At 41.7% G+C, this 143782-nt stretch overlaps 5 protein-coding genes and 1 long non-coding RNA gene across 11 annotated transcripts; 5 read left to right on the top strand and 1 right to left on the bottom strand.

The window, feature by feature from the left end:
• Positions 1-40660: 40660 nt before the first annotated feature.
• ccnl1a (cyclin L1a) lies at positions 40661-49496 on the top strand. 3 transcript variants are annotated; one of them, XM_072392717.1, is made up of 10 exons: positions 40669-40994; positions 41252-41326; positions 42214-42323; positions 43990-44110; positions 44298-44362; positions 46700-46799; positions 46919-47023; positions 47269-47522; positions 47633-47731; positions 47877-49496. In XM_072392717.1, the coding sequence occupies exons 1-10, from the start codon at positions 40755-40757 to the stop codon at positions 48352-48354; spliced, it is 1647 nt and encodes a 548-aa protein (XP_072248818.1). In that variant the 5' UTR covers positions 40669-40754; the 3' UTR covers positions 48355-49496. The 3 variants fall into 3 exon arrangements, with proteins under 3 accessions (XP_072248820.1, XP_072248818.1, XP_072248819.1); XM_072392718.1 differs by lacking the exons at positions 40669-40994; positions 41252-41326 and adding an exon at positions 42703-42881 and having other exon boundaries at positions 42231-42323; XM_072392719.1 differs by lacking the exons at positions 46700-46799; positions 46919-47023; positions 47269-47522; positions 47633-47731; positions 47877-49496 and adding an exon at positions 44833-46662 and having other exon boundaries at positions 40661-40994.
• Positions 49497-50960: 1464 nt separating this feature from the next.
• Positions 50961-120412, bottom strand: veph1 (ventricular zone expressed PH domain-containing 1). Its single transcript, XM_072392723.1, has 16 exons — positions 120270-120412; positions 111929-112111; positions 111599-111833; positions 111200-111418; positions 107936-108110; positions 88490-88653; positions 87410-87619; positions 81160-81380; positions 80070-80282; positions 78034-78410; positions 73497-73636; positions 72591-72725; positions 65975-66092; positions 59086-59222; positions 55425-55478; positions 50961-55044 (listed from the first exon to the last, which is right to left on the bottom strand). Exons 3-16 carry the CDS (start codon positions 111734-111736, stop codon positions 54862-54864), a joined length of 2484 nt encoding a protein of 827 aa, XP_072248824.1. The 5' UTR covers positions 111737-111833; positions 111929-112111; positions 120270-120412; the 3' UTR covers positions 50961-54861.
• On the top strand, positions 96073-102351 carry ptx3a (pentraxin 3, long a). Its single transcript, XM_072392724.1, has 4 exons — positions 96073-96378; positions 98071-98230; positions 98656-99095; positions 101058-102351. Exons 1-4 carry the CDS (start codon positions 96240-96242, stop codon positions 101711-101713), a joined length of 1395 nt encoding a protein of 464 aa, XP_072248825.1. The 5' UTR covers positions 96073-96239; the 3' UTR covers positions 101714-102351.
• LOC140314504 (uncharacterized) lies at positions 102658-102933 on the top strand. Its single transcript, XR_011917145.1, has 2 exons — positions 102658-102704; positions 102738-102933. It is a non-coding gene; the product is annotated as an uncharacterized lncRNA (long non-coding RNA).
• Positions 120413-121972: 1560 nt separating the features above from the next.
• On the top strand, positions 121973-128929 carry LOC140314492 (lysosomal amino acid transporter 1 homolog). The gene is made up of 8 exons (XM_072392714.1): positions 121973-122112; positions 122543-122787; positions 122879-123008; positions 123256-123343; positions 125370-125479; positions 125606-125707; positions 126721-126906; positions 127102-128929. The coding sequence occupies exons 2-8, from the start codon at positions 122585-122587 to the stop codon at positions 127216-127218; spliced, it is 936 nt and encodes a 311-aa protein (XP_072248815.1). The 5' UTR covers positions 121973-122112; positions 122543-122584; the 3' UTR covers positions 127219-128929.
• Positions 128930-130254: 1325 nt separating this feature from the next.
• golim4a (golgi integral membrane protein 4a) lies at positions 130255-143182 on the top strand. 4 transcript variants are annotated; one of them, XM_072392710.1, is made up of 16 exons: positions 130255-130927; positions 135792-135866; positions 135982-136031; positions 136252-136305; positions 136554-136704; positions 137032-137114; positions 137238-137321; positions 138697-138912; positions 139022-139315; positions 139562-139800; positions 140098-140174; positions 140470-140540; positions 140809-141018; positions 141153-141218; positions 141371-141472; positions 142079-143182. In XM_072392710.1, exons 1-16 carry the CDS (start codon positions 130741-130743, stop codon positions 142220-142222), a joined length of 2103 nt encoding a protein of 700 aa, XP_072248811.1. In that variant the 5' UTR covers positions 130255-130740; the 3' UTR covers positions 142223-143182. The 4 variants fall into 4 exon arrangements, with proteins under 4 accessions (XP_072248811.1, XP_072248814.1, XP_072248812.1 ...); XM_072392713.1 differs by having other exon boundaries at positions 141371-141479; positions 142085-143182; XM_072392711.1 differs by lacking the exon at positions 136252-136305.
• The last annotated feature ends 600 nt before the right edge of the window (positions 143183-143782 follow it).

Below are 143782 nucleotides of genomic sequence, written 5' to 3'. Positions count from 1 at the left end.
GGACAATTAATTGTTTAAAGAGAAACTCCAAAGTCCAAATGAGTAGTAGTTGTTGCTTTCTCGTTACACTTTTTTTCTATTCCTTCAGTTATCACCAGATCTGCTCGGAAATAATTATGACAGAAGATAATTATTTGTGATTTTTTTTAAATATCAGAACTGGCTGGAAATTGTGTTTGTCATGTATTATTTTGCTTGTTCTAAGTAAGTGTTTGTTTTCTTTTGTTCTCAAGTCTTGTCCAATTTCTTTCTTTTTTTTTACGTGACATATATGGTCAATATGCCAGAAAGAAGACAGTACATTTCTAAGAGTTTTTATTTAGCACAGTAAGGTAGTTTTAGCAGCAATGTAAAAACATATAGTGACTACAGTACTACAGCTGCCAGTTAGTTGTCCCAAATTTTTTACAGCCACCCTGTTACCCCGTGTATTTGTGTTTGTTAGCTTTGAAAAGCACAATGGAAGTGCCGCAGAGAAGGTCACACAGGGCCTTTCATTTGCCTTCATTGCAAATCCTTTCTGCACCATCAAGTATTTATACAACAGTTGCCGTTTGGACGCCAGTGTACTGTGTGTATTTCTGAGTGTATCAGTGAGTTGTGGTTTTAGGGTACTTGTGTGTCTTTGTGGAAGTGTTTCGTTGTTTATGCATTCTTGTGTTTTCTGTGTGTGTGTCTGAGTGAGCGAGTGAGTGAGCGAGCGAGCGAGCGTGCTGCTTTACCCCGACGGACCTCGTCATGTCACAGTGACCAGAAAGCAATTATCGGTGTATTGTCAGTTTTAGAAAGACCTCCTAAACTCCCCTCTTCCTGCAGAGAGACAGAGAGTGAGAGAAAGGCAAGATGAGAGAGTCGAGTGAGAGGGAAAGAGAAGAAGAGCGGAAAAACAGAGCTGCGGAGAGAGAGAGAGAGAGAGAGAGATGAAGACTGAAAAACTGAGAGAGGAATGAAAGAGGGAAAGCAAATGAGGGAGAGTGAGGAAAACAAAGACTTGGAGGAAAAGAATGTCAGGCTGACATTGCTGAATCATTTGCAAGCTCTCCAGGGCCACAGTTTCTGTGCCCTGCTGCACCCCTCACAAGAACCCTCGCAGACAGCTCACTACACTATACATGCACTCAGATGCACAAATACAAACATGCAACACTTCTACGAGAGAGACCGTCTTTGGCTGCTTTTTGGCTGTTATTTCTTCTATACCAAACACAACCCTCCCACTAATGTCAACATTTTTTATTTCAGCATTGCTTCTAACTCCAATTTTGGTTCAAATTAATCACTAGATTTACAGAAATAAACCAAATAGTTCTGTCAGTCATTGAGAAGAAGCGATCAAGCAGTTTTGATCGCATTGGCTTGTATGTTAGACAAATCTTTCTGTGTGGCCAAAAGAAGGTTTTTAGAGGACTCCAGATTTTCCACTTTTTATTATGTTTTAGACATATCTTAATAATGGGTTCACTTCACATTTTTTCTTCACTATTTTTGACATTGAAAGAGAAAAGGTTTTGTTAAATGATTCATTACACAGAGGCCAAAAAGTTTCCCCATACACACACACCTGGAAACTTTTTGTTCAGTATTTGTTTGACCAGATCCAATTTTTGCTTCTAATGCTTCCAGTGAATTCAAGTAGGCACAGGTGGGCTCCAGTGATTTTGTAAAAGCAACTCCAGGACCACTCAGCACATTTATATGACACTAGAAAAAAAGTCAATTACTGTGTCACTCAAATACGTGTACACGTGTCCGACCAAAATTGCTCCAAGGTTAGGCCCTCAAAGCTGGAGTGCAACACCTGGACAATGCCATTAGTACAGTACACAAAATAAGTTTGTTTTTTTCTTAGGACATTGGTGATTCTCATATTAGTCTCTCTTCAGACTTGGAACTTAAGTGCAATTCTCTAGGGTGATATTCATTCCTGCCTGGAGTTATAGATAATAAAGTGCTGCTATATGACAAGCTGTTGGGCTTACTTAACATCTAAATACTACAGCTGAGCATTTCTTACAGGACTCTATTTTCATAAATGCATTTACTGGCCCGGAAAGCTGCTGCGTTGATAAAACTATGGAAAAACATGATCCTACCATTTCCAACAACACAGCAGATTCCAGTTTAAGCACAGGGGATATAAGCCATTTACAACAGACAGCATGCTCGTTCTGCATGTTGCTGGGAATCATGTTGCTCTGCTCTTTTTACAGCTAACTATTACGTTTATTTAGTGGTCTTCAGAGGGGTTTTGTTTAATCATTGTTGTGTGTTTCCTCCTTATGATTTGATTCCTGTCAACGCATCAATTTTAGTCACAGGTAAGGTGACAGTGAAGAAAGAAAAGAGCAATGCAGCAGCTCCTGTTTTATAAGGCATACGTTATTGTACCATACAGCAGTTTGCCAGACTGTACTATACTGTTTCCTACAGTAAGTTTCCTATAGAGTTCCCTCCACTGATCCCAGTGTCCTTCTTCTATTTCCTCTTTTTTTATTTAATTAGTATCAATTTTCCGCATTGTATTATTGTTCATTTTTCACTCTTCTTTTTGCATATGGTTCACCACTAACTTTTGTCTTCTGACCCTTGTTTTGTTTATTTTTACCAGTTTTTTTCATTTGATACATAGTGTCCTCTTTTGCTCAAGTGTGAGGAAACCAGTGTGATACAAAAAAAAAAACTGTCCTTTCTCATCTGTCTCTCTTTCAGCACCTAGTGAAAACCCAGGCTTCGAGTCAGCATCAATTTGCTCCTGTGCGCAGGCAAGCTTTAGTAAGCTTTTATTACATCTTTGTTGTGTCAACTAAACTCAGATCTGTGTGTATCTGTGTGTGTTCACAGCACTAAGTGAGGAACTGCAGCATTCCACTGTTGAGCTTCAGAAAATGAGAGGAGAGAAAGAATGGCTAACTCAGCAGCTGATGTAAGTGTCTACATTGTGTGGTAAAACATGCATGTGCATACACACACCCTTGTGAAAACAGGAGCACAGAGGGAGACACAGGTGGATGGTGGTATTTGGAATATGTTGGGTGAAGAACAGGTCACTGCAAGGCTTGGCCTCATCTGTAATTCTCCTCAACCAATCAAAGCCATCTGTGCAGCCGTGCTGACAACACCCAAACCAGGAAATGCTCACGGTCCACAAACCGGGCCCTGCTAAGCTGCAACAACAGAGGATTTGACTTGTATACTCTCACACAAAGGTCTAGTCAGGGGTTTAAGAATTCAGAATAAATATGCGCCTGTGGCTTTTGAAAATAAGCTGCGAATGAAGCTCCATCAGTTCAAAGATTTAGCAACTGCTTTGAGATTTATTTATTTATTTTTTGCTAAATACCTAGATCTGTAGACAAAAATACACACATATTGAAAAGTAAAGATCCACATCCGTGACACATATTAATACAAATGTGGCATGAACTGACTTAAATCACATAAATCAGCAGTTTTTCAACCGCCTAAATTCTTATGCGTCTAAGCCACGGCTGTTGTAAATCTCTTTATCCAACAGCCACAACATTAAAACTACTGATAGTTGAAGTGAGCAACATTGATTGTTTTCTTGTCATGTAATATTTGGATAGAAATAAGCCATGCATTCATGCTGATGTTACTTTACTGACTGCTGCCTAACATTGACCCCTCTGAGACAATAGCATACACTGGTGGCAGTGGCCATCGCTAAAAATGATCTCCCTTTGTACACTTCAAAACTGCTAGCGGAACATGATCAAGACCCAGCCAGCAATTCCCACACACCCAAATGAATCAAGGATAATTCAGAAGCAGCAGAATGTGACTGATCCACGGGGTCCACATAGCACCAAAACGTTCAACAACCAACGTCCCAGTGAGGTCAAATTTTAGCATCTACACTGCTTATTTATTTTGATATATAGCCAAATATCAGTTGTATTTAAACTTCACCTGTCAGCAACAGTGTATTTTATGATTACTGTTGGCTCGCTGAGGAGCACAAATATTTGCCGACATGGTCAATATTTAATGGAGCTACTAAAAATGAGAGCATGTTAGCATGTTCATGTCAGCACTATAACTACTGATGTCATCACAAAGAAGAGAAAATGCCAGGAAGGATTAGGAAATAAAAATGACAACGATGACTTCTGTCTTTTCCACAGTAAAGCAAAGCTAAAGGACCAACAACAGCACTAACACAACCACCAGTAGTACACATACCTAATTACAGTACATATTTTTGACACTGGCCCCAGTGATTGTTCAACTGTTGTATCGAATTTTAGCAGCTGAATTATCATTTTTCTGCCCATGAGCTTAATGAGATATTTTCTTTTAAGCGGAGTTGTAAGAGATACTTCTGATTAGTCAGTTTCTTACATGCAGGAGACAGCAGTCGTAGCGTTCTGATGGGTGAGTTAAAGCTAAAGGTTGCTCAGAGCATGGCAATCAGAGGAGAATGTTTTTCACGAACTAAAACAACTCAAACTTAAAAAGGAAGAGTTATATTATGGATATTTAGATAGTGTCACATCTTCATCAAACAGTTGTTTACACTTGCTCCAGCGTAGAACATCTGTGTGGCTACACTTTTTGGCTACACTTTTTTTTTCCAGCATGGAAAATGCATCTGGTCTGTAGCTCTAGCACAACCTGAGAAAGTAGTGCCAGAGAAAGGAAGAAGATGGTATTCTTTGTGCTTGTGTTCATCACAAAGCACAGCACTGTGTGTTTCACTCTCAGATAGTGGGAAGTTGTGTCATGCATTTTCATGAATTCACACACACAATATCAACTTTTCATCAAGATGCATCACAAGCTTGCTTGCCTTATACTGCACGTGTATATTTCTCAGCATTCTGTCTAAAATAACAATAAGAACCTATCACACATCTGTTTGGTTGCAGCCATGGCACTCATCAAAGTCGTCCAAATTAATGTAATTCAAACAGGAGTGCTACAGAACCATTCATCTCAGGCATATTTCACAATGATGGGGAAACTGGATTGAGAGACTGTTTGATTTCTGCTATAAAGAAGATGGTCTTAGTACGTGGGCCGTTGAGGATTAGCTCATTTTTGGAGACAGCTTCAAGTGGCGATTTTAGGGACTGCAGTTTTTGGCGCTCTCACAATTCCTTTCAGAACTCACAGGTAGCCTTTTGATTTGGATTGACACATTTTTGACTTGCTTTCATCATTCCTCTTATCATCAAGCCAAAGTTTATCTGAGATTTGAATAAGGCTTCAATATTCTAATGAAACTAATGAAGCGAATATCCTCCACAGAAAACCTTTTTTTTTATATACTGTGCAGTTGACTCTGAATTTGTGAAATCCAATTTTGATTTAGTTTGATCAAAGCTTCATATTAATCAACATCAAAGCACAACAGGGACAGTAGATTTTGTCCCATATGTCTTGCATTTGAAGCATTTTAGGAATCTATGGTCACTGTGAAAAAGGAATACTGAATACATTAAGTAAAATACATTTCAATGTACAGTCAACTGAGTTTTGTTGTGATGATTTAAATGATATAACCCCACAGCACAGGAAAATGAAAACATTTCACTTTATAATCACAGAATCAAAGTCAGTCTATTTTTTTTGCAGTTAATGCTATCTGTTGTATTGCCAACCATTTTCATAAGCACAAGAAAGCTTAAGATAATCACTGTAGGCCACTTTTCTTTTAACTCTCTAAGAATTCCATAGAGATAAATTACTCAGTTTTTGGTTCTGTCCTGACACTGGCTTATGCTGAACAGTGGTAACTCTTTCAAGTGTTTTCATGTGTTTGCCTCTTCTGAGTTACAGTGTTTTTTTTAAAGCAACAGATAGCCTTTTTAATCTTGGTGACATCATTCCTCACATTTGAAGTCAACCACTTCAAAAGTTTGCATGCAAGCATCCAAAGATACACAAACATTCCCCTACTCACGAAGGGAGTAGAAGTTAAATGTTGCCTCTATCTGATAATCAAGACATTAAAGATCTACTTGACCTGACAGACTACAGATGAAGCCCCCGTTTTTTTCCACTAATGTTTCCTCCTTCTCCCTCCACAACCAATCACTGTCATTCTCCCTTCCAGTTTATTTATTTATTTCGTTCAGAAATAACTGGTTTCACTCCAGTTTTCTCTATCATGAGTGCTGCACTCTTCCTGTTTCAGGAAAGATTATTTCATGCTGGATGTGTGGTGGAGCTGAACTTCTGCGTGAACATACAGGTTTACATGCTGTGGTGGTATGCTGAGTTTTGCAGAAAATATACCTGATGGGGCTGTGCAGCCATCGATTTGTGGTACAACTAGATTTAGGCAACTTTTGTTCACAAACCTTTGTTTGTGCTGTTGTTGGTCCTTTGTCTTTGCCATAGGAAATACCCATAGTGAGTAGGCCTCATAATGGTGGTGATTTCTGCTGTGGTGGTTCATTATGCAGTTAGAGCCAGCTTTACCTGTATGCATAGCATCCCCATCCAAGTGTAATTTGCTATTTGTTTACTGGAGAACAGTATGAAAGCCTGTCTCTGCAGCCTCTCTGTTCGGTTGAATTCCCCCAATCCTTCACTCTGCCTCGGCTGAGAGCTATGCAGACAGACTCAAAAACTTGGGTGTATGAAAGAAAAAAATCCCCAAATATTTAACCCCCCGAAGTTCCGCTTCTTCCATGTGTTTACTCTGCCTCCTTCTGTTCTGTTCTAACTCGTTTACCTTTTTACCCACATGTTGACAGTTTTTTTTTCATTCTCTCTCCCTTTCTTCTCTTTTTACTTGCTTTCTTGATTGGGTTTACTTTTAAACTAACTGAACATCTGGTTTTGGTGCAAAGTAGATTATTATTATGTACAAAAATTGACCTCTTGCCTTTTTTTCTTTCACATACAAATTGTACTGTATATCCCATATCCAAATGTGACTTTGTGTGGAACGGGAACATCCATCTCGCTCAGGGTTCAGTGCTAAGACAGGGAGGATGGAGGGGATGTTTGTACTCTCACGCAACCCACACAGACATATGGACACATGTGTGCTGTGGGGAGAGTCAGCCTTAAGGCCACGTTGCATGATAAGTTGTGTGTGGAGAGGCAGGCAAGAGAGTTCAACTTTGAAACTTTATTGCATGTTAACAAGCATGTGTGCCTTTATGCTGATGATTGTAGAGAGAGGAAATGAGGGCCCCCATTTGTCAGAGTGGTTCAACTTTATCTTGCCCTATATTTTTTTTGTTTTGCTGTGCAATATAGAAAGTTGTTTTGCTCCATCACAACGCAACCAATTTTATTTTCAATCCCCAATTTTACTAAGATACAACATTTTTGTTTGGTTGCTTGTTTGTTTGACAGTCAGTTAGCAGGATTGCTCAAAGAAGTAAAGGACAGATTAGCAAAAGGTGGGACACCGCCAAACTTAGAAGTAATTGGCTTCTCATGTCGGTTCAGATCTTTTTCCAGGAAGATTTGATTAATCTCTGGTGGAGGTACACGGTCTCTGCCTGCTCTTGTTTTGTGAGGCCATTCTGTAGATATTCAGTTTTAAGTCATGCCAGTTTTTTTTAGCATCTTAGATTCTTTGTCTCAGCTTGAGCAGGTGTACAACATAGCACTTTTAAACCTTTGACCTTGGTCTCTTATTCTAAAAACCACCAAATAAATTAAGACTTATATAATGAAACGCTATAATATGGTACACTTCTGGAAGTTTAAACTACGTCAATTTTAAGGGGGGTCAGGAAAACAGCAAATATTTATGCTAATATAATTATATGGTCAGATTTTAATAAGTGAGCAAACAAAGCAGAGTTTGTTTTAATCATGATGATGCGTGAAAGCAGGGGAGGAGAAAACTCACTTATCTATGTTCATCAGCAGCAAGGGTTTGTTGAATTCTGTGGTGCAAAGTGATACAGACGTCTGCTGATCCTACAGTCAACACGGAAGTACCGTAAGACCCAATTGAATCATTACTGGCAAGGTAAAAATGTGAAATGTTTGATGATACAGCGAGTACAAGCAAGGTGCGCATTCAAGATATAGACAGTTATTAAAGGTTCTTGGAAACCACAGCCACAAGTTAATGAGGTAAAAAGTTTTTGTAGCACCTATCTCCTGCTTTATAGCCAAAGATTCATGACTCTGCAGAGTGACTGAGAGTGTTGGCTTTGATGATATGACACATAGATACCCAGTACACAGTATTTTTCCAAGAGAATTTAATTTAATTTAATAGAACTGTCAAATGCAGAGCAAGAGACAACAGTAACTGATGCCTTGGCGTCATATGCAGCATGCTCCAATGTTACTATCCCACTGACTAGCCCACTTCTCTGTTAAATATGTACATTTTAGGGTCGCTAACCAATGCCACATACAGAGATAGTTTATTTAAATTTAGAACATAAAATAATTTTGTTAAACCATTAGGACGTGTTTCAGATTGCTACGAATTGCACCAAATTTTCCTGCAAAAAAATGCATTGTCCTTGAATCATGTCATACCCAAAAGACAGATACAGGAATTGACAGTACAGTCTCTGGATAGCTACATAGATGGATTCCACAGGAAGCTAGTTAAATGCTAATGCACCAAGTCTTAAGGATCATATTATCAGGGGCTGGTGTCGTCCTATACTGAGGAAAAGGTGCCCAATCTTAAAAAAATAAGAAAACAGCTCTTTAGGTATCAAAAGTTACCTTTACTAGTGCAGATTAATATTCCTGTGAATTCTGATGAATATCTAGTTATTTAGTCATTAAACCTGGTGCATGGATTAAATATGTTTAGAATAAAACACATTTTAACTACTATACTGATGGCATAGTTTAATTTCCAACTTTGACTCGTAGTAAAAATATATATCCACAAGAAGATTATGATACTGTTTAATGTTTGAGTGTAAAACACATGTGCTGAGTTGTACATAAGAACACAGTTAAATTATCAAGTTACAAACAACAGTAAAAACAAGCTGGTGATTTTCCTTCTGTCCCGTGTTGCAAACAGTCAGACAACGTCTAGACTGAGTTCCAGATGGGAAGTCTGACTTGATTGGCTAACTTATTTTTCACTGTCTAGTTCATGCTGAGAGTGAGTGTGTGTTTGTTTGAGGCTGTGTGCTCTGTATCTTTCCTGTCTCATCGTGTATCATATCAGCTGCTCAGCTTGCTAAACCTTTGATTTTCTCTGGAGATTCAAGAACAAAAAGTTTGTTTGAATGCAAAAAGCGTAGCCATGACAACTTTCCAACCTTTGACCCCCCACCTCCATCGAGCGTCAGTGATCCGCACCTGTTGTCTTTCTGTGGCGCCAGCCCGTTGCTTTGGAAACACACACACACACACACACACACACACATATTTAAAAGGCGCTCTGAGGACAGAGCACAGCTCTGGAATTTTTCTGATCCTAGCAAGTTGTCTGAGGGACGTTCAAGGGCAGCATGTTTAGTCATGATTTTATTTTTTTATAGGTTTTCATCAATCTTCATTGTCCCCTTGAACACATCTGCTGTATGCATAATATTCTTTATGGATTTTGTGGGATGTGAAACGCACTGTGTGGGATTTTGGTATCGTGTGATGATCATCATTTGAGACCTGAAGTACATTTCACATGTTTGCAGAGGACATGGACAGTTACGAAACCTTCCCCAAGGCCATCTTAACAGCAACTCTATCAATCACGGGGTTCTTCACCCACCCCCCCACACCCCGAAACGTCTGGATGACATACGTGTAAATGTTGTTGGGAAGCTTCCTGCTATCTTTTGATTGGCAGTCGACACTGAGCTCATTCTTTCATCAGAGGATGAACACATGGCGGACGCAGGTCTGCTTGAAAGGTGGTATAAGAGGGGAGGGAGTAGATGAAAGGAAGAACGGATACGCTGAGCAAGGGAGGACGGATGAAAGCTTGGATGGCGGAATGAGTGAAGGTCTAGAGGGAGTGAGAGAGAGCAAAGGATTGATGTGATACAGCTTGTTTTCGTAAGGCTGATGCACGCTTACTGCTGTGTGTCTGTGCTCCTGGAGGTCTTAAAGTGTGAGTGGGTGTGACTATTGGCAGTAATATATCTATTGATCTCAAGGTGTAAACGTGGACCCGCTCTCCATCATATCTTGCTTGTCCCACATGCACAGAAAAAGGCCTTTTTCCTTCCTTACCTCGGTCTGTTCTTTAACTCTTGATAAAGAAAATCTCTCACACCCCTTTTGCGAAAGAGAGAATCTCTTTTTAGTACGCTTTCTTTCTCCGATTTAAAAGGAACTCTATTTATTCTCGTTTCTCTTATCTGTTATCATTGGAGCACATGTCTCACAACAAATGACATCGTCCTGAATGCAGAGAGGTTTTTCCCAACCATCTGGCTGTTTGTTATTTTCGTGAACATACCCTGAAGTGGGAGGAGAGGCTCAGCTGGGCTTCACCCACATGTCGCCGTTTTGGTGTTAAGATTCCCTATGATTTGCATCTTGATCTGCCACCTGTCTGCTCAGACTGGATCAACAGTGATCTATGCAGCATTTTCTCAACTATAATTTGTGGAGGCAATCCCACATGTCTGCTTCACCTTTATTATGCATTCTTTGAGTGTCTGACACATCTAATTAGATGACAGAGTGATGAGTGATAGTTGATGTTTGCTTTTTATCAATATTTGTCATCCATAACAGTTGATGGAGTGTCTTTACAGCCAGCTGAAGGCCTCGGGTATGTGTCTTATCAGCAGTATGTAATTTGAGTGACACGTGTTGTCACGCTGTGGTTAGCATGCCAAATCTGCTGTGGTTACCTTGATTAAATCTTGCACAATCCCTCAACGTTAATGTGATTATAATACATTTAAAATGTTTTTACTGAAACCTGTCAGAAACCACCTTGTTGTGAGTGGAGCCTGCTCCTTACACCCCTGCTGATAATGTATGATAATAGATTCTTCCTGGTCTAACGTTGGTTCCATGTGCACGCCAGGCGCATCGCATGCCTGCAGCCACAAAAATACCCAAGTGTTTTGCCACTCCTTCAGCGCTCTGTGCACTTGAGTTCGCTTTCAACTCAGAGCATTTCATAAAAATACCACCAACTTCTGTCTCACGCTCTTGCTCTGAGACGAACAGAAGATTTGAAAAAAAACAAACAGTGGAAACAGCTTGATGTGTTGTGTTTGACACAGATAATTTATTCCTGGACCATAAGGGTTCTGTGAGAAGAGAAAAAGAGAGGACAGCTGACTGTAAAGTACAAACAACATGATGGCGCTAAATACGTAGCCTGCTCCAAATCATTAGTAGCTGTGACAGGATGGGAGGAAAAGGGGGTTAGGTAAGAGATCCAAAGAGCAAAAGACAGAGAAGAGAAATAAGGTGGTCAAGAAATGAGAGGTTCATCTGCCTGCTTCTGTCTATGACAAAACTTCTCAAACTGTTACTGTTGATATATTAGTTTCATATAATGTCACCATTAGAATATCCCCTCCAGGTTAAAGATGTTGTTGAACTTCAGGAACAAAATCAATACAAACTCCTGAGATAAATTAATAATTGTGATGAGCTGCACTTGCCATAATCCACATTCGGTAGACTGTACAAATAATTCCATGCAAAATCTGTGAGATTGGAAGTGAAAGCAGGCTGTCTGTGAGTGTGCTCAGACATGCAGGCTCACTATGTATCCTCATTGCGTGCAGTTGCAAGGTCACAGGGCTAGACAGCCAGCAACATACTCACACACAAACACATTAACTGATCATTCCGCCAGAGAGGGGATTAGGTTGAGAAGCCGACTGGGTTACTAGGGTTAGGGTAAAGTGTGTGGGATGGTGATGTGTGACCACACACTGCTTAAGCATGCAGAATTAGATTTAAAACTCCCATTTTACCCAAAAAGTATAAATTAGGTGACTTTTAAGCATCAGACTGTTTGACTAAAACTAAGCAAAAGGAAAGGAGATATATGGAATCCTTCTTGAACTTCTGCCGATCCCAGTGGGAGGACAATGGAGATTCAAGCGTAGGAGTACACCGGATAGCAGTTGTATGGATTTGGTGTCCTTCTCTTTGACAGGTGAGATTGTAAAAACATGCTGAGAACATATATATATATATTACCATCTGCCTGAATGTCAAAGATAGGTAGTCTCAAGCAGCTATAAATTACAATTTGTTGACGGTGAAAAACATATCTTTATTTTGAGCCAGGTTTGACTATCTTGGTGATGAATTTATTGACTCAATGAAAGGTGAAAGTTGAGCAACCATGCCCTGCACTGTGTGTCTCCAGGGAGCGGACGAGAGAGAGGGACGAGCAGCTGTCTCAACAGGAAGACTCTGAGAGGGATCACGATGGAAAACTGTTCAGGTTTGTTGACCTCTCCTTTTTATTTTCACAGCATATAGGTTTCACCTCGTGTGACCAAAAAAAAAACCCACAACCTTTCCAGCGCGGCCCTTTACTCATCCATTCATTCCTCTCATAATCCTCCTCTTCCTCTGCACTGTTGCTCCCCCCGATCTCTTTCTCCCACACAGAGGTGGGTATGTTAGCTGCTCTTGGATCAGTTGAGGAGATCTTAGGCTCTGTAAAGTGCCAGTGACACTGCAGAGTCTTATGTGAAGCGGGCGCAACAGATGGAAGCACTTCTTAGTTGGCATGGAGTCATTTTTCTCACACACACACAATCACTAGAGCTCAGAGGCACGCACATACTGAAGATATAGAGTGGCACTTTGATTTGAGTGCATCACACTGATATGCAGGGAGACATGGGTGTCACGCAGCCCCAGTCCACATGTGTACACCCACAGACAGACGTATACGTGCAGGGCCTCTCATCTTTCCATGCAGGCGTCAGATGTATAGAGGGTGTGTATTTTTTCACATGTTATCTGCTGGTATTCCCTTTCTAAGCCAATGGCTGCCTGGTGTGTTCAATTACACTGTTAATTTATTTCTCTTCCCACACAGCAGTCTCTGATCTAACCCTCAAGCTCCGATGCAGCTCAACTTATAATAGCAGTGGGGGTGGATGCTATTTCAGAAGGGCAAAGGAAAGACAACAGTTCACCAAATTAATCTAACTGTTATTTTTTTTTAGTTTACTCCAATAATTATTTCCTTCATGTAAGATTTTGCTTAATTGACTATTTAATGATAACCATAACTTCCATTTATTTTTCAGCCTGTATGGGATCTGCTCGATCGTGACTAAAATCTTGGTCATGATTATTTTGGTCAACATTATGTGATGATTATTTCACACGACGAGTTGGTGATTTTCAAAACAACAGTGATTCCTTTTTTTTTTGTTAAATGAAATTTGTCTTTTCAGCATTAGGTTTTCTGCAACTTTAAATAGGATAGAGTAAAACTGTAAAACACCGACAAAAAGAGAGTCATACTAAAGGTGGGTTGGTGAAGTTAGTGGAAAACAGACAGACAGTCGTTGGTCAGAGGTTATACAGACAGCGCTATGAAGTGTTTGTGATTTGTCTTGCAAATCTTTGGAGGTCAGCGGGTACAGATGGGAGACCCAGGGCTAGTAATGCACCTCTTGAGACATGCAATGAAGTCAGCCATAAACAATCTGGGAACCCAAGGTAGCCTTATGTGAAAGTTTCTGTTCTGACTTTTATTTCTTCTAAACAGCTTGTTGACAAACTCTGTCATGCTGAGCTAAATATCTACACAATCGAGCAGATTTGATTTGGGCCTCAAGGTGTGCAAAGTGTTCAGTGGGCGACTGTAAAAGGGGTGCACTGTGTTTATCATTTGAGATAAAATGGGAGCATTGTTGTGATGGATCATTTTATGCCCGTTATTTACGTTGAAGGCTATCATTTCAACTTAATACACAAAAGAGAGCGTGAAATGGCGTCATGTCGTGTTATATTCCGGAACGCAGCTTGTGAGGAATGCTCTCCCATTTCCTCCACTCAAGACTGTTATTCCCTGGTTCGATCTTGTTTTGTTTAGCTATAAACTGTCGAACCTTGTGAAAAGGAGAAGAGAGCAAGATGGACCTCACAGGAAGTCATTGAGTAATAGTGATAAAAGTAATACTTCCAAACACATTCAGCTATTTTTAATGAGTCACGTTTATTAGATTTTGTGAGTCACTACATTGATATTAAAGTTTTTTTTTATTGTTTTTCTTTTAACTTGCAGTGGACACATATGTTTACAATTGGTTATGAGAGTAAGAAATTGATGGCGATATGATTTCAGAGGCTGATCCTCCAGCTTGAGTGTATAAACAATATCCTCAAGTTAGAATTCAAGGTCTGTACAAGAGAAAGTCTGAGAGCAAGCATAATATGATATGCTGTCCAAACACACTGACACATGACGTCAACTAATCGCTTAACTTTATGTGCAAATGCGATCCAAAGTGGTAGTTTTGCCAACCATCAGTGTCAGTTTCTACAGCTTCTTCCTTATGTAACTTGCTTTGATCACTCACCTGTTGACCTGTCAGTATAGAATTACTGTGCACCTGCAGGTGTGTATGCTTGGATGGCTGTTCCAAACATGCATAAACATGCCCTTTTTTAAAAGCAAATGAAAAGAACACGTCCTGCCAGAATATCAAATTGTGGACTTGTTTGTGCACCCACTCAACTTCTGTGTCTTTCAACAGGTTACAAGTGGAATTGGAGGAGAAAAATGAGAGGTGGTTGTTATGTCAACAAAGGTGTGATGCCATACAGAAGCAGCTGTCGTCATGGGAACACAAAGAGGAACAACTGCACCAGAAGTGCTGTGCAGCTGTGGAGGAAGTGACACAAATGAGGAAAGAGCTGGAGAAGCTCCAGCAGGAAAAGAGAGAACTGACAAGAGAAAGGTCCTGACAGTTAATTACTCCTCTGCTCTACGCTTTCCTCTCATTGATGCTCCAAACCGCTATCTTCTCTGTTCTTCATCTTGAACCTCAAAACTTTTTGTGAGCTCAAGTTTTGATTTGAAATTGTTAGGCTGCTGTAGTAAATGGTCTTTCTTAAGAGAGTAGTTCACCCTGTTGGAACAAATGGAACCTCCTTATGCTAACAAAGACTTGTGAAACTGTTAACAGTGGAAAACCACAAGAAAAGATGAGTCAGCCACAAACATCACGACAGCTGATTTTGTTTTCCGACACCCAAGGCATTTTCTTATCCATGAACGGGACAATCGCTTACCATTTAAACCTCACAGAGAAGCAGCTTCTCGGCTGGGCTTCGGTCAGCAGTTAAAGCGGTGACTGCGTAAACTCCGAGCTGGGTAATAGGCTGTAATGTTATAATGTTAAATATTTACAAATCTTTTGTGCCTGAGAGGACACAGGGTGTGGAACAGCAGAAATCACCAAACGCCTACATCCTTTCTCTGGGTGCAGAGTGAGTGTAAATCTTGGTGTTAAGAGCTGTGCTCAGATTCCGATGTGAGGTGTTACCTCTCACTGTGTGGCCGACTCACACAGAGCAGCACACGCCGCTCAATTACCTTGCATGCAGGGGTGTTTGTGTCAGTACTTTGTGTTTTTTTGATTTTTTATCACATTGACCAAATGTTCCTGATATCATTGTTTATAGATAACGTCAAATTAAACTCAGACGCTAGTTTTATAGACATAAATGCTCTTAAAAATGACCTGTTTCAGATTAAATTGTTTTTTATTAAGACTGCATTATGTTGGTGACAGAAAATAAAGTCTTATCAACTTACACATTTTTAAGAGCTGATGAAAGCTTTTTTTTTTTTTTTTTAAATAGATGGTTCTGAGACTTACCACAGGCACAGGGACTCTCCATCTGCCACTGGGGGAGAGGCTGGGTACACCCTAGACAGCTTGTCCATCCATCTCAGGGCTAACAGAGAGATCATGCCTGCTCACATTTATTGGCAATTTAAAGTCGCCAGTTAATCTAATGCACATGTCTTCAGACTGTGGGAGCAAACCATTCAAGCACAGGCAGAACATGGAAACTTCACAGAATAGCCCAAGCTGCACTGCTACACTGAGACTAATGTCCACCAAATATAAAACAACACAAATTTGTCTAACTCAATTGTATGAGAGTTGACTAATTTAATCTTTTGAAAAGGAATTAGTAAGTTAATACCTTTAGAATAATTTAATAATGCACCATAGGGTGAATAAATACAGAACTCCTGTGCTTCTGCTGCATTGGATGGAGTATTCCAACCTTGTTATAATTATTTACCACAGTATAAGCAATATACAAAACTACTACCAGGGACTACCTTTCAGAAAAGCATGCTATCTTTCAACCTCTAAGACAATTGGTCAAGCCATTGAAGATCACCCAGCTGCCAACAGCCCAGCTCTCCTCTACAGAGTTGCATGTTGGCTTCGGACTCTCGGATAAGGCTCCCCACTGGTGACAGAAGCTGTGAAGAATAAGTGAGATGAAAAAATTACTTTTTTGCCACCTTCCTTCCAGGGCATCAGTATGTATGACTGTGGAGATGAAGTAATGATAGAATCAGGGTTGTCCCTCCAGAAAATACTGTTAGTGGACAAATGTGAACAAATAGTTATTGTGCCCCAAACACGGAGAAGAGCTGTGAATCTGCAAAGGAACATATGGCTACTAAAAACATTCTTCATACCATGCGGCATAAGGATGGTCATGTTTTATACATACATAGATTGTGGGCCTTGTGTCTATAATTAACTCCTCTACTTCTCTCTGCAGGGACGGTGCTTGACTGTAACACTGGGATGTGAAAATGAAAGATTAATCATCGATAGCACAAACACTTTCAAGGCAAAATCACGTTTCCTTGAGCCTATGTTTACTCAGCAGCTGTCAATGTAAAATTTACCGTGTTGCACTGGGGCACACTTTCAAGTATTCATACATATCCATTACATTTAAGTATACACAAAAGTAGGTGTTGACCTCGTATACATAGCGGGAAAAACAGGACTTGTTGCCTGAGAGGGTTATGTTTTCATTCTCCAGGATCAAGTTTATAATACAGCATATTTTCTTCTGCTGTGTATTATTATCTTGTATAAACTAATGCGCATTCGGTGCCATTTTCACTGCCTGTTTCCAATCTTACAACAATAATCTATTCTTAAATAAATACCTTGGTTGGACTCACAGACACACCCATGCGTGTTGTGTTGTCAGCTGAACTTGGTTCTCTTGCTGGAGGCCTAGTGGTCACTCAGCACGTGTCTGAAGGTGATTTCTCCAGATGTTCTGATAGGCCAAGAGAGAAAAAGGCTGAATCGGACCGTACTCACTTCATGTCCCGACCACACACAAGTGTTCAACACAAACATTCCAAGATGGGTTTTTTTGGTCATTATAAAGTCAAGAGATTTTGCCACTTACGGTGTAATTGAGCGATCCATCAAAGAACACATTGTTCCCATCTGTATACGCTGTTTTTTCTTCCTCACATATTTCAGTTATCGTCACAGCTTTAAACTGCACGTTTCCAGTATCTGCCCCATCAGCCCTCCTCCTGTGCTTCCTCTTCTAGAGTTATCTGGTATATCGTTGTCCCCTTCTGAGCCGCTGCTGACGCACACCCCCAAACACACACTCCAGTCTTTCTTCCGCACTGTCACCAACATTACCAGTAAAATGACTAAAAGAGACGACGGGACTTAAATAGTGCAGTTGGTGTGTTTTCTAAAAGCCAAATATTTTCTGAAATATTTTTACTAATTGCATCCGAATTTTCAGCCCACAAATGCAAGCCTAGTTAAACAGTTTACTTCTCATCATTCAGAAACTAGAAGAAAGTAAGAAGTTCTAGTTTAGGACTACAATCGTTTTTCAAATTCGATACAGCTAATGACAAAAGCACAGAATAGTAATGGTTTTTAAAATACTTTTAAAAAAAGTTTTTTCTTCTGCACTTCTATAAATCAGCACAGATGTGATGTGGTGCACAGTTGTTAGTGTTATGTCCCTTAAAACTTTTCTACCATGCTCCTTGTCACAGTTGCTGTTGTAAAACAAGTGATGTTGTCCTGTCATTGTGTGTTGTTTTACAGAGCTAGCAATATGCCTCCGAGGAGCAAATGTTAGTGCGATGTCTGATGTCACTGCATGGTAACTTCTACATTTATGTTGACTCTCTGCTTGACACATTGCTATCTCGCGCTCCAATCACTCGCATAACATTGCTAATGTAAAAATACATATAAAAACTGGATATCACATGAAATAACTTGAATGAATTGTTGCTGATATAAAGAGCTCCTTCCCCCTTAATCTTAACAACCTAATCTAAATGGTTATTAATCTCTATGAGGAAGATTTCAGTTGTTGATGAAAATCAAGTGACTGTGAAGAGATAGTCTTAGACACAAGCAGGTCATAGTTTCTCCAGGCCAAAGTGAGACTGAGGGGTTGAAGGATTGAGTAAAATCAAAGTCAGAGATGGTGGACAGGGGGAGGGAAGGTAAAAAGGAGGAGGGGCAGAGGCCATGACTGTGGCTTCAGTGGTCACTTCACACACTGTCTGGCTCTCGCATGCACCCAGGGGTCAGAAAAGGCCGCACACAATCTCCACACTCACAAACACACATACCAAGACCAGACATGACAGTCAGCTCTTTTTTTCACCAAAATGGCATCGAGTTCAAAACGGAGAGACAGAGTGGGCAGGAAAAATGAGGATACAAGAAAAAAGAGAGAAACTGGCACAAAGTAGAGAGAGTAAAACATTTAAAAGTCAAGTGAGGTCAGGAGTATCTTTCCTTCTTCACCCAACTGTTAAATGTGAGAGGACTTGTTTCAAGTGGTTTCAAGCTGCTGGGTTTTCGTGACAAAAATAATGCTCTAAAATGCTCCCCAGCCAATCTTCCCCTGCACAGAGAAGTGGCTCAGTGATATGGGCATAAGCTAACTCCTTCATTTGTGTTTACTCGCCTAATTTTTCTTCTATTTTTGTGTTTTCCCAATATGTCTCCCTGTTTTTGTTGAGTGGAAAGTATTATATCATCTTTGTCTGGGTCTTAACTTTTATTATGGCTCTCAGTCCTTTCATTTTCACAGTTCATAAATTGCTATTGCTGTAAATCTGGGTCATTTTCCTTTTTACAAGGCAGTCCATTGCTGCTTTGTAATTCTGGGAGAGTGTGAGAAGATTTTTGACTTTCAAATAATAATCATCTTTCCAGGTGGAGAATTCTGCCCCTAAAATGTCCTGGAGGATGTGTGAAGTCAGCAGAGATTCCTACTATCTGTTGATCTACATTGTTGAGTCACACACAATAAAAACTATTTAAAATTGTCCTTGAGCTGGGCCATCATTTTCGTGCATGTGCACACAAAGAGGGCAGCAGCACAGAATAGAAGAAGAAGGGAATGTGGTGCCTTTTGATGAGGTAGCAGTCGTTGATACTACACACACATGCTCACTGCACACACACACACCCTCACTCTCTCTCCCCTGTCCTTAAAAGCAGTCTGGCGTGTGAGCAAATGAAAGAGTGTTCCCAGATTTTCCCATCATTCCTCCCTGTAATCCCCCCAGACCTCCTTCTGAGGGCTGAATTTGCACGCTCACACTCCCTGAGGTGGGTGCGGGGGTCACACACACTCAGACACGCAACCCAAACACACACACACGCAGCCTCAACGTTGATTTTAAAACTGCTGGTACACTATCTTTCCAGAGATTTGGGTTTTTATTTGATAATCAGAGGGGAATTATATCTGACAGGACACACACACACAAGCACTCAAACACACCCACATCCAGATATTGTATGCATCAGCGGTTTGTTACATATTAAAAAGGCTTGAGCTTCATAAATCTGTCAAATCCTCACTTCCAGGGTTTTCTCACCAGCAAAGACTTAACTGAAAAATATCCCAGATGGCTCTGTGCTTTGGACACACACTCGCACACAGACAATGTATTATCTCAGTCATGTAGATCTGTGCATGCCGTATGGCAACAATGCCAAGCATGTCTAAAAGAACAGTTGTCACTCTGGAGGACGCTTCCATGGCTCGTCTTTTGCTCACGTCTTTCTCACAGTCCCACCCTTCAATGAGGCCGGAACCCATTTAAATGGGATTCAGATCTTGGCATTGAACTTGTAACTCTGGGAGCGCTCACGCATGGCTGTCTGGCTGCATCTATTTTTGTGCTTCTCTCTATGTGTGCATGAGTGGTGAGTAGGCTGATGTGATTAGCCAGAACCAGTGGAGTGACTAATATTGTGTCTGCCACGACTAGGAAATGATGGAATGTGGCTCCTGCACTGTATTATACCATAGATTGTCTACTTCTTTATCAGATATACACTGAATCAAGTGTGCACACCTGTACACATAAGATATCACATCCCACGGACGCTGTTCTTGTACAGATGGCTCCACTTACAACATTTTTTTCTCTAATGTTCTCATGCCAGTGATTTACACCAACGGTAACATTTTGCACATATCAGCTTTGCTAAGATCCAAGATTTGTATATATGCAGACATCACTGCTTTGGGATGAATAGTTCTCTCAGCAGGATGCTTAATAATGCTCCGATATTCTCTGAAAGTTTGTTTGAACAATCTTTTCCACTAAGTCAAATTGTGTAAACATTTGCTGAAAGACCCAGTTCCTCTTCTTGTCTTTGGTTGGTCCAAGATTTGTGCTCCCTCACATCTTATCAGCCAAACCAGCTGCTGAAATGACATATTTGTCCAGAAGATCAACAAATCAATGACGTTCGCCCTTTCTAGCTATCTGAATCTCATCTCCCACAGTCACACTTTAATCTCTCTTTCTTTCTTCCCTTCTTGGCGCTCTGAAAGTCACATGAAAAAAAACAAGCATGAATAAATATTTTCTGAGCTTTTTGGATTGTGACACAAACAGATGGGATTTTGGGGTACTTACTGTGCTTAACTGTTCAGACACAGAATGTGCTGCACAGTTAAAATGGCTAATGTAGTCTTATGTTTGAATTTGGGTGTGCATGTGTGTGAGCATTATACACATTCATTCATTCGCTGACTTGCTGTTTCTTTGGATTTCTATCTGCACAGGTTCTGGTCCAGTCATTTCCACTGTCTGTGAAACTCCAGAGATGGCTGTTTGCTTCTGCTGTATCAAGTACAGCTGCGAGTTATTTCGCCCTGGGGTGGCTACTATTTGAACATACATTCAGATGTTGACCCAAAGCTGCATTTACATTCCCACGATGTGGTTTGCTCAATGTGGACATGTTATCTAAATAAAGGGAGGATATTTAGGCTCTATGTGCAGTATGCGATACCAACAGGAATATATATGTTTGTAATGATCTAACACACACTTCTATGTGTCTTGACAGGGATGCATCGACTGAGTCTCACAGAAAAGTCGTCGCCAAGATCAAGAAGGACTTCAGACAACAGCTGGCTACAGAGGTGATTTTAAACATTACTGGTGATGCCATTGACCCAGTTTTGAGTGATAACAAAAGAAAAATAACTGAACTCGGTAGGTATGTGAAGAGCTCGTCTCGACCTGAATATGGGCGACTGCTCAATTGCAAACCCATTGTGCTCATTTGAAAGCAGCACAGAAACAATGAGCAAGTTTTCAACCAGAATATTTCGACGGCCCGCAAATGAACGCTGGGTCAGATGCGGAGTCAGCAAATTGTCATAAAATGTCTTGGCAACTTTGTAACTGACAAAGAAAAAAAAAAAAAAAGGTCCCCTACTGTAATCTTACAGTGTAGATGTAATGTTTACGATGCAATGTTTTAATTCTCAACAATGAGAAAAATCGGAGCTTAGCTTTGTGACTGCGGGTGTATCAGTTTATGACTGGCAGACATTGAAGTAAACAGGCCTTTAGGACGGCATCCAAGCCATTGCCACAGTTCAGAGGAGTTTAATGAGGAGAATCCTGACACACAATGTGGATGAGATTATGAGGCTCCAAGATCACCAGTCTGTTTAACGTTGGATAAACTGAACAGACACAAAAACGCGCTCACATACTCACACAGAAAACTGGTCTGTGTTTTATTAGGCAAACAGTGTTGCAGTGTGTCTTTCATTGTCTGACTGTCTGTCTGTCTGGCGGGACGAGACGCTGAGGTTTAGCTGTACGTCACAACAAAGAGACGTTTCACCAGAAAAGAAAAACAGAATGAAGTAAGTTTCTTTCTGTTGTGAAACCTTTTTTTTTTTTTCCACACATCAACCCTTATATAGGAAACACATTTTGCGATGGAGGTCTGTGCTTTCGCTTGAAAATGAGTGTGTCTGCTGGTATCAAACAGGATCCACTGAGCAAAACGTTTGGCAACAGAGCTGATTGTAGTTGGACAAAATACACTGATTTAGACTTAGGGACATGGAGACTGACCTGTGCAACTACAGACACCATTAATAAGGTCAACACATTGACAAATGGAGATTTGTGAGATTAAAGCAGCTGTGGGTGGAAAAGGCTTTATTGAGCAGGTCGGAAGGGGAAAATAAGAAGATGTGGGGACAGTGGGGAAATGTACTCAGGGTGATGTACAAGCATGTGAGGCAGTGAGGACTAATGCTCGTCTTTCTGTTCTGCCGAACATTTTATACATGAAGATCTACTCTGCTCCCTAAAAATGACCCAAACTCCATACGAATATGTCACACAAACACCAGCTCATAGAGACACTGACACAGATATACTTTCAACTGGCTCCTTCACGATGTGCAGATTATTGTTCATTCGTGGCTGCCTGACCTCACATGAGTTTATACCCACATAAAGGAAGTGGTCACTCTCTTGCACTTTTTCAAATCCAAACTGCAGCTGTGTACATACACACGCTCACGCACAAAAGGATGCACACACACAAAGCCATTCATTCTCCTCACACGTACATTCACCCGGCAAAGAGGAAGTGGTGTTTTCTCATTTCATCCAACACACGCAATCTTAGTCTCTCATAGAGCCACGCAGACTAAAACCATAACACACACGCACGCACAGGGACAGATAAACACATTTCTTTTCTACACGCCAATCTGTCTTTTTCAAAATTTTTCTTCTCTTGACACCCACATCCACTTTTTTATTTTTTTATTTTTCACACTTGGAGGCTGCAGTGCACACAGGCAGAAACACAGATAAACACACAGCCACAATGGTCTGCACCCAGTTCATCTGATCTCTTGTGCTGGTAAAAAGAAAACACGGTGGCCTTGGCGGGGCCTGACAAAAGACTATTGCATGTAGCTTTCTACCTAAAGAAGGTCAAAACTGGTGTTTCACGTACCACACAGTTCTTTTCTTCTTTTTTTTTCACTACGGGAGCGTGTTTACAAGGACGGTCACATTCTCTAACAAAGGCGTGCTCTGGCAACATCAATGACAATGACAATGCTGGCAGAATATGTTGTGAGAGAAAAAACCTGCAATATTTCTAAAAGCTTTTCTTTTAGATGTGTTTATGTGTTTGGCCTCGCGAGGGAAGAGGCAGAGTAAACACAAGGAGGGAGAGAAGGGAGTGAAAATGAAACACAGGTTTGTCCGTTAGACTTTGTTATGTGCTGCTGAGGAGCTCCTCCTCAGATGTATTTACAGGTACAAGTTTTTGTTGCCTTTGTGTGTTTTGTGACACAGTTTTGTGTGTCTGTACCGTTTATATAATGAGAAAGGTAACACTTCATGGCCTTTTTAAACCCTCGAGTGGAGACGGGCCTCTTTGTCTGTTTAAGCAGTAGCACTACTGTACATCTGCAGTATCGTTGCCATTATTATGGGAGCAAATAAACACGCTCACGTAAACTGGTTAGATTTATGTTGCACTACTTCTTGAATGTTGACTTTTGTAGCTGGCTGCTGTCCTTGAAGAACACACAACCCAAAGTGTAAGCCACCTGAGGCAGCAGAGGGAGGAGGTTCTGAGGGAGGCAGGCCGAGACCTACAGATCGAGAGGGAGAAGAACCAGATGCTGCTCCTGCAGTGCCGAAATGAAAGCTCAGAGCTTCAGCAAAAGGTACATATTTGAATGAATCGTGCTGCATTTCTTCATATCGCAGCTCATTTCACGTCATTCAGTTTATGTCTACTTTTTATTTTCCATGTCAAAATGTTCTTTTATGTGCTTTCCTGTTTTCGTAGCTCATCCTCCCTTCATCCTTCATTTATTGTCAACCTATTATTTTCCTAAACGGTATGGCGTGTAAAACGGGAGTAAAAACAGAATTAAATAATTTGCAAATCTGATTAACCTACATTTAATTTACAATAGAGCAAATAAAACGTGCTGAAAGTGAAACATGTTACCATTTCAAGTGAAATATTAGCTCAACTCCAATGTGATTAACTCAACATGTCTCAGAAAAAGTACTGGCAGGGCCACGTTTACCACTGTAGCATCCCTTCTTCTTTTAACAACAGTCCAGAAACATCTGGGAACTCAGGAGACCAGCTGCTGGAGCTCTGAGAGAGGAATATTGTCCCATTCTTCTCTGATAGCTGCTCAACACTCCTGGGCCTTCTTAGTTGTATTTTGCATTTCTTGATGCCCCAAATGTTTTCAGTTGGAGAAAGGTCTGGACTGTAGGCAGACCAGTCCAGCAGCCGGACTCCTCTACTACGCAGCCATGCTTTTGGAATGGGCCTAAATGTGGTTGAGCATTGTCTTGCTGAAATATGCATGGTGTTCCTTGAAAAAGATGCCATGTGAATGTGTGCATGTGTTCCTCTCAATAAATGTCTTGTATATGTTGTTCTACCAGTATACACCTTTTAGCACTGATGGTGCCTTTCCAGATGTACAGGTTTCCAGTTCCACAAGCACTAATGTGCCCCCATACCATCAGACATGAAGGCTTTTTGAGCCCCGATAACAAGTCTCTGTCCTCTTTGAGGGCGGTTTCAGGCCTAGGAATGTGCTGAACAAAGGTTGGTGTACTTCATAGCGACTCAGAAGCACATCGTTTTAAGGGCCACAAACTTCTCTTGTGTTTGCTTCAAGGGGCTCCTTTTTATATCAATCATGTTACAAACGCGTTGATGATTAACCTAAGTAGCCACAACATGTTTCTCTAGTCTTTCTGGTGCCACCTATTTTTCTGTCCTTTTGTTGCCGTTTTCTAATGTTTTTTTCTCCTGGCCTTTTCACTTCCCCATACATCCATCTTTGAGATTACTTCTCCATACGACTTGACCAGAGTGAGTCTGCATTAGCCGACTAACCCTTCCTCAGTTCTCTGTGATAGCTGGCAATTTTCAAACTAACATGTTTTAATATGTTTTTTTCTTTTATGTAGCAGTAAAATTATTCAGCAGCTGTTTCATCTAGAAGTCACCTGGTTTGAATGCTAGGAAAGCCTGAAAGCCTGTTTTTTGTGGTACAGCTTACTTTATGTCAGTTTGGTGTAAGGCATCAGATCTGAAAAACTTCTGTTTACAGTAAGAACAAGTCTGAAGTTAGAAACAGCTGCTGCAACTGCCTCCAAGAGCTTGCCTCATCAGTCTACATTGCTGTCTTCTGTTCCGCTTGTGTACGTGCGGTAATTTACCTTGCACGACTTTAGCCTTCTTGGAGCACACACTCGCATGCAGACAGAATGATAAATATTGTGGTTTGCAAGATAGCTGTGACAGACCACGTTGTCATATTTTAAATCCAGACAATAGAGGTGAGCAGCATGCAACACACGCATGCAAGCAGTGTTCCCACTTGTTGACATAAATGTCCACCCACAGTATTTTGCTCACGGTATGAGCAACAATAAAGAACAAGGAAGTTTCAGCAAGTTTAAGGTCCTTAATTTGACAGACAATGAGTTTCCACAGTGTCGTTAAATGCAAAATTCCCCTTTAACCCATTCAGCTTCCATTATGTACGTCTCTGGAAAATTCCCCTCTTACCCACTTCCTGTGCAGTTCAGTCAGTGTCACAGAAAACACTGAAACTCTTAAAAACTTTTGAAAACTGAATCCCATCTTAATTTCACTGTAATCCCTCTAAGAAGTTTGAATTAGTTAGTATAAAAAAAACAAAGCATTGAAAAACTGTCATGAATAAAAGATGAGAACCGTGTGGCTCTCCTGATCGGTGTTTCCAATGAATAACTGGTTATACCTACAAACTGATGTCTCCCTCTCCAGTTTGAGCGGAGAGAGATGGAGGTACAAGACCTGCGAGGGGAGCTGCGACAGGAGATGAGGAGGAGGGAGGAAGAGAGGAGGACACAAGACGAGGAGAGGAGGAATGAGGAGGAGATACGCCAATTGAAGGCACAAGAGCTGAGCCAAGCTAAAGCTGAGCTTGAGCTGATGACTGAGAAGAATGCTGAACTAATAGAAGAGGTGTGTGTCTGTCGTCATCTGCACATGTATGTTGCTGATGTTTCTCTAAAGTGGGGCGTTCAGTTCCAAAAGACAGAGAGAGTGCATATGAGAACAAAGGGATTTGCATCTGCTTATTATATTCCACTGGTGTGTTTCTGTGCCAGCGCCGTTCACAAAAGGCTGGATTATATTTAGCATGTGCGTATTTTTGTGAGTGGGATCGCGGGTGTACAAATTGTAATAGTTTGAAATGGACAGAAAGTGAGAGCTAGAGATAGACAGGGTTCATATTTGCTTTGGCAGCAGCGTGTGTGGTGATGGATCTCTGGGCCAGCCTCATCCAAATACTGCTGCAATAAATTGTGAAGTAAAACGTGAAAAGTGCGCAGAAGAAGCAAGATGGAGCGTACATATGAAGAGTGTGAGGGGAGGGAGGAATAAGAGAGAGCCTCCATGAATGCTTGAGTGTGAGGGAGTGAGTGAGAGAGTGTGAGGGATCAAATTTTATGAGGGATAACAAAGACAGGACAGGAAGGACAGCTTCCTAAACGGGTGAGCCACAGCAACTTTGCTAGACATTTACTCTGGATGTGTTTACAGCGTTTTTATCCTTCGGACTTCTGTCCGAGGCAGCAGTCACGGCACACCTCAGCTGTCCGACCACTCATGCACACACACAATCCCACACAAACAGATTGGTCTCCCCGTCTGCCCTCTAGCTTCACTTCCTTTTTTAGTGAAGCTCTCGGTTCTCTTTAGGTTTGTGCCTTTCCTTTGCTTCCATCTGCCTCATAATGATTGATTTCTTTTAAAAAGGAAATTTAAGAGTGAAATTACAATTGAACCAAAGTCTTTTTAAACAGTATTGTTTCAGAATTAGTTAACATACCGTGAACACAGCACAGATATGTAATAAATTATTTGTATTGCACTTTTCCAAAATTCATAAATTACAAAGATAGACAAGAAATGCCCATGTCTGGGGTGACTCACTTTTTAATGACAATCCAAGAGCAATACAGCTCTTATCTTTTGGTATATTATACACAATTTCATTTCCCCTCAGGATTAATAAAGTATTTCTCAATTCAATTACACCAGGCCAGTCGCTGCTGTCACTCGCCTTCAGCTCCACCAGCTGGGAACCACCTCTGTGATGACACAAGTTTGCCCTAATAGCTTTAAGCTTCACTGGCTCGCATGACACATGAAGCGCTTTTGTTTTTTTAGAACTTTAGATCTGCCATCTCCTTTGCTTATCTCTCTCAAAGGGGATATAATCCATTCGATCTCCCTTTGGCAGCTCATTTCTTATCCATATGGGAACCAGACACTAAAGTTTTCACACCCAGCAGGAAAGGGGTAAACAGTGTTTAGGTCAAGAATGTATAACTGTGACAGAAGGCCATGTTTTCACCCCCTAACTTTTTTTGTCTGATCATCTTCCAAAAAAAGAAAAAAAAAGTCAGAATTGACCGTTCTGGTTCGCAAAAAAGTCAGAAACATTCAGCTGAAGTTGAAAACAAATGCACCTAATATTAATCCGGTTTATTGAACAGATAATGTGTTAATATATAGTAGATCTGAAGCAACAATGGCATATATTTGGTTGTTTTCCTTGAAAAAAAATAGTAAAATTTTAATGACATTATTACGCGCATTTTTTGTTTGTTCATTTTTAAAGCACCGCTGGTTAATTGAGCCTATTTGTTATTTTGGACTCTACATCTGTGGAAAATTCTATCTTATTATTTTTTTCTTGCTATAAAAAGAAATAAAATAAAGTTTTTATTAGAAACAAAGTGTGGCTGAACAGGACGGTGCATGACATGTAAGTCATGTAAATCTGTCAGCCCAACACCATGTTCATTTGCAAAACTGCTCCCAGAAATTCAAAACCCAAAACTAAGTGGAATTATACATGAGGGATAAAGGATGCCTCAGAATAATTTATTTCGCACTTCTTCTTTGTTTTGTGGATGGTTCCCAACAGCACCAGTGTAATTACACTATTACTCTCATTGATTTCTTTTCACTGCTCCTTTACATGTTTAGTTTCATTTTAAGTCAGAATCACAGAAGCGTCATCATCCGATTCTAGTCGGCAAAGGTCGTGAAGCCAAATTATTGCATCCTATCTTCTTGTCATCGTTTGTTCATCATCTCTTGTCACCCCACCCCCCACCCCCTCCTCTCTCATCTGTCTCATTCATCCAGCTGAGCTCTGGAGCACTGTGTTCTGACAGCCCTCTGACAGCCCTCTCTCTCTGTGTCCTCCATCCGCCTCTTTAACTGCTTCCCTTTCAATGCCTGTCCAGATAGGTTCAACCAGTTCAAGGTGCCCTGATGCCAATTTCACAGCTGACATGCTCTTTTATGTCAGCCGTGGACCTAAAGCACAGCAGCTCCTTCCCCCCACCTTTCTGTTCTTTCTCAGCTCTTTTGAACAGGCCTTTTTTTCCCCCACGCTGTGGCAGTAGTTTAAAATATATCACTTAGTATAATCCCTCTTTCTGTCTTTCTTTCTTTCTTTCCTACTTTTCTGTTCTTCAGCTGTGTCTCCAATGACCTTACCCAGATTTTATCAAATTAAAACCCAGGCTATTATCATCATTTTTCTTTCGAAAAGTTCTATTGATCGATTCATGTTTGTGTATGCTGGTTTGAGATAACTGGGTTTTGATCATGACCTTGTGATATCGCGCGGACGTCTGAGTAGTTTCCTCAAATGTTAGAGAGAATATCAGTGACCTTTCACCCACCAGTTTCTCCAGACAACAAAGGGATGATCAGCCTTTTGTAATGTAATATTCTTTTGAAGACTAATCAATAAAAATGAGGTCAAAAACACTCTTCATCTTTCACCAGAGTAGCCATGATTGTGTTTTGGATTTGTGTCTATAAGAAGAAACAAATCCCTGTTTGGTGAATCATTTTATTGTTTGTGAAACATTTAATTATGTGTGTAAATGTGTTAATAAAGTAGACTTTATTATTGTGAATAAGTGTGTTGAGGTGCAAAAAGGCTGTACGACCAAATGTTGCCTCATTCAGTCTAAATGTCTTTCCTTTACCATTTCTTGGCTTTGTTCTTTTTTTTCACTCTCTGCCCCCACCCAAACTCTGTTTGTCTTTATGTTGTCTGTCTCTGTCAATCTCTGCCCCCTCCCAGTACCTTCATGCCCCCTTCTTTATGTGGCTTTTTTTTTTTGCTTCCCACAGAAAAATTACTCAACACACGCAAGGGTAAAGATCTATATGTGGGTGTGTGCATTTAGGTGTGCAAGGCCCTGCCATTGCAAACTTCTAGACTGTATTTTATGTGTGTGTGTGCATGCATGTGAGTGTGTGTGTGTGTGTGTGTGTGTGTGTGTGTGTGTGTGTGTGTGTGTGTGTGTGTGTGTGTGTGTGTGTGCGCATGCTGCCAGTGTTAGATTAAAAGCAGTGGCTCTGTGAGGTTGCGTGTGACTTCCATCTAATAGCCTTCTAATCCTGCTCACTCTATGGACCCCTTATGATGGCTGACATGCACAACATCACACACACACGCTGACATACATGCACACTTACATGATCTAACACATGCCTGCACATAAACTTGCAGAAAGGAAAAGTAAAGCACCAAGCCTTTCATACACACAGTTAAAGGAGGTGGCCTAAAGGGAATGCAAAGTGTCCCACAAACTCACAATAATGGCAAACAATGGCACAAAATGTCGATACACTGCATATGGAACATGAATGTTGCAGCACATAGGCACCCACTAACATTTACATATGTGAGGAAACTTATGGACGCGTCCAGAGAAAAGTCTAGATAAAGAGTATACACGCATCTGTAGTGTGTCCTCCATCTTTGTCATTTGGATTTTCCTCATTCACTACGAGAACAAGGCGTAGACACGCTCATAGTCCACATGGCAGACAGAGTTTTTCACTGTTTTTATTCATGGCAGTTAAAAAATAGTGTTGATGTTTTCCCCCTTAAAAACAGTTGCTTAGGGAACTTATCCATGTTCCTTAATTGCAACTCGTTGTTACATTTCTGGGGTGGTGTATTTCTGGCTATGAGGCAGCTTTGATCCCCGTTACCGTAGACGGTCGTGGCGTTAGCTACGTGTCACTCTGACATTCAGAGACTTAATAGCTTTTCTTCCATTTCTTTCTATGTGAGACTGTTATTTTTTACATAAGATTTACCATTTCTTCTTCCCTTTCTGTCGATACGTGACTTTTTATCACCATGAAATATGCAATTGTTCAATTCAGGGCACTGAGACTTGATTGGTAGGACCATCAGCTTCTGGTGGCTAAACTTAGTAAAGATTAGACTTATAACATTCACTGATTTTAGGAACCTTCCTCTTAAGCTACTGTAATTTACTGTCACTTGTGGCCTAAAATAGAAGCCATACAGCCTGCTAATCCCTCCCATTGCCACTCTCTTTGTTGTTTTAAAAGCACTCGTACCATATGTGACAGTCGAGATTTACAATTAGTGTGGTGTGAATTGCATTAAGAGCCCACACAGACTGCCAACAGACATCTGCCTGAATATTCCATATCTGTTAAACTTCAGTATTTAGGTTTTTCACTAGTATTGTGGCATGCAAACAACACGTGTCTGTTATCAAATGGCAGATGTTTGTAATGATGTAAACCTACAATTGGCACATGTTTGTAATTAAATGAGCCAGTGAACAGTATTTATAACCATGTGCCATATTGGTGGGAAATAACGATGAAATCACGATGAGGCCGCGAAGGTCCATGAAAGACGAGCTTTTTTTTTTTTTTTCAAAATTCTGTCCTGGATTGTAAAGTGAGCAGTTTTCCTATTGCATCCTTTTTTGTGTGTGTGTGGCTGACCACAGTTTGTTCTAATCAGAGCTGACTTAATCAAACCAGCTTTATTTGTCAGTCGGCTTGAGGATGGAAACAGTGAGTTGTATCCCATGTTGCTTTCAGTCATGTGATAGATTCTACCAGCACACAATCAGTTGAAAATGTTTCTGTTTGTGTGTAAATCAGAGTGGATTAGTGCAGTTTTTTTCCTACATCTCTTTTAATCCCTACATGATACAGAACAGTCTGTGCTATGTACTAATAATACTGCATCTCTGTGACTGTGTTAGCTTGCCTGTCGGGTCTAGTTGACCGAGTCTCTGTGCCACTCTCTTTGTGTCATCGAGTTGTTCAGAAAGGTCACCTTTTTTTTTTTTTTTTACACTGCAGCAAAATTGATTTTCAGATTGAAGTGGCAAGTTACTGCAGTTTCTTTCACTCCGCTCCTCTGTTACTCCTTAAGTCTCCATTATCTCTCTAAGCACAGCAACTTCCCGCTCACTTTGACCTCTACTGCAAGACTTGAAAGACGAGCTATGGGAGGTTTTGGCCGAGTCTTTAAAGCAACATTTTCATGAGCTGGCTCCCATTTAATCTGTCTCCTGTTTACTCACCTCATCTGTGTATACTCACACAGTTAAAAAAAAAAAGAAGCGGATTCCATAACAGGGCCTCCGCAGCAACAAAATCTCACAACTGGGACCATTGCAGAGTGGCTCTCAGCCAGGTCGGCCACATGTCACTACCACGAGTCAGGATCCTCTGTTGACCTGCAAGACAGATTGCAGCAGCATTGCAACCTGCGACTGTGATCAAGCAAAGTGTTGTCAGCATTTTTTGTCATTTTTGGCACCACAGTATGTTGAATTGTGGCTATGAATATTGTTAACTTTACAACAATAGGCCGTGTTAAGATTTATGCAGCTTTGTTATTAAATCAAAGCATCCTCTAAAACAGGATTGTTGTGTTTCTCCATTTCAGCGTTTCATACAAACGTCACAAACTTTCAGATGGTAGTAAGGTGTCAAAAAGGCAGCTGGCTGAACGTTGTAAATACTGATGTAAAAAATGCAGGATCCAGTTGTCCAGGAAACTGGCTTTGGGATGTATACAAGGGCCGTGTTTCCATGAAAATTTAACTGGCTTCATGTAAATGATTTTTTTCCCGTATTTGCCAGATACAGTCACAACTTCCCCTTAAACCATGGAAAATTGTAGAGTTTTGCTCTCTTATTCCTGTGGGGATATGATAAATAACTAATCTAAAAATGTGTGTGGTTGACTGATGACCTTTCCAGGGTGTACCTTTCCTCTCACCCGATGGCAGCTGGGATAAGCTCCAGAAAATGGATGGATGGATAAATAAATAAGTCAGATATGCTGAATAGATAAGTAATCTGTAGTGGTGTTAGCAGTTAGAATTAGCTCTGTAATTAACAAATGGAATTGAGAATTAACAATTTCGTTAAACCTGTACGTCTGAAATATTCATCTTTCTGTTGTTATTTTTTTTACTTACTGATAAAGATAAGATTGCACAAGGTAACAACAAAAAGACATGTGTGGCGTAAACAAAACATGGTTTCTGCAGCATACTTTTTGTATTACGTCCTTCCTCTTGTGCACTCTGAATTGGGACTGAATTATGTTCATTGTTGCCCATTCATGCGGTTCTTATATGAAAACAGTTTAGGTTGTACACTTTTGTTCAAGCTCTCTACCTCGTGACTTTCCAGGTGGCATCACTCCAGGAGACAGTGAGGAGGGAGTGCGAGGAGAGGGAGGAGCTGACTGCTGCTTTGTCTCGAGCTCAACAGGAGCTCTTTGGACGATTATCTGTAGCATCTCACTGGGGCTCCTCCAGGCCTCCTCCAGACCCCACGGAGAGACAAACACCCCCAGGGAACAAGACTTTTCATCTCCATAGTCAGGTCAGAGTACTTCTGAGTCGCTCTTTAACCTCCCCAAACACACTCCGCCCCTCTCCTGCCCCCACAGACAAAGTCAGAGGCCAGGACACAGAAGGAGGAGGAGCAGTGAGGAGTTTGGAGTCCTGGAGTAGTGTTGGAGCTATAGGTGGAGGGAAAAGAAGGGAGGGGGCACTGCCCAGACTTAAAGCAAGCAGCACAGTGAGCGAAGTCAAACATAAGATGTTGAAGTAAGAGTTTAGAGATGGGGAGAAAAGAGACCCTAGAAAAAGCAATCTGAATGAAGTACTTCTTGTGGATTAAATATTTACAGCACCTGTTCACAAAGAAAAGTTACTCTAATTGTATTTTTTGTTCCCTTAAAGTCGAATGTCCCTTTAATCACCTCATCATAAGGTTGCCTACACTTAGATACACACAGAAACACAACACAAGACACGACTTCTGAGTCCTTTTTGAGCTGCAGTGAACGCAGACATACATGGGCTGTCTTTCAAACTCACTCTCACAGTCTCTGTGGCACGCTCAGGGCTTCACAGACACAGACTGCTACACAAAGAAACATGCAGACACGCAGCCTGTCAGGACTGAAGGAGCATGACAGCAGGTACCGTTACCCAGCCATCTCCCACAAGGCTTTGTGTGTCACTGACATCATTCACTGTGTGGAAGGTCTTTCCATCTCCATCTCCCTCCTCCTCTCTTCCTCTCCGTCCACATTTGGGATGAATTGGCACGATAGGAGTAAAGCCTAAAGTGTGTGAGGCATGGAACTCATTTCCCTGCTTACTGGCACACACGCATACAGGCACACATGATTCGACTTCCCCGCTTCCCTCTCTTCCAGTCCAGCTGTGAGACAACACATGCATGCACTGCACTCACACATGAAAGGTGAGAAAACATTATTTTATCCTGGCAACCTTTCCTGTTTGCCAAAACACACACACACATGGTTTATCTGCTAAAATCTTTGGTCCATGGGCAGAGGATGTTCTCACATAGAGAGCAACAGACATTACTGTATGTGCCATTAGAAGGTACTTTGGTTTCTTTTTTAAAAAAAACTTTTTTTTACCTTTTAAGTTTTTCTATTGGATTGAATAAAAATATTTCCTCTGAAATTGAGGCAAATATCAAATGAAGTATTCCACGTGCAACGGGCGGTAATTCCAATGAATTTTGAGTTTATAGACTTTGTTTTGATGAAAAATAACACAGATTCATATTTATGACTTGTTGGTAAAAGTACCGCGTGTTTGCAGGGAGGGGTTATTTCTATCCTAACACCACAATAAATGTTTTTTAATGTGATAAATAAAGAAAAATAACTAACATAAGCTTGAATTCTCATTCCTGACCTTGGAATCAACAGTCAACAGCTGATAAAACAATCTTCTAGGTCTGCTTACTCACTTTTTTTGAGTATGTCACATGGTCTTCATCAGCAGATGAATGTTTGCTCAGATGTTATGGAACTGTGGGTGTTTTATTTTCCATTATCCTGGGCACTTCTAATCCAAGTTGGCTTCAAGGTGCAGCTTGACAGTTGAGTATTCTTGACATAGTCCTGCACAGACCTGGCACTGACATGTGTCTGCATGATCTAATCTCAAGTGATCAGCTCTTGAGTAAATGCATCACCTCACATCTAGTATTAAATTGCATCTCCACATATGTCTCTACAAACACTTATAGTTTGGACTCACATTCTCTCTCAGTTTGCAAATAAACTTTCAGCCCTACGCCGTTTTTTTGTCAAGGACCAAATACCAGAATACTGCACTGGTTCCGACTGCACCTGTGTCTGTTAGTATGGGAGCCCATTACATGCAAATATCATCAGAACCCACTTTGATCTGCAACCAAAAATGCAGATACAGACAATCCCCATAAAAGCAACTTTCCAGCTTTGGTAAATCAAGGCTGAATAAAGTCTTGGGTACTAGAGTCAGTGCAGGTCTCCGTCTGATGTGCTGCTGTTTTTTACTGGTGGAAGGTGGGCAGTTCCTTAAAACTGTTAAGACTCAACAATGTGCAACAAAGGACCAAAATGCTAACAAAATGACTGTAACTCGCTCAGAGAAGTTGGGGCCAGATGCATAAAACTATGTTGTTTCATTAAAAATACAGTGTCTGCACAAAGGCCAAAATGTGCATTCCTTTTGCTGTTTTTCACATGTGCTCATACCTGACTTTCACCCCTAACTGCAGCCATGAATGGGTGCATTAATTTATCATTTACTTTCAAAAACATTGATGTCACCACAATTAATTAGACACGATGATAAAAAAAAACTGTTTTATTATCATATCTCAATAGAAAAGAGCAATCTTACTTGATGTAAAACTGAGGCATTTATTAATGAAACAGAGAAAATCAACTCTGTTTTATTTGATGGTCCTAGTTCACGGAGCAGGAACGGAACAAAAACTGCCAAATGGGGAAAAAAAAGTGGCAGAGGAGATCATTTTTGTGAGTTCAGGACAAAGATCGCTGCAGAGGTATATATAAAAAAAAAAGATAAAGAATTATAGATAAACAGCTTGACTTCAAACTAGAGGCCAAAAAGTGCATCAGCAAGTACAAAAACAGAGAATCAGAGCTGCAACCTCATTTTTATCTACAGTGGATCAATGCGTAACCAGTACAATGGACAGCTGATCAGGAGTGACCCACAGATGAGGTGCAGATGGTAAATAAAATTATCATAGGATGAGTTAGCTGCTATAAAGCTAGTGTTAGCTAAGTGCGGTAAAGCTATTTTCTTTTGTAACTTGCAAACATATTAATGCCATTGCAAAAAAGTCTGATTTATCCACATGTCATTCCATTATAGCATAAGTTACACAATGTCTAAAAGACTTTGATTAAATAAACCTTTCTGCCACCCACATGCATCTGGCTTTTGTCTTTAAGAGAAAATGGTAGAATCATCACACAGTCCCAGATAAAATCACTCCAGTAGCTGCTGTTATTTATCAGTTCTTGAGCTGAGCAGAGATGGAAACAAAGCACTTGGGTAAACAGGCTGAGCTCGGAGCTGTACGAGCGACCATGATCATCTCAGCTCTGACAATCTGTTCCAGCGGCACCCGTCCTCGGATAAGGAGAGATGTGAGTGATACATTTTACAAATCTTCACAGCTTCTTGTGGCTCACTTGCACTCATTTTGTTTAAAGATGACTTCTGCTGCCCAGACAAAAAAAAAAAAGAACAATCCAGAGATTTGTCTCTTACCATAAACCACCACAACCTGTTAGTCAGTTGTATGCTGTCCCTCCTATTGTAGAAGTGTACACAGCTGTCTCTGGGGGCAGTTTACAGTACCAGTGCACTCAAGATAACCACACTGCTTATGGCAGTAAATAAAGACTCAGTTTGCCTGTATTTGGTGGCCGTACACATGTTTAGATACCCCTCATATAAGCACTCATTTTGTTATAGAAAGAGTACCACTTTTATATCGTCACCTGAAACTGACATTTGGATATCAATGGACATGGACATATAACTGTGTTGGGTTTCCCGCAGTTGCCCATTTCCTCCTGCTGATGTCTCATATCTTACCACTTGTATGCACTGTTGTCTCACTCCATTGAAGTTTGTTTACCCCAGATAAAGTTTTTAATGGTTCCAAGTCAGGTTTTATTTTCAGTCTTGACTCAGCTTGTTCTGGCTTTGACTTCAGCTGCTGTTGTGTGTGTGACTCCCAGTGGTTTTCTGTGTTTACACGCTTCACCCTTAAAAGCTATGTTTGGTAAGTAGTTTAAAGAAGCAAAATGCTGGGCTCTGTACCCTGTTGGTAGTCTATCCCACCACACAGCAGGCTTTAGGCTTTTTTTTCTGACAGATAAAAGTGATTTTCAATTACAAAGTTCCTAATTTAAAACAAAATGCTGTCATGATACTATTAGACACTTAGAGGAGCTTGTGCTGTTTTCTGTAGAGATAAAGTGCTCTGATTTTGGTACTTGATGTGACAGACATCTTGTGGTCAGTTTGACTAAAGTAAAGCCAGACCAGTGAAGCCAATTCCCTATCTTGTCATTCTAAAAAAAAAAAGGGAACTGGATTCACCCCTAAATGAAATGAGTTCTTCCTTTTGCATGCTCAACTCCTCCACTTGTTTTCAAAGTATTTGGATAGTCTCGTTGGCAGAGCACAAACTGGCTATACAGGATGGATGCTGTTGCTTGCCGTCAAAAGTGAAACCAAATGGAATTGCTCTGAAGAGCTTTACCACCAATGTCAGCCACACTCTGGCTTCAATACACCTCTGGCCACCTATTATCTTGAATTACTAGATCAATAGATTTTCCAACAAACCATTTTGATGTCATTAACTGGATGCACTCTATCTGATCAGTCAGCTTCTCCTTTTTGAAATACTCCGATGATCAAATGGATGTTGGGTTTTAAAAAAAAAAAAAACATGTATTTTTGGCAGTTACCGTTTATGCTACAACCCCTCCAGCTCTACCCTCTTCTCCTAACATAGTCAAAATACAAGCTGGCTCGCTGACAGTAGTTTTCTCAACAATCAATGGAGTCATCATTAGGATTGTTATTTACATCTGTGTTTCAAGACGTCAAAAATACCTGGCATGAAACAGAAGCTGACCTTTTGACATCTGCTCCCACTCCCACCTTTCCTTTTATCCTCATTATACTTCCTCAAACCATGGCCCCCTAATCTTTTGTGGAAGCCAACAGAATAAAGAGACTGTTTTGTTTTATGCTAGTTTTATGATGTCCTTGTGCCACAATACTCACTCTGCTCTGACCGCTCACACTTTCTCTCTGTCTTCGTCAAACCACAGACGCCTCCTGTTCACTGTCTCTCCCTCTGTACCTCTGGTACACACATAAATCTGCCTCTGCGTCAATATTCTTTTAATCAATTCACCCTTCTTTTGCTATTCAACCCCTTTGACCCTGTTGCTAAAAAGCAATTCCATTTTAGCCTCTCCTCCTTAGCTATGTGTGCATTCACTTTATTTTTCATCTTGCCCGCTCCCTCTTTTACCCCCCCCCCCCCCCCCCCCCCCCCCCCCCCCCCCGCTCTTTCACTGGGCCTTTTTCCTTTGCTCGTGCCCTTGCCTCATAGCCCTTAACTCCTTCTGTGTGTCCTTCTGTGTGTGTGTGTGTGTGTTTGAAGAACAGTGAAGAAGCGTGTGTGTGTGTTAGATCTGCTTTAAATAGATGCAACTCCTTGAAACTCCTTCTGCATCTTGAATACACGCATAATAAGCACGGGGCATATAACAACCCCATTAATTTGACACGAAAAATTATTTGATCGCTCTGAAACATTTAAATGTAATCACCCTCAACAAATGCCAAAGCACCAACGCACGCCAACATTCATATGTACAAACACGCATGCTTCGCACACACAAAGGGATTGTGCTATCCCCGCACTAATTATCATAGTAGGGCAGGCATGCACACGTGTCCCGCGGGAATCTGCGCTAGTTGCTTGTAAACACACACGCTCTGGGGAGTGGCGTCTGTTCATAACTAAGCCCTTGTTCGTCACTGGGTGTCCCTGAACGCCTCTCTCATGCGTCGTTATGGTCATTTTGGAATTCTGCCGTCCCACGAGCCCTCCCACACCCTATAATTAGTGTCACCCGGGCAACCGGAGAAAGAATGCTCAGTATTCTTGTTGTCTTGGTAACCGCGTAAGTGCAGGGCCGGAGGTGCTGGTTGGAGGTGTTGGTTAATGACAAGGACAATGCGACTTCAGTCTTCCACTTCATGTGGTCTCCCAGTGAAACTGAGGCAGGTAAATGTCTGTCTGTCTGTCTGTGTGTGTGTGTGTGTGTGTGTGTGTGTGTGTGTGTGTGTGTGTGTGTGTGTGTGTGTGTGTGTGTGTGTGTGTGTGTGTATGTGTGTGTGTGTACAATGTACAACTATTACTACTACTACTATTAGTATTACTATTAATACTAGCTACAGAAGCAAATAAACAAGCATGAAGTAATCAAACTATGAGTATTGGTGGATGGTGAATCCAGAGGCAACAATATACTCTTGGGCTCTGACAAATACTGACTTGTATTTGCCTGCCGACCAGGGGGGTAAATACATATGACAGCCAGATTTTTACTATTCTAGGGGATCAAACACTCCCCCAATACAACTGAAAATAAGAAAGATATCCAAAAAATATTTCGTCATGTAAATTTAGATACTTTAAAAAAAATCACCTATTCATTTTCTTGTTATATTATCTAAAGGGTGGGTGCTGTTTATTGTTAATCATGAAGGCATTATGATACTAATGTATTAGTAATAGTGCCCTGAAAGTAAATGTAATGAAATCAACAAATGCCAGACAACCGGTGGTTTCAGTTGGGTTTCGGTGCCCCCGAGCAAGATAGTTATCCACAAGTAAACCAGCAAAGACATGAAAGAGGACGCATCGTTCTCTTGTTAATGACAAAAATGTGGGTAAAGCAGTGAAGTTAATGACCCTGCAGCAGAAGGTTGATTAGATTAAAGGTCACCGTATGAGGCCGTACAGAGCGAAGTCATTACTTCACGGTTCCCGTTGCTTCACTTGGATCACCACTTTTCAGACTGGTGTGCCTCTACTCTCATCTGCTGTCCATTTTAAGTAACTGCAGGGCTTCGGGCAATAAAACCGTGACAGTTTAGTTTTGAATGAACACCGTGTCCCCGGTGCAAACTGTTCTCGTGAAATCTTGCCTTCTTTGATAGTTAAGATCCTTATAATTAAGATCACAATGTAGAATTGGATCCGCTCTCCCCTACGTAAATATTTAAACAATTAGTTAGAAAGTAGATTTGTAGTAGATAAATCACTTGTACACTTTGTGTAATACAATGTGAGTGGTGCGTACATAGGTTGATTATTTAATAAGCTCTGCTACATTGCTACTCTGGTATGATCTCTGTGTATTTTATTCCTTCGCGTTTGAATTTTTTTTCATTGGCGGATGGATATGTTCCAAACGTAGCAGTGAAAAGTCAGGACTTTCCCGTAAAATACGTCACATAAACCATGTGAGGTTGTTTCCTCTTGCTGCCTTTGGGTAACGTCGAAAATGTTAAACTGATTGTCAACTGTAAAGTAACATTTCTTTTGAAATATCTTATTTGCTAAATTATGACATTTATAAATGAAAAAAACAATACAAATGGTGCTATAATGAATAAATCAAAGATGTTAGTTGTGCCTATTTGAAATAATTTCCTGATGTATTCTTATCGATGGAAGACTCGCACACTATTTGACGTTGTAATTAATAACGTTTTTGTTTAAGAGAAAATTATGATTGTTCTGTCATCTTAAATATATTTGTAGGTGGAAAATTTTACTTGTAAGAGATACTCTGGTGCTTATTTATTGAAAAATTAAATACTGAAATATTCATCTGTTTTAGTTTTTAACGGGTATTTATCAATTACGTTTAAAACCGGGTAATGGACTTTACGCTGTGCTAAATATGCAGTTTGCAAATGTAAGGGAAGAAAGCCAAGTTAGCTAAATTTGTAGAATAAAATTAAAATTCTACAAGAAAGGCAGCTGAATGATTCAATATTGCGAAGCTACTTACCACCGCGGATGTGCACTGCTTAGTGTCTCAACAGGGCGGTGACGTCAGGTGCTTTGTCACGGTCTCTCTGCTCCACCATCGGTTTGTCGAGGCTGGCTGAGCTATAGCTGCTAACCGTTGTGTATCTGGTGAAGATGGCCGCAGGTCCTCTTTCTGTATCTTCCACTGCATCCAACAACAACGATGGCATACTCATCGGTGACAAAGTTTACTCGGAAGTGTACCTCACGATAGATAACTCGCTTATCCCGGAGGAAAGGCTTTCTCCTACACCATCGATGCTCGACGGCCTCGACCTGAACACCGAGACCGACCTCCGCATCCTTGGATGTGAACTGATACAGTCGGCGGGTATTCTTCTCCGCTTGCCCCAGGTACAACTTCTGGAATAGTTTTGATATATAAACGTTTGTTGGTTGGTTGGTGATTATTTTATTCATAACAACTCGAAAGTTGTTTTTATAAGTGTGTGTTGTCTTTAGCATTTGACGGCCTGAATATTAGCATGTTGCTATTGTTAGCTTCTTGACGTTGGCGTGGTGGAGTTAAAATGGCGGCGGTCCATTGTGCAAGGTTAGGCCATGTTACATAAGGCAGATAAAAAAAACATGCCATTTATTTTCCTCTACAGGTGGCTATGGCAACAGGGCAGGTTCTTTTTCATCGTTTTTTCTACTCCAAGTCCTTCGTCAAACACAGCTTCGAGGTAAGATTTCAAGTTCCTGGATGGTTTAGTTTCTGGTTCTCAACCGATGGCACAACGTTGTAATTACGTTCGTGGCAGCCATATTGTCTTAGAGGTTTAAAATAGATTTTAAAGTTATGACTTAAGAGAAATTGACAACACAATACGGCGCATTAACGTGTCGTTTAAGATAACATTCTTCATTACATTATCACACCTCTCTGACCAGAAACGTTAGTTGTTGTAGGACCTGTTAGATTTTCTGACAGATAAAAGAAAAAGGGATTGTGACGTTAACACCGCAAGGCATTGTGGGACTTTACTGACTCCCTTCCGTTTCAACACCAACGCTGTCGAAACGGAAGGGAGTCAGTAAAGTTGTAACATGTTTTCGTTTGCCAAGTTCAAACTCAAACAGAATGCTACTGCTTATAAAGACATTGATAAAGAATTTAAAGTGGTGTCTCAAACTTGTAAAACCACAAATCAAATTTAAAATTGTAATAAAAACATTAAAATCTTACCTACACCTGAAATATATAAAAAAAGACATGTCTTGTGTTTGCTTTTAAACAGAGACAGTTGTAGAATATCGTGAGTTCTTGTTACTAAACTGAATGACACATCAAACTTCATTCAAAACGTGAGGATGGTGCTGCTTGTTATGGTTGAGCTGGTCAGATGAAATGTCAGCACCGCCTTGAATGGGATTAATTTCCAGTCAGTAACACATGGTTTAACTTAAACTGTCGGGGTTTACTTCTTGATAAGCAGCCATTTATTTCACACAGCAAAGTTTTTCATTCGACGCATTTGCCACATTGGTCGCATGTGAGAACTCATCCTTGGGTTGCATTCATGGACTTACTGTAGTTTACTTCAAACTTGGTCCATCTTGTCTTTTTCAGATTGTCGCCATGGCTTGCATCAACTTAGCCTCTAAGATTGAAGAAGCACCACGGCGAATACGAGACGTCATCAACGTTTTCCATCACCTGAGACAGATCAGAGGCAAAAAGTAAGTAGAAACACTGAATCCAGTGTTGTTTTGGATTTGTATGTACACGTTATATGGAACATGTTGTATTGTATTTGTTTGTTGTGAAATGTTGTTCTCTGCTGATCTGTTTTTGCTGTAAAAGTCCTCTTCTGTTTATTCATGCACTCTAAACCATTTGAAAACTTTTCAGTTCCAGCTTCACTGGTAGTTTCAGAAGCATAGTTGTCTACATTTAACATCATTTTGACATCACTGAAAGTTATGTCAACGTTATAAAAACTCATGTCTTAGTAAAAGATGAGGCATTTCTACTTTTTGTGTGCCTCATGTCTTTATGTCAGGATTGTAGTCCTTGGCATTAACTTGGATTCTTTTTTCCCTTGCAACCAACTAACAGCGACCAGCTACATTTACCAAAGCCTGGGTGATGTGGAATGGTACGTAAGATGAAGCAGTCGGCATGACAACCATGATGCGAGGGGGGTCTCTGTCCTTCCCCCAGGCCCACCCCACCCCCTCCTGTGGGAGACTCCCGTGGTCTGAGCCACCGCGGGGCACTGGGATCGGGGATGACAGGTTGGCCGAAGGTCCTTGGCCCACGGGGCACCTTGAGGACTCCTGTGGTTCAGTCTTAAGCTTTGGGTATCTGTCAATCTGCGGACCGTTGGGTAATGTAGTTTCCTTCTCTGACTGCTCCTCACCATGCATTTTGCATAAGCAAAAGTCCATTCACCTGCCGTAACCCATGGCTTTTACAGAAATATCACCTCGTTTGTTGAAGTGGGAGAAATTAATTGGTCGTTTGAAGTTGACGTGAGTTGTTTTGTTTAGGGTTAGTGCATGGCACCGTGTAGCTTCATGTTTCATACTATAAACAGCAACTTTGAATCAGTATGCAATAATTGTAAAATACTTGAGGGATATTTTTTTTCATATGGGTGCTTATTCTGCGGTTTTAGGTTAAGTTGTAGATTTAATTTTGTTCGTTTAAGTAATTAATTTCAATGTAAGAGCTTTGTCGCATGACTTTTTCACATCTTATTGTCTTTGAGACCACAAAACATCCAATTTTGAAGTAAAATTTGGCTGCTAATGAGGTAAAAGCTGTCTTACTATATAAAAGTGATGAAAATCTTGATGTTTCAAATTTAGTCTAGCCTTGTGTTGCGGCGTAATTGAGTAGGTTGATGGTGCATACTGAGATGGTTCAAAGTAAATCCCTCCTGGTTTTTCTTAGTCTTTAAACAAATGTCTTTAGGCAGCTTATGAATGACAGGGTTAGTGCAGTATTGTGAACTTTTCAGATATTTTCTCTATTTAGTTTCTCCATTTAGACATGAGTTTGACTTAATTTCATCAAGTTCCACACGCATTAGTGAGAAATCTTGGCTACATTAAATTTTATCTGAGGTTGAAGTGCAAGTGATATTCCACGTTGATATTTCTGTTGAAGCTGTGGGAAGGGGTGTTTGAGGGGGCAGATCACCAAAACTTTTAACTGGAACCACAGGAGTCCACAAACCCCAGCATACTGTCAGGCATGCAAAGTGTAACTTGTTGCTTTTAGTTGGTTGAAACGGGAAAAATGAAAAGAGTGCAAGAAAACAAAAGGGCACTGTCTTCTCTTTACGTTTATTACGGAAAGGGGAAACAATGTTTTATTTTGATTCCTTCTATAAAATAGGAATCCAAGTCCATTGATACTTGATCAGAACTACATAAATACCAAAAACCAAGTCATCAAAGCGGAACGGCGGATCTTGAAGGAGCTGGGCTTCTGCGTGCATGTCAAGCATCCACACAAGGTGAGTTGAACCCACTATTCCTTTTTAGATTGTGCAGTGTAGTTAGCGTAGTAATCCTTAGTTATTCGTGAACACTTTCATATGAAACAAGTTTAGCGAACTGCTCCAACCTGTCAGTTTTGAGTTTGGGCACTGACGTGTTTCATGTAGTTTTTCTGTTAACATTAATTCAAATGTATGATTCCAGATTATCGTCTTGTTTCTTCAAGTCTTGGAATGTGAGAAGAACCAGACACTGGTCCAGACGGCCTGGTAAGTTCCTTTGCAGTTCCTTAATGACCATCCCCACAGCAGCAACCTGTGTCATGTCTGCAAGTGCCACCAGACCTGGGCTTAAGATGAAGTTGTAAAAGTTTCAAATGGCTGAATTTCTCCGGAGCACTTGATATGTCTGCTAGAAACTTGGGATAGCCCCGCTTGTTGAAGTAGGATCTGTCAGCCTGGTGATTTTCAAGTGCTCATGTTGGAAAATACTAATTTGAAACGCATTCAACAACCATTTCGCCCAGGTCTGACAGCGACATTCCCTCACTCCATTTGAGCCCTTCCACCTTTTTTACTTTTATTTTATTTTTGGATGGAGCAATTTGTTTTTTTGCAAACCTGCTACTTGTCTCACTCTCTTGTTTGCCCTTACATGGCTTGCTATAAAGTCTGTTTAATGTGCGGTGCCCGGAGAACTTGGTTTAACTTTGTCCTTTCTCTCTACTCTTTGATTAAAGGGTAGTCCATGCTGGTAAGTCACATAAAGAACCTCTGAACTCTGCCTCCTCCAACCACATGACCTCAGGAAGCTCCCCCCTTTGGCTGGCTGCCTCTCTCCTGACAGCCAATCCCAAAGCCAAGATTCACTGAAGGGGGCGGGCGGGCCTTTCCCAACAGCCAGCATCATCTTGTTTTCTCTTGGGTGTCAAAAAGGATTTGTATTTTTTGGTCTTGCTACAAAGGTTCTCAAATGTAATTTATTTTATGCCTAGTAGCTCCAGATAGATTCATGTTCTATCTTTTTGTAGTTTACTTGCATTAATCAATGAAGTAAACTTAGCCAGATCAGATTTTTTTTACATTTTTTTTGCCCAGTTTACCTGCCTATTTATTATACATTTACAGTAGAGTGCTGTATCATCCCCAACTGACATGGTGTTCAGACATGTGTCTGTCTTACAGGCTGATCCAGTTCTCAGATATTGGCTCCAAGGACCTGTCTCACCCATGCAGCAGTCAGAATCCAACGGCCATGTTTCTCTAGTATTGTTGGTGTAGCAATTTCACACTAACTTGCTCGTTGGTCCTTTTTTGTTTGTTTTTCGAAGGCAGGTTAGACTGAAAGTTTGTATGGCAAGATTTTAACCTTTGTGTACAACTCACACTGGAGCAGTACAGATTGGTGAATGGACACGCACGGCAGAGTGTCGCAACTTGTACAAAGGACATTTTGACTGGCGGTAGATACGCTGCAGTGTTTTTTCGATTCAGTGGGGATCACAGTTTAATTATTTTATAAAGGAGTTTTAACCGTCCTGTTTTGTCCCCCCCCCCCACACACACACACTTTCATCTTTGACTTCTATGTTTCTCCAGAACATAGATGGTCACACCACCCTGTATTTGCCTGATCTCATCTTGACAGTTTTGTCACCTCATACTCTCCTAGTTGCTAATCTCATGCATTGATTGTTCCAGACACATAACCAAATCAAAGCCAAAATAAGGAGGCGTCGGTTGCCACCTTAAGTCCTTTTGAAGAGTCAGAGTCGTGTAGACAAACGCTGTCAGTAGTGTTAAGAGTTTGATTTGAGCACAGGGCATGAAAGCTTTTACCTGAGGGGGAGTATGGTAGGTGTTGTGCAGTTTGAACCTACATGGTGGTCGCAGTGCTTAATCCTCAATGTATTGGACCGTTTTTAGTCTGTTTGGTACATCATGATGCTCCTGACTCCTAAAAAAAAAATAGTCCTTGCATGCCCCCATACATGCTGTGCTTCCTTATTCCTCTCAGAAGATGTCAGCTGCTTTCTAGAGGAATGTTTCACATCTGTGTGCCTGCATGTTCAGTAACTTACAACAAGGCATGTGTCATTGTCATCATTAGGCATAATCTAGGTGCTATCAAGTTGTGGTATGTCGACATAGGTGTGGCGGGTCATTGGGGGTAGATTCTTTTCTAAACGTATTATTTGTGTTTTCCTGTCTTTCTTTTGTGACTTACAGCCGTTAATGGATGCCCAGAGAGAAACGGACAAAGTTAAACGTATATCTTACCACTATATGGCTTTTGTACGTGTGTATCAGGGCCTATGATTAAACTGAAACGCTGTCTGTGTTGATAAGGGTCAAATATATGACATTAACCAAGTGAAGTGACCAACTGCTAATTCCTGTGAGGAGGTTAAAGATGGTTATGTTTCATTTATTAAAAAAGAAAAAGTCCCAATTAAGAGTTCACACCAAAGGATAAATGTTTCCAATTGTTTGGATCTCCATTGTGACGTTGTGGCATTATGCAACATGATCTCTAACTGTGAATGAGAGTTGGACTTGTCTAGAGAAGATGCTATGTTTTTGTTTGTTTTCTGTCTGCCCCTGTAGGAACTACATGAATGATAGCTTGAGGACAAATGTGTTTGTGAGGTTCCAAGCTGAGACAATCGCCTGTGCCTGCATATTCCTCGCTGCCCGGGCTCTCCAGGTATCAGAAAATGTTAACCACAAAGACTTTTTTTTTTTTTTAAACCTGTCTGTACTTTTGTCATGTTTTCAAATCAAATGTCATATCTTCAAAGTTTAAAACTTGCGTGTTTTTCCCAGATTCCTCTGCCATCAAGACCTCATTGGTACCTGCTGTTTGAAGTTAATGAAGACGAGATTAAAGACATCTGCATCACCACTCTTAAACTCTACACCAGGAAGAAGGTAAAAGTGGTTTGATTAACAGGTTAGGCATGATGTTGGATTAATTGGTTATTTTAGATATTACTCCAGCAGAACTGCATCCTGAAACCATTCCATTTTAGGAAACCTTTATAACACGAACACTCCAAAAACCTGTATTAGTCAGTCTGTAGTTGACTGCTGGAAGGGGAAACTGCCTGTTACAAAGAGGGTGATCTCATCACTTCCTGTTTCAGTAGTTGTGTAAACTTGACTTCTCTCCCCAGCCTAACTATGATCAACTGGAGAAAGAGGTGGAGCGACGGAAGATGTTCTTGGCCGAGGCAAAGCTGAAGGCCAAGGGCTTCAATCCTGATGGTACTCCTGCACTGTCGACACTTGGTGGCTTCTCTCCAGCTTCCAAACCGTGCTCCCCAAATGTAGTCAAGGTGGAGGAGAAGTCCCCAAACCCCCAGACCATCAAGACAATTAAGAAAGAGCAGGACAGTCGGACTCAGGCCAACAAGAGTCCATATAATGGGTGAGCAACCACAGACATTTTCACAGTTGAGACATTTAAATCCAATCATTGTGTCAGTAAGAAATAGTGCTCGTGTGCATCATTAACTGGTCTAACCATCTTCAACACAGGTTAAAGAAGGACGTGAAGATCGGAAGGAACAGTCGCAGTGGAAGTCGTTCTCGTTCGAGAACACGATCGCGCTCTAGATCCCGGTCCCCTCGCAGACAGTAAGCTCACTTTGAATGCTTTTCAACTTTGTGGAAGCAATTGTTCTGTAAACCTGTGTGATGGTGTTGGATGTTTTTTTTGTTTGTTTTTTTGTAACTGTTGTAGCCTCTCCCTTACCGTCCTCTTTCTGCCGTGCTTCCACAGTTACAACAGCAGACGCAGTCGCTCAGGGACCTACAGCTCTCGTTCACGCTCTCGTTCTCACAGCCGCAGCCCATCGCCTCGCCGGCATCCGCCTTCTCCCCTCCTCCCCCACCTCAAATCCAAGTCCAGCCATCATGGCAATAGCGACTCCAAGCTGAGTGGACGTCACAGCAACAGCGGAGGCGGAGGGTCCGGTCACAAGAGGAAGCGCTCACGCTCTCGGTCACGGTCTCGCACCCCTGTCAAATCTGACAGGGACAGAGACAGAGAGAGGGATCGGGAGAGAGACAGAGACCGCAGCTCCTTTGATCTCTCCTCAAAGAAACACAAACACGAACGAGGAGTCGGACATCGAGGAGACAGAAGGGAGAGGGAGAGGTCTCGGTCCTATGACAGGGACAGAGACAGGGAGCGCAGCCACAAGAGCAAACACCACAGCAGTAGTGGGCACTCAGGACATAGCCGCCACCGGCGCTGAGGCACCAACAGACAGGCTCTGGGGCTGATGGCCACTAAAGTATTTTCAGTTGGTGTAAATCAAGTTTAAGTTGGACATGTTCTCTGAATCATGGACCTGTGTCCTACAGCAGTACGAGACTGCTGCTCTTTTGATTTAAAGTCAGCTGGATGGAACCTTGCAAAATAAGTCAAATCAGTAACATTTGTCAGAAAAGAATGGTGATATATATTTACCAGGCGACACTTTCCAAAAAAGGAAAATGGTATTGTAATTACACTCGACTGCAGCCAGATGCTGCATGTGGTCATGTCTGCCGTGACAGAGAACATGACGGGCTTGTTTTGGTACATTTCAGGCATCAGTCTTAGATATTTAGGTTTCTGGGTTTCTCATATGCATCCTGAATCTGAGTATTGAATCTTTAAACTCTAGATAGCTTGAATATTCCTTTTATTTTTTTAATCCCTCCCCCTCGAACAAAACAAAACAACTTAAAATTGCTTCAGGTCTCCTTATGTGAATATTTTGACTCGATATTCACAGTTTGGAGTCTCAGCTGGCCAGCAGTGCCGATGTTTGGCAGAGGTGCATCTGAGAAACCCCGACTGCAGCAGTGAGTCGCCCCATTTGTTGGTTGATCTGTTGAAAGTTGACTCCACATCAGCTCCAGGCCTGTCTGTTTTCCCGTGAATCCCCTCCACCTCCAACACACCTGAGAATCATCTAGCTTACACGTGTGTTCTTGGTTTAACATGTAAAGTTACGAACTTTTGGAAAATCAAACTTATTTACAGTGTAAAGGATTAATATCCGCTGACGAAATGTGAACGCTTTGATTTATAAAAGCGAACAGTTCAGTGGAAGGTTTGAATGAATAAATGTAAAATAAGACGTCATTCAGGAAAGATCAATGTTTGCACATTAGGGGCTGACCGGTCGAATGGGTTTTGTTTCCTTTCTTTCATTGGACAGATTTGTTGCTTATATAGGTAAACTGGTATTACTTTTTCATTTCTTAATTATTTTTTTTTTGGCCCTCAGCAGGGTAAGCAGACTCGTTTCAAACGCTGTTTTAGGGTTGTCGGTTTCTTACACTGGTTTTTAGTCTGCACGTCTTCATGTCCCATTTTTATTCATTAATAAATGAGTTATGCCACTGACCTGTGTGCTCTTCATTACATTGCTGACATTGAAGGAAATTATTCAATCTTGTTAAGCCATGTTATTTGAGTCAACCTTGTGTTTCCTGCAGGAAAAACAGTAAATTTACAGACATTCGCTGTCTAATCTAAAAATGACCCCTGTTCACTCCAACAAGGCTTAAACCGCCTTCAATGAAGTGCTGATTTTTGGAAGCGTTTCAATGAGAATCTTCTTTCCACCAGGGGGCGCTATTGTCATTAGAAGTGACGACCATTGCACATGAAAACAGTTCTGTACTGTAACAAAAACCACAGAGTAGGAAATGTAAACTTCAGGGGGGAAAAAAACAACCAAATCATCACCATTCCAGTAGGCCTACTTAAAGACTAGTTGCAGATGTAGTTGTAGTTTGCAGATGTGTAAGTGTTACTCATTTAGTGTGCGTTTGACACAAATGACGTCAAAGCAAATCATTAAAAGAAATGGTAAAATCCTAATAGTTTCTGATGTCAACTGAGGACAACATCCAACTGTTTAATTATGTCAGATATAAGTTTGTGATGAAGCAGTTTGTTCTTTCGGTCAGTTGTTCTTACAGACGGGGGATGCGGTGATTCCCATCACAGTAACAGTGATAACATCTGTCAGAAAGAACAAAACAGCAGGGTGTAGAAGGGAGGCTTGGGGACGAGTCATTCCTGGACTAAGATCTTTGTTATAGCACATAGAAAGCCTCTTTCTGTCAACTCAATCTGTGCTATTCCTGCAGATACTTGCTGTGTGCTGCAAGCCAAGCACTGAATTTAACCGTCCCGTTGGGGGGGGGGGTGTGACGTTCCATGTTCACATCACATATTCATTAAAAATAGATAACCGTGGTATATTTTTTTTGGTTACAGTAGGGATATTTATCACTCAAAATAATCTTTTCGCAGACGGTGCTGATTTATTTGGCCATGATTAGCAGAAGCAACCACAAAGAGCTCAAAGGAACCCGGCGTCAGCTCAGTCATACGATCCCACTGCCAGAAAACTTCAGCCTGAGTCATCCTCTAAATTCAGAACGCGAGGTTGTCCAGCGTCCCTCCCTTTTCCTTTACGAGAAATTCTGTTTTTCCACCCAAGTGTTTTCAAAATGCTTGAAATGGGAGCATAATGGCCGTTTGGGTGTGTCATGTAATGAGCTCGTTCAGCATCATTTCAGCTGATGTGTGAATACAGAGACTGACTGGTGACTCCAGGTTTCTATCGGCTGATTGGCCGATAGAAGTTCCGATTAAATGATGCCAGCAATAGTTTCCAAAGCAAGATTCCACAAGACTGAACTAAAGGCAACATAACGTCTTCCCTGAATGGGAGGCGATACTGAATACCACCACCACAACTGCAGAAAATCCAGATGTGAATTTCAAAGACTTTACCTTATAGGCTCTGACCTCTTGTAATAAACTGATGTCACAATTCACTCAGTGTCCAGATGTGGTCCAGTCGTACACGGAGGCTTTCACCTGGTCTCGTTTTCAGTCCACGCAGCCCCAGATAAGAGAGAATGAAGAGACCCCTCAAGTTCATTGGTTGCACAGATTTATTCAATAATTCTTACAGGAGAAGTACAAGAAGGCAGACACGCAGCAGGAGTAACAGCTAATATTAACACCAGTTTAGTTGTTAGTACAATACAGCATCCATTTGATTGCAGTATTAATTCATAGTTCTAACTAAAAAAAAATCTGTTTCAGATGTCATTCTAGACATGACTGACGCCTTTACAAAACACTTTTATAATAAATAAATACTGACCGTATATCAAAATCAAATGTAATCAAACAGAAGGAAAACAAATCTCTATGCTTCTTTACACAAGGCTAATACAAATGTTATACATTCAGATACTTTATTACTGGTATCAATCATCTTCACAGTGTTTGTAAAATCGACAGCAGTTTCCAATGTAATATCATGGTGCTTTTCTGCAGTGAAAGTAACAACTCACTAATCTCCAGTGGGCCGACACAGACAAAGATGCTACCGTATCCGTTCTCTGGACTGTTTACAGAGCTGCCTGGAGTTACCCTTCATACGAGGAAAGGACCTTGCACACAGTTGCGTGTTTCCGATTAAAACGCTTTGCTGTGAAATGAAGCGAACATGGAGGGCTCACGTTACTACTTTGAAGACCACTCAAACCACATTCATGTCATTAGATTCATTTCAAACGTCGAGAAATCAAACGGTGTGCAGAGGAATTCAACTTTACCTGCGGAGAGCAGGTATCACAATACAGACTCAAAAGAAGGAGTAGGGGATACGACCGCTGATTTTACACATACATCTGAAGGTATCGCTTGATAATTCCAGCTAATTATCACACACCAAATGTTGACAAATGACAGTCTTTGATTGATGATGCGGTCAGAGGAGGAGTTGGTGGACCTGCTCATCCTGATTGTAACAGATTTCATGCCAACAACAGTACAAATGTAAGTGCTGCAGTGTTCTAAAGCAAAAGTCACCAGACGGCACCATCAGTAGTATTCATCCAGTTAGGACAAAGAACATCAAATGTGCCACATTTCAAAAGAATCGATCCAGATTTTTTGTGACACATTTTATACAAACACTCGAAGTGGGAACACTCCCTGACTTTGGGGTGCTTAGCCAGCTGTGTATGTAGGTCATGAATCTGAAAAGTAGGGAAAAAATATGGGCAGGACAGGCATGATGTAAATTATATCATGTGTAAGTAGATGCTGGTTAGTCCCACTGAGTAGAGACAGCTCAAAAGCATAAACAGTGGCGTTATGCATCCACAGCTGACAGGGTTTGAGCCGTGGGTCAAACTACGACCAAAGAGAATTTGTTCGTCACAAGAGTTGAAATTAAGAACACAAACATTTTTGGAAAATATAACCAACGCTGAATTGTACATATTTAACCAAAACCAAAAGCAATTAGTACCAGAAAAGTGAGTGGACACACACAACAACCCATCTTTGAAGCCCATCCAGATAAACATCAAAATTAGACATAAAAAAAGTAATCGATTTGCCACAGATGAACCGTGCACAGTTTCTGGCTCAGGAAGTTCAGAGCTTAAAAGGGTCAAAACGCTTGTCATCTGCTTCCTGGTTAGTGAATAACACAGTGGAGCCACACTGCTCCGGGGACCTGTTGCCATAGGATGACAGTTTTGTATGGGGAACCAATGCTGCATTCATAGGCAGCTCAGAGTTTCTAATTCCTGACCAGGAAAACCAAAGCAAACAGCACCAGCAGTTAGATTTCTTACTTGCTTCTAAATTTCACATCATTTCTCAAAAAAGCAGCTTATCAAGTCAACACCAAGTCATCTGAATGTGCACATGCCAGCTTTTAAGCTCCTCTGTTTTTTTTTCCTATGTGAATATCTTTAACATGAATAAATATAAGTAAATAATTGACTGCTAACTACAGATACAGCAACGCAATGGCATCTTTAGTAGAGAAAATAATCATTACTTCTGTGAGTGTGTTGAAATCCAAGTATATGTGACCTTCTAGATCTTTCTCTCAGGATCTCGCAGGATCCTGAGACACAAAGACACAAAGTTATGTTTCACTTTTGGTTCAGTTTGTTTCAGTCTGAGATGCTGCTGTTCTTGCGCAGTTTCTTACGGTTGTATATTGTAGCATGAAGGGAGTTTTGTGTCTGTAAATGAGCGTTTGTTGTTCAGTGAAAAGCACCTCTGGGAGGCCATTGATTTTCTTTCTATTCTTACACTGAACGGCTAAAGAATAGAACATGATGCAATTTCAAGTTCCAACCTCATGCTTCAGAGAAGTACACAGAGGTGAAACACTGCGAGTTAGCAGAGTTTCCTGATATGAATCAGACTGCAGAAGACTAATGTCACCTCTGCTTCATCCAGGTTCACAGTTTGGACGAAATACTGCAAAACAAGAGCTTTAAACTCTAACCTTAGAGAAAAAAAAGTTTTTAAAAAGTCAAATAAACTGCTCACCTGAAGTCTCTCACTGTCAAAAGAAAAATGTGTTCTTACGTGAAAATGACAGAATTGGCAAAGTCTCTGAATCCACAGGGAATTTACATCAGTTATTTTTTTTTTAAATCAGTGGATTTTCAGGGAATTGACTGATTAAATGTCCATAACAAAGCAAGAGTTGAACCGACACTGCTTCTGGTAAAACAAGGAGTGAATTTTTGCACAGGTTTCACATCTGGGAAAAAAAAAAGAAAAAAAGAAATGGAACATAACACCAAAATTGCAAAATAAGACAGGCGTCATCGGTCACTTTTAGTAAAAGAGCAGAAACAGAAAATGGGTTAGGTTAGTAATGAAAAATGCAATATCTGACATTCTGGTTTAAATGTGCTTCCACTTTTCACATGAAAACAATGCATGTGAAGAAATAGTTTAACATTTTAGCAAATACCCTAATTCACCAGTGGTTAGCCTTAGCTAAACTAGCTGTTCTCTTCTAGTTCCAGTCAGTCGACTAAGCTAGCTAAGCTAAGCTAAGCTAAGCTAAGTGTCCTCTGACACGTTTATGCTTCATGTTTAACACAAGTATCATGTAAAGTGGTATAAATCTTCTCATCTGAATCTCGGCAAAGAAAGTGTATAAGGTTAATCCGCAACAGCGCTTTTCACATTGTTATCATAATCTCTCCCTTACACATGCACATCACACACAAATTTCTAGTATCAACAGCCATTTTTGTCGTTCCGCCTCCTCTTCATCTTTCCTGAGGAATCACTCATCAATCGTCTCATTATTGCTACAAGTCTGAATGAGGTCTGTGCTTCTAGTGTTTATTGCTGCTCGACTCAGAGACATCTCAGTCATTGTCATTATTTAATTCAGAAATCCAAAGTTGACAATCCAAAGCTGCTGGTTTTGTTTAGATGATGACTCTTCAAATCCGAGCAAAGAAAGTCATTGTTTCCAAACTTTATGAACTTCACTTATATTTTTCAGAACTTTTGCACTGTAACGTTTGTTTATGGTCCACAGATGGATCAAATAAAAGCAGGTCATACAATGGTCTAATGTAACAGCAGGTGCAGGAGTTTGCTTGAAAATGCTCCTGTGTTTGATTCTTGTTGGATACATGCATATAGTCTTTTATTGCTGATTTTAGGCCTAAATTCTAAAAAGACAACACAACAAGTCTTTGTGATGATGACCCATTGTCATCAACACCAAATGTGAACGCCACAGATTACAGTGAATGACGTGATATTGGCAGTGTGTGTCACGGGCATCTTTGGCCTTCTGGGTTACCTTCTGTGATTGTTCATTCTTCTGCCAGCTCTGGTGGTGGAATCAATGTACCTCAGTCAGTGTATGACCCTCTTCATGTATCTGTTGGTGCCGGTCTCACAGGTAGGTGGTGGCCTCTCTGTTCTCCCTCTCTCTGGCCTGAGCCACAGCCACGTTGATGCACTGCAGCCACTCCTCAGCGTGTTTCTCATCCTGAGCTTTCAGCACGTACGTCTTATTGTCTGTAAAGATCTCAAAGGCCCGCGGCAGACCCCGATCCCTGCGCTTCTTGGCAACAACCTACGAAGAAAAAGAAAGATTTGAAAGAGAAGAGGAGGATGCGTGTCTCCTGGAGGAAGCTGCGGCTCTTACCTCTGAAATTGATGTGTTTTGGCTATATGTAGCTTTTTCATCATATGTGAGGATATGATTTGCCAATTTAAACTATTTTAAACCTGACTCAGAAGGATTTAGACTGATTTGATTTAGAATGATTTGATTTAGACCATAGAGTGCTCTCTGAACAGCTGATGGTATAACTTGTTAAAGTAAGGGTGAAAACCACAGCTGTGAGGCAAAGCCGGTGAATAACATTGCAAAAGCTTATAATCTCGCAAAAACGGAACGTTTTCCGAAAACTCCTCTGCGATGGATGTGTTGTGAGAGACGATGACAGTCACCTTGACACTCTGCACCTTGCTCAACTCAATAGGGATGTCATCCAGCTCATCTTTCTGTGGGAAAAAAAAAAAGATAAAGACAGCAAACAGCACAGTGAAAATGTGTCTCGGATCAGTGCATTAAGAAATCTCTCTTGCCATGTTAAAAGCGCTCTTTGTGCATTCTAAGAGTATTAATGATCCGTGACATTTGGTTGCCACCCTCAGATGCAAACTCTTGACAGAAATAGTGTTTATTAGCATCGTTTCCAGTATGTCTCACCTCAGAACAAACCCTATCTTGGATGAGCAATCACACATTGTTGTTCTGTTGTTTCTCCAGGGCGGGAAATTAGACTTTTTTTCAGTTTTGCCCACCTCTGTGTCATTTTGAATGTGTGTGTTTGTGTGAGGCAGTGTAGCTGTGTGTATGTTGCAGCACAGCCGTGTCCTCTTACCTCATAGTTAGTTATGTGGCTAAAACCACACAACCAGAGCAAGCTGCAAGGCCCATGGCAAGTGGCCACATCCTTTCTGTGGCATGTGTGTGTGTCTTTGTGTGTTGAAAAGCATTCATTTGGAGAAGCCATAAATACAGCATTACCTCCCAGCCTGCTTTGCTGATGGTCTGCTCCCCACTAAGAGCATATTGTGAAATCATTTTTTCAGGAAAGCAGAGCCCATTGAGATACGATTGCAAGATACTAAAGCAAGCATATCTCATTGTTTCTGTCTGTATTTACGCCATTTCAGAGTCCGATATAACAGTTTTGGTTTTCCTAATATGTTACTGAAGACCAAGACTGAGGTGTCACTGGATTTTTAATAGATCTTTTAAAACAGAAAAATTATTTTAACGGTATTGTAATATTTGTGCTTTTTTTTTTGCATGAATTTCCCTTATTCAGGACTTATGGTCAAGCAGCTACACTTGCTGAGGAGAACAAATTCATACCATGTAAAATCACAATTATTTGTCACGATGCACATAGCTGTGTCTCTCTCATGTGGCTTTTGCTTAGATTTTCTGAAAAAAATAAATAAAAAAATCGCTAAGACACCGTAACTTATGAGCAAACATGCTGATTTGCTTTGCCGTTTAGTTTAGTGATGTTATACTTCATAAGAAACCAACATCAACGTTTTCACTATCAGATGTCGTTTAGATCAAATAAATGAAAAGCAATGGTTTCTTGGTAGATCAGAGGTCGTCATTCAGCAGATTTCAGGTATGAAAATCACACAAACGATGCTCGTTTTTATAGACTTAAAAACGGATTTTCAGGATAAAACATGAAAATCACTCAAAAAGTAAACCCACTGAAGTGCATACATGCTGTGGCACCCACCCGCTGAATTCATGCAGTTTAACTTTGTGCATACTATACAGTGTGCGAGGGAACATAAAGACCACATTCTTAATCATATCGCCATGTTTCATCTCTCTCTGAACTTAAGGACTTGGTGAACTGTAGTCCAGGCCTGCCTGTTGTTTGGCACCAGCCCTTGTCTGGTCCTAATTATGGAGAAAAAGGCTATATTCAATGGATTTTCTGATGTCTAAAGGAGAGACATTGATTAAACATCTGTATTTAAACTCAAGAGGTTAGGACACATTGCCCTGAACAATTGCCTGTGCTCTCTGTTATACTGGAGACACACTGACCCATGAGCACAATTTATATGTAGACAAATATAAATGGCATTAAGGTGTTTTTCATATATTCATAATAGGCACAATACTAAAGTTTGCATGTGGAGTGGAAGTCGTACAGCCAACTGATCTCAACCATTTCCCAGTCGAAATAAAAAGCCAATCTGAGCTAAATGTTCCTTTATATATGGGAGGGGGGGTATGCCGTGGTTATGTTATATCTCACAGTTTTTATTTTAAATCCTGTTTTCAAATCGTCATTGTGAAGTAGTTATGTTAAAGGTGATATATTGTGTCCTTTTTTACACAGGCTAACACATTTTCCTGAGGTGTTGCTAAAATGTGACTTGCTTTGGTTGAAATAACACGAAGAGACAAACTAGGACTTCACATCTCTGTTCACATCAGCCAGTTGTAGGGGGCGCAGAGAGCCACTCGACTCCACCCCAATCCTCCACACAGTGTAGAACAGGGGGGCTGATTTGACGATATGAACGACTCAAATAGTATTTTCAGACCTGAGTATTTATAATTGTGAATTTTCAGAGGGTATATTTTATTTTTCATGGTTACTTCAGGCACATATGCTTTCAAGCTCAGAGCAAGTTCAGTTTTCTTTTTTTTTAAATCATAAAATGTCCCCCTTTTCAAAGTTTCTTGAATGGCATTTTGATTTATTACATTTCTAAGATCCATTCTACGTCTGTCTGTGTGCATCTTGGGCTCAGTGGGAAGACTTGAGCACCAGAGCAAAACAGAAGCCTTACCTTTGTATAGATTTTTGAACACTTGGGCACTCAGTGCTGCTCAAATATTTAACAGTGGAGGACAAATAAAGAAAGTTTTTAGTTATTAATCCTACTCTCCAGTTGGGAAAAAGTTACACAACCTACCAACCACCTCCAGAATCTGCTGGCAGAGACACACTGAGCTAGGAGAACAAAGACACAAAACCTTCCCCATCTGTGGCTGCTGCACATATCTATCACCATCTGGACAGCAGCACAAAGACTATTGTTTGGAGTTGAAAAAATAAAAAGCAAGCTAAACTCCATTTCTCCATTTTAATGATTGCATATCCACATGTTTCTAAATGCCTCTCTGTGATGTTGTGCATTGCTTTAATATTTGGGTGGCTTGCGTGTCTATGACACCCAGATGACAGGACCCACAGGACACTCGTTCTCCTCGATTGTTGAATTAATCTTAATAACAATAGTTTTACTTGTGAGGATCGATTAAAGCATGAGTATGGACACACAATCTTATTGAGTCAATGAATGATAAGTTAATACCAGTACATAATCCAATTTGACCTCGTTTTTAGAAAACTTTTTCACACCACTGACGTCAACCCTTTTTCCAACATGCTGTTCTTGCTGAGTGTTTCTGATTAAGCAACATTTTCCTATGTGCAGCAATTCTCTGTAAAGCATCCTTTTCTGGGTTTACATTAAGCCATAAGAAAATGCTGCAGAGTTAGAAGAAAAATCGTGCTGTTTTGCACACTGACATGATTCTAGGGTGCCCTTATCCTCTCAAATGGAGACATACTGGTGATCTAGCCCTTTGATTGCGGCTTAGCGGGGTCGCTTTTACACGACCAGTCGTCTTCCATCCACAGGTGAAAACAGACACCCTACAAACATGCTGTTTGGACCTTTTACTTCACTCCCAAAGCTGGACCTTCTTCTCTCTGTTTGCTACTTGTGAACAATCATATCTGCTTTCCGTTACAGAGGGTGAGTGTGACTCATGTGTGCTGCAGAGCCCCCCCCCCCCATCGGCCCTTAGCAGAGCCAAGGTTTACTACACTTGGATTCACCACATGCCTCAGAGACACTTGAGCTATTCAAGAGGTAGGATTTCCACACTTTCATACAGAATTTCATCACAATTCAAATGACACAGAACAGGGAAATATTAATGAAAATTTCCATAATGACACACCCGGGACAGTAAAAGTGAGAGTGGCCATTTGTGAATGTTTTAAGTTGTGAGAACCCTTCATTATCACTGCGTACTTACTGATTTGCCTCTGCGGAAGAGTAGCTGATTTCCTGCCAAGGTGAAGTAGCGGGTCTTCCAGCGCTTAATGAACTTCCAACGAACCTGCTTCTCTTTCAGCTTCCCTTCAATCAGAGGCTGTCCCTCCTGGTTCACAACTAGAGGGCCACACAAACGCATAAAAACAGATGGAAAGGGAGAAAGAGGCAAAAAAAAGAAGTAAGAATATCATTGCTCTTTGACTTTACATCACCGCTGAAGGGCACATTCCTAAACTGTGAACGGTTGGCAGTAACATGAACTCAAACATTTGTTATGACTGCACAGGCTCTAGCAGAAGCTGAATGCTTATATATGCTCAGCCTCATTATCATCGACTGAAGCTCCTCACTTACAATAATAACAAAGAAAGAAAAATCACTCGCTCTTATACCCTTAAAAAAAATAATAAATCGCTTTGTAAACCATCCTTTTGACAACCAAAAAACGATCTACGATCTACCAAAAGTCAGTGAACGCATCAAATATTGTGTCTTTGTGTCCACCAACCACCAAGTCAAACATTTCTTTTGTCAACGATTAGCTATTTGGTTCTCAGATGGTGACGACCCGACAGAGCCTCGCTTTGTATCCACTGCGTCGAGTAAAGCGGCGAACGGATTATTGCTGATCAGCGTGTGTCTAAATGTGCAGCCATGCTGCACAGATGACTCACCAAGGTGCTGGGGCCGAACCAAACAAGCTGTTAAATGTCAATTCAGCCCGAAATCAGTCAGGAGAGAAGAAAGAGAGGCTTCTTGGCTGTTTTTCTCTTTCACACCTTTTCAAGTTAAACACATCTTTCACCTTTGGAAGCCAGTCAAGAGCACATTTGACTGCATTACAAAAACACTACATCAAGGCCACACAACTTTTTATGGGTAACTAATGGTGTGTAATGTTTTTTTTAAGTTGTACAGGCTAAATGATCAACAATTTAATCAAAAATAGGACATTTGCCGAAAAATAATAATGATACATTTCCGTCCAAGATATCAGTCAGTACAGCATAATGTAAATGCATCATTACACAGAGTTCCATCTTAGGTTGAATAATCAAAGATGGTTATAACTGATTTTTTTTTGTAATTGTTAATTCAAGTCAAAACTCCCGTTTGACTGTGAGGAGATTCAGGAAGAGTTTACAGACTCATCACAAAATTGTGTCAGAAGTTTGCAAATTAACATCGAAACAGACCTTTGAAAGTAAGTCCTGTGAACTTGTCCAAGTAGAACCAGAACTTTCAGCATTTTCTTATTACTTTAACCAGAGTAAGTTAATTTTGGGAGTAAGCAATAATCATATCAAGCTTTGTGGAGAACGTTGAGCTTTCTCTCATTATGTGGGCATGGAGTTTTCCCTGCATCTTGCAACACACACACAGCTGATTTACAACACATGCTGAGTCAGAGTTACAAGGTTTGCAAATCACAACTGACTTTTGGGCTTGTCTTTTGCTTTTAAGAACATCATTGCTTGTTTAGGGCTTGTTTTCATAGGCCAAGTGGCTTGTTTCTATTGCAAGATCTGGCAACACTGGCTCCATTGGAGTTCTGGAGAAGAGTTTTTACCCACAACTGGAAGGCTGCAGATGAAAAAAAACAAAAAAAAACAGACAACAACAAAAAACATTTACTCACTGTTAGGCAGAACGAGAAAGGCGAGAAGGCGAATGCTCCGTATTTTACGGGATATGGATATAACACAGTATTTCACAGTATCTGCTCGGCTTGACTTCTGCCCTCTTCAGCACCTGGAACCAGCCATACTCACCAGGTCAATATGCCAAGTCAACTTTTGGTATAAGCCTTGCCGAATGGCTGCTTGTTTTCAGTATCTTACTTCTTCACTTCCACAATCTGAGTGTCGCCTCTTTCAAAGTCTTCACTTTAAAGATGACACGTTTCCACAATCTGCAATACAACAGGCCTGTCTGGTTTTACCATGAAAAAAAGAGCTATTTTTTCAACTTTTCCTATCAAGCAGCTCTTTGCCCACCAGTTCCCCAAAACAAGTTTGCTATTGTTTGCATTTTGAGCTTCGTCACTGCTTCCTACGCTGAAAAGAAAAAAAAGGAAACACCCATCTGGAGTTCGGTGTCCTCTACCCTTTCCTAGTCATTTTCTCATCTCGACTCCAGATCCTTTTGCCTCTGCTCTCCCAGCAACCTTTTAGCAAAACCCACGCTCCCGTCGGCTCAATTTGAGCCCGGTGCTGCAGCTACCGGCCTTTAACTGATGCCAACTTTCTTGCCATCAATTACCTAATTACACAACCTACCCTTCTTTTTATCTGCTGTTGAGTTCACCATCTTTGTGCAAAGTTGCTGACTGGATAAAAAGGATGCCCTCCAACCCTGCAAGTGAAAGCCCACAACAACCCCCAGAAACATAAAACAGAATACATGTTTAGTCCATGTACCTTATTCCAGTGCCCACGCATTCATGTCTAAACACGCACGATACCGGTCATTAGCACACACTTCAAAGACATTCCAGTGGTCAAAGTTAACAATATATTATATAGTACGGTGGAGCTGCTGTAACAACTGGCTCCACTTTGACCTTCCCATTTAAAACCCTTCACCAGCAGCTCCTCGCGTGTGACCACAGAATCATTCAGGCTAACTCAGTTTTTTTGCTTAATCTTAGGATGGCGTTATAAAGAGTTACAAAAATAACGTGCTTGAGCTTGTAACACAAACAGCGTGCATACGTGATATGTGTGGCATTTGTGATTAATCTGACTCCAAGTCATTAGACACGTCTCATGAGTCATCGCTGTCATTTACTGTAACTTATTTACTGTAACTGTAACCTCTTATTCTGATTGTAGCTGGACAACTTTCAGGTGGATACGTAAGCTCCCAGAGGAGGGGTTTGATCGTCTTTTTCTTGGCCCTCACAACATACTGTGCCCCTGAATTTAATGCACCGTCACATGTATATGAGACATTTTACTTTGGAAGCAGCTGCTGTCCAGTTTGATGATCACTTCAGTATCATAATGATGTAAGGTATGCAGTACTTTGTCTAAACTGGAAACAACCTCTCTGTTAAACCTCTCCATTTGCATAGAAGTTATTTTGCCATTTTGTTGTCATTGGAGTTCTTTTTCAACAGAATTCAAACGGTTCAAATGGTTGAATGGTTCAAAACAGGATTCAACCTGCAGAAAACAATAAGTGCTTTTTCAGTAAATATTATTTATTTCTGTAGGTTATGATGGTTGTGACTTAAAAGGTTATATAATATCATAATAGTACCAAAGGCGAGGATATCCACTAAATAAGCAGCATAATAAAGATCAGAAAAAGAGAGAGGCTGTTACACACACTTTATTTCAGTAGTCTGAGGTGTGACTGTCAGACACTGGGTGGTGAAAATGAAAAAAGGGGCAACTTGTGTAACACAAAGGTAAAAAACACATTAACACAAACACTTAACACATTATTAGGTGAAGAAGTATATGTTGACCGATTTGATTAACACTTAACTTAAGTGTTTTACTCAAAAAGTGGTCCTGCATCAATAATAACTCACTAACGTGCGTGTGTGCTAACTGGAATCTAAACAGCACACACACAAGTCAGCATTCGATGACAGTGTTCTTTTGCCCGACTTGCTGAGTAACATTATTATTATTATTATTACGCTGCTGAGTTAACTGAGGTCTCAGATGAATAGTGAGGTAATGTGGTTTTACCAAAGAGTGATTACCCATAAATACACTGTGCTTCATAAAAGAGGTTTCTGTCCTCGTTTAAAAGTATGCTCGTGTTTTAACAACACTTTGCAGAGGCAACATGCAGTCTGAGGAACACAGTGTTTGGTACAGAGCAGTCCAAGTGGAGGTCTGACCTTACACCCAACGGCACGCAGAGCGAAGGACCGGGCTCATCCAAGTCCAAAATGACACACGCTTTACCAAACACACACATCAGCACGCACACAGACACACAATCTCAATGATGAGGAGAAAGCAAAGCATCTAATTAAACCAACGAGGATCATTCATCAGACTCAATGAATCATCTCATCTGTAGAAGACTGATTATTACAAAGAATCAGCTCCTTGTGTTTTGTTACTCCCTGTCGTCATTAGCACAGGTACGCTAGCAGGTGAATCCGAACCATATTTCTTTTTATCTAAGATGCCGTCAAATGGATTTCTGGATGTTGCTCTTCGTGTATTCAAGCAGAGGGACAGTGGCAGTGATGTCCTCCACTCTACCTGGTTTTCAGATTACAAAGATCACTTACCTAAACTTTAACATTCCACGCGGTTCATTTCTACACCTTAACAGAAACAGTGAGATTGAAAACATGATTTTGCTCAACACAGCTAAATTCAAGTGTATCAGAAAATGTACGGACAATAATTACAGGATCTAGTAGCCTCGGAGGCTCGTACAGATGTGCGATGTTGTTTGGCAGCAGAGAGAAACACACAAGTAAAAGATGGAAGGATAGAAAAACAAATGAAAACAACATGACAGCAGATTTGAGTGGAAATCTCACTTAAAGATCTTTAAACTGTGCATGAAAGATGGACGAGGTGGACACGACGCCACCCATCGGTTTGCGGATGGCTATTTTGAAACCTTACGACATTTTGTTTTTACACCTGGTTGTGACCACGATCATCTCTGCTGCAACGTACAAACAAATACCAAATGAACACGCCGAAAAGGTTAAAAACTTCATTTTCACTGGAGGCAGTTTTTAACGGCATCTCATCTGATGGCCTCTTGCCTACAACAAACAGCTACATGTCCGAGGTTTTTGGTTACTGGAAAATACCTGCTGGCTTCTTATTAGCTGCCATCAGACATTTACAGTGCCTGTAAACGGCATGGTCATATACGAGATCAAAGTTTCTGAGCTACTCATTAGTGACACTTTGTTCTCCTTTCCTCTCCCTCCATAATTCTAGCTCAACATCTGTCACAAACCGCGTTCTTCTTACTCCTCTAGTACTCCTCAAGTAACAACTGCTTCAACTTGGACTGACAAAGAGCTACTCATAGATTTAAAACCCAGCATTTGCTCTGCTGTATGTTCTCCTGAGGCCACACTCGCAGATTTACAGACGCAGTTATTTTTACTACACCATCACTCACCGAAATGCACTTTGTGTTTTCTGCCTTTAAAGTGGAGAAACAAGAGAAAAAGGGCAGGAAATAGAGGAAGAATGCTTTACATGGTGAGGAGCCATAGTGTCTGTGTGATGGGTGAATGTGTAGAGTCGGTGGATAAAACATTCACAAACACACCAACTGAAAGGCCCAGAGAATGAATTTAATACCAGTTTTATGCTAAATCCTATTTTTCACAAGCTCAAATGTAGTCAGCATAATATCAAACAAAATACTACACTTCAATACTGCTTTTGAAGCAATGACTGTATAGTCGAGGCCTTTACTGCTGTTTGTTTGGTCTTAAGCACATCAAATGCATTTGATCAGGCAATTGACTTTTTCCTTTACAGATTATTCTACTTTTTCTTTTGCAAGAAGTTTCATTGTTAATCTGTGAAGTGCTGTTCAATCCACTTTGCAGCATTCGGCTGAAATTATGCTTTATATCTAAACACTTTAGAGTTCATGCAGCTGCTTCTGTTTTCTGTCACATCATCAATAAACACTCGTGACCCAGTGCAGCTGAAGGCCACGCATATCCATGACGTCACACCGGCCCCATATGTTTTACAGATGATATGGTGCGCTTTAGTTAACTTTTTGTCTTTTTAGTTTCATCTGTCAAAAGCGTGCTCTTCCAGAACTTTTTTAAAAATTGTCTTTGGCAAAGTCTTTGTGTCTTTATGAGTCTTATTTGTGCGCATGAAGTGTTATCTTTATGGGTGACTTTAATGATTATATGTCTGCCTCCTGGAGATGTTCTTTGTGTGGCTGGATGCTGCGAAGGGGCTCTTATTTTTAACTGTACAAGATCCTAAGATCACACACCTCTGAAGTCTTTGATGGACATCCAGATCTTTTTCAAGTCGCTGAGCTCGCCAGTCGTGTGCTTTTTTTCTGTAGCAAACTTCTGATTTGCCCATTGTTTCCACTATCTCTCTGACGGATTTGCACTGTTTTTGCAGTCTAAGGCTGTTTTGTGTCATTTGCATTTAGATCTCCTTTGATTGCATGTTGCGGGTTGAGATCGACAGCTTCCAACTGAAAGGATCGCATTTTAACTTGCTTAATTGATGAAACATGAATGACAGAATATTCCACAAATGTCTATGAAACAGCTTTTGGCCTCACTATCCAATCAGAAATACAGAAACACGTTTCCACCTGACAGTGATCGTATCATCGAATGAAGCTGAGAGTCTGTACATTACCAAATTGAAAGCGATTCAATTTCTGACTTCATCGGACAAAGTGCTTGTTGAGGGGATTCACGGGGCCACAGTAAAGTAATCACGACTGAGTAATGATGGCAGAAGCTGACTGCTTTCAGTGACCCTTCGCAACAATAAAATCAGGCTGGCAGCTGCTCTTTGCTCAGGTTTCCATCACAGTTCTGGGAAAAGATTGTTATCCTTGAAGGAATTTTGAGTGAAAACATCTCCCATCCCCAAGAAAGACAACTATTCCCACCAGAGCCGGTGAAATGACAAGAGATGAGAACGCAGTCTTCTAAAATCCTGCTTTACTTGTTCGCTGCTCTATCAAAAAGAACAAGGTGGAATGCAGTGGGTGAGGAAAACCGGGCAGTTTGATGCTTGCTGTTCTGTAAGAGCACAAATGCAGACCGAGTTCACTTAAAGGAAGATGGGGTCAATTTCTAATTAATAACTCCTGATTTGTTGATTCTTTATATGCTTCCTGGCTGCCTGTGTGTGTGCATTTGTGTTCACCTGTTGCCTTTTCAGGGTTGTTACACATGAAGCAGAGCCAACGTCCCTCCTCTTCACTGTAGCCAAACAGGTCAAAGAAACGCACCTCCTCCAGCTGGATCTGAAGGTTATCCAGGTCCTGAGGACAAAGGCAAGAAAAACAGACACAGATGGATGAATTACCTACGCTCACAGATATCTAATGGGAATAAGGTCTGGACTCTGCAGGAGCCAATCCATGAGCGAAAATGACATCCGATAACTCTAGGAGAGTTTTGTGTGATGATGCAGCTTCTCTGTGATGGTGCAGATCTGCGCCCACAGGTCAAATGAATTGAATTTGTCATTTTTTCCCTTGAGTTGATAACTGCGCTGTCACTTTAGTGCACTTAAACCTGACTGTTACTGACACAAGCTCAAACTTGTGGAAAGGGGATATTTACAGCTGGTTTGTTTCACACAAACACTGTGAGTAATATGAATTGTTATGGCAACATGAAATGTTGTCAGAACACAGGGAAAGACTATTATGGCCAATGCGCTCTGCACCTTGTACAGTATCCAATCACCTATAAACTACACACATCTCACATCGACCACAGACCCCTCCGATACTTTGACAGGCACGTCTAAGTGAACGGGGAGAACAGTAACAGAAAAGTGACCAACATGTGAATGACTGAATATCACTTCAATAGACTGATGAGTCCTGTATCTTGTGTGAAATGGGCTGAGGAGACCTCTGATAAGAATCATTCAAGATTTTCTACAGAAGACATTTCTTCCCTCCAGGTTCAATTCCCAGGATGGTCTCCCCGTGTATGTGTGGGTTCTCTCCAGGTACTCCGGCTTCCTCCCACCGTCCAAAAACATGAGATGGACCGGCGACCTGTCCCGGGTGTACCCTGCCCCCCCCCCCCCGCGCGACCCGACTGACGGATTAAGCGGGTATAGAAAATGGATGGATGGATATTTTAACTGTATAAAACTTCTCGGATAAAAAAACAAAAGACAAAAATCCATCTTCACGCTATGTTGGGATTTTATACAAACGATGCAGCAGCACATTGGCAGACACACAGCTTTTTCTTCTTTATGTTTACAGAAAGCGAAGCAGGAAGAATTTTTCTTTTCTTTTAAAATGAGTACATACAAATACACACACAGGTAATTAACCCCCAACTCTGCTTGAAAGCTGGATGTGATCCCGTGGACTGCTGCATTCTCATATGTGCATCTGTATGTGGTTGTGACAGAAAAGTGAGCAATGAAGGCCTAAGGACTCCTGCATGTGCTTACAGTCTCTTTACATAAACAAAAATACACCTTGTTGACTCTTAAGCCTTGGAGATAATACATATTTATGCTGGTTTGGGGAAAATTAAAGAGATGATAGATTACTGTACTTATGAGCCATTGAAGAGAGAAACCTCGCTTCACCATTGTTCACTACAGTCATGGGAAACATCAAGATGCAGCTGGATTGTATGTCTATAAGAAAAATAAGAATAGCTGAGCTACTAGCATGTTTGATATTTTGACAAACATCTTCTTTCAGTCCTAGATGTTCATGAGAGGGATTGTTACTGTGAAAGCTGTTTTTTTATGTGTGTAGTCCTACTTGGACCACTGAAACTCATCCTTAAACTCTCATTTTACCAAACATACACCACAAAGTCTAGGTCATTAACGTGAGCATACATCAGAGCTCGCTGTGAGTTGTTACAGCCTAAATAACCAAGGTGAAAGGGGTTTGCCTGCGGATACAGATAAACCAGGACCATGTGTGTCTTAGGGAGACGGGCCATCCTTGAGTATACATAAACATTAATATTCTCATATGGTGCAGGGGACTGAGTGGTCTTCTGTGGACATGTTGCAAAACAGAAATCCTGAAAGTCCACAGAGGGTGAAAGGGTGAAAAACAACAGGTGAGAGAGGAGATTAAGGCCAGCAGCCCAGAGAAAGAATATACAAATGTAGAAAAGGAAAACACCCGCAGATGTTTATCATCTGTTTGTCATCTGTTTGTCATAAAGTCCTCGAGCACACAGATCACAGTCAACACAGAGGGGATAAGTCTGGCTATATAGATATGTGATATATCTACACCCCTACTGGTTTTACACCCCTAATCAGCAGATTAGGGGTGTAAAACCAGTAGGCACTTATATCTGACACTGACTCTAATCAGTGCTACTCTAATTATAGGAAACAAAGGGGGTCAGGACTTATTTGCATCTACTGTCACTGCTTCATTCCCGAAAACACATCCACTTTCATAATTTCCATTTCTATCATTTTGTCACTTCCGCCCCTCTTACTCAGGGGCCAAAAAATTCAGTGATTCACTAGTAAAATTTCTCAGCAAAATGAACACGATTGGTCATTTGAAGCCATTTGTACTCACGGCATTCATCTTTTTCTAATTAGGACTAAGTAGTGCAACATCCTTGATGGTTTCTCATTGAATCACTTGGTACTTTACAGTAATGGACTGATAAAAAAATGCTTTAACATGGTTCACCAAGTACTAAATACAGCACCAACAAGCAAATAAAAGACAAAAGAAGCCTCAGAGACAGCCTGTGAGTCAGGAGTTGAGCAACCGTGCGTAAGAGTGTAGACAGATGCCACATATGGAGAAAAACACATTGAAGAATGAGTCACTTCATTATGACGAATGAGTAAAAAGGCACTAGTTTGCTTCTGGATCCCGTTACAAGAAAAGCTCCAAGTGTCTAAGCAAATGTTTGCCACTACATCACATGTGATTTGCAGAGAGAACAATATCACCATGTCGTCCAAATAAGTATGCAGTGTTGCAGCGTGACAAATGTGCAGTCTGATGTGGACAAACACATCCCACATCTGATTAATCTGGACCAGAACGAATAAGGAGATGACGAAATGAGGGCTGAATTTTGGGAGTCTGAATAAAATGCGTCTGTCCTGACTTAACCTGCAGTCCCCTTTCAATACGTCTCTCTCCCTCCATCCTCTCTGTATCACTGGCTTTAGATTAGAATCATAATTTAATCAAGATGCAAGATCGTAACTGCATGTGACTAATTTCAAGTGCAGGAAGGCTGCAGCAATGATCAGACGTACGGATTCTGCCAAAAACAGCATATCCTGTCAAATCTGTATTTGTATGTAACATCTATCTCCTTTTAAAATACTCTTTTTTGTTGTTTTCTTGTAAACACAAACTGTGGACAACAAACTTACATTCAAGTTTTGAAATTGCAGACTTTATCATTTATAAAGATGAACAGAAAACAGGAGGCAGGAAGAGAAGGGAAGAAGGTGAGTGGATGGAGGAGGGGTGTGGAGGGAAGACAGAATACAGCTATAAACCAAAAACAGAAAAAAAAGGCTTTGTTTCTTTCCTCCGTGGACATCGATCGTTAGGCCTGTCTTGGGCATAAATGTCCAAGCACAGCGGGGGGTCCTTACATTAAAAGTCTCTTTAACTGGGCACAGGCAGTGGTAACAATTCCCCCTTTTTCTCTCTTCATCCCAAAACATCTTTATCTAATCAGCCTGAGCTCTGTCTCCATCTCTTTGTAACTCACTTTCCTCCCATTTCTCCCACCCACCAGTTGTATCAACAAGTACTCATCCAGGCAAACAGGAGAAAACAAGGTGAAACAATACTTGTAAAGTATCTCCCTTTGCCGTCTGTCAGCTATCTGTTCCGTCTTTTCCTCTTCCTCTCATCTCTTGCCTGTGAAAATTACTCTTCCTCTTCTCTATAAATGTCTCACAGCTGATATTTGTCTTATACTTTAGTGGGAAACTTTCCTGGTTCTTTAATTCTCGTTTCTTGATAACATCCTCTTTCTTGCTCTGACTTTACGCCATCATCTTCCCATGCTTAACCCATCCTTAGCGTCTCGTTCTTTAATAATTCGGCCGCCGTACCGCGTGCTTCTCTTGAAGTGACTTGGATTTACTGACATGTAAACAGTGATGTCGGTGATGATTTTTTCCTTCCTTAAAACCTGTTTCTTTAATTCAAACCCGGTTATTTTTCTTATTATTTTATCTTTATCAATCCATTCCTCCTTTTAAATCCATCACAAACTTAGATGCTTGTTGCTCTTACCTCCCTCATCACCCTCATTTTCTCTCACACCAGCTTTCTGTTTTCTCTGTGTCATAAAACTACTAAAGTGAGTTGTCAGAAGCCAAACACAAGCCCCTCTTAAATCACGGAAGCATCGTAAAGCTCTATAGTTTCTCTTTAAATCTCCCTGCCGGTACAGATGTAATTGGTAACCTCTTCTGTCCCGTACATGTCAACTACATGTGTTTCTGATTGGTTCACACAGGCGGGAGTGAAGCCGTGGGTCTGATTGGAGAGAGGAAAGAGGAAATGTAGTACATCTGGATGGAGAAAAAGGTTGTGACCTTCCTCCTCCCTCTCTCCTGTTAAATCTCATCTTCATTTTACTGCGTACTCTTTATTTATTTATTTTTTTGGCGCCCATTGAAAAGGGAGACTATACTCAACTCATTTAATAATGCTCAAATTTGCAAGATTCTAGTGATTTCTTTGGAGGTCAATTAAAGAAGCCTTAAAACACAACTTAAAATTCTGCCTGTGCATTGGTGCTGCACCTTCTTTCGCCTTCTGTCTAAAGCGATTATCTTTAGCTGCCGTTTCTTTGAGGCTCGCCTCCAAAAAAAAGGCTCACTCTGCTCCGATTGGTCACATAATTGGTCAGAAATTACAAACTAAAAGGCAGCTTTTTATTCTTTGTTCGAGGTGTGCCAAACTAGTTACTATACAAGCATAAAGTAAATGCATTTCACGGTGATGTAGGCAGCCAACGGAGGGAAAACTCTGACGCAAAATGAGCTTGTTTCAGGCATCTGAGTTGCAGTGTTTTCGGGTGAGAGTCTACGAGATAATTGGTTTCAGTTGTATACTTTGCTATCATGGAATCATCACATTTGTCCCCAGCAGCGATGATCTGTGGAACAGGAGAAGAAGGGGGTTGGTAGGATTAAAGTGGGTTAGTCATTTACGTTCTGATGTGGTCAGAATATGTTAAATATGTTACACAACCAGACTGCTGTGTAAACTTATTTTCTGTCACTTATGGTGACACTGAGGGAATAAGGTAAGTGACTCAGTGAGGGAGAGAGGTTGGTGGTAACTTGCTGTGAGACTGATGCTTTTCTTTGGGTTTATTCATTTATTTATTCATCTGTTTACATACTTATTTTTTATTTCCCTAAACTAAACTTTGCAGTCATTGAACTCCACGGGGAGGCTATTTTTCAGTGAGCTTTTTCTGATTAAATGCCACTTTTCTTTTTTTTACAGCTACTCTACACCTACAGACATTCTTCTGTAACATTCCCTTTTTTTTTTTTTTTTAAATGTACTTTTTAAAAGAACATCTGCCACTTGCATGAGGTTACAGCAGGACAGTTGTGGTATTTGGGTGGGTGTCATATGGAGAAGACGATTGACACATCTGCAGTGTTTGCATTTCTGTGTAAAGCTTAGATGAAAAAAAAAGAAACATTTCAGAGGTACTTCCAAAATGCCTTTTATCCCTGGAAAGAGACAGCTGTGTCTTTTTATTTCCAGATTACATGTTTAAAGTATAAATGGTCCACCTCAAGCTCGATAAAATTAGTAGGAAAGGTACTTTGGAGATAATAATCTCAGGATAATTGGGCATTTCACTGGATAGTGATAAAGTAAATGTGTCTACAATATGTACAAGATGTACGTATGTGTTGCAGTAATGAGTATGTAGGTATGTACTTGTATTACTCATGCTGCGTGTAGCTTCCTTTTGAAGCTAAAAGGTCCCTGTAATGAAAACAATTACATTTAAGGGTCAAGATTTGGTTAAGGTTAAGATAAATTATTTCAAAGCAAGCATTAGTGACGGCTGGGTTTAGTCTGGATCACCAAAATATTAATGTGCATCGACGTTATGATCGCAGAAGTGACGGAAACGTGATGAATACATGTTTGAAGAACAGACTGAAACAACAGACCTTTTCATGAACTGCATAAACAGCAGCCTCGCTGTCCTTGAAGAATGAACCTACACACGTATCTTTCTGTAAATGTGGCTTACTGGGAGTTAATGAGTGTGTCTGTAAGTTCAAGCTCCATATGGTAACCATAGCAGGTTGCTGCTACAGCGCTCGTTTAAAGTGTGACAAAGGACAGATGTAGTTTCGCTGTGGGGTGGATTATTTCCGAATGACCTCTCAGCTTGTCACATTATGAAGGGCCGGCACGAGGAGCACCTTCCACACAAACACATTTAAACACACAAATGCTGTTTGTGTCATTCAAGCTGGGTTTCTCTCTGTGACTCAGTCTCACGCACGCACACACACACACACACACACACACACACACATAAAAGACATGATAAATAGGAGCCTGGGTGAGCAGAGGCCTTGTATAAAGAAACATCCACTAAGTGCAGTTCATATATAAACACAGTGGATGATGACACACCCCTTTCTTAGTGTTTTTTTTTTCTTCTTTCATATAGCCAATGACTTCATTCTCCCTGCTGGAGACAGATAGCTTTTTCAAGGAAGCAGCATGAGCACACACACACACGTACGCATACACACTGTGATCAAGTACCTTCTTGTGTGGGGTGGTGTGCTGCGCCATGGCCATAGAAAAGCTGTGAGATCCTTTAAGCTGCGTCCTCTGCCAAAGAGAAGCCAGTCTTTGGACACAGTCTTCTTTGGTGCACAGAGGAACACTGGATTTACTCTGTTCAAAAGGGAGACAGAACAAAATAAGCAGGAAATGAAACCGAGTCTGGACAGAGATAAGGTTGGCGATAGAGGCAGAGGAAATATGTGGGCAAGAGGGAGGAAAAAAACATCTGCCCAAATAGATATAGATGGGTGACAAATGCGAGGAAAAATGCAAACCCACATGCCCAGCAGTGATCAAATCAATGAAAAGTGGCTGAGTGACGTATTGTGCGGTAACAGATTTAAATCCTGACGGGAGTGGTATCTTCCAAGATGACAATTCCTAGGGCACCAAGTTGTTTTAAATAATGTACATAGAAAGCTCCACCCTCAGTGAGTGTGGGCCTGTTCTACAAAGCACGCTCAACATATCCAGGGAATCTTAAGGTGGTCTGGGGCCTGTACTATGAAGTAGGATTAGTGGCATAGCAAGGTAGCTGGTTCATTTCTTACCAGGCTACAGCTGCATGGCCACTTGTGCTTGAAACCTAACCTGCTTCATGTTTGTTTAACTTTTACTCTGAGGCATCATTATAAGGGACATGTCATCAGAAGAGGCTGCTTAACAGAGCATTGATAACAACCTGGATGGTCCCTTTCTTATTTAGTTCAGAGGAAGACATAATTAATGAAAGCGGCATCAAAATACATCCAAAGACATAACTGAAAGCTATTGCTATGCTCAAAACCTTTGTTGTATAACATGCTAAAAAAAATGTTGCTCTATTACGTTTTGTTCAAACAGAAGGTGTTTAATGCTGTGCAGCTGGATGTGTGGGTTCACCTGTAGATGCAGCAGCATGATGTGAATCCAAAGGTGAGGTTGTCGGCTTGTCAGGTTGAAACACGACTTGGCGTACAGGCAGTAGTGGCCCTTCAGAGGGCAGGAGAACGAAAGCTTGGCCACGCAGCCTCGATTAGAGTCTGTTATACAAAGACACACAAAGGACGGCCAATGATAAAATGGTGAACAAAAAAAAAAGCACTTCACTTTCTCTCTGTGTTTTTGTGTCACTTAAACAGGTCGACTAGTGCTGTCTTGGTAATTCATAGCATACAAGCACACAGCATAACACAATCATCAGAAAATATCTTCTCTTCCCACCTAAGTCACCCCCAAACCTCTTAAAAAGGGGCAAACATGTCTGTACCCCATCATCTGTAAAATCAGAATAATGATCAAATCAAATACAGTGGGACTTTTGGTAGGTCTTTTATCTGTATTATGAGCATGTAAATGTTCATTTTAGCAATCAGACTCTCTGAATGATCAATGTAAACACCATCTAGCTGACATCAGGTGGACTCGTGAGTTTCTGTTCTCGTATTCCTGCCATTTTCTGTCCGTAGTTAAAAGTCTAGAAGGCACAGTGTTACACTAATGTAATCCGGTTACCAAAGGCCAACGCAAAGGATCGGATGAGGAAACTAGTCAGTCCCACCCAACAAGCAAACAAAAAGCTGCCAGATCAAGATAAAATTGAAATAGCTCCCAGCAGCAACGAGCGCGTCTGTTGCTGTAGCATCAACAAGAAGCATGTGGACGCTGAGTCTTTTACGTCTCATTGTGCTCGTGCATGTGTGACGCTGTATTAAGCATTCAAGCTCGCTCGTCTGTGTGATCCTCGTCCTGTGAGATAGATGGTCGTCAGCTCATGAGAAGGTCAGCCAGCAGCCTGATGACATCATCCAGCTGAGACCAGCTGTGACATCATGTGCTGTAAGCCCTGGGGTTGATCCTCATTAAGAGACTTATTGCCGGGAGGGCAAAGCTACGGCATTAGGAGTGGCGCGTGTGCTTGTGTTTCACAACTATTTTGTATATTTACATTTATTTGCAGATTCAATCACTTAATCATTGGCCAAAGGAGGAGAATGTCATTTTTGCCTCAACGGTCTCATGTTGTTAGTGTGCTGCTCGACTCCTGGCTGCTGTCAGATAAAATTACCTAAAGCCCGAAGGTTAAGCATTATCATCATTCAGCTGAGCACATATATATATATATATATATATATATATATATATATATATATATATATATATATTTGTGTGTGTGTTGGAGAAAATGAATTGGATTAGTGTGAGGCGTAAGCAGTTCCTCATTTCACTTTTTGTCAATTTTTTTCACATGAACTCCTTGAACCCATGTCTCTAGTGTACGTGCAGTGCTGGCACTATAGCATGCATGCTCACCAGACTGCTTCCATATATTCATGTGCTTCTTGAATGCATGCATGCATTCATCTGTTTCAACTTAGTGTCACAGATTTTGCTCATGTCACTCATTTCTTTCTGGATGCCTGTTTTTCCACATGTCATTTCAGATCCATCCACCCCCAGCTGACCTTTATCCCCTCTCTTCTCACAGCCTGTATCTATACCCCAGGTTTATTAAGTAGCCATTGATCTGGACAAATGCATTGAAGTACAATCCCTCACATCACTTTTAGAAAATCACTGCATTTAAGGCCTCACAGGACTTTTTTTTTTTACGTGCCTCAATGCAAATGGTAGCAATTTCACCTGATTGTTTGCTTGGTTCAATGTCTGGAAAAATAAATTATTGTACGTAAAGCAAATGGGCAGGACACATAATTTGCAGAAAACCTTTAAAATGAAAATTTATAATGAAATTCTATTGATAATTTGAACACATACACGCTGTTTATGAGTTCTTTTCATAAACAGGTGGCAAGAACAAGAAGATTGCTTGGCTTTGGTCTCTGCAAAAGGAGATGTTGGTTAATAATAAAGAGGTCACGGTTTTCCGTAGAGAATTTGAGTTCCAAAAGATCCGATGACAGTCCTCCTGAAAGGGGGAGAGAACGTGGAAAAAACCCCAACAAAAAACCATCAGCCCTGACAGTTGGTATAAGGTGCGGCAAGTATTACAGTAAAGTTATTGTATAAAGTGAGTTGGGCCCACAGAGACTGATTTAGAATGAAATTTGAAAAGGCTTTGAAAGCCTCCTTTGCTTGTCTTCAGTCAACAGAGATGTGCTAACACTGAGCTCTCACATTTCACATCACAAATCTGTCAGCTCATGCATTGTGATGCCACTTTTTCTTCTATAACACACGGGCAGCTGAAATCTTTGTCAGAACATCATTATAAATGTGTATCAGGCAGATATGAAAATATAATAGCCAGACTTTAAAAATACCATTTAAGACACTGAATCTAATTTGAGATTTTACAGAAACATGATGTCCTGTTTGATGCCCACAGTTGACATTGTATGATTTCATTTTCTGTAATATTTGCACATAGAGTGGGGAAGTGAGGCCAAATAACAAGTAATCGCTAAAGAAGCAATGCCAGATGTAAACTGACATACTTGGACCTGTCCACTTCTGATCAGATCAAACAAGATCCAAAGTCATACCAGGTGCTTGTACCATTGCTTTCCATCATAAGCTGATCATAAGTCTGACCTGTGTGGTTTCTCTAACCTGTTGTGACCTGGAAAGACATATGCGTTGTTTACCTTTAAAGCCTGGAGTGACGCATCACATCGATGCTTTCAAAACACTATTTTAATTTAGAAAAAGTATTGATGGCAAAGGTTTCAATCGCTCAAACGCTTTTTATTTCATGTCTCTAGTTTCTTTTGAAGGTAAGAAATAAAAAGCCCGGTGGATAGAAAACCATCAGGTTTCAGGGGGCTGATTGAAACAAAGAGTGAGGTCTGAATGGGGGGTAAGCTAGTGAAACGTCTAGCATCAAGTAAACTTGTTTCTATTTTGACCATTTTAGTAGTGCTTTTGCATCTTCTAAACCACAGCTGTGGCATAGATTTACACTATTTATTGACAATTTATAAAGAATTTAATGACAATATCAATGTTTCTCCAGGATTTTGGTGCTTTTGTTTCAGATTAAGAGCGCAACACAGGTTTCCGACGTTGAAATAAAGGATAGTTAGCCAATATTTTTTCCTTATTGTCAAAAAAAGAACTAAATATAAGAACTAAATGTTAATGGACTGATGCTTCTGACAAGCTTAGTATCGATGGCCAACATCTGTCAGCTTATTCCTCTGTGCTGTTGTCCAAACAATACCTTAGCAACCGTTTCTGTTGGACTGGCTGACGAGCTCTTTTATTTTTTAGTGTAAACTGACCTTCAGCCATTTAAACTTATCAATAATCAAGTGAAAACATTAGAAAACATTTAGCTTGACAGTAACCAGCTGTTTAGAGTTTTTTTTCCTCAATGTAAAAATTCAAAGATTGTCATCTGTTGCAGTACTGAAAGGTTTTAGGAAGTGAAAGCCACAAACGGGGTAAGAAAATCTGAAAGCAGTCAGAGAGAGACCCACACTGATGTTTTAGTTTTCAAACACAAGATCACCAGCTGGATCCTTCAAGTCCTGGTTTACATTAAACATTGTTGAACTGATATAATGTGTTGAATGAAAATATAATCTGATCCTTTTAGGATGATATCATTTTGGCACTAGATTTCTCCAAAGGCTTCTCCTGCACCGTCACTATCAGGGTAGAGGTGTTTATTTACCTCCATAGAATAGAATAGAAGCTACTCTCAGTCATTGTGCATGTTCTGTGTGCACACAGACCTCTTAAAAATCATAATTTAGGGAGGATTAAAAGGGCACATCAAGGATTAAATAGTTACTGTGCACCACCGTGACAAGTCTGATGCAATTTTAGACAGAGTTTTGGCACCGTCAAACAGCAAGGGGATGTTCAAAACAGACAAAGAGATTTCAAAGGAACATCACATGAACCTCATCAACACCTGAGCTGGTTACACTCAGTAACTGGAAACAGCTCTTGGCACTCAAATAGTCGGGGGCGTATAAGGTGTCTGATCAAACAGTACACAACCTGTGAGAGGGCCAAAAAACGCAATGGATATCTAAGACTGTAACTAACCGGCCAGGAGGTTTAATCATACACATATTTTCTTCAGAGGGTATGTAAATCATCAGTCAGCACATACTGCATAAAAATCAGACTATCCCCCCTAGAGAAATAAATCAATGTCCATTTGAGGCTTGAGAGGTCATCAAGCCTCTACTGACTGCCGCACAAAGGTGTTTTTGTGTGCAAGACCAAGCAGGCATGGAGAGAGAAGGGAAAAGAAGGTGTATTAATCAAGTTAATCAAGCCCAGCCACCACATCTGATTGTAATCTTAATCAAGTTCAGCAAATCAAATAAACCCCCCACTGTCGCCTCTCACTGTGAGCTAATCTTTTCTAGTTTGTTGATAATTACCACTGTTTTACTATGCTGCTGCACATGAATGATACTCAGTGTCATGACAACTATCTCAGAAGAAGTGTTCACATTACCTTCTATCGCACATTGCTCTGGTATGGGGATCTGCTGCACCATGTCTTTACAGAACTCTCTGATCTTCTCCATATTGTCTCTTAAATGGATGAAGAGCCTGTCAGCCTCCACTTGCTGCCTTTCCTCTCGGTTCGAGCCTCCACTTTGACGGTTCTCAGCTTCTTCGCCCCCCGCGTTCAGCAGAGCGGTGACAGGCAGGATGCAGTCACCTGTTAGGTTCCTTTCAGCAGGTGACACTTCCTGGTTTTCTGAGAGCTCGTTAGGCAAAGTATTGCAAAATGAGTTGTCTGGGCTCGGCTCCACCCCTTCGCCGTCCTCTGCCGTGTCCGAATTGAAGGAGCGCGAGCGCAAAACATGAAGAGCCAGACTCTTTGACCTAGGAGACGCCATGAAATAAGACAAAGTGCTGCAAAATCACAAATCTGAATCATTTACATTTTGTCTTACTCCTTCACATGTGCAGTGTGGTTTTCAAGAGTTTAATTAGACTTCAATGGTCTGTGGGGATGCAGCCGACACTATATATGATGATTGATTGATTTATTTTGCAACAATTGGAGATTTTGCTTAAGACATTGATCTTTGTAATCAGTGTCCTAAGCGCAGAGTGTCGATTCAATTATAAAAGCCCGTAATGTTACAATAATGTCCCTGTTTTGCTGATTGAGCCTGTATGGGTGTATGCCTCAGGCTTTGTCAGATAGAGAGCAGACTGAAGGGAAGATCTGTGTTGCTACAATTTTATAGGCCTCACAAAATGTGTCATTAGCTGATGTATAATTAACCACTAAAAAAAAAAAAACTCCAGCCCAATAGAGTCCTGAACTCCGCAAACTCTCCCAAGCCTCCAAAGATAAATACACCACCACCACTTTATAGTGGGTTATAGAGCATGAGGGAGAAGGCCTATTTGAGGAGTCTATATGCTTTAATATAGATTAATAATCATCTATAATTTATTGTGTTTTCTTTCTAAATTAACTGATCAGATGTAAACATAGCAGCTCAAAAATATACATAGAAAACAGCTCAAATTTAGGTAAATATTCCTTAGAATGTCACATCCTGACCAGAAACGTGGTAGCCATCAACAAGCTTGTTCTGGTCGGTGGAGTTCAACTAAATATCTTTGTCTACAGTATCAACCTAAAAACAATCTTCTTATTTCTGATAAGGCTGAGATGCTAAATTTTAAGAGGTTTTGATTGTTTTATTCATTCGACAACCGGCTATGATCCGTATTTGGCGCAAATGTCCTGTCTGAATACTTAATTGTGTTCTGGTTTTAACAGTCCAGCTGACTGTTTGAGGGGAGGGTGAAAAAATCTGAAGGGGGGGTCTTCCTTCATAACTCCATCCACTTTGAGCAGTCAACTTCCACTGCTAGCAAAACAGCCCCGGTGGTAACCAGTGGTCCACCATCTTAAAGTTAAATGTCTCACCTTTACTTCTGCAAACAAACTTTGGGCCAATATGGCCAAACAACCTAATATTTGTCCTGTCTGGCCATACATCTCTAACCTGGAAAGCTTTTTCTTTGTGAATATGTTCAGCTGCAAATTATCTGAATTTCTTACTTGAACGGTAGCCTCTAAATCAATGGGTTGTAAAACTGGCTTGACCAGCAGCTTCCAGTTCAGACTCGATTGTTCCTGACCATCTGAAACAACTTCCTCTCAGCTGACAGCGACCGTTAGGGTCTTCTTCCAGACTTTGACAAAGTGGCTGCACCCTCCAATAACATCCATTTACATACAAGTGAACTGATGATCTTAGAATCAGCAGTTTCTTAGAAATGTCTCAGAGACATTCCCGACTTGTGTGAATCTCTGAATCTTATTCTAATTTTGGCACAGAAAAGCTACCAGATGGAGTCAGTCATGATTACTATATGGAGGCTAATTGGCAAGTCACAAGACATCTTTAAATTTTGAGAACCACCAAATCAATCATCTAAACTATCTTTGGATAGTTTTAATCTTATTCAATAAATGAAAGGAAAAGAACGTCAAGTTATTTTTGTATCCGATCTGACCTGTTGAACCTCATCTCACGTCGTTCCTCCCTGACAGCTTGGTTTAGGCTGTAGCGTCGCTGGGGAGCTGGCGAGTCCTCCACCACCACCTCCTCCTCCCCCATTTTCTCCTCGAAGCTCTGGATCTTCACCTGTAGTTGTTGCTCTGAACCCCCTCCTCCTCCTCGACCAGTTGGAAGAGATGCGCAGGGAGATGGGCATGCCTCATCCACCCTGTAACGGGGACACAATCAATCTTAATTTCTTTCGCTCCCTTTCTGGACATCTTTTTTTTGTGTCATTTCTAGCATTATTACAATGACTGGCTTTGTTTCTGTGCCCCTAAATTCCATCTCAACCATCTATCTTTCTCTTTCTTTAAACATGTAACACATTTCACGTTTGCTGACTTCCAAAAGCCTCATTGTTTTTTCCCCTGACCCCCTGTTGTTTTACTAATAAGCCACCCAGGCCCTCTCAAGCTCTCGTTCCCAAAGACCCCAAGCAAAGCTGTTGGAAGACTTCAGTCCAGCACACACTGTTCTTATTTAAAGGAGAACCGTGCGTGTCATTGCCACACTGCAGCCAGATGAAGCTCAGTCAATTTACGCACATCAACTTGCAAATATATGCGCACACACTCACACAAACACATGCAGTGTCCTCACAAGTTGGGGACATTTACTACTTTTTAGGCACTTTTTCGTGGCCTCCACTAGTTGTAAAAACAGCATTTACATGAAAGAGGACACTGGAGGAAGAAATCAAAAAGAAAATCCATTTTTTATGGTCTATAAAGATTTCAGTGTCACACAATTTCATGGTTAAATCTTAAAGCTTGGTATCTGTATCCAATCAGATTTTAGGGAAATTCCAAACTCCTCAGTACTCTGTGATATAAATATGAGTCGATGCACAAATAGGTGTCAGGCGCCAATCGACTCCTTTCAAGAAACCGTTATAAATGATGGAACAAATGAGGCCAGTTGACTTTTGATCGTCGAGTGTCTGAACAGTCTGTGCACGCTGATGGGGAAACACCGACTTGGCTTTCAGTGGATTCACACATAACATAAAGCATATCAGCCGGAGTTATCATGTCTTTCCCAACCTGCAGTGAGTGGCCGTTTTGTCCTCTAGTCGTCTTCCCAGCAGTCTGGCTATAGCAGTGAATGAGTTGCTCATCCTGTAAATGTCCTTTCCACAGCCACCCAGCAGAGATGGGTAACGGTCACTCAGAGCTCTGATCTCCAGCAGCAGGGTGTGGTGAAAGCTGTGCTCGATGCTGCCCAGAAGGGACACCAGGTAGACCAAGGAGCTGTGAGCATGAGTCTGCAAAAAAAAAAGGAGGACAGGTTTATCATGGAGACAACTCACCTGATCAGCAGCAGGATATATGGGGCAACAACCACCCGAAGAACGTGGGCATTCACAGCTGAGAAAATGGTAATAAAAGTGAAATCCACTTTACACACCATTTACAAGCGACAATGAAATTCATCTAAGTTTGAGGGTGGTTTTTTTGTTCTCTGGCTCTCTTATTGGTAGCCATCAGGTCAACTCCACAGTCAGAGTTCCTGCATCTGACGCCGCCTTCTGACGGCTGTCTACAGCAGCAGGTAAAACACAGAATACCGATGAGTAATTCTCATGGCTTCAACTCAAACATATTGAAATATCCCTTCACTACAACAGTTTGAGTAAATATTTAGTAAAGATTTACTTTTACGAAGGCAGATTTATCAAAGAACTCCCAGGTTTTTATCAGTTTTTAAATCACAAAAAAAGTTTGTACAAACAAGGAATGACGGCAGTTCCTGTGGAGGCAGTCAAATGTTAACCAGACCAACCAATGTCAGTAAAGTCTTATGCAATCTGCATTTAAACACTGCCATATACTGACGTTACTCAGAGAACAATTTCAGACTTAAGATTTGATGCACTTGCTTTGATCCCCACTGCAGTAACTGTTTTTATGATCTACAGTGGTCTCACAATAAAACTAAACAAATTAAAAAGAACATCACCAAAGAACAGGATGTTAGGAAGTTGTTTTACTATATTAAAACATGCAGTCTGATAGTTATTTCTAATGCTGTGGATGAGCTAGAAAATGGGACCAGTGTTGTGTAAGGGCAAGATCTGGAAGTGAAGGAGAGTGATTTTTTTCTAGTTTGATACACATTAGTTTGGCACTTCCAGGCAGCTTTGGATGGGTGTTGAGGGGGTCGGTGCAACTCTTTTCCTCTCCTAATTATGACAAACAATTATAAATACAAACACATGCATCTGGCTCTTGGCAAACTTCGAAAACATAAACTTCTTTTTTTCCCAAATGTAGTTAATTTCCCATTGGCTTTTGAAATAACACCAAAACTTCATCATTCCCAGTCTGACTTTGCATAGACCGACCCAGCACATATACAAGCTGCTTATCACGTATACAAAATCATATCAAACGATGTGTTCTCCCTGGATGGATCATATCTGTTTGTATAGGTTTCTACAATCAAAATAGTCCGGTGACTGCAACATAAACTTTAACATAATCAGTATTTACTTTGAATTGCAAAGTTTTGGTCCTCACACATCTTATATTACAACCCATAAGCCAGTCATCACAGCAATCAGTGCGGATTAAAAAAAGCGACGTGATTCAACAAAGGCTCTATCTAGTAGTGTTTCAAGGCAGAGCCAAAGACAAATATCTCCATCTGTGGACAAAAACAAAAGCTGGACTTTTTTTTCCCCCAACTTTTGGTCTCTTACCTTGTAAAAACTGACGCTGCTTGAAAATGAGAACTCTAAAGCGTTGACTGACTGGTCAACAGAGCCAAACTCAGCTTAGGGCTGTCAAACACACCTTGTAATGAAGAGAGAGGAATGCAGATACCGCGCAGCTCATTTGGCATGTTTCGCATGCGCGCTCTGTAGGGTACTGAATTTATATGTTGATCCTAAAACTACCAGAAAACGTGGAGCCTGACCTTACACTTTGATAACCTGCCAGGAAGACTTTAGAAGCTCAATGCAAATATGAATCAGGAGCTCCCCTGAGGCTCAGGCAGCAGTTTCAGAGACTTTACGAGGACGTGCGTTACCTCTGCACTGCAGATTAAGAAAACACAATACTTCTAAGTAGTACAACACAAGCAGAGCTCCAATTTCTCTGACATTAAGCAAGCGAGACACTTTTGTGGTAACATGGGTAAAGACGATTCATTACATGTTTTCTCATTATTTAGAAAGAGCATTTGGCTATGATTTTTGTGTTCCAAACACATTGACACAAGATAAAATATGATCTCAATTTCTTTTGTTTTGTAAAACCCCTTGAAGATCTGTAACAAAAAAAAAAAAAAAAGGAAGGGGGCTAAGCGTTAACTGTTTCTAATTATGAGTTCTCGAGTTGACCAAAAAGAATGTCAGGGAAACGTAGGCCAAATTCATTAATCTTAGTAGCACAAAGATTTGCCCCTTGTGACCAAATTCAAAGAAAAAGCCGAAGTCTTATGATTTGTAATGCTTTCTAAGAACTTTTGCTTGAAGTTAATACTAAATCTATGAAGGTTTTATAGAAGCAAAGATACCTAGAAAAAACCCAGAAAAATGAAAAATATTCCCAAAGCGTCAAAATGAAATGAAATAATAGCATGAAAAATAAACATGGGCACATAAATGACCAACTTCGGCACACGAAGAGATTACTGTCATAATAGGCAAAGGTTTTTAAGCATTTTCTGAACCAATTTCAAAATATGGCAAACAAATTGTCAAACTGAGATGTTCATCACAGAAAATGGCTTTAATGACATAATTACCCCATCATATAGACTAGATGTTATCAGTTCTATTGATTTTGCTATCAAATTTTTTTTCTGCAGAAATTCCTGTCTGCCAGGAAACAGGAAACGACTATCAGAACCACTGGGGAGTTATCTATCAGGATACAGCTACTTTCACAGAGAGTTTGGGATCATAATGGGATTTTCATTTGGAGTAACTTTAGAGGTTAAAAAAGGTTATTTGGTCTCTACTAACCAGCGTTCTTTTCAGTTTGTCAGATTTCATCTGGGTTTTTGTTTGCTATTGCCTGAACACTCAATCAATGGGTCAAATGACTTTACACTGTAAAAGTTGTGGGCATTTTTGGATTGTGCAAAATGTCAGCTGATATTTGCTTTCTCACTGATTACTCACTGATCACTGATCATTTAAATTTGGCAGATGCTGGCATGTAAGGATGGCTCCAGAATAAAACAGTTAAATTTAGCATATTGTAAAAAAATAAATAAATAAATAGAATCACACACAATCAAAAACTACTCTGAATAGATCTCAACAGCACAGTGGAGTCATTATTATTATTATCAAATGGTGCATTTACTGGCAGACTGTTGGACTGAACTTCATTTACAGAGTATAGTGTTTCTTTCACTAGTGATATATTCTGATCTAACAAGCAATAAGTCCACATACACAATATAGACTAACCTCCTTCAGGGGATAAAGGAAGCCAGGGAGAGAGTTGTGCAATCGAGTTCAAATGCATCCCAGTGTGAAGACGTGTACGTGTATGTATGGTTATGTGTTTGTGTAAGACACAAACCCAGAGGAGGCAAATCCACTGCCATCACCAGGAGGCCTTTGCAGGGGCATTTTCCAGAAAACAAGGCTTATTTTCCAAATGGTTCCAATGTGAAGAAAGACACTGAGGGCCGACAAACTGAGCGTGTGAGTTTGTGTGTGTGTGTGCTGAAGTTGGGTTGGCAGGTTTTTTGACAAAAGATTGAGGAGGAAGCAGCTTTTGGACGAAACACTGCCCTGGAGTATGAAGATTTTATTATGTTTTGCACCTCCAAGGTTTGTGTGTGTGGAAGGAAAACACTTAACCTAGAGACAGACATATTTTCCCCACTTGCTAATTGTTGTTAAATTGCCTTAAACAGACCCGAGGGAGAACAGAAAGTGGAACCCCCTCACTTGTCTGTTGCTGTCACTTTTTATCCCTGTGCACATACAGAGAAGGGTTTTTTTTAAGTACTTTCCCGGAATCAGCAGAATCATCCATGATGTAAGTGAATGGTGATTGTTTGAACACACTGAACCTTCCATTTGTCCAAAGTACATGAATAAAAGGCAAGTGCACTTCTCTCCTGAGAGTTTCATCAGTTTGAATGGCGCCCAGGTGCCTTCTATTCAAGCGCTTAAGATTAACATGACCAAGAGGGATCACATTCTACATGAACGGCCGCATATTTGGGTGTCTGAACTTACAATCAACTGTCAAAAAAAAAATCAGTAAGCCGTTAAGATTTGGAGGGAAAAAGTATGTCACATTCCCAGCTCGGAGTCTTAATGCCCAGCCTCCTCATCTTTATCTTCTGTGAAACCCAGAGTTTATGGAGCCGATACGTGATGGAGGAATCATGACCTGAGTTTTGAATGGAGTATTAAGCTATTCGCCAGACCCGACATTACTTCAGCCTTCCCATCTGTGATGTGGCGGTTTAATAACCTGGGTCGTTTCAACACATGACTCGCAACAACACAACATATCAACTGTCCATGGTTGAACTGCTGTCAAGGAAAAGGTGGGTATTTAAGAATAAAACTGCCAATCAATCAACAACATTCTTTTGTCATTATTGTGAGTGGGAGAGTGAGTTGGTTATTAGCTCCAAGCTAATTGCATGCTTTGAGATTTACTGAGTACAATCACATTAATGTTTGCTTTGTACCTCTGAGCTGTAGAACAGATCTTAATCAAGACACCCCCCACAGAAGAGGGGTAGGAACTAGTTATGGAAAACTGAAGTTATTATCATTTATCCTCAAGAGGAAATAAATGTCTTAACAAGGTTTACAGAGTGACATTCTTTGTGAATCTAAAAACAATGAGAAAAGTTTCCATATAACAAGGAAGACAGCATGTTTTATGGAGTCAGGGCTGACTAAAAGGTGTTATCGGAGCGATGATGTTTGAATAACCAAAAATGAGGCCTAAATTCTATTTTGTTAAAGACTTGGTGACTCATCTTTTCCCCCCTCAACCCATCAGTCAGCAGCTTGCAGTTTGCTTTTGTTTTTTTTTGGTTAATTAACCTGCAATCAAGTGCTTTAGCAGAGGTCACCAATCAGAGTAAAGTAATGACTAAAACATGACTTTTAACCGCAAGAGAAGAACTATTAGTGGAAAATGAACAGTGTGTTTAACACACAAGTTAGCATAAATGAGAAACGTGGGACAAATTTAGTCTCCTTCAAAACAAACTCTGGAACCCTAAAAAAAAAAAAAAGTGTGCCTACATTCGAAAAGACATCCATGACACATACGCAGCTGATCCAGCATTGTTCCCTTATTCTCCTTTTTTCAGCACACCTAGTGCAACGTGCCTCTTCTGAGGTTAATGGTCCATTAAATAGTGTTATGTTAGCATCATTGGGCGACAGCTTCAAATACTGCTCACTCACTCTTCCCTCAGTTTTACCTCCCACAGGGACAACATGTCTGACCCATCAGAGCCCTCAGAATTTGCACATTTTTGTTTAATACAGACGCTTCGACTGAACACCAATGGAGGTGCGAGGCTAGGTCAAAACATCCGGATCTGCACGGGCTGTCTGGTGTGAGATTGTGTGCTTTACACTTGGCAGAACAACAGAGAACAAGTCATATGAGAGTGCAGTCCATTCATCTCTGCTCATTAAAATAATCATCGCTGTCTGTTTCAGAGCGTGTGAGTGGTTGTTTTAGTATAAACAACATGGTGCTTAAAAACCCGGAGCTCACTACGCTTGTGGGGTCTGGGACCAAAATGCACCCCTCGCAAGCTTAAATGGCTTTTGAGACTTGGTTTTTGGGGTTGGAATAAGTTAACACTCGGGTTAGAAATTCATTTGGGAGAGATTGTGAGACGAAGATGTGTAAGAGTAAGTGTGCACATGCTCATTAAGTTGTGTCTGGTCTATACACTAACTTTGTCTGAACCAGTGATCCCCATGGCGACCAAAGACAGGTCCTGAAGCAAAATCTAATTTCTGGGTTCCTGCTTAGGGTGAAAGGCAAAGTGTGAGTGAGTTACTTTTATGTTTGGGCAGTAATGCAAATGCCTTTGTTTGCTGCTATCTGCTTTAAAAGAACCAAAATACCATAAAAGTATGAAAATCAACACATATGTAGTGCCGTTTTTCAAAGTGCTTTCCAATTTTCCCCTCTCATTCCAACAAAAGAGTCCTACCTTTTTGAGCCATTGTAATAATAACAGCCGTACACACTTTGTAAGGGCCTACAAAGTTGCAAATGACTGCTGCTGCAAAAAATGCAAATATACAACTTTGAATGTGTGTGTTTGTTTCACCTCACTGATGATGCCCACAGCACCATGGATTTTGGCCACATGACCCAGAAAAGCAGTGGACTGCTGTCCCACCATCCTCAGCGCAGGGAGAAAGCTAACCAGTGAGGAGGGGCTGGCCTGTGACACGTCGACGAGAGCACCCAACAGAGGCTCGGTCAGGGAGTGGTCCCTCAGGTAGGTGACGAGTGTGGGCACATGAGGGCTCAACATCTGCATGAGTGAGGGAAAAAATAAAATAATAATAATGAGGAATAAAACTCAAACAAAACACTGCTCACTAACAGACGCTACCAAAAACGGGCTTCGTTACTTTAATGATGGTGCGAGGTAGGAGAAGTGACCCCGGTGCCAATGAAGAGTCTGGTGACTAATAATAAATAAAAGCTTGAGCTTATGACTCACTGGACAAACTGATTGGATGAAAAAATTCCTCCTCGTTATCTGGACGGGTCCTACTGGACTGCACTCGATTGGACTAACAATAGCCTCAACTCTCTGCTCCCTGCCTGCTGCTTTCTGAGTCACTTGTTCTGAAAAGTTCCATTAATGCTGACAGTGTCTGTTCTTCAGAAAGAGGGTAATACATTTCAATGCCACATCATTTCTAGTAAACGGCATTGAAATTCAGAACATTTGGGAACTGCTGTGATAAATGCAGCTACAATGAAAGTTGAAATATTTTGTGAGTGAGTGTGGTTGTGTGTTGGGGGCGTGCCGAATAGAATAACTCCAGATGTTTTTTGTTTTTTTAATGTCTCCACTGATAGTGACTATGCATGTTTTACAACTGTGCGCTCTGTTGCTGGTATGTGGTACTTCCCCCACATGTTGAACAACAGCAGCCCTGCTCCGAAATATGCAGAATTAAGGGAATTCCTGCAAAGAAATGTGGTCCAAGTCCTCAGCTCTATCCAAGTTCCAATGGGTATCAATGTGGGTTCATTGTACGATACAGAGGAGCTGAATGATACGTTTAGAATGGAGGTTGGAAGTAAACTTGTTCCACACCACTGATAGTCCGGATTTACTTGCATAAAAGAATTGTTCTGAAAGAATTCAAAACAAAACACAACTGCTTACAAGTGGATGTTGCTCCGCAGCCATCTGAATAAGTCTGATCAGGTGCTGTTGCTCTGGAGACTCCAGCTGTGACATCATTGTAGTAAGGTTGCCCATGTGATGGTGGATGACATCTGGCTGTTTGGGGTAGACTGAGGGCAGCACTCGCAACAACATGTGGTTACCTGCCAGTGAAGGAGAGACGAAGACATGCACAACAACATATAATATGCCGTACTTACAGAGAGCAACTGAGTAAAAACGCAAGGAGAGAGCGGGAATCTGGGTTTGTGTCTTGCGTGAGCTTGAGGAAAGAGTTTAGGTGAACGTAAACACAACAACAGGGGTGGGAACAGAACTGCAAAGGTCATCAACTGCCTGTGTCCACTCAGTTAGCTGCCTATTAGTCCCCCTTCACCCTGATTATGCTCGGCTTATTGAACTATAAGTTCTTTTTAGAAAAAAAGAAATCGAGCATTCGGGCCCTTCCCGTGACCCCACAGTCCCAAATTTCTGATGACACTGAGCTGTGGAATCGGCAGGTGATCTAGGTTTTAAAGAGGCAGATACTCTCTCCTTCTGGTATGTAACGCTACAGTTTATATAGTAAAGACATTGCAAATAAAGGAACATCGTGTATTCTAAGTGACGCTCTCTGCGTAGCCGAACAAGTAGCGTAAACAGCATGAACTACGCCGATGAATCGCAGCGACTCTGCCAGCAGGATATAAAAGGTGGAAATCAATTAATCAGTCTGCAGACTATACTATTTTTTCTTTTCAAAGGAGAGAAGTGTAGTCTCTATGGATCGTCTGTTTATGACATGTTTTATTTATCAGTATTGCGGTTGAGATGAAAAATACAACAAAAACGGCATTAACACCGATTAAAGCAGAGCTCTGAAATTTCGTGCAAGTGTTCCTATTGTGTTTAGGGGCACCAGTGCAGCTCCTGCTGCTGCCCCTGGGGAAAAAAAAAGTTAATTTAGCCTGGAGCCCTTCTTATTAAAAACATTTCATCCCTCTTAATCACCCATTTCCCCAATAGTATTGAAAATAGTCTCAAGTATGAAGTATTTTCACATAAATAATGTACATTATGTGCTCTACACACATTGTTTCCTTAAATGAGTGCAAAATGTTGTGTATCATTCACACAGCTTCCACATCTACAAGTCTTTTTTTTTTTTTCATCTGTGTGCCAACAAATTCACAGTCTGACATTAAGTGCACCGGGCTTAATTGCAAACTTGAGAAGGTTTTGTAGGTATGGTAACCATTACTATGGAAAACTTGAGTGCAATGTGGTAAACTGAGAGCAGGGCTTGTGACAGCAGTAATATATTATTTTTTTTCACCCCTCCGAAAGTACTGCAAGACTGAACATCTCAGACCATTTCTTTACTCTTTGCATTCATGTTCTTGTCCATACACTTAGGATACTCTCATACTTTGCAGAACATGTCTGCAGGAACTGCTTCGTGGCTGTTGCTACCAATGTCACTGCATTTCAATACTTGGTGACAATAGTTTTACCACTTTTGCAGTCAACTGTCTGTGGTGTAGCTTTTCTTTTCTTTTTTTTAAGGCAAAGCTGATGTATGACTGGATGGTTACACATTTTCAAATGAGCAGCCCAGCAGAACCCACAGCATTACTCAACAGCCTGTGACTTATGCTTGAGGCAAAATTCAAACGCAAAATTCAAACGCAACATTTCAGGGTATCATACAAGGACTCTAGTGTCCCGCAAAAAAAGACAAATGTACAACTGCCAAAAGATTCTGTCCCAAATAAAAGCTCAAAGTTGAAAAAAGAGAAAACACTTGCAGGGTTTTAAAGCATGGCGCATGTGCTGGTGATGTTTGGGGATTTATTCTAACAGTGCTTTCTTGAATTTTCCGTATCTGTAGAAGGATGGAACAGATATTATTGAAAAGAAGAACAAGGCCTGGAGATGAAATACCGATGGAAGTGTCACTGGGCTTTTAATGGACACAAGAATGAATGTAGATAAGTTAGAGGAGTAGTTAAACCTGCTCTATTCTGCTTCTCGAGTCACTAGAATCTGAATATCAAAAAGTACATATAATGGATGAGGAAGTGTGTTTTGCAGACAGTTATGTACACATTCTTGACAGGTAGGACAGACTGTTTGAGAAGTGGATTGAAGGAAGCCATCAATGATCAACAGGTACATATGTTCAGTTACGTAATACCTTAAAAATGCAATGCAAAAAGGAACTGCTGACTGCTTGAAGATGCACTTCAGGCTTAATATTGTCAGACAGGATAGATCTGACTTTTCTGTACTGCTTTTTGTAGGAGCCAAGAAAGTAATCTAACATCTAAGAGACTGCAACTGGCTCTTATGCCCCCTTTCTAACCTTAGACATAGCTTACACTGTACAACATCACACACACCTCTTACACTTTCAACACAAATCACCATAAAAAGAGACAGCTACAGTTCGTGTACAGAAATAGGGGCCTGTTAAAAAACATAATTCTAAGGCCACAGCACGAACAACTCTGTTTGAGGTATGCTAAAAGGTAGGAGGCAGGGGTGTGGAGAGAAAGGCATCAAGGCAGATTTAGATCTCTTATGTCGTTTCCCGATCCTCAAATTCATACAGCAGCAACACGGGAGAACAACCTGACTGGACTGGATAACTCTGATCAGGCATCAAACACGGCACTTATTGAGCCTAATGTCAAAGAGCCCATTTGGATTCCCTCTGAATCTCCCCAACCCACTGTGTGTTTGCACGTCTGAGAACAGTATCTGACCTTCATACCTTCATGCCTACAAACACCCCAGTCATCACGATGACTTACAAATCTCAGGAAAATATCTTGTAATGACCTTTGATATCTTCGCACACAAAGGCAACATTTCTTTAGAAGGCTTCTCAGACATCTTAAAGAGAAAGAGAAAAAAAAGTGTCAAAAATGAAATTTGAAAACTCCAAACTCCAAGAGCTCATCATGTTTGAAAACTGAGAAGTTTCACAATGTTGTGCCTGAAACTGTATATTACAAATATGCATTCGCCGATATTATGAACAAATACTTTAATCATATCTAACAAAGTATAGAACTTCCCCAAAAGAACTCCAACTGAACCCTTACTGCAAGGGAGGTTCCTGTACATGACAAAAATGCAAAGATCAGCACAAGTGATGTCCAGAGGGGACTGCTTTTTGAAGAACTTTACGAACTCGAACATGTTTTTGTGCAGCCTCCAACACCCACATTCAATGTATACACGTCCTGAGAGTCATATATCACACGGCTCAAATGACCTCAGGTGGGTGAGACAGGGGAGAAACTGTCAAATCTGAATATAAGAGCCAGTTGACAAATCTCTCCCAGAAAGCCCATATCTTTGAGATTCTGTACGTTTTTATTCCATGAGAGAATCCCCCCCTGCAATGGAATAAAAACTTTCAAATATTCTCAGCCATATGAAACATGTCTTCCCTGCACCGTGGACGGCATCCAACTACCCAAGCGCAAAGAGAGACCTGTAAGGACTTTCATTATGTGTACTGCTGGAACAGTTACTAAATCTACCATCAATCTCCCCTCTCACATACATCGCTACATCCTGTCCCGCGTGTTCTGACTTGTTTTTGTCATGAATCATCAACACCGAAGACGAGACACATCAGGGAAGCCTTCAGTCGATGGCAAGCCCCACACAGACACATGACTGAGATTTTCTCTCTGCTGAGTCAGTACTGCAGTACGTGCAGCTGGAGAAGTATTCAACACGACTGCATGCTCGATGTCTTATAGTCCCTTGGAGTAAAGCTGTGCCGCCAAGTCAGGCATACACTACTCAGGCAATCCATCAATGCATGAACAGACAACTCAGACATTTTCTTTCGTCCATGTTTTCACTTCTGAAGGTGATAACAAATCCCATTTACCCAAGAAAGAATACAAAATGAACAAGTGTAAGAGTGGATATTGTACATGCACACATACACACACACACACACGTCAAAGTGATTTCTGCTCTGTTCTTATGATGTGTTTCCAGCTGGCTCAATTCCCTCCTCAAGTGGCAGCTGGGAGGCCAAAAAGGTAAATATTTACACCAGGCGCACATTCACCCAAGTATATGCACATTTCTTCTCTGTCTTTGAGCATATAACATCTGCCTGCCTCCTGTTTCTTCTTCTCTGATGCGGTTGCGCCCCTCAACTCAGGTAACTCCTCGTGTACTCCACTGGCTGAGACTGAACCACATTGTTCTAAATAAAAGTTTTTGTTCCCAAGTCAGTCGGAGTGCTCGTGTGTGTCAGCCCTAACACTTTAGTGGAGATCAAATGAGATCATCATTTGGCCAAATTCCAAGACAAAGAGTTCTGTCGCTGTCTGATCAACAAGTTTCAATGTGGAATCAACGTTAAGAATCACATTTCTCTGCTCGTTTCTGTTTTGAGTTATGAGGAACACGCCTGTCCTCTCTTGCTCTCTGCTCCACATTGTCGCAACTCGCAAGTGTTATAACTGCGGTTTAGGCAGAGAGAGGACAGCAAAAACATTCACACGCTTGAAAGATATGAAAGATTTTTCCTCATCGGCCTCTGTGGAATCAGTTTCAAACAAGCCCAACTGCGACACTTCAACATCACAGGTTTTGTTGTTCCATAAGAAAAACTCCCTCTGAGCCGAACAAACTCACCTCCATCTCCTCAGACCAAAGAATGAGCAACCGATATGCATCGGTTTTTACCTTTTATTGTCATAAAGCAAAGTTAAATCTTACAATTTTGCTACAGAGAGCAAGCTAAGATTTATCTTTTTTCCCGTCAAGGTCGACTTTAAGCAACGTCCTTCACACTGTCTTTATCAAAAAACCTTGATATTTCCACTGATAACTGCTATGCAAAGTATGACGTATCCTTTTTTTTCTGAGGTATTTTGCAAAGTTGTGCACCGTTTATCAAATCATCTTCGGAGGTCGGTTACAGAGGCTCTCATTAGAACTATGACGGCTCATTCTGTTGCAACTGTGCTTTCACTGATTTTAGCTGGTCAATTGTATTGTTTTTTTTCTATTTCTTTGTGAAGTCTCACGATCAGATCAGAAGTGATTGTTTTCTATGTAGCAGTGCAGACGTACAGAGAGATGGCTAAAATGATATCAGCCTAAAAACTGAGAAGATTTGTGTCCTCTATGTACCATTTTATATAGGTTTTTGTACTGAATGGAATTGGAGTAATCTAGAAGATAAAATGCACATTCACATCTTTAGCAAGCGCTTTGAGCTACAAACAAACAACTGGACTTCATGTTTCTCTGCTTTATGCAGTGTCTACTGGGGTTTTACTACAGTAATTTCCTGAGTAGAGCCAGTTGGCAGTGAGGCTATTGTGCTAATTTCACTTCTTATCACAGGAATCTGAGACGGCTGTTGCAGCTTAAGCAAACGGGAACCTCGTCACATCGTTTGCTTTACTGAGAGAGAGCTGACAGACGGCAGCAGCAGAGCTTTGAAAACTGCGTGGTTGGCAGACAGGTGTGTAGGAATTCAAATGCTCAAATGTCAAATTCTGCACTTTCTTTGAAAATGTTGCTAAACAAAACTTTAACGAACTTGGAACAGAACTGCTACTTTTCCATTTGTCCCACACAACTCTCAGCGCATCTGCCTGAATGAAAAGGCTTCGCCAGCCAGATAACAGGCAGACAAGTGTGCGTTTCAGTAGGTATGTGTGAGAGAGAAAACAGACACAATGAGGGAGAGACACACAGAAAGAGGGAGGGAGGGGAGCAGATGAGAGTGGGCATATTCTAAAATCCCATGAGAAAGTCATTATTTCCATTCCACTGAAAAAGCACAGTTCCCACTCATACAGATGCACACACACACAAAAATAGGCACACAGAAACAGTGAGGGAGACAAACAAATAAATAAACAGTGAAGCAGGAAAACAATAAACCCATTTAGAAACCCCTTACGTGGGCGTTCCATTCAAACTTCCTTCTCACACAAACACATAAAGGGCATCTCTGCATGTGGCAAAAAACTGAAATGTGCGTGTCTGTGCGTTTTCGGTTTCCTTCCTCCCTTTATTACCCCTCTTCCTCTCCTCCGTCTCTCTGAGCAGTTCTAGCTGATTACGACACGCAGGCTACCTCCAACGACGCATGACTCATCGGCTCACTCGCAGGCTGAGGCGCTGATTTTACATTTCTGTACTGAGGAGAGCCAAATGTTTGCACAAGGATGGAGATTCAGAGAAATTTTTGAGAGAAAACTCTTTCCCCAGCGGACATTCCCTGTTTGCTTGATGTAGAATTCGGTGTAATTACTGGGGTTTAAAGGTGAGAGAGTTTTTAGGTTAAACTCATAATAATGATTAGATTCAGATGTCAGTGTAGATCAAAGACTATTGGAAGTGATAGCTCAATATTAGAGAATTATTGGGTTTTACTGTAATCCAGGATGTAAAGATAATATTATTACCATCAAAGTAAATGTTGAAATCTGGGGACTTAGAATAACAAAAGCATTTCGGGTCTTGTTGGCTTCTTTCACTGGTCACAAGCATAGCATTTTGCTGGTGACAAAATCAACCAGAGAGAAAATGTCTCTTGGCTGCAAATGGATGCTTGTTAAACGTTCGGTGAAATGGATATCGCTGAAGTCAGAAGGGGCAAGAAAAAGAAGGCAAGCTGTTCAGACATAAAACATCATTTACAGGCCTCCTTCCGGGTTCAGCTTTGACCTGCTGTGGCTGAGGCAGCTGAGAGTGCGAACGGTTTTTCTTCAGGTGTCCTCGCGTTATATTGAGGGATTCGCTCACTCACTTCAAGCTATTTGTTCAGCCAAGGCACAGTTGTTTCAAACCAGCCAACATCTGGTTCTGTCAAAAGTAAAAGCTGCTGGTGCGTCCATTGACGATTGTTACAGTTTTATTTCACCAACTCCTAAGCAGTGGATAGAAGGCAACTGGTCTTAATTTTTAGGTTCTTTAAGACGTTTCACCTCAGAAGAATTCCGGTGGCCTTCTATTCAAGCACTAACAATAACAATGACCTGAATAACGATGATTATCTCATATGTAGAAGCTAGCCAGACGATGGTTACTCCCATCACCTGCTGAGTATTTTCTTAGGCTGTCTGCCCTTTTGACTTCCGAGTGCAACAAACCATCTGGTGTGTCAGGTTAGCTCTTAATTGCGTTTGTCCCAAATAGAACAATTTAGAAGAAAAAGGTGAGTAGTAGATTAGGACGTGTTTGGTTATTGCTTAGATCATTAATCTTCAACAGTCACATGACACCGTGTCATCACATCTCAGTCATTAAAGAATATCTAAGATTACAGGTTAAAGTTGATGGATCTATACATCAAGGTGAGTGGAATGTTTTCCAAAGCATTCTAAAGAAATACAGATGTGGGAGCCCACTCTACACTGTTGGGCTTCCTGCCCAAAGATTGCTCAGCACTTAGCAAAAGAGAATAAGAGACAGGGAGAAGAAGAAAGAGGAGGAGAGTGATTGTGGAGGAGGAGGGACAAATACAGTATGAGAGAGTGAGGGGTTGAAATAGAGAGTAGTGGACCTACAGCTCAGTAGAAAGTGAGACTGGGCAGCAGCAGAGGCAAACACAAACACACACAGGGAGAGACAACCTGACTCTGACTTTCACTCAAAGCGGACGAGCACGTAGCGGACCTGACGCTCAGCAGACGCACTCCTTCCCCTTCACACCTTACATTTCTCTGAGGCGCTCTCAGGTGGCAGCAGCATGTTTCGGCTCAGGTCCCCCCAGGCAGCGTGTGTGTTGCTGGTGTGTGTGTGTCTGGCCTTCGCCTACGAGGATGATATTGACATCAAATACGACCATGCCTACTTCAATGAAATCACAGATGAAGAGACAGCAGAACGTAAGTGTGCATCTTCTTTGAGACCATCAGATGGTCACAACTGCAATTTAATGGGATTCGAGAGCATCAAGTGCAATGTCCTTCTTCTTTTTTTTGTAATGCACGAGAGGTGAGATCAGGGCACTGATTAACATCATTCCCTGTCATCTTAGTAAAAATTCAACTATCCTAAGAATGTAATTGCTATACTGGACTTCAAACACTGAAAATGGGCATGAACTGTGAATGTATGTGGGAAAGGCAAGAGAGTGACCGTGTGAAAGAGAAGACAGCACGTGTGTGTGTTTGTGAGCCCACTCGGCCTGTCGTAGCTCGCATTTTGCAATTGTTTGTTGTTTTAAACTTAGCAGGAGGCATAATTGCAGCACCAGCAGTTAGAGGGAAACTGGGCACTGCGCCTGAAATGTGATTAACTGGAAAAACTGGGGCACCTCAAACGCATGGCTGAGGAGTAAAATACACATGCAAATTAGAGAAGAGGAGAGGGGGTGAAGAGCAAAGAAATGTATAGGGAGTTTGCTGCAAGAGGGAGAAAAGGTCAAATCACGTGAGTTGAGCAAAAAGTTTGTTTGCAGGTGTGTGAGGAAGAGGAGAGGTCAGAGGCTGAAGGGAGACACGGTTCACTGCTTCTGACCTGCGCAGACCTCTGAATCGCTGAGTGGAATCTGAATAAAGGGGTGACATGAGAGAGGTCACGGAAATGTTCATTTTCAAATGAATGTCAGGCTGAAAAATGACATGTAGCAGACGAGAGGAAAACAATACGTTGCGTTTTGGGTCAGGTTTGCTCAATACGCCTCCATCTTTGGCAAAAGTTAACCAAACTTTTTTCGTCTGTTCTCTCGAGTTTACACAAACTGATTAACACACACGGAGCATACATTTCAATAAATTTTTTCCTCCTGAAGAATAAACAGCCAAATGAAATCACATACATACTTAAGGGTGTGTTTTTTTTATTCTACCACCTCCCACATCCATTAAAATCCTTCATTCTGCTCGTCTGAATAGGTAAACCTGAGGTAGCAAAGTGTATGAACCCTGTTTAACTCACTCGGAACATGAGAGGACACTGGGAAGCCAAAAAAAACAGTGGAGCCCAGTAATAATGCCCCTCTGGAAAATGTTTGCGGGTATAAACAGAGCTTGGAAGGCTCAAACGATAACCAGAGCAGTGTGTGTGATATATATTCTTACCCTTAGGTTGTTTTAGCCCCCCACCTCGCTATGTTTCTCATTGCTCCTGTAATCGTTCCACCTTCTCTCAGCAGGTCGCTCCAACTTTTCTCCTTTCCTTTCTTTGCTCATTTACAACACAAAGCTAGTTAATCTCACAGGAAATGCAACAGCCAGAGCTTTCGTTTTATGGGGCAAATTCTTTTTTCTCATTCTTCTCTCTCTCTCTCTCTCTCTCTCTCACTAGACATCCTCATTTGTTCCCACCTGTGGTCTTTATCTTTACCTACTGTCTCTGCTGTCAATGCAGGAAAGATCAGTTTTCTTTTCTCTGTATAAAAAATTGACATTGCCTACAGCCACATCTGCGCCCGCATCTGTTAAATAACCGCACTGAGCAAGTTAACTCCTTTTCTTTTCTGATCTCTAGGAATGCATATGGCTGAAGGTCTATGCCCCAATGTATTCATTCATTGTAAGACAATTTAACTAACTCTTTACCATCCCTCTCTGCAGCCACACCGAGTCCAGCCCCCTGCAGTTCCCCAGACCTGACCAAATGGGACAAAGTCTTCTCCATGCTGGAGAACAGTCAGATGAGGGAGAACATGCTGCTGCAGTATGCTGATGACATTGTCAGGGTGGAGATGGGGTCGCTGCGTGGTGAAATGCTAAGGTTGGTTGGGGGGAAAAGAAATTAATGAGTAGGAACCAGGTCAGAAATTACATTTGAAAAAGAACTCGAATCGAGTTTGTGTGACTAAACCACACATGTTTGATCAATCGTCCGACTTGAAGTAAAACTCAGATATCGGATTTAATTCTTTATGATTTTCAATCTTCTCATACTTGGTTAAAAAGTTGAAAAAATGATTATCATATTGCTGCTAATTAGTTTTGACTCAATTGTCAAATCAACAACTTGTCACATCATTTCAGCTCTGCTGAAGAACAAGAATCTTCATCTATCCAGTTTAATTTAATCAAACTGTGTTTTGAGTGATTCTATGCATGACTCTGTTGCTAAATGACTCTTTATTGCAGAAGCTTAAAGTTCTTCAGCTGATAGGGTGTAAATCTTTTGCACGGGTCCTTTGTCAGATTTGTAGCCCAGTACGGTGGGTCCTGTGGGACGGCAGTGGAGACGGCAGGAAGACGGATGGCTTTGCTGCTGGAGGGTCGTCTGAGAGAAACTCTGGAGCGCCTCAAACTTGGAGATCTGACCTCTGCTGCTGGGAATTCTGTCGGGAATAGCAACCACCTGGAGGCCATGCTGCAGCAGCTCCTCTCTGTGGCACAAAAACAAGCGTCCCGACTGGCCAAGCTGGAGAGCAGCTGCTTCGGCAGCCCAGGAGATGATGGGATGGGGTTGAATACCAAAACTGAGTTTCAGCTCCCTGGGGGGGAGGCGTCAAGACACCGTGAGCATAAGGTCACATCACAAGAGACTGCTTTAGACAGGGCGCTGGCTGCACTGCGAGGGGTTAGTGCTGAGCTGGAAGAAGTGCTGAAGTCATCGAGGCAAAGATACCTTCCAGGAGGTAAGAAATCCATCTTCCCCTCAGGAATCAGTTTGCTTTCACCTGTTATTTCCTTTTCTTTGTGTTCATGCAATATTCAAACAAACTTCCATCCCAATTTTTTCTTTCTGCACTGACACATTCAGGTCATGCTTAAGATATGAACCCCCCCTGCCTCTGTCAGGACAAGCGAGACCAACCATGCAGCTTGTGTTTGTCCTAAATAGATTTTCCACTTCCTCTGTCTCCAGGCATGTCATCCTCCTCAAGTAGTGACCTATCTTTTTCCTCTCCATGACACCATTCATCTCAGTTAATACAGTCAAATTAGGGAAAACGGGGCTGGTAGACAAGTGTGGGGTCAGCTGTATAAACCAATTTTCAGGAGTCATCCATCAAGATAAGAAAAGGTTCCATTACCCATCTCATGCATAGCCCACACACACCTTTTCAAAGTCCGGAAATGTTGGTACGACCTACATATAGCTGTGGGAGGTGTACTCATTAGCCAGTCGCCACAAAAACCACACAAAAGTATCCCAAGGAAAGTAGAACCAGATGGGAAGGAGTATGAACACACCCACACACACATCCAAAATGTCTTTTTTCACCAAACTTTTCTGAGTGACGTAAAACTGAGACGAATGGAACATCAATATTTGGGATCTCCTGTTTTATTACACTGGGAGTTTATCTGCTAACTAGAGTGACAGAAACAAAAAGAGAGGGCAGGAAGGAGGTTGGAAAAGAACAACAAAGAGATTAGGAGAGAGGGAAGATGAAAAATGATGGCGAGACAAGTCAAAAGAGCGCGAAGAGGAATGCAAAACGAGGGGTGCAGATTGGAACAGAAAGAAAGAACTCTGGACATTAGACATGTGGCATAAAATGCATTCACAGAGCATCCTGCAATTATGGCAGAATTGCCCAAAATGGCCTATCTCACAGGGATACACACAGATAACACGCTCAGCATGTTCCTTTTTTTCATACCGAAACCTTAACAAAAAAAAAAGTTTCTCAATGAGTTTGAGAGACAAAAAAAAGCACTGACAAAAGCAGATGACAAGAATCAGAAGAAACCCATGAACCAGATGACCCCGGAGACGTGTGGGTGTGTGTGACAGGAAGAAAAAATAATAAAAAATTCCCGTGATTCATGATCTCATCACCTGACCATAAAGTGAACTTTGACTGTGACTAATTCAATCAGACTCAAGCTGCCACCAACATTTCAAACGTCCTTCAGTGTGGGGAGACTTTCCCACATGCTGCAGCTTTTAAAGTTCGTTGTGGTAGTTGCAGCTTAGTCTGAGGGGTCCAGTGACTACTAGTCTCGCACAGCCTCAACACTCTGGGTTAGGTGAAAAATAACAATCTCAGATCTCTCTCGGGTCCACTACAGCAACATGAGCACCTGCATTGTCCTGCACAAGCCTTCTCAACCAGCTTACAAACGTGTTTAAAAGTTGGGGTAATGATGCCGTCCTCTTCTTTTCTTTAAAACCTCCACTGAGTGTTTGAGTGGGATTAGGCAAGAAAAAATACTCGATTAGGATTAGCCCAATGTGTTTTTTTCTATTAGGCAGTGTCCCCTCAAATTGTAATGATGTAACAAGGAAAGAGCGATTCTGGGTTCTATTGCCAGAGAAACATTAAACGTATCCACAGCTGAGGATATGCTGTTTTTATTTGAGTAACATGGCTTTTTTTTAGCTCAATGAATCCCAGAACTTTAACAAACTAATCACTGTTATTGTGGTGGTTAGCACCGTCGCCTCACAGCTAAAAGTTCCATGCGTTTGACAGCATAGAAAATGGATGGATGGGATCAATGTTATTTGCTTAACCTTTCTGTGCTTTCAGTGTTGTCGTCGTTGTGTTCATGCGTAACATTTTTGTTATGACTCAGGAATTTGTACATATGAAACATTTATGCCCACTTAGTGACCATACATACTTTCATATCTTTTTGCTTTACAGGTTGTGAGATGGCCCTCCTCTTCCCCATGCGTTCCCGTCGAATCTACACCGCCATCTTACCAGATGTCCCTCTCACCTTGTCCTCCTTCACTGTCTGCATGTGGGTGAAGCCGATCACAGTCTCCAACAAAACTGTGTTGTTCTCCTACGGAAATCGCCAGAACCCATATGAGATCCAGCTGCTCCTCGCCAAAACGTCAGCCCTTCTCACCATCGGAGGAGAAGCTCACCTGGTGGAGGCCCGGGGCGTGGTTTTCCCGGGAGAATGGATCCATCTGTGTGGGGCTTGGTCCTCCAATCAGGGTCTGGCCACACTGTGGGCGGGCGGCAAAAAAGTGACCACCACACCAGGGGTGGCCGAGGGACACGTCATACCTAATGGAGGCTCCCTGCAGCTTGGACAGGAAAGAAACGGCTGCTGCTCTCTGACTCCGGGCAGTGGGAGCGGCGTGGCAGGGTTTGAGGGAGGATTCGATTCCAATCTGGCATTTGCTGGGAAGATGACGGGGGTGAACATGTGGAACAGAGTGCTGTCAGAAGACGAGATCTCCCCGCTGGCTTTGAGGGAAGGCCAGGGCTGCCAGCAGAGGGGGAGCACGGTGGCCTGGGGTGTGACGGAGATGGTGCCACATGGAGGTGCTCAGTTCATCTACTGATTCAAAACCTTCATGGGGGGGAATTCAATCATCATCATCATCATCATCATCATCATTATCGTAACCATCATCGTGGTGAATATCCACAACACTGCAATCAGATTTCAAGCTGAAGCTGAAGACACTTAAAACTAACTTTAATATCTTTGCTCCAATAGTTTCATGATCTAATCATTTCCTTGGTACAAACCACATTTTCTGCATCACCCCCATTGTTATCATTCTGATTGCTAATGCTGCAATGAACTCTGTTGGACAAGTTCGAACAAGAGAAAGCCAATGCTGTGAGAGACCGAAGTCTACTTTGTAACATATCCGTTTGAACTGATGCCACTGACACTGATGCACACGCAGCTTTGAGAGCTTGCATTGTCGCAGGAAAGCGTTTACAATGACTCAATTAGAGTGATAGGAAGACAGAGGGCGTTTTTGTTAAGTAGAGCAGATTCTGAGCCAGCCATGCAGGAGAGGTAAAGACGAGGTCACAGAAATGATCAAGATTATCGTACGATTGTCGGATGTAGTCTTCCTTCTTTCTATCAAGGTTTGTGAAATGGCAGAGATGGCAAGTGCAGATAATCAGTATATTCCCTCTGAGTTTCAACAGGAAACAATAATGAAATAAACATCTTTGCTTTCCTCTCTTTGCAGTCTTGTAGGTACAATTATTAGCGCTGTCATCAGTACAACTGACGGCAGGAGGACTTAATAATGTATTAACAATGCGTCATGTGCAGAATAACATAGGTATGCAATACTTGCATGACTGAAAACTGCTGTACTTGCCTCCATTTAAATGCGTTATTTTAAACTTTAGAGATGACTTTATCATTTTATAATAATATCTTCTTTTTTTCCCCATTTTAAAGCCTCTTTAAGACTTAGATAAACTTGTTATCATTAAACTGTTTACATTCATGTGTTTCGTATGATTCCATTTCCTGGTTAGTTTTTGTCAGTAGTGCTCATGTAATTATTAGGTAATGTTTGTGTGTTTTTTTGGTTTTGTTCTTCATTTGAAGAGTAAGAGTGGAATTTCATAAGACAGTGAAACAATGTTTGCACAGTCTAACCTTGTATGAACTAAGTTGCCTTGTATAATATTGTAAATTGATTTTGTTCTTTGTGAGAAGAGGAAATTGAATGTATTTTGTACATAATTTTTTCATAACAATGGATGGATGAATGGAACGTGAGGTATGAATAAACATTTCAAGTTACAGTGTGTCCTTTTCCTGTTATTTAAACCACATCAAGAGCACATTTCAACTTTAAGCCCTCTTAAAGCTTATAGTAGTGTAAAAAAACAAAGTGCACCCTCTTTCAGTTCTGAGGTTTCATGTGTCAGGATAAGATAAAAGATAACATTTCTATACTCTACTTGTGACTCTACTCCATTAACACACACCTGAATGATCCAGACCAGCAAACAGCCAGCTTTCATTGAGGTGCTCACAATTGCTGATGATCAATTAATCAAATGTGTTCCATTAGTAGCACCTCGCTACGTCTTTACGTCTTAATTTCCATGGAAGGTTGGGCTTAGTTTTCACACTGCTTTTGCATTTTGGATTGTTTTCTTCTAAAACAAATAATGGCCCAGTGTAATGTGTCATATGCTTCTCATCTGAGGTTGTTTAACCTTAATTCCAAAAAAGTTGACACACCGTATTAAAATGTAAAACAAAAATATACAACGATGAGCAAATCTCATCAACCAACATTCTGTTCACAATTCAGCCTGTATCAAATGTTGAAAGTGATTTTTACATTTTACTATTTCATGTCAAATATTAGCTCAGCCTGAAATTGAGTTGGGACCAGTCTAGGTTTAACTCTGTGTAGCATTCCCTCTTTCTGTAAAGAAAAGAAGTGTCCTCTTCTCATCTGATATAGCTGCATAACAATCCTGGGTCTTCTTTGCTGTGTTTTGCGTTTGGTGATATGCTCGCTGTTCAGCTGGTGAAAGGTCAGGCCAGCAAGCGGAACCAGCCCGATGTCCGGACTACTCAACCAGGAAACCATCGTCTTGCTACAATACGCAAAGCCTTCCCTGAAAAAAAGACACTGTCTGGATGGGAGCGTATAATGCTCTAAGGTGCGTTTTTTAGCGCCAATCATGTTACCGATCTGTTGTCAGTTAACTAAAGAGCTCCATGTTCCTCAACATGTTCCTTTTAGCACCGCTTGTTATGTTGCTGCCACCAAAATTCACGATAAGCTAATGTTTTTCATGAAACAGAAAAATGTTTGATACGTATTCTACTGTGAATAAGAATCTGGTTCATGAGATCTGCAAATAACTGTATCCCGTTAGTATTTACATTTGAAACAGTATCCCAACAATTCGGAAATGGGGTTGTGTTGACATGATTTTAAGAATCAGGTTCAAATCAGATTAGCTTTATTATGTTCTGATATGTCTCCTTCAGCTGAAAACTGTGCAGAACTCTCACACACTTACTCTCATCTAACCCACCACATCTGTTAGCCTTACAAACCAGGGTGCAGTAGCTACATATGACTCTGCAGGGGAGTCAAAAAGATATACAACTTTGACACATTCCAAACTTCACTGTTACCTTCTGATCAGGTTTTACTGAAAAGGGAAGGGACTCCTGCCTTTCTAATCCCTAAGGGCCAAAGCAAGCCCACATGTTGCGAGCGTGTATGCTGGTTTGAGACATCTGATAATGACTAAGTCCTGCTGTAGCTGTTAAACCTTCAAACTGTATCCTGCTGTTGACTTTCTGTAACTATAAAACACACCCATGCTCATAAAGCTTACTATACACCAAACTAATACAGAGATAATGTAAATACAACAAAATACATCCAAGACATACACCAACACGTATCTTTCCAAAGAACGCGTAAAGAAGACACTGCATGTAGCCATACATTGCGCCTCGGCCACTGTGATAAATACGCGTGTGCGGTCCATGCATCTTGCGAGCTCGCATAACGAACCCACCATTAACCTCACCCTTGTGTTTATGCTGAGGTTTCAGAATCCAGCTACACAGCAGGCTTGTTTAAAAAGAAGTCAACACCAGACTGAAATGGTCAGTGTGCAGCAGATGATCCTCGGCAGGGGGATCCAGAAAGGGATGAAAACATGAAATGGCCTATTTCACATTTAAAAACTGACCAAGGAAACATAAAACTTGCTTTAAGTTTAACTGTAAGCAGCTGAACATCTTGAGAGAAAAATGCACGATCTGAGGTAACCTACCCAAAATGAGCTTTTGTTAAATCAGTAGAGGTAGGACAATTAATTGGTCGGTGGATCAATCAAGACAAATCTTTAGCTCCGTCATTGTTTCTGGAATCAGTATCTGCTAATGTCTGAACATACGAAGCCAGATCACAGACAGGCACATTAACGGGCCGCACAGTGTTGTTACTTTGTATACATAAACAGTAGAAGAAGTGTGAAACATGGGACCTTTGACCCCGTTTCAAAGTGACAGCAGGCTCCAATGAAGGTTCACCGTTGTAAACTACATTTTGGCTGAATCGCTGTCATAAGGACTCATTAGTTGACTTTGTGTGAGAACGATAAGGCTTTAATTGCTCATTGGTTCGATATAGGATGCTCCTTTTTGACAGAAAATGCAACCTTAGGGTACTTTGGAACTGTATTGATAGCATATGTTATTATTCAACTTGCATGCAACTTTTATATTTTACTAAATGGAAGGGAAAAAGATCAGGCCAAACAACAAATAAATTAATAGAAATCTGCAGAAATCTGCATATATCAGTCATCAGCTGCCCCATTTTCTAGAGATGGGCATCAGCATCCCTCATTAAGAAAAACCCATATTGATGGACCTCAATCAAGGTCTTCAAATTGGACGTAGCTGTGTTTTTTTTCCAATCATTTGTATTACTTGTAGTATTAGTAGTGGGTGTAGTTGTCATATGACAATAACAACCTTTAATAATCATAAACCATAAGAGATATAGTGTCGATTCAGTGACAATCCACATGCTGCAGGTGAATGGTAACTTACAGAAAAGCTCTTACTGTTCCTGTGTTGTTCATTTTCAAAAGCTTTATCAATGAATAGCACTTTTTCCTAGTAATACACTGCAATTGTAAAACACAGCTAGTGGTAGTAAATAACACATGCTTTGCGGGTGAAGTTGCTCATAGCTGATGCAAATGCGCCGCCCTTAAACAGCTACCAGCCGCTGCATTGTATGCACACTGGAACTTTCCGTTTATCCTGCTCTTAGCTCCATCTGCTTCTCTCCAAGTTTAGAATGAAAGAGTAGAGGGCTGTAGAGCTGTGTTATATCGTGTGATGACTTTGGGGCTCTCATAAATCTACCAGAAAGGACACATTTTTTAAACAAAGTGAATACGTCCCCTGAGCTGCCAACATCCACGAACCTGATACGTGTGGGACTGGCAAAGTGAAAATGTTAGAAAAAAAATAACAAAGAAAACATTAAAATGACATAGTGACACAACCATGTGGGATTGCCTTGTTAGCGTCTGTAATTTATCAAATGAACGGGATTGATATCAGGGTAACAGTCAGTGAGGGCCAATAATGCAGATATTCTGTACCAAGGATGTTAACTCTATGTAAACTGTTTTATTGCAATGAAAAAAACAATAAAGTAAGCATGTGACACGCAATGCTCGTGTCTTATTAGTCTATTGCATTAGTGTGAGAGTCAATGCTGCGTGCCGCTCCATCGCCTTGCCAGTTGTCATATTATTCCTTAAAAAAAAGCAGTAATGCCACCAAAATGTATTATAAAGGAAAGCACATGATGTGGTGCTTCTTTCTTTAGTCGTCTTTCAGAACTTATTTCAAAGTCATTTCTGTCGGCTAATGCATGTTTAAAACGCAGTAAATGAAGAATTTTTTGCATTTCATGTATCCTGTCCCATGTTCCTGTACCTGTGTTTTGTTCTTCCCTTGGCACAAACCACCTGGTATCATAGTTTCTTACCAGAGTTTGTGAGCAACCGGTGCCAAGGGTCTTCTGTCTATTAGACACCGCATGCCCAAAACTGATTTAATTTCATTTGTGAAATGAACCAAACAGCAAAAAGCTAAGCCGTTTCATGTGCTGAGCTGCCCCTACCAAATGTGCTCAGTGGCAGCAACACTCTGGCACTGTGTGAGGAGATAAGTCCCGCACACTGGGTGTGTTAAAGTGTGGTGTTAGTTCAGCGTGTTCCCAAAAGCACCAGTTTGACTCACACTGAAAAACACAAACGCACTCTGAGCTACCCACATTTAACCTGAGTGCTGTCAGGAGAAAGCCTTTTCTACGAACAGAACCCATGCACAGGACTCGCCTGTATTAATGAGTCATGCGTGCGTGCTCATGTTTGTGTGTGTGTGTGTGTGGGTATATCTGTGGGGTAAACGGATCTAAAATCTGGCATGGCTAACTATGGACTACAGACCTTTAGGGACCTCCACTTCACTATTAAGCCAGAGCGTCTGTGTTGAAAAAACAAAATGAGTGAAATATGTCTTAGGTGAACCACCGACTGGAGGTCAGCTTCAGGGAAGTTGAAGAAAGCGGTTATGAGGACAGTGTCATCACACGTTAAGCCTTACGTCTGATCACAGATCTGCTTTCAGGACATGTGTACTTATGCAAGCCTTTGGTCATTTGAAGAAACACATTTTTTATCAAAACACGGTATCAGCTGTTCTGATCAAAGAAAAAACACAATAAAAACTAAATGTGTCACTGCTGCATCTCCATAGATATAAACAAGAACTATGGGAACTTCTTGTGTATGAATTTCCATTCAGTGTCAAATGATGCAGTGGAACAACGATTGCTGACAGCAGCAATTTACCATCTTTATCATCCTCAATGGTTCAATAACAACAACAACTTCTGATTACAACAGCAACTCCTTTTTCCCGCAAAACATTTGATCCCGAACACAGCAGTCGAACGTATTTCAGTCAACTGCCACTACCTAAATAAGCACATTATCCCCACAGTGGCCCGATCAGAAAATCCTTTCTCGGCTCGTTTTGTAAGCAGAGCTTTTCTCAAAAGCTCTTTCTGTGCCTCTGTTTTGCTTTAGGTTTCAAAAAGCACACACCAAAGCACACTTGTGTAAGAAGACCTCTGTCTTTCTGTGGGGTAACAGAAACTGAGGAAATGAAAACATGTTCTGTGTGTGTGTGTGTGTGTGTGTGTGTGTGTGTGTGTGTGTGTGTGTCCTACCTCCCAACACACTGACTGTTATGGCCTTTGTGTGTTCGGCCAGCAGATCAGCTTTAGCTATAGCGGCCAGAGAAAGGTAACTGGACATGTTCCTGCTCAGCTCCCTGTTTCCCCTCTGCAGGAACCGCACCGCCACCGGGACAGCCAGGACCATGACTGAGGGACAGCTGTAGTTCTGAGGAGGCACAAGAGGAGATAAAAGGGTCAGATTTTCAGAGAGAGGCAGTGTGAGAGAGGTTCCTTTATCCTCTGCTGAATACACACCGCAGTGTAGTTAGTGTTAATGGATTAGTGGATCATTGCTGCTATAAGGTTCTTTTAACTGCACACCTGGGGAAGCAACCAAGACCCGAGACATATTTATGATCAATAAACCGACGCTGAGAAAAACATGGTGTCCTGTTTTTTTCCTTGATTTGAGACTCAAATTAAACCTTCCACACGTGCTAACACACCTGTAGGCTGTGTGCCAACATCCTCATTTCCTCGTTACAACATGACATTTTAGGGGAAATCGAGCACACTTTTTTTGAGAAGTAATGACCCGGTGTCAAAAAAGGTGTTCAGCAAAGTGAGGATAACTGAGGGACACAGAGCAACACAGAGCTAGTACGAAAAGATTTGGAGCATATAGTTAACCCTTGGTATCTTATGAAAAGTTATGCAAACTCGTTAGTTAAGCAGCACCAATAAGTAGGTGCTTTCGTCAAGGAATGCAATGAATACCAGACAGATTATTACAGACAGACTTGCACTGCTGACGTACACCATGTGACAACAGTATGGAAAAGAAGGGAGGGGAGGCACAATATTGAATGCTTATCTTAAGGGGGAAAAAAAAGGAGGAATGGGATTTGAGATGCACTAGCACCCTCAACAGGACAGTAGAATACAAAATCTGTGCTCACACACCTCATATCTCTGTATTCCCTTCTAACGCATCTGCTTCGAGTTCAGAATGGCCCAAAAATCTGATGCTTTATATCAACGTTTTAGAGAGTGCCGAGCTTCTATTTTGCCACATGATGGCAGTGCAGTTACTGGATTCACAAGAAAAAGAAAAAAAGAAAAATCACCATCAAAATCAACTGTTTCGTTTTCTATGAGCTATTTTCGGATCACAAGGATGGCAGGCTAGCGTTATGAGTCAATAGAGTCCTCAAGCTTTCCCTCGTGCACGGATTTATCATTTATCATCCATCCGTCCCATCTCTGTCCCCTTCATCTTGTTTTGCAGACCCACTTGAAATGTCAGGCTCAGCATATTTACAGGAGTCCATTCGGACAAAAATTCTAATTCTCCATAAACCGCAGAGTTCTGCTTATGTGGCTGAGTGGGTGTTGCACGTAAGCAGCAAACTTATGAAAACCCATTTCCCCCACGAGAACCTGTTGCTTACATCTGTAGCTTCAGTGGAAAGCTAAGGCAAGAGTGCTGATCCAGAGTGAAACGGAGGCAAATGGAGACCTGAAGAGAAATTAGGTAAAGGAGAGATGGAAGAACTCCTCTGATAACGACTGGAGTTAGGACACCAGAGACCAAAGCTGCTGACATAGCTGTCACAACTTTTAGTGTCACGTACATGTGTGTGTGTTCATTTCCCGAAGAATCAGTCTCATTATACTGGTATTAAACACTCACATTCCTGAGGAAACAGAGAGAATGGGAGGAAAAAAGTGGAGGAGAGAGTCCCTCTGCTTTTAAGCCCTTTAACTGTAGAGAAGAAGATTTATATTTGCTTTGCCCTCAGCAGCGACTACCTCATGTAATTACTCTCCAAGCCAAAATCCACCATCTGATATCAATCTGTATATTTATTGTGCTATTAGCATCATTTTGTGCACCTACTTTGCACTCCTTCTTGTCTTTTTCCTCCCTTTCCAATGTCAGTGGCTTTTAAGCCCGATGTTTTCCACTGATACTCCAGAGAGTTGGCAGTGATTGGATGTGATTGTGATTATCTGCAGCAATTGAAAAGGGACCATCAAGTGCATACTGTAGTTGGTTTGGACAATGCCGCTTCAAGCTGTTCTGAGACAAATCTACAGGATCAAACGATAATTCGAAAGGAAAGAACAGAAGTTGATTAATTGCTTCTTACATTTGGATTTTCAGCAAGTGGATAGTTTGACTTCTCCAGTTCATTAACTCAGTTTCACAGTTGCGACAAACTGAGACAACAGTTAAATTCCTTAAGAATCAAAGACATGTTGAAAACTATGCAACAGGAGATAATCTCACTTTGACAAACTATAACAAAAAAAGGTTCTTATGCATACATGCATGGATGGGAAAATTCATCCAGCACTGATCAACACACACTTCTGTGGTGCTGTAGCCACCCGTCTCTCATTGTCTCCCAGAAGAGGCGAATCCCCTTAAAGCTCGCAACCATTTACAGTGGCATGCAACTTTTTGCTCCACATGGTGAAGCGCAGCTAAGCTTGAGTTTACTCATTTCCACTGCAGATGGTACCTGGTACTGGTTCATTTTTCAGCACCACCTTGGTCAAGGTTCCAAGCAAGCTGATGTGATACCAACAGGTAACATGAAAAGACTAACTGGAGTTGTTGGAACCGCTGCCTGTATACATGAGCGATTGTACTGTGCCCAAACAGGACTGCTACACACCAGGAACATTTCTTGCTTTCAGAGGATAGAGGCGCTTTGCAAACCTGTGTGCTCAGTTTACAAATCTGCGTGCATGGACTGCAAACCTATATGCATGGGTGGCCGACCAGTCGGATGGAAATCTGAGAGCGAGAGTACAGATGCTCGGTTATGCTTAATCTGGTCACAAGCTTACCGGTTTAACTTAACTTCTTAAGTGCAATGACCGGCCTACGAGTCTGATGTCTTGTCTTTCTGCCATGGCAGTTTCATGCGGCCTTAAACAGAAAGAGTGCCATCAAGTACTTGGCACCAAAATAAAGACGAGTCATGTACAACAAGAAAAAAAAATGTTACAAATGTCTCGGTGTCTTTACTTCATCCATTTGTGTAGACACACAGTAATCTGGTTTACAGTCTGTTGCTCGTCCCACTGGCTGCAGTGTTAGCAAAACTCTAATGAGACCTTTTTCCAGTGTGGACTATCCTCATTTCATTGGCCGCAAAACAGGGACATATCCCTGAGAAATCGCATCTGCTCCATTTCTCCAGGTGTTGATGGGTATGTGCAAAGGTTTCCACTTTTAAGTGCTCCGGGACAAACAACAAAAGAAAAAACAAAAGGTGTGCATGTGTGTGTGAGGGGGCTTACTTGCAGTATGCAGCTGGTGATGTCAGAGGCTATTTTGGCGTGCGGTGTGTCTTCTGTGTTTTCTCCTTGAGGGGTGAGGTTATGTTCCAGACACGACTCCCACAGTCCCACCAGTGCTGTGCTGTGTCGCTCGATGGAGCTGGTCTCTCTGATAGCTGTGGTGATGCGTGTTATGCAAATCTCCACCACCGCCTGGTCGTTGTCGTTGGTCAAATAGTCCTGTCAGCCGGCAGAGAGCAACAGCACACAGTGTTCAGAATACAATGAGAAAATAAGGACAATGCACATTAATCATGCATAAGAACATAAATAATTCATTAAATTTGTACCGCAGCTCTTTGAATCGTTATAAACTCTGTTTGTGTATTGTTTTGAGCCTATTTAAACATGCCTACTCACCGGTGAGCAGGAGATTGTCTTGATCTGGTCCAGAGCTTGAGACAGGCCTTCTTCGATTTCCGTGTCCTCTAGAGAGAAAAGATCTCCTGCTCTGGACAGATCCCTCTGGCCCAGCACCTGGCTAAACAGCTGGTGCATCCTGACCCTGCCGCAGGAGTTCTTTCAGACCAGCTGATGCCGAGTAGTTTACAACCCCGTCAGTGAGAATGAATAAAGCATAATGATCCAGGAAAAGCTTGAATTAAAGAAAGCAGCTTTTTACCTCTTTGTCTTTAGAGAAGCATTTAAATAGCTATTTGTTTTCAAAAATGAAAATGAGTGCTTTAATACCTTCTAAAGTGTTCCTTAAGCTAAAACAGACAAACATTTTCAGGCCCCCGTTTCACACTTTTAAGTCCCAGGATGTGGATGTGATGGGACCAGTTTGGCTCAATCTTTTCTGGCTCTGCCTTAGGCCTGTTACCGTGGAGACAAGGAACATTCTCGACAAGGGAGTCTTTCTACAGCCAAGTCCTGAAAGAGAAAGAGTACAAAAAGAGAACTTAAACACGAAGTCAGCGGAACAAAACAATGGGATTATCTCGGTAATATTCCGGCTAAAAATATACTGGCATAGAGGGAGCACCAAAGACTGAGAAGAGTAATTTCTAACCAAGTAAAAGAGGCTGTGGGGGAGCCGTTTTCAGAAAGCACGAGAGACGGTCCAGAGAATTAGGGTTTCACATTATCTGCAGTTGCCAGTTCACACGAGTGCAGGACAGCAGGAGATTATCTGTGTGAAATATGTTCTCAGAAATGGAAATAATTAAGTCTGAGACAGTAAGTCTCCTCTCAGATAAAGTTTGAAAAAAAAAAAAAACATACCACCTTCACTCCACATCTTTGCTTTTGCAAAATCACATCAACTTTTTTTATGTCACACTTCAGATTTTGCCCTCTCCAACAAAAATAACACGCTAATTACTTTGGCTGCTGGGGGATTTTGTTACCTTCAACCAAAGAGAGCCTTGCCCTCGTGTTACCGCGGCTATGCCCACTTTTTTAAATTGTCTGGTTGGCATCCATCCCTACTCCTTTAAAGTCTTCGTCCTCCCTCACTTTCCCCTCACTCTGCCTTCCTTTTGCAAGAGCTGCAAATGTAAGTTAATATGTGATGATGTGATCAAAACAAGTCCTTGGTAATATGTCACATATCTGCAACAAATGTGTACATCTCTACCAAAACACAGCACACACACACGCATAAAACGTCATTCCATTAGGTGTCTCTAACTGTCTGTTATAAATACACATCAAAAGGGCACAAGAAATATTACAAATATGGGATAAAAATACACAGTCCTCTGACATAATGTGCTATGAATAGAGGCAAAGTTGTGAGAACTGAAAAGCAGCATGTTAACCATTTACTTGACACTATCGCTTTTCTTGTCAGCCTCAATTAAACATTAAAACATTAACACTACATGGGGCACCGGAAGGGTAGAGGATTACACACACACACACACACACACACACACACACACACACAGGCATAGAAGCACAGTACGCTTCCTTCTAAAAGTGCAATATGCTCCTGGCTTCAAGCATGCATCCTCCTATATACAGTATCAGTGTAAACGCATACACAAATCAGTGTTCCTGCAAATGTTTGAAGTATTTCTCTCCGTTTGTTTTTTTCTCTCTATGAATAATCCACCAAGCCAGTTTGCTGCTTGAGATCATGATGTCTGCTCACAGCTGAGCTCTGCTCTCAGAGGATGAGCAGCTCAATGAATGTATCTGTGTCACCGTGTGCTTCCTGCACCCGCTACCCTCTCCAATCAGACATCATCTCACACCATTTCTCTGAAAGCTGTATTGGAGGGAGCCCAAAGGAAAGCACAAAGCGGAGCTTTTGGGATACTCTTATCTCTCTCCTGCCATGTTGGCCATGGACGTCCATCCACTGCCAGGATACCACATCAGGAATTCTCAGTGGTCCAAGCCAGGACTATGGGACCAAAACACCATAAACGCAAAGAGCAGAGCAATTTATCTGTCGCACACAGACCTATTACTCTTTTCATAAAGAGCAACAATCAGAGCTCTTTCTGTGCAAGATTTGATACACCATATATATATATATACATACAGTAAATACATAAAGTATGCTTTTTAAATACACTGTTTTCAACATAGTGTGCAATGCATCCTGGGTGCTTTGAGACCCTTAATTAAACTTTCCACCATTTACTTTACTCTCTGAGGTCACCCTTGTAAAGTTCACTGTTCATTTGCTCTAACGGCAGTAATGATGATATCTGTTTTTACATTTACATTTGTGGTAATCGTTTCTTTGGTTGCTTAATTGGTTTTTACATCCACCGTATGGCGTTATTGGTACCATTTTATGTTTAATACATGCATACTGATAAATATGCTGATTTTAATGTTATTTTCATGTTGATCATTACTTACTAAACTTGTTGAAGTTAGCACTCACACTGTTTTTAAATGTGCTATATAGATAAAGGTGTCGGTTTTCAGACCCACCATAAAATTAATTTCCTTCAGGATTGCTCTATATTTTTTCCATCAGTGCCTTTCTCACAGCCTGTGTCACAGAATATTATTCCCAAAGCATGACGCTGCCTTCACCGTGTTTGACTATAGGGATGGTGTGAACTACATAATGCTCAGTGCTTGATTTTACCCACACCTACACCCACAATTGCGGCCAAATAGTTCAGTTTTTGTTTCATCAGATCAGAGGATTCCACTTCTCTTAGTCTGAGAGTGAGTTCAGGCCACAGTCCAAAAACATGCATGAAAGGTTCATTTGTGGATCTGAATTGACCGCAGCCAAGAGAGAGAGAAAACATGGCAGTCTACATCTGTGTAACACTGTCTCCCACCCCATGCCAGTACAGATAAGCTCCACCCCCCCCACCAACAACCTCTGACAGGACAAGTTATGACAGTAACAGGTATGAGCCTACAGGAAAAGACATTTTTAAAACCTCAAAATAAAAAGAGTACTGGAATACAGACGCAAATAAGCATTATGGGAAGTTTTAAAGGACCCCAGATCACTACCAGGGGAGAAATGAGAGTTGGACACATGCATTCAGAATAAAACCAAGATTGCAGACTGAGACCCAGAGGGAGAGAAAACTGGTTATGGATAACGTTTCAGTGCCCTGAATTCCCCCTGAGTGTCTAACCAACATCTAAACATGAACAAGTCCAACAGCAGCACAAAGTATAACGTATATATATTGCCAATTTATGTGCTATATTAATTCGTGCTCTCACTATGTCACAGAGCACCTGGGTAACTGAGCGCCGGAGTGTGTTTATTGTGTGTGTGTCTAAAAGCAGAAGAAAAAAATGGGCCTGAGGAATTTCAGTTCTTAAACAATCAGCGAGTTACTATTAATCACCCAGCTACGGCTCAGCAAGCTTAGGAATGCAGGCTTTAAACACACACACACACACACAGTCACTTTCCATCGCTTCAGAGGGCATTAGATTAACTTAAATTCATTCAAGAGAGATTTATCTTCACTATAACCACTCTAATCTACTACTTGCCAAGCCATAACCAAACCTTGCATTGAGTCATTATGTTAAACATCTAATGTTTAACATTTCAAGGAGTTGTTTCTTGTCCCCTGAAAGGAGGCACTTCTTTCTAATATGACTGTGTAAAGAGACTTCTTTAAGTACTCCGCATTACATTTTCACAGTTAGCTGCTTGAGTTGTGTTCATCCTTCCTTTTTGATGCGAGGCTCTCGTACATCTCTGGCAACCTCAACGCGTCCTTCCTTAAGCTAAAGGTGAAGCAGACACCCACATATTGCAGACAAGCCGCGAGTGCGCCATTGGGTGAGGGGTGACGATGGTGCACGCTGGCGGGGGTGCGATGGGAGGGTTACAGGCTACGTGAGGACAATGCGACCAAAGGGCCCCTCTCTTTCTTGCCTCCACCACTTCTGTCTTCACTGAGCCCACTGGGAGAGAGAGAGAACACACTGACTCTTTTGTATGACCTATGAAGACAGACCACCCCTCCCTCTTTTCCTCACCCGTCTACCCCCAGCCGACCCCGCCTCCCTCTCTCTGCTCAGTGGGCCCTGTCTTTCTGTGTAATGTGCACCTGCTCAGCCTGCAGGACATCTCTCTCTCTCTCTCACACACACACGCACACACAAGAGCTTTAAAAAGAAGCTGGGTGAAAGGGAGAGACAGAAGAGAAGAAAATACCCAACATTCCACAGTTCTCTCTACAGTACTGCTTCATACCTATCCGAGTATCAATTAAGACACAGCAAGAGAAAGAAAGAGGTCTTTAGTGTATTTCTTTGAACATTATTTGTGAGGAAACTGTTTTATGTGAACTTGCGAGAGGAAAGACATGGAGTCATAGTAAAAGCAGGCTAAACTTTGCTGGAAGTTTACTTATCTCAGACTACTAAGATGAAGGTACAGGCACGACATTTACAAGACACTCACTGTTTTAGTCTGACCAAAGCCACATTTTTAAAATGCATGCAAAAAACAGTGTGCACATGTTAGTCTGACTGAAATCATATGAAATCAAAGCTCTCAAGTTTGAGCTGGCACACACAAATTATTCGACTGGGGATCAAAACACTTCTCCATGCACACACTCAACTAAACTTAAATGGGCATCGGCCCCTATTCCAAAGTTACACCTTCATGCATCTTTTGTGAAAGCAGCAAAGTGTACAGCCGAATTCCCAATAAAGCTTCTCTCATTCCCATTTTTTTCTCCTTCCTCCGTTAACTGGCTATAAATGTCAGAAACTGTGACCAAAAATCAGCACATTAAGACCATGTATGTAGCTTAAAGCATTTCAAGACCGTTACTCTGCTCTCATAAAACCCTGACGTTAGAAGTGAAGCACCATCTGAAAAAGAATCCCGATTCAAGTGACTTAAAGACGACGTCTATGCAGTGAATTCGGCTATACTTGCATGTACGATATGTCCCACTGAGAGGGTTAAATGCAGTCTTGAAGATTTTTATATAGTCCACAGTGGTGCAGCTTCACACTTTGGTGAATAACTTTATTTCACTCCCGCAGTTATAAGAACTGTACCCACTTATTTTTCCATCATCCGAGAGTTTACAGACTGTAAAATCTTTTCCCAAGAAGGCAGAGACAGCCTGTCTCTTCCTCTCACTGGTCAGTACTAGTTCCCATCATTTGGATGAGTTTCCAAAGTTCGTACATGACACTCTGGGTCCACGCAGGAAGACAGCGGTCCAATTAAATGGCCAAGTCGAGTTGTGGGCACAACTTGACTCAACTGTGCATGTAACCGTGATGAATATATACACCCCCAACAGGCCATTTTTCTCCAAATAGATCTACTGACAAATCCAACTTTGGGTTGTTCACTTCTGATACAATTGTGTAGCTTTAATATTTATTGTACCAATGATGTTGAATGAGCGTACTTGTGTTGCGATTCAAAGTGCACACTGACAACAGTGCCGAGACTAACAGTCACACTCGGAGCAGAGTCAGCGGTGGGCCGGCTGACCTTGGGCTGTCCCGCCAACAATCAAGAGGCTCCAATGAGTGGAGTTGCCTAAAGACAAATTATATTTCGCCGTCACAAACAAAACAGCCGCCGAAAAAGACAAATACGCGCAGGATTGATTCAACTGATCTGATCACCTTTCGGCAGGTGACTGGATGAACCATCTATGCTTCCGAAGCGATATGATGTCATGACAGACGGAAAAAAAGTTTACTTTGGTGCTTACTTTGCAATGGTAAATTCCATTGCAACGAGTTCTCTTTGACAAAAATAATAATAATAGATTACTTTCTTACACTTGAAATAATTCAATATCAAGTCGTTTGACCCATATTATTGCCCCCATTCTGTTCTCAGCGCAAACCCACCTTCCATATTAATAACATAATTCAAGTCTGGCTAAGTTGGTAGTTATTCTACAACTGGGCCAATCAGTTATGTAACTGATGCCTTGAATTTCATGAATAAGTAAGATGAATAAGTCACAGAGAAGACACTCCCTAAAGAAGTCTTTGGAAATAGGTCCACACTGCCGGAGAGTTAAGACTTGAAAGATAGACCCCCGAGGTTTAGCGTTGTGTGTAAGAGTATTGTATTGCGTGTGTGTGTGTGTACGTGTTTACTTGTGTGAGAGAGAGGGAAAGTTCTCCATAATTTATGCCTTGCAGTAATGCAGCTGCGGAGCAAAGACAGGGAATAACATTATGACAAGAGCTGAAGAAAATAGCTACTGTAAATCATGCAAAATGACAAAGATGGAGGAAACAATGAGACAAGAAATCTGGAGGGACAGGGAGAGAAAACAGAGGAAGAGGAGAGGACACGGGAGCAAATATCTCAGCTTCTCCACTGAGAGCAGGCAGCGATGGCTCAAAAAGGGAAAGCAGAACCAGACAACAGGAACACTTCATGCGACACATGTAGATGTCACAACATCTAAAGTAGAAAGTGTCGATATGCCACCAAAAGAAGTAACAATATGATCAGAAACACAAACAATGACACCCGCTCGCTATTAATCTGCTCACACAGCTCGGTCCATGAAATATAATATGCAAAAACTAGAATGCAGGTTGATGCTGGCATATAGGATACCATGCATCTCTAGCAAATCCCCTGATTATTTTTCAGGGTTAACACTGCAGTTCTTATATCACTTATCTATGTCTAGAAAAAAACCGGGCTGTCCAGCCCAAATCACCTGCCTCGGAAAAACACAGCAGAGCCACACTATGTCGAATGAGGCCTCTGCCATTTTGTTTTTTAAACGAAACTCAAAAGGCAAACAGAAGGGTAAAATAGCAGTGCTACTGTGACTTATACTTCTCAGGCTCTCAGCTTTAACTAAGACTGCTCATACATAAATATCTTTTGGGACTGACCACGCTGGTTCTAAAGTTGGAACTAATCTGACAACCATAAAAGGAGGTAGGGAAAAAATGATCATTTGAAGGAGAAGATCCACTTTTACAGCTCTCCAAAGACCGATGTGGAAAGAGTTCATTCCTCTCTTTTTGTGCGTTTGTGGTCATATGTGTGGGTGTAGATGTGTGTGTACCTGATTTCTCTGCAGGCGCAAACTGTGTTAAATGGCAGTGAATCAAATTCAAAGTGTTAGAATAGAGAACGATGGTGGTGTGTGTGTGTGTGTGTGGGGGGGGGGGGGGGGGGGGGGGGGGGGCTGTCTTTTTTTCATGCTTTGACTCTGCCGCGCTTTGAGACTCCTAACGGCTGAGAGGATTTCCATGGCAGAGAAGAGAACCAACTGCTGGTTGGAAAAGAGCTAAACCGCCACACTCAGCCAACTAGCATTCACACACATTTTCAAAAACCATTCATTATTCATTACACTCCCCACTGGCCTGCAGTCTAAACTCAGAGTCGGAACGGAAACATGTTCTGGTCCCAGCATATGACTATGACCCAGGAGTATTAACTGATTAAAGGAATACGTTCAGTGCAGAATATTTTAGAACCCCGCAGTGCTTACAGATACCCTTGGTGCTTGTTTAAAGGATTAGAAATCTTTTAATAACCTGAATCCTGCACTCCATCTAGATTTCCCGCTTCCTGAGTGAGTAAATGGAACGAAGAGCAGATCTCAGGACTGAATCCCAGCTTTCATCATATGAGGAGCATGGTTCAAATCCACTAAGTTGTGTCCTAAAATCATAAAAGGATATGTACAGGTGCAGGAACACAACACAGTTCTGTTTTGAGATAGTATGCCCAACCTTTGTGACACCAAAATACCCGATATGGCTTCCACATTGGATTTTGCAGGAATATTGGAAATGAATGAAATCAAAAATGAATCAAGATGCTGACAACATTTCCAAAGTGCACATGCAAGGGGAATTCTACACAGGCTTTATAGAATTAATGCACTCTCTTCCAGGGACATCAACAAGTCTGTGACCTTGAAGAGTCCCCACCATCCCCACCTTCCCCTTTCCCTCCTCACTCAACCACCCCAAGATGTAGTCGCACACATTGTTTGGAGCAACAGTAGATTTCGATTTGAACTGAGCTCTGAGAGAAGATATGCACAGAGGGAATGTTAGCAATGCGACTGAACTTGACTGTCAAGCTCCCAGAACACATTCCACTCTATTTACACTGAGACACCAAGAGAGTGCGTGCGTGCGTGCACGTGCGAGTGAGGTAGAGGTGTAAATTAGTAGATTAAGATGTCAAAATGCGCCCAGAAAAACGCAAAAGGCCTACTGTACACTTTAATGCGCTGTGTATGTGTGTGTGTGTGTGCATTTGTGCGTTTGCACCGCACCTTATCAATAATTGGCAAGTATTTAACCTTGTCCACCCAACAAATAATTGACATCAGCTCACAAAAACACCCCCCAACACACTGCGCTCCCCCTGTCTCTCTGTCTACATCTTCAAACCAGCAACTAGCAGGTGCACCAACAGACTGTCGCTTAGATGCTTTGACTATTTATTTCACTTCGTCCACTCAACTTTCCCGACATCAAGAAATGCTGGAGGCATTCCTGCATTTTCCCCGGCAGCACTCATGTATCTAATGACAGTATCCCAGATCACAAAACCCGGACCTGCTTTATTTCTCAACAACAGCGGCGACGGACAGCTTACCTGCTTCATGCAGGAGATCGAGGGCGCACAGACAGTGAACGTGGCGCTCCCCTCAGTGCCTTCAAACCATGCTCCAAATGGGCACAAAACAACACCTTTCACCATTGAACGGCTTCGGATTCCCCGACAGAGCAGTCCTTGTAGTCGTGCCCGTCAGCCAGCCTCGGATAGCGCGCCATCGTGCGGCTAACTGGAGCGCGCCACGCAACAGGTGGAAGGTGGGAGCGAGGACAGGTGGGGATGCTGCGTTCAAGAAACCTCACTATGTAGAAATGTAAGCGTGTAAACGTTGAATTACAGGACCCGGCTTATTTGGCCCAGGAACTTTTGCAACTGAGTCAAAAGACCCGGAAATATCTGGGTTGCAGGCACGATAAACCAAGGAAATGCCAAGGAAAGGAGCTCCAATGCTTCCTTAATTATCTCCTTTAGCATAGGATAGACCGGACCATCCTTTCTGAGAGAAAGGTCATTCTGTCCCACATAATTGCTTGCGGTCGCTATATTTTTAACATTTTTTTTCTATAAATATTTTTCTGTCCTTTTTCAGTTCCGAACTTTATAATGAAGCAATGTCTATATAAATGTGATAGGAATGACATAATTCCCATGCGACAACGTGACGAAATTGCAACAAACACAGTATCGAAAGCACCTTGCGTGGACTATTTATTGAACTTCTGCCGTTTCAGCGCTGCAGACCTACATCGCAGCTTAATGTAAATGTGGTCGAATTATCATCCCAGAAAGGTTCTCTTTTCCTAAACCCTTAAAAGTTTCCACTGTCCATGATGTCAAGGGCGAAAGCGCTTAGGAAAGGACGTTAGGAGGCCTTTTTTTCAATACTCAACCGGAATCATAGACGAAATTATTTTGCAACAAGAACAACTGTTGTGTTCATATTCGATTTAGCGAATCTTCAGTCTCTCTTGGTTTATGGTCCCCATAAACAGACACACGAATAAGGATACACGTTTTACATTTCTAAGAAAGTACTCCAAACGTCATTCTGTGATCCCTAATTACAGTAAATACGTGGCACCATAGAGAGAAAATTAAGCGAGGTTTAATGGTTTTATAGCTATACTCCAAAAATCAGGCATTTCGAATCTTTTCTCTCAAATCAGACATTTTACTTATTGTTTACTTGAGTGCCACAGTGAGACTACTGGGCACAAATATGAAGGAATGTAGATGAAGTTAATGAGCCTAATACCTAATACTTGATCTGAATCAATACTGAGTTTGCTCTTAATGGAAATCTGAACTGACTGTTTTTTTTCTATCAAAGAGGTTTGTTCATGCATCTATTTGTACAACCCTGCTACTGTTCTGTTACTGTTACATATCAGTAGATGGCAGTATTTGCCCTGCGATCCCACCAACTAAAGTGAAGCTGGACAATACATGTTGTGTTTCCGGTGTGTCAATATAATGCCAATGGCACAACCAATGTAGCTTTCAAGATAAAAGGTTATTATTCACCAAAATAAATATTTCTTTGTGCCAAATCCTACTTGGACCCATCATTACTGTATTACATTTGGTCATTGATATGTATAAATTAGATATAGTTATTAGGGTTTGTATTGACGCTGTATTGACTTCAAAGTAATCGAGAGTTTTGTTTCTTTTTATTTGGCAAGGACATTATTTTGAATTGATACCGGATGTGACGTCCTCACTAGAACTTATAACTTCAGGGACCACCGTCGATGGACAGTATTAATGGTTAGCTAGTTTCTTCTTTTATTAGTCAAACCGCTTACAGAAATGTGCGACAACTGGAAAGTTTACTCACAGAGCCATATACAGTCTTCAGTGTGCAAGTTAATTTTATCAGGTGAGAATTTACTCAAGCTTTTTTTTTGTTGAGGGGGTGGGTGTTAGCATCATTTCATCTATGCAAATTAGCTTTAACAGTAACATTGTCCACATAAAAACTGAAAGTGGCTCTCAGGGCTCTTTTATTTATGTCAAAACAGAGAGTGCTAACTATGCAAATATTGCAGATAAATAAAGGACTTCCTGCAAAAAAAAAAAAAAAAGATATTGCTGTTAGCTGACTGTTCTCTTAATTTGTGTATTTGTTGACGTGGGGGTTGGTGGGGTCTATATTTTCTTTGTCAGCCTCGTGAGGTGACGGAGGTCCTCAATCTTTCATTTACTTATTTACGGTGGATACGTAAAGGTGTAACGTCTGCTTTTGTCAAGTTTGGGTTTGTCTTAACCCCAATGAAAGAAACCCCAATGAATTGATTTTGAATGTGTAGGTGTGGTCCAATCTTTCACTGGTACCGTACCAGTTCCTCCCCATGGCAACGGCGCGCTTCCCTGGGAAGAGTGTGGGCTTGGCCGCCGCCAACAGAACCGCGCCAGCACCGGGCAGACCTCCGTGTGTTAATGGGACCCCGTGGATCCTTTACCTGCTGGAGGAGTGTGTGGACAATATGTGGGAGTACTCCAGCGTGGTGATAGGACTCGTATCCATGTTTTGCTTTCTGCTGTCCACTTTGCCGTAAGTTGTGATTGATTGATGTCACAGTCTCGTGGAAATATTTGTGATTTATGTTGAAGTGGCTTTATTCACCCCTTTTATCTACCCGTAGGCAGGTCTATGAGGCCTACCGGAACGGTAAAGTGGAGGAAGCCATGTCTTTTGGGTTTCTTTTGTTCCTCTTCAGTGGTGATTTGACCAGCTTTGCAGGCTGCTACCTCACCAGCCAGCTTCCTATTCAGGTGAGCTCTCACCACCCAGTCTTGCTCATTTTCAGCTGTTTATTAATAGCTTTAGTCTAGATTAAAATCGATTGATGTTAGAGTCACAGAACAACAAGGCTATAATCTAAGTTTCAGGAACTCTACAGTATCTGAACACATCTGCATTATAGCTTCTAAAGTGTATAACGTACATACATTTCTATAAGCAGCTTGTAAGTCGCTTTTTTTTTCTTTCTTTCTGTCTCACCTCATGCTCCTCTCTCAGGTCATCACAGTGGTGTTTTACATCTTCACAGACGTGATCCTCATCTCCCAGTTCCTCTACTACAAGATTAAAAACCGCTCCAGCAGAAGTAAGCCCTGACATTTACTCAGCATTTACGTGAGCCGTCACGTGTTGTGTTCCAGTCTGTGGTGACAAGAGTTGTCACACTTACAAAAACTATAGTTGGTTAGAGTATTTTTCTGAATAAAGTCAAATGGAGTGCTCTTGGTTTGGCACAGTTAAGGGGATTTTTAGAAGATATTTTTCCCTCAGAAGTTAAGAACATTCAGGGCAGACCAGGGTGACGAGGCGGCTCTAGTTGTGCAGCTTCCTCAAAGGGAGCACTCAGTGTGGCAGGAAAGACAAAAGCTGGAGATGAAATACGTTTACCTGTTTTTTTACGAGACCTGCTTCAGAAGACACCCTGTAAACAAACATCAAGTGTATTGTTGAAACTGTACAAAGGTAGAGAGCTCCGTTTAGATTCCTTTTTTATTCGGCCGCTACAAGCTTGCCTTACCCACCGCATACGTGTATCGTGTTGACCACAAACCCAACACAGCTCAGTCACATCTTTGCCTGTCAACTGCAGATAATCAGACCTCCGTTGTAACAAGCATGCGACTGAGAAGAAAAACACAAACCAACCTGTTCCCTTCATAAGTTTAGACTACTTCCATCTTGAAATATTCACCACCTCCCCCTTTAAAGTCACGGTTCTGAACTTTAACAAGAAACAAGTTTTTTTTGAGGCCGAACAAAACCAATCAAACGTTCGTGTGAACTGATGAAATACGAGAAGCGCACAAGTGGGACGGTTCCACGCACAGGAGTTTTTAAGTCGAGCGTGTCCGATGCTACAACTCTGTGAACGATGTGAGAAAACATTTAAGACCGGAGATTATTGTGCATGAGCCCATAGTCGGTTACTTGAATGATGATTTTTGTCAGAAGCTGCTTTGTTGGACCGGTTGAGTCTAGTTGTGCATTTATATGTGGAATGATTTGGTCCTCAGCTGTGTTATCTGGCTGTGTTTGCCCGGTTTTGAGAGATTCCGTGTTGTACGATTTCAGTCGGACTAATGCTATATATATCTAGCTGAGTGGGATGTGATAAAATCCCAGCAGAACCCCTGATGTGGGTCTCACTGACATGAAGTTAAGAAAAATAAGGATTTATTTGAATGAACTATAATCAGAATTCAAATCAAGGGGAAGGCAATGCAGAAATGGGCATGTGAGCTCAGTTTATGGGTGTTTGCAGCCTTTAAGCCATCGTTTTTACAGTCAATCGAGACAACACGATTAAGCTCATGTACCACATGAGTGTAACGCTCTGGTTATTACACTCAAGATGATTGAAAAGGATAACAAGGAGACAGAAGCGCTTCCTGTTGTTGACTCAGGAGCTTTTCTTTGACCGACATAACACAAAAGAGTGAAAACAAGAAATTAGACACTGTCTTTTTTACTGTTATAAGACAATCTGTCGCATATGTTGACTGTAATTGTTAAAACTGGCAAACTAAACCTGTGAACAAAACTGCTGATAAGTGACAAAGAGACAATGTTGATTCCAGACTTTCTGTTAACGAACATCTTTATTGATGGGCCTTATTTATGAATAAAGATGTATGCTGACTGATGGAGATCAGAAAGTCACTGTATGTAGGTACCAAATGACATATTAGGCTTCTTTAGAAATGTTTATCTACCAAGAAGCATCGATTGCATTTGTTTTATTTAGACTATTAAATGTTTCCTCCAAGAAACTATGATTAAAGTAGCAAAACGTTGATGTGTCATCTCTTCTTAACTGTCAGTTACAAAATTGATATTGTTTTGAGGATCCAGTAAGATCCAGATCTCACATGTGGACCTCCACAGATGGGATCAGCATAACTGATATTCGATGAGTCAACAGACCAAGCACCCGCTGACTTCAGAGATCACAGATTCAATGTTGGCTCTTATGTGCTGTAAGCACATACCTACCCACTGATGTGGTATCATACATGAACTTGTCCAGGACTGCTCTGAATGTACAGCACATGTTTTGTTTTTGCGGCCTTTGTTAGAGGCTGCCTTTAAGTTTCTGTGTGTTTGCCTTCTAGAAATGCCTCTGTTGAGGTGGATGTGTTTAACATGGTGCGGTGTTGCAACATCAGCTCTCCTGGCTTTAACCAAATTCATCATAGACAACAGCACAACTTTAGACCCCCAGGTAGGCTAAACTGAAACATCCATTTACTTTTGACAGAGGATTGTGATCCTTCTGCTTCTTGTGTTGGTGCAACATTGACCCATTCAGCTCTGCTTTCCCTACCTCTCTTGTTTTTGTCTTTTCTAGAGCACAGCCACTTCCCAGTCGGTGGAAATAATTGGCTATGTATGCGGTTACTTGGCATCTGTGTTCTACCTCTGCTCCCGTTTTCCACAGCTCTACAAAAACGTAAGCAACAATGCGTTTGACCCTGTCTTAATGGAAAGCTGAGCATATTATAGGTTTATCAGTTCTAAACGGGGATTGAGTGTGCGTGTGTTTGTAGAGGGAGGTGAGATTTCAGTGTTTGTGTAAATGGTATGTGTGTCCAAATGAAAACCAGGCATTGAGGACAATGATGCTGTTGTGCTGAAGAAACATACTGGCTCGAATGCAGCTATTAATCACCAGAGGGGACGGTCTCTGTGGGCTGCCAGTGCCAGAGACATTTCTGGGCACAAAACATAGGCTCGCTGTTTATAGTAAATCATTAACATCAGATATGCCGTGTGCATTTTTTTTCATTTATTTATCTTTTCCAGAGTTTTTTGGACGTGTTTTATCTTCAAACACAAAATCCAAATAACTTTTACCATGTAATTTCTCTTTTAAGGTCCAGCATTACAATAAAAATCAGTAGAACAACTATAAGTGTTATTTTCTGTAAGATTTCCCTCAGTGCTGTCTGGGTTCAGCTCTGGGAAGAATCTAAAGGGCATTCACAGTCATGTTGCCGAGCACACTGTTGACAACAGAACAAAGTGAGTAGCCAGAGTATAAAACCCCATTGTTGAGTCAAGGTTAAAAATGCTGCCATGGTTTCATGATATCAGGTGGATGCTGTCTCTCCTCGGCTTTTATATGAGAAAGTTGTGATGAGCGCAGCGAGTCTTTGTATCTCGGGTGCAAATGCTTCCCACAGTCTGTGTTGTTAGTGGAATTAATCCAATGTTGGTCATCATCTCTTCAGGGAATTTGTTGGCGGCAATAGAAATGACTTAACCTAACCACCCTCGTCCTTTAATGTTGTTGAGGCTCTCTGAAGTGAAAGCAGATAAATGTAAGTGAAACAGAAACCTGCCGTGTGGTTAACACTGTGCTAAAGGAAGGATATAATACCCGGTAACACAATAACTGATACGGCAAGCCCAGAGCAGGTCGTCCAGTGCTTGTCTGTTAATTCAGTATCTATTCCCCTGTAGTTCCAGCGCCAGTCTACAGAAGGCACTTCCTACCTTTTGTTTGTCCTGGCCATGATGGGGAATGGAACATACGGGTTAAGCGTCATACTGGTCCTCCCTGCCCTGAGGGGCTCAAAACAAAACTTCATCATCAAACATCTGGCCTGGCTGGTGGGCAGCCTGGGTGTCCTCGTACTGGACTTTTTTGTATCCTTTGCATTGTGTTGAATCAACAGCTCCAAGCAAAAACTGCGTGGCGATGTAGTAAAATGATATGACTGTTCAACAGTATAGTTCTTCTGAATACTTGATTATACTACTGTTATACACATACAGTGTGATTAAAACAATGTTGAATGCTGACTGAATTCTCTTTGTCGATATAAACCTTGACCGTAACAGGTGACCGTCCAGTTCGTCATGTACAGGAAGAACGTCTCTGCTAAAGGCAGATCACAGCTCTCTGTCCCGGAGGTGGAACCTCTTCTGTGTGAGGAAGAGGAGCTGTCCGTGTTATAGAACACACTGCTGAGTCTACGGTTCGTTTTTCATCAAACTGACTTCTCGGAGGTCACCGAACAGCGTCAAGAGTCACTTCAGGAACATTGTAGAAGGTTCCAGCTGCCCTGGTGTCCTAACAGGAGGCTATTTAGGTGTGCCTTTATTGTCTGATATTACTGCTGTGGGAGGACAAACACGCTGACACACTCCTCCGGCTCAGAGTGCTAATTATCCAGATTGGATATGGTTTATATACTCTATAACACTGGAAATGTAATAAGTTGCCACTTTAGAAGCATCTCTGCTGTTTGTCTCCAGGCAGTCTTGACAAAAGTCTAATTCTGGTTATGCAAACTTATTTCTGAAGCATTTTGGTTTTGGGTGGAATAACTATTTTTATATGCCACTGGAGACCTGCACACCCAGAGGAGGAAGTCTGACACAAGATGTATCGTCATAGATACAAGCCTCACAGAAGAGCTGAAGTGCCTGTTAGATTTACACCTTTTTGACAGAGTAAACGCTGCCGTCGAAGCCTGCGATGGTACACGAAGATGCATGGTTGTATACATGGAGTTTCTCATTTACTGTCACAGAATGCCAACTTGATGTTAACACAGTGAAACATTGGTTTTTTTTTTTGGTTTTTTTGCAATCTTTTATACATTAGTTACTGTGGTTTGCAGGGAATTATCTCAAGCAAAACGTTAGATAATAAGTCTTTATTTAACCCATTGGAACAGGTATACTGTCACATTGCTGGATAATGTTTGATTTAAAGTATCCTTAAAGATGTTATTTGTCTCATTTCTATGTAAAATGTGTGTTGCATGTTCAGTTTTAATTTTTTCTCAGCTCTTTGTTGTCCTTAAAGGACACTTTGTTCCATTTTAAGCTCGAACCAGTGTTAGTAAACTGTTAAAACCACGCATGTGCATTTAATAGCTTTATTATTTATGGGATTCCTAAACTAAGGATTTGTTTGAGGGATTTATTTTTCTCTTATTTGCACTGCCTCATTATGAGCTACCTCTTTTTAAGTATTCCGCGCTGCTTAACGCTCAGTTTTATACATTTCGTAGTAACGCCATTCAGGTAGTTTGTAGTAGAGCCGCTTAATAAAGATTTTCTTTCTTAAATCAAGCGAGATTGTAAATCCCACAACTGACTTTATAAGGTGGCCTTCAGCAGAATGAAGTCCCTGGAGGCAAAAACAACACAAAAGTTTATGCTGTTTTGAGTACAGACATCCTTTGTAGTGAAGACTCTGAGTCAACAGTGCACTACAGTGATTATTATCACAACACAATCTGGGTTTTTTTCACCCCCGGTACATAGTCACATAACCTTTCACGACACCATATAAAATGCAATTAACTACCAAATAGTGAGAAGCGTAGGATCTCCACCATAGAAGACATACATGTTCATTTATGTGTCCTCAGAATGCTCCAACAATAGGAGTAGAAATTGAGAAGTATGTGTCGACATACTTTTTGATTACTTTTAGAGTACATGAGCCTGTAAATACTTCAGTTTATGCACAAAATGTACACATTTATACATATATATCATAGACTATAGAACATTGTATTTTTAAGAGGGGTTATTTTATATAAGCACAATGTTAAGTGTACACGACCAGTCACATCTCTGACCTCACAGTCCATGTGTGTCACATCTTCTTATTAGAAATGTGTGTATGTTGTACAAAAATGTGAATAAACTTCAGTTTACCTCCATGCGGAATATATGTCGTTCTTGTATTGATGAGAATGCTAAACGTAGCTGTTGTTAAGACAACAACAGTTAGAGTCTGTAGTTGCTCGACATGAGGAGAAGCTGTGCCAGGGAAAGTCGAGGAAGCTAATGAGGCTTAAAAACAAGAATGAAACCATTAGAGACAATCCTAGGATTACCAAAATCAGCTGCCTGGAACGTCTTTAATAAGAAAGGATGGACGAGCTCTGTGATCGCAAAGTGACTAGCAGGCCAAGGAAGGTGACCGAAGAATCCTCAGACACCTGTCCAACAGATCAGAAACAGTCTTCAGGAGGCCGGTGTGTCTGTCAGAGACGACTGTCCACAGAAGACTTACAGAGGCTGCACTGAGAGATGCACAACACTAGACCAGATAAAAAAAAAGAGTCCCTAAAGGAGCCTGCAGAATACTGGGGAAAGGTGTTTATGGACAGACGAGACCAAGATGAATCTGTATCGGAGTGATGGAAAGAGGAAAGGGTGGAGACGAAAAGGGACTGCCCAAAATCTGAGGTACAACAGCTCATCTGTTAAACACGGTGGTGGGGGTGTTATGGTTTGGGCATGCGTGGCTGCCTCAGCTACATTTATGTTATCTTCGTTGATGATGGAACTGCTGCACAATGAATTCTGAGGTGGACAGAAACATCCGATCGGCTCAAGTCCCAGAAAATGCCTTCAAACCCGCTGGACGAACATAATGATCCCAAAGAGCCTGCTGATTCAGCACCAGAGTTTCTCAAAGCTAAAGGAAAATGGCAGAGCAACGCCAGCGTAGATACTCAGTACCTGGTGGTGTCTATCAGTTGTTGACCTCAAGCAGTCAGTGCATGTAAGGGATATGCAACCAAGTACTGCACATCACTGATTTCACGTACCTAAAGTGCACTGGCCTGACAGGGAATGTGTCTAAAAGGTGCTGTTATGTTTTGGAATAATGTGACTTTGTCCCAAACATCATAAAGTTGGCAACTAGAATATTGTTTAAGGGTATTTAAGAAGTATAAATATGAAATGTGACTTGAAGAAGAAACGAATCCCACAAAAGCAAATTGAATTCGTTCCAGTTGGCAGTTTGAATCATGGGGTCGTGTCATATCATATGATGAGACCTTTGATGGATGTTCGCTGATCCAACTGCATGTGACTGTACAGGTGAAACTACAAGTCTCCGATCCCCGACCCTGCCGTGCCGCCTTCCTTTTGATCGAGCTCTACGGTGACCAATTGATAACATGTATGAGGGCGGGATGACGAAAATGAGTGACTTTTTGGAGGAGGGACTTCCTTCGGAGTTGCAGTTGGATGGCAGGCTGCCGTCGCTCGGTTGACACGTAACTGAAATTAAAGGTGTTTCGGAGGCCTCGTCTCGGACGTCAATGTTTTTTTTTTTTATACATGTAGAACTTTTTCGCAAGCTTGTTTAAAATTGCATTGGAAACGTTAAACGCCCGGAGGAGGCGAGGAAGAGGTAGCGGGGAAGCGCCAGCTTCGATTGGTTTTTGCTCTCCAAAACAAGGCAGAAGCAGGACTTTTGACTTGGAAGTCAAGCGAAAATCTGAGCGGCTTCTTTGAAGTCGCAGGCGAGAGCCGAGGGGCGAACGTGGCTACGTCGAAATAATGCACGGGGGAGCGAATGTTAGCAGCTAACTCGTACTTTCTGCGTGGAAAAATGCTCGGGGAGTGAGGGGAGCGGGGGGTAAAAAGTTGAGTCGGAAGTTTCGTGCGGCGGGGACGGGGCTTTCTTGCGCAGAGAGCGGGGAGGGGTGCGGGTCTAACATGGGAAACGGGGTGTGCTCCCGGAGGCAGCGGAGGATCTTCCAGTGTCTCCTGCTGGTCACCGTGGTCTGCGGGATGATGTACGGCGGGATGATATCGTACGAAATGCACAAACAGCTCAAGAGGACCGAGGCGATGGCACTGAAGTACCAGCAACATCAGGAGTCTCTCTCGGCGCAGCTCCAAGGTAAACACGGTGACGGCGGGGACGTGATTGAACGTCTCGAGTTCACAACTGACAAGAGGCGAGCTGTGGGTTCCCCTCTGGTTGAGGAAACTCCGCCAACAAAACCAGAAAAAATTTATCGATTCCCTGGTGGTTGGAAACAAACCTTTACGTATTTGAAATTAATAGTTTAAGTCTTAAACCAGCCCAGTGGTAAATTAATTTCAGTTCGGCTAACTGACTGCTGTCGAAACGTCAGAGAAAGTTTGAAAAAAAAACAAGACAAACGGTCATGTTTTTGGAAACGCCACGTCGATATTCACAGAGTTGTGTGTTTCCTGACTTTTGTTTTTGTGTGTGTGTGTGTTCAGTTAATTCGATGGCAAACCACTGGGAATTGTTGCCACACGACCAGTACCATCACAACTGTGCTCCAGTTTGAGCCTTCTGGGGGTGACCGTGTTGAAATCGACCCATTTCTGGTGCTTGGGTTAAATGTTTGAGCAAATCTGTTCGGTCCACTGTCTTGACACAGGCTGTCCACGAAGTGACCTGACTGGAATGCAACAACACTGTAGCCTATCTGTCTTTAACCCGAGTCAGAGTCACCAGTGAGCTCTGTCGGTTTTTGCGGGTCTCACCTGTAAAAGTGAGATTAGAACCCTCGTTTCCCAGAGTTTTCTGAGCTTTTAAGAGTGACTGGAGCCACACTGACATATGGTTGCCGTCGCCATGTCTTCAGGCTCACTTTAACGGTACATCTGTCGGTCATGAGGTCATTCAGGACAGGGTGGGGAAGCACAGTTGCTGTGATTAATTTTCTATCACAGCAACCTGATGAGGCTCAGTGGTGCACGTGGGACGTCAGGGTGGGATGGACGTCATGTTTTCACTTTATAGTGAACACGATCCCTCAAAAGCAACACAGAGACAGAGGCCACATGTCTCAAGATAATAGGTACTCAGTATACCAGGTGATCTCATTTGATCTTGCAGAACTGTTACTTATTAATTAATTAGATTTTTTTGTTCTTTTGAGCACAGTAACCCACGAGCAAAAGATGGTAAAGCCGTTACGGATGGGCTCTTTTGACCTGCATCTTTGCCGTGCTGCATATATGTGTGTGTTGAAGACGGCGTGTTTCGTCGTCGGTTCTTGGAGAAAGGCAGCCCGAGTGCCTCTGGTGGAGTCTTTAAATGGGTTAGCCAGCAGGGTGCTGCTCCACAGTGATGATGTGAATGGTTCTGCATTCAAGAGGTTGCCCGCTGGTGGATGTCTGAATGCCTTTTTACGGTGTCAGCGGCAGGGAGCAGGACAAATCCTAAAGCTGGTTTATTTGGCTGATATCCCACCATTACCCACGGATTCTGCCGGAAATGAACCATCTTCGAATTTATCAGAAAAACGGCTTTCTGCAGAGCAGCAATCTTCTAGCAGTCTAATGCCATGTTAACTTTATCCAGAGTATTACATTTCCTTTCGACACTTTAGGTTTCTTTCTACAGTTTTGCATAAAGGCTTGGAATGATTTGTTATTTACAGTTTGTGTCTCTTTTTGAAACAGTGTAGTGCAAAAGCCTTCATCCCTTCACAACATCATAAAGTGATTTTGACTGGTTGTGCGATATTTTTAGGAAATGGTAAGAATTGGCTCATTTTGCTGGGTTTCTCAAGGTTTGTGTCCACACAAGTGGCTTTTGACGTTTAGCCCTTAAACGCATCTAACAAGGCGTCGCGTTGACGACCGCAAGGGCTGTGATTGGTCCGCTCAAAACGCAATTTCTGGCAGTTGCTTTTTGTGTCTTTCTTCCTACACCACCATTTTTAAAGTTCTTGTGGACCAATAGGTAAACAATGGACCATGCAGAAGAAAGACCACGTCACAAAACGTACAGACCACCTCCGCAAATGTCTCCTCTGTTGCCTGCTCTTCAACATTTGCAATACAAGCATTTGCTCTTCAATATTGATGAGCTCCACCTGCAAATATAGCTGCTCCACCTCGGATGCCATTGTTTTCTGTTGTTAACTGTAACTGGAAGAAAAAGCAAGGATTCAGCTATAACCCCTGAAACTACACAAACACACAGCCACACCCCCTGGTGGCATGGTGGTGAATTGCAGAGCAACGCAGAACTTCAAATGCTCAATGACGCTGTCGACGTGACGCTAAAGCATAAACTAGGCTTAACTCAGGAAGTGATCATTAAACGCAGCCTTTAATCCAGCTTTACCCTGCAGATGTACCGTGGCGCTTCCCTTACCTGTCCCATCAGGTAAGGTCTAAAGGGGTTGTAGGCCTGTGTTTTTGGTCACCGAGTTAAAATAACAATAGGCTTCACTGATGCTAAGGCAGCGCAGGTCGGCTCTTATTGACCTACATATATTCTGGCCCTTTTAAAGTCAGTGTCAAACAACTGTCTCCTATTTCAAGTGTACAAAGCTGCAGTAAAGCCGACGTATACAGAGACAGATTGGCTACATAGTGTCACCCTTTCAGTAAGATGTTTGGTTTTTTGTTGTATTGGTTTTCTTTTTTCTTTTTTTTCTTTTTTAGCTCTGTGCAGCTCAGCTTCTGAACCACACCCATAGTTGTCTTTGTTAAACGATGGATCATTCAGTCCATCACAAGGCCCGGGCCACTTCATGTACCCATAGCCGGCTGTTGATTGCTCTTCTGCCCTATATTTAGAGGTTGGCCATAGCTTGGGGGTTTGTGAGCTCAGCCGTATTGATTTGCTGTTACCCTCTGTAACCACATGCTGGCACTTGTTAGCAATTTTAAAAAGGATCAGCTGACAAATGTGTCACTGTGCTCTCACACCTATTCACTCCCTGGCAAACCTCATTGTTTCTTGATTCTCCTTTTTTCTTTTTCCAACTTTAATCAGACACACTAAACTACTAAAGTTAGATCAGCTGCTTTGGTGGTACCAGGAGTAAGAAGCTAATCTGCTCACACCCGGTTGCTGGGAGTCTCGAAAAAATCCCCAAATCTCTCCCCCCTTCAGATTCCATCTTGAATCTTTAAATGTTTAAGGGAGTTTGTTGCATGTTTCCCTGCTTTTTCTGCAAGTTCACTGGTTATGAGTTGGTTTTTTTTTGTGTGTGTGTGTGTTTCTTTTGTTTACATGAAAAAAAGGAGACACCAATGTCCAATTTCAGAATGTCCAATTTAAAAAAAAATAAGGAAAAAAAATAAATTCAACTAGTTTGCACGTGATCAGTCTGTGATGCAGGGCTTTGAGGTCGCTGTGCGGCCTATGCTTACCACTTCCTGATCGAAAGAAAGTGGCCACAGTTGCCACAAGAACGTGACGTTTGAAACCTATGGGCCTATGCTTTGCCCCCCCCCCCCCCCCCCTCCCTTTACCTGTAGCTGTTAAGAGAAAGTTTCAGATGTGCGTAACCAAAAGTCCAGCTATGTTGCTGCTGTAGAAAAAAACTCAGGAACATTTTCTTTACACTGCAGCGATACTGCAGCTGTGGAATAAAACATGCTGGTTTATGAATTAGAATATTCCAAAGAAAAGAATGTTTTAACTGTGCAAAATGAAAACGTGTCCGTGTGCCGCCTCACCACTTTGCATTGAATCCCACTTCCTTTTAAATTGAACAGGGTTTTGCATTCAGGAAGGTGGCAGCACGCCTGAAGACGTCACCGACCCGTTGACATCATGAGCCAAATTTGATCCGTGCCATCTCTTCCACACTTTAAAGCGTCAGGCCAGCAGAAGTTCTCCACTACAAAGAGGTCTCTTGTTGTTGACGTGTAGGTCCGCTCGAGCCAAAGTTAGATCGTTTTAATGGTCTGTGGGGGAAAATGATCAGATAGTATGGCAGATGTAAAATGGATCAGTGTGTTGGCGAGAGCTGTTTGAAGCCTCGCTCACTTTCTGCACAGAGTGCTGAAAAAAAGGAGGGGAAGAGAACACAAACTGCTTGTGTAAACAGAATTGGGGAAAGAAGAACGCGAGGAGTCGGTGAAAAGCTATCTCTCTGCACATTTTCAGCCCCAGTTTCACATCGAATGAATTATTGTGTCAGTCTGACCAAAGCTGGACCTTTGAAACGCGTGTAATCATGTTGTCCTCGCTGATGCGGTCCAAGATCTAATCTTAACAAATCCAACCCGGATGATTTGGTTTGGAGACAAATGACTCGTGCTTGTCAACGCTCAGCAACTCTCAACCAGTTCCAAGTGCTTTACACATGCTCCCCGGTTTCAGTCCGTTACACTGCAGAAGCTGCGGACCACGAGGCGTGGCCACGAAGGGATAGTGCACGTGCTTTTGCCAAAACAGTGCAAATGAATACAGTCGAAAGTGGGAGACAAGAAAGTCGTCATTCGTTTCTTACGTCAGATGGCTAAATGTGCCAGAACCTGTCTGAAGGCTCGCCCCGTTATTCATTTGCCACTGTTCCGTAACATTGTTTATTAGGGTAAATGATTCCAAGTCTGTACTAAAAGACTCTCCGACAATGAGCCACTTCATCATGTTGTCCCTGCTGCGGGAGGAAGAGCCCGGCCGCCTGCTGCAGACCAAACCAGAGCCCCTCGCAGACAGCTCCTCCATCAGCAGAAAGTTGTGGTATTCCCACGAGGAGAGAATTCTCTGACATCAAGTCTGAAGCAAATATGGCACTTGGCTGTCAGATGAACCGTAAGGTGCCCGCCCTCTTTCTCCGCCTGCCTCGCTGAAACTCAGCGTCTCCCCGAGCCGGTTGTGTGTGTGTGTATGCGTACACTTTGTGTTGCAGCTCTGCGTTTGGTGCTTCTCCCACCTGGTCCAAATGGGAGCTGCGAGCACAGACTAAATCTCCGTGCTCAGCCCTTTATTTACGCACTCTCTTCCTCTCCACGTGTTTTTTTTCTATGTTCAGTGGTGTATGAGCATCGCTCCCGGCTGGAAAAGTCTCTTCAGAGGGAGAGGTCGGAGCATAAAAAGGCCAAAGAAGGTGAGTTTTTAAAAAAGGTTCTCATTGGAACACATGTTGCACAACATCAGTGCATCGTAATCATTATTATTATGAGTTGGCTTCAGTGAAAATGAACCTCACCTTTGTTTTCCAGATTATCTGGTTTATAAGCTGGAGTCACAGCAAACGCTGAACAAGGAGAAGGTATGTGTTCGGGCTTTGATTCGGTGGCCAACATGGTTTTTTTTCTACATGCAACAGCTTGTTACAGGTTTTTAAGGTGATGCAAAAGTATTTGTGTTTTTCTTGGGGGGCACTGTCTGTCGCCACCGTCTGTTGCTGCAGTAACGATATGCCTGGAATACAGAGATGGTGTTTTTGTTTTTGCGGGGTTTTTAGAACTTTGGTTCTTGTGTTCAAACAGCAAGACTCCAACGGCAAGCTCAACTCTTTACAAGTGCAACATCAGATGTTAAAGGTATGGATAAGCATGTCGGCACACTAGTAGATAAACTCACTCTCACCCAATAGGTTCCTTTTCCTCTTTTTGTGAACACACACATTCCACCCTACTTACCCTGTTTCTTCCTGTCATGCAGACTTGCAAGTTAACCCTGATCTTACCACATTTCCTTCCTCTCTTTGGCTTTTAAATGTCCAATTAGTGTGTGTGTGTGTGTGAAGAGAGGAGGCCGTATGTTGACCACAGCTTTTCTTTTCTGTCAGAATCAGCATGAAGAGCTAAAGAGGCAGTACTACGAGCTGCAGGATCAGCACCAAATGCAGGGCGACGACCACAGCCGCCTGCTGGACGAACACAGGGACCGTTACAGCAAACTGCAGCAAGCCAAAGAGGGCGAAATAACCCAGCTCAAAGGTAGCGGTGCCCGCAAAATGCACTCTTCTTCCGACCACTGTTGGACATAAAGTTTTCCTCCAAACGCCAGTGTTTCCCCCTCTGAGTTATTGTTGTAGCAAGTCATAAGAGCAGTCCATTTTTGAATAGCTGATTGATGCTATTAATTATTAAATCTTGTATTTGTTGCATTTTTTTGGACACTCGAATAGACCCACAACATAAAACTGAGCCGTTCTCATTGTTTTAGAATGTGTCTTGGAAGAATATTGTTCTTGTTTCATGGTTTCTTTTTTTGTTGTTCAAAGTGCAAGTGATCCATTAATGTGTGTCTGCTGTCAATGACAGACAGTGTATATAACCTAAGAGAGGAAAATAAGCAACTGAGGAAAGCCCACCACGACATCCACACTCAGCTCCAGGATACACTGGTGAGAAATGACTCCAACTGGGTTTTAACTTGTCTTTTTGAAAGAAACCCTGGGGGCAAAAAAAAAATCTTCAATGCACCCCCCCCCGCGCATGAACGGCTCACTTCTGTTGTGTGTGTGCAGGTCCAGCATCAGGACCTGAAGGCAGCCCACGAGCAGCTCGCACTGACACTGGAGGACCACAAGAGTGCGCTGGCTGTGGCTCAGGTGAGAGAGCGACACCCAGATACAGTTGTGTTGTTTGCCTTGGCCACAGAATGGAACAGCTGATTGATCCAGAGTGTGTGTGACATCAAGACATTAACATCCTCTGTTGAAAGGGGGGAGAGTGATCGCAGAGGTGCTGCTGGGTTTTTGCTTAATTAGATTAGATGTCAGCCTCTCTTCTCGAGAATGACCTTTAAAAATGCTTGAATGGCTTATTGAATATAAAGTGCCCTGTTGGTTTAATTTCTGTCCGCAGTGATGGATATTCACTCGCTCGGCTCTCTTTTCCTCTTGCTTTTTCCATCTTCCTGCGTTTGCTAATTGGTTTTAAAGCTCGTCCCGCTGTCCGACGGTGCCTCTGAACACACACACACACACACTCTTTGCTTCACTTCAGCGGGTTCGGTTTAGTCATGGCTGTCAGAGCGGTACGTCTAAAACACACTGCAGCCAGTCAGCCTGAAAGCTATAATGGAGAGACTGAGGCAAAAAGGAACAACGCGACAGGGGAGGAATTTAGGAAGAATTTTTAGAATTCTTCACACTGGCCTGCTCAGAAAGTGTGTGTGTGTGTGTGTGTGTGTGTAGATAATGGCCTGTTTTGCTTTGCGTTGTTTTGCTTTGCTGGCCAAAACTAAATGATCCGTTTAACAGTGGAAATAAAGAAGTGTCCAAATCGCACATTTAACAGCATTCAGTTTTTTTTGTTTGTTTTTGTTTTCAGAGCTGAGATATAAAACCTCAGCATTTTTATTTTTTTTGTTTTGTATCGGGTCAAATGTTCAGCACCATCTTCTTTTAGAAAACTGTTCTGTTTTTTAGTCAAATTATTTATTTATTTTTTCCCAAATCCAGCTGTGTTACGCTGAGTTTTGCAGAGCTCTGTGTCGGTGCACCTCTGCTGACTAGAAGCACAAACTTTGGAAAGCCGGGAAAATGGCAAACCTGCAACCGACTTCTGCTGGGTAGCGTAAAAACACCAGTTTTGAGGGACAGGAAGGGACAGACCTGAAGCTTTGGAACGGAATTCACCTCCGCTTTGTTCACTGTCGCTGCAGAAATGAACACAAAGGACGAGCGGGAGGTTGTCTGTGAATGACTCATCCTTTGTGCCTGGGCTGAGCTCTTTTTTTTTGTCCACTCAGTTATAAGAATGTCTCCACATGCCTGCACTGGCCTTTTTGGGCGCATCACCCAGGAATCATGTCGCCAGCAGGTGGAAACAGAACCATATCCCCAGAGTGGCACATATTATCCAGATTATAGGGATTATCTGCAATTGTGATGCAAGAAAGGCACTGCTAATAAGCTCATGCGGTAACACATGAAGTTTATGTATCCTGAAGGACGACTTATTGTATTTTCTACGCTTTAGGCGCAGGTGGATGAATACAAGCAAATCAGGGAGTCCCTGAACAGGGTGCCCAACCAGGCCCAGCTGGAGCAGAAAGCTGATCCTCAGCAGCTGCAGGCAGCCACCAAAACACCCGAGTCCCCTGTCCATGAAGCCCAGCCAGTGAGATTGGAGCAGCCTCAAAAGGAGAATCATCTTCAGGACAATCACCAAGCTCACTGGGACACTGAGTCCAGAGTAATTACAAATGTTTGTGGGAGTGATTGTTAGGTTAATCTACAAGAGACAGCCGTTCTAAGTGCCGAAACACAAGGTCCTCATTATTTCTCTGGTGCTTTCCTTTCAGTTGGAGCACCAGGACAAGGAGCAGGCGCACGCCCGTTCAGAGTTGGACTCTCACCCCACTGTGTCCCAGCGCACCTTGTCCGAGAGGGAGGAGGACGGCGATGGAGAGGCGGAGAGGAGGAGGGAGCTGGCAGAGGAGGAGATGGCCCAAGCGGGACAGCCTCAGAAGCTGGAGGAGGACCCGGACCAGCCACAGGATGAGCAGCTGGAGGAGGAGGAGGAGGAGGAGGAGGAGAGGGAGCAGGAGCAACCAGACGAGAACGCCTTAGACCGACAGAAGCGCCATCCACAGCCGGTCAGGACCGGTTTACGCCTCCCCGTCTTACTTAGTCAGGCTTTAGAGCGACTCCAAATGTGTCTACGTGCATATGGTTTTTCAGAATAAATGTGTCCTAGTTACAACTCAAATCAAACATCTGAAATCTCAGTGGAACTGGAATACAGCCTGTGTGTTACTTCTTTAGATAATGACACAGTATGTGTTCTCCATTTTTATTTATGTAAGTTTCTTCTTCTTTTCCATCGCTTTGCAACCTCTCAGGAGGCCCAGGTGCAGCATGGGAAGTCGGCGTACGAGCAGCAGCAGGAGCAGCAGCGCCTGGAGGCTCAGAGGGCTGAGCAGCGCCGGCAGATCCAGATGCAGCAGGAGGCCCTGCAGGCCCAGAGAGAGCGGGTCCTTAAGGAGAGGGAGCAGCGTCTGAAGGAGGAGCAGAAGAGGGAGGAGCTGCAGCACAAGGAGGCCGACAGGCGGGAGCAGCTGCTGAGACAGGAACATCTAAGGTTAGAGTTTAAATCTGACATGGTTTCAACCTCGTTTTTGCTGCATAAGCTCAAAAGCCGCATGAAAACAGAGAATCCGCTTCTGGTAGACAGTGGCTTTTGGTAATTTTCTTTTCTCAGTAAGACCGGCATTTAATCAGATATTATATCAGTCATGTCATCTGTGGTGACGGGTCAAGTGGCAGATGTGTAAATGCTTTTGATTGTTTCTCAACACGAATGAATGAATGAGTTTGGCAGCTTACGCAGCAGAGGCTGTTGCCTTTGGTAACGACCATTTAATGTTGTTTTCATCAGGAAGAGGACAGAGTATGAGAACATGGACAATGATGTTGTTCAAGGGGGGGAAGACCATCACACTGAGGATAAAGAAGGTGAGACAAAAGCATCCTTTGATCCTGCCAAGCTCATTTTCACATTCAGACCCCAAATACTGAATAAAGCAAAGAGACGATCTTCAATCTCATCCATTTTAAAGGCTTAAATTGATTATTTCCATGGGGAAATCATTCCAACTCAGTCATTTTAATGGGCAGAGAAACTTCTTCAGGGGTTTAATAGATGCCTGGAGATTTCATCGCATCAAAGCTGAAATGTAGCGTACAGTGTGTGGGGGGGGGAATAGCTGATGGTTGGTGTAAGTGACTTCTTTACGTGTTTTGTTAACAGAGGGAGATGTTCATATGCTGCAGGAGGAGGAGGACAAACAGGAAGTGGATCACAGAGTGTCACCACATCAGGTTGCTTTAGCTATCCATCCTGTTCAGTCCATCTGTTGAAATGTTTCCTCAACATCTGTCTGTCCCCGCAGCTCATTGGCTGTCACAGCGGTCGTGTCACACATCCATTCAGCAGATTTTTCAAATTTAAGCCTCTTTCCCAGCACTTGTCCCACATTTCCCGCACCGCATATTTTCCAGTTCCTTTTCACTCTTGCCGCTAATTTTCCACCTCTTCCTTAATCTCCCGATATCCATCTCATTTTGCCACAAATCTCCTCGTCTCCAGGGGGCTGTTGACGCTGAGGTGGACCCCGAGAACGACCCCAACAACCAAGGCGAGGACGAGTTTGAGGAGGCCGAGGACGACCAACTGGCGCACGGGGCTGCCAGAGAGGAAGAAGAGGTGGAAGAGGAGGAAGAGGAGCCGGCAGCGGCAGCACAGCACGTCAAAACTCATCCGGGCCCCGAACAGCCTGCTGAGGAGGAGGAACTTGTGGTGAGTAAGGGGACAGAGTGTTGCAGGTTGGGCTTGATAAGGAGAGGGAGTGCAAGCTGAATACATGCAAACACACGAACAGGCCCGGCATGGTAGGAAGACACTCAGCCTGCGTGTGATCTGTGTGCTTTCAGCTGGCTGGAAACCCAGATCAACAGGAAGACGCACTGGATGACCAGTACCAGGAAGAAGTGGACGAGGTAACGGGTGCTCAGACTAAGCTGTAATAACAGACAACTCTGAAATATTTCAAAATGTGGAAAGCTTGAAAAGGGTCCGAAAACTTTTTTTACAGCGGACAACGCACCTGCTTTTAATCAAGTATATTTTTCTGATTCTTGTTGCTCCGAAGGCCCAGGAGGACATAGCCGGTGGGCCGAAGAGAGAGGAGGAAGAAGAGGAGGGAGTTGAGGAGGAGGAAGAGGATCCGTACAATGAAGAGAATGTCGAACAGGTGGGTTCTGGGAGGCAGGAGACTTAGTAAAAAGGAAGGATTTACAGCAGTAGGAGATTTGCAGTCACCTCACTTATTAGCTGTCTAAGATCGAACATCTAGTGTCAGATTGGGGGAAGTGTGCCCCTGTCTTCCAGTCTGGGCAGTTTTGATCACCATCTAAAAAGAAATGTAAAAAAAAAAACACAATTTCTGGTCCATGGCTGGAGCGTCCGTTTTGAATCACATGGCTCCTTCCTGCCAACATCTCACTAAGTAAGAAAACATGTCAAAATGACTTTTTCTGGCTTAAATTCCCTGCACTGGTGTGTTCGCCTGTGTGTGCTGTGTCCCGGTAACTCGAGCCCAGTCAGAGCGGGTCGAGGTAAATGAGGGCAGTCAGGTGTTGAGTCAGTCAGGGTGTCGGGTTTTCACCTGGGCCTGGTTTATTCATTTTGTCCTTAAAGGAGGCCGATGTGAATGGAGTTTATTCAAGGACCTCTGTTCTTGGTTACACATTGGCCCCCGAAAGTGTGACGTATTGCAGTTCACAATTCTCAAGCCTCGCTTCTGACCTTACGGGACAACACTTGCATCATGCTGTGTGCTTGTCGTTTTGATTTCCAGGACGACGCAAAAAAACAGGAAGGACCAAGAAAGGAGGGGAATCGCCAAACCGGAGCAAAGGACAATGAGGAGGAAAATTACGAGGAGGCGGAGGAGGATACAGCCGGTGGAAACAAGGGAACCAATCGGAGGGCAGAAATGTAGGGTTAACGAACATCAGCTGCAGTGCCTTTTTGGCTGCCCGTAGAGCCACCCGGTGCCGCGTTTCTGTTAGTTCCTCAAGGAATAAAACCAGCCATCCATTCAGAATTCCGTTGAGGGAAAATCTGGAGTTTATGTCTGGAAGATGGGAATGCAAACACTGTACACTGTGGAAATGGACACAATTTGTAGCAAGTAAACAGCATATATATATATAAGTATATACTGTATATGTTTAAAAAAATTTGATTTGCTTTTCTGTCCACTCGCATGTCTGCCTGATTGCCTACCTGGTTCAGAGAATGTATTTTTTACCGATGTGCTGTCTTTGATTATGTGTAAAGAGAGCAAAGACCAATTTTGTTATTTTGATGTTGTTGGGGCACTGCTGTATGTTTCGTGCGGGCAGTTTTTGTTTAGCTGAGCGTTTCAATCAACCGTGACATTTCTATTATTTATTGCTGACGATAACAACTGACAATCACAAACGGTGCAACACTTCTGCCCTCCCCGCCACCTCAATGGAAGTAGTTTGACATCGATGGCTTTAACCAACTTTTTGAGGCCGCGGAGCATTTTCACTGGACGTCTCCATCGGCGGCAGTCAAAAACAGACCTTTTTAGTGGATCTTTCCTGTGCTTAGTGTCACTCTTGACGCGTGCCTTTCCACTCCGGGAAACCTCCGTTTGATCTCAGTTCTTTTACATTGAGAAACTGGGTTCAATGGGCCGGAGGCGACATGAGCATGCCATATAATTGGGACTATTTTAAGTCTGCTGCTGGTGTGAATTAAATTCACCAGGCCTATGCAGTTTGCTGCAGCATCTTTAGCTTACTGTACAATGTACAGTCAAATGTTTGTACATTTGTATTCTTGTGTCATTGGACACAAAAGGAGGGATTTTGATTGTTTTGTCATCTGGACTGTGTGTTCAATAAAGAGCTCAAAGACTTTCAGATAATTACCATTGTGCTGTCTAACTCTGTACTGGAAGGTGATGGGAATCGATCACCGGTCGAGTCTTGGGGGAGTTACAATCCCATAAGACGTCTGTGTATACACTGCTCCAAAAAAAGAATAAAAGGGAACACTAAAATAACACTTTCTAGATCTCAATGAATGAAATGTTCCAGTTGAAAATCGTTATTCATTTCATAGTGGAATGCGTTGAGAACAGAATAAGATAAAAATGATCAATGTAAATCAAAATGATCCCATGGAGGTCTGGATTTGGAATCATCTGGATTAAAGCATCAGTCACCTCCTGGACAGTCTGTGGTGTTGGTGGATGGAACGAGACATGATGTCTCAGATGTGCTCGATTGGATGCAGGCCAGTCCATAGCATCAGTGCCTTCATCATGCTGACACTCTCCAGCCACATGAGGCCTAACATCGTCATGCATCAGAAGGAACCCAGGGCCCCCTGCACCAGGATATATGGCCTCACAATGGGTCTGAGGAGCTCATCCAGGTACCTAATCGCAGTCAGGGTACCTCTGGCTAGCACATGGAGGGCTGTGCGACCCCCCCCACACCATTACTGACCCACCGCCAAACTG

The sequence above is a fragment of the Leuresthes tenuis genome, unplaced genomic scaffold, assembly GCF_036924035.1.
Source record: "Leuresthes tenuis unplaced genomic scaffold, fLeuTen1.0.hap1 SCAF_9, whole genome shotgun sequence".
Lineage (NCBI taxonomy): Eukaryota > Metazoa > Chordata > Actinopteri > Atheriniformes > Atherinopsidae > Leuresthes > Leuresthes tenuis.
Note: the sequence above shows the minus strand (reverse complement) of the source record. Positions and strands in the feature narration are given on the sequence as shown.

Excerpts from the sequence above, each read along its gene's own strand:
- golim4a (XM_072392710.1), top strand. The coding sequence starts at position 130,741 with ATGGGAAACGGGGTGTGCTCCCGGAGGCAGCGGAGGATCTTCCAGTGT. Across the intron at positions 138,913-139,021 it reads ACTGGGACACTGAGTCCAGA|TTGGAGCACCAGGACAAGGA; the intron begins GTAATTACAAAT and ends CTTTCCTTTCAG. Across the intron at positions 139,801-140,097 it reads CTGAGACAGGAACATCTAAG|GAAGAGGACAGAGTATGAGA; the intron begins GTTAGAGTTTAA and ends TGTTTTCATCAG.
- veph1 (XM_072392723.1), bottom strand. The coding sequence starts at position 111,736 with ATGCACCAGCTGTTTAGCCAGGTGCTGGGCCAGAGGGATCTGTCCAGA. Across the intron at positions 111,419-111,598 it reads AGACAATCTCCTGCTCACCG|GACTATTTGACCAACGACAA; the intron begins GTGAGTAGGCAT and ends GCCGGCTGACAG. Across the intron at positions 55,045-55,424 it reads GCAAGGTGCAGAGTGTCAAG|GTTGTTGCCAAGAAGCGCAG; the intron begins GTGACTGTCATC and ends TTTTCTTCGTAG.
- ccnl1a (XM_072392717.1), top strand. The coding sequence starts at position 40,755 with ATGGCCGCAGGTCCTCTTTCTGTATCTTCCACTGCATCCAACAACAAC. Across the intron at positions 44,363-46,699 it reads ACACTGGTCCAGACGGCCTG|GAACTACATGAATGATAGCT; the intron begins GTAAGTTCCTTT and ends CTGCCCCTGTAG. Across the intron at positions 46,800-46,918 it reads TCGCTGCCCGGGCTCTCCAG|ATTCCTCTGCCATCAAGACC; the intron begins GTATCAGAAAAT and ends TGTTTTTCCCAG.
- ptx3a (XM_072392724.1), top strand. The coding sequence starts at position 96,240 with ATGTTTCGGCTCAGGTCCCCCCAGGCAGCGTGTGTGTTGCTGGTGTGT. Across the intron at positions 96,379-98,070 it reads AGATGAAGAGACAGCAGAAC|CCACACCGAGTCCAGCCCCC; the intron begins GTAAGTGTGCAT and ends CCCTCTCTGCAG. Across the intron at positions 99,096-101,057 it reads GCAAAGATACCTTCCAGGAG|GTTGTGAGATGGCCCTCCTC; the intron begins GTAAGAAATCCA and ends TTTGCTTTACAG.
- LOC140314492 (XM_072392714.1), top strand. The coding sequence starts at position 122,585 with ATGGCAACGGCGCGCTTCCCTGGGAAGAGTGTGGGCTTGGCCGCCGCC. Across the intron at positions 122,788-122,878 it reads TTTCTGCTGTCCACTTTGCC|GCAGGTCTATGAGGCCTACC; the intron begins GTAAGTTGTGAT and ends ATCTACCCGTAG. Across the intron at positions 123,009-123,255 it reads CCAGCCAGCTTCCTATTCAG|GTCATCACAGTGGTGTTTTA; the intron begins GTGAGCTCTCAC and ends CTCCTCTCTCAG.